Genomic DNA, 144179 nt, shown 5'->3' with positions numbered 1-144179 from the left:
GACAGCAGCTTGCATGCAGACCCACCCGTAAACATGGCACCAACAGAGAAAAGGAGCAATAACAGTGTCTCCTCATTTTCTGACAGGCTCCGCCCCCTTTGGGCTCAAAACTGATGTTTGTCGTATATGGAGCTCTTAAACATATTTAACATATTTATATCTATCCACTGTCTATACTGTTTATAACTGTCTATACTGTTTATACCACATTGTATTCATATTTATCATATTGTATTCATATTTATTCACTTTCATACTGTATATACCTTAGCTTTTCATTCCATATTCTATATTTATATTATACATATGTGCATACACCTTATTGCACTTTACTGCTTCTTTTGCACTTCTGGTTAGATGGTAACTGCATTTTGTTGTCTCAGTATGTGTACTCTGTGCAATGACAATAAAGTTGAATCTAATCTAATCTAAAGACACAGCAAAACATTTAATTCAATTGTTTATCGCGTTTGTGATCGTTCTTCATCCATAAAAAGATCACATCGCTTACTGCAGCAAAAAACTTCCTTCATGTCAAAAGAACTAAGATCCATATACAAAATATGTGCAAAGATTTTATTTGAAAACCAATTTATGTTTATTTGCCCTGCAAATGTAATCACTGGAAAAAAGACATAACTGGGGAAAAAGCCCCATCTGTATTGTTGGTCAATTGGGTAAGTACGTTCTTATAATTTTGATGTCCTCTTCTGGCCGGTCTTGAGCGTTTGTCTCCACCATGCCAATGCGACTGAGCACAGCCATTCCCTGGCAAACCCTGCCGAAGATGGTGTGGTATACCAGATTCTGTATATAAAAATGGCGCTATGTTGGACATTTTGGGTCAGGCCATACCAGAATGAAGTGGAGGCCAGAGCGTCACTACTGGCTTTATTGTGAACTCATGTCTCCACATAGTGGCTTCAATCAATTGAATTTACCACAGGTGGACTCCAATCAAGTTGTAGAAACATCTCAAGTATGATCAATAGAAACAGGATGCACCTGAGCTCAATTTTGAGCGTCATAGCAAAAGGTCTGAATACTTATGTAAATGTGATATTTCCGTTTTTAATTTTTAATAAATTTGCAAAAATTTCCAAACATGTTTTCGCTTTGTCATTATGGGGCACTGTGTATAGATTGATGAGGATAAAAATGAATTTAATCCATTTCATAACAAGGCTGTAACATAAGAAAATGTGGAAAACGTGAAGGGGTCTGAATACCGTCCAAAGGCACTGTATGTAAACTTTGGCCTCAACTGTAACTGATCAAATTAAAGACTGAGAGGAATCAATAAGCTCCTCATGAGGTTGTTGAACATGAGTTCAAGTTCATCATTTTTATTAGCTGTGACCGGCAGCTCTATAACTCTGTCTGTCAGTCGGTCGGTTGGTTGGCCGGTCCACAAAAAGTGTCCCACCCCGTAGCGGCCACAGTTTTCGTTTTCTGAAGGTACAGCTGAGCAACTTTCAGGCCGATTGACCAAGAGGAGGCGTGGCGATGGTCGTGGCCTATCACAAAAAGGTGCATAACTCCCGAACGGATTCACAGATTTGCACAAGATTTGTGGAAAGGTTGGTCATGATCCAAAGAAGAGGTCATGTGTTTGTGTGAGGGTGTGTGCATGGATGCATGCACGTGTGTAGTTGCAGCCACTGCGGATTCACGCTTGTTTCCTTAAAATTAACACAATGCAGGTTTGGCTCATTATGTTGTCTTTGTCTTACTCATTATCTACAGGAATGGTTAGGTGTAGCCAAGTGTCTATACCAGTGGTGTCAAACTCGTGCCATGGAGGGCTGTGTGTATGCAGGTTTTCATTCCAGCCTCAGATCTTGATTATATAATTAGTTAAATTATTTGCTGAATTAGGGATGCAGGTTTGTGCACAATAGTGACCCGACGTCTATGGTGACCCGCATTGTCTAAATAAAAATTTTCTTATATTCTGTGCTTCAATGCAGTTAAACGCATATGGCTGAATGAGTAATTGGACTCAATTAAGGCAGCATTAATTGGTTGGAATGAAAACCTGCATACACACGGCCCTCCATGGCACGAGTTTGACACCACTGGTCTATACTCTCATCAAATAGGAGCCTGTTGATTAACCTCAGTCTTCAATTTGATCAGTGAATTTGGTTACCTGTTTCTGCAGTTATTTGGAACCTAACACAATGTGAACATGGAAATTTTATTCTTTGTGGCATGCATTGTGATTTCTGACATAAAATGTGGCTTAAGAGAATAAGTAATCCCTCTAAACATGAAAAGCACCTAATTAAGAAAAATGAGCAGCTTGTTAACATTCTGGGTAGGCAATTGTGAATGGAACTGCATGCACAGCTGCTCCCCAGGCCCGAGGCTGGGAATCGCTGAGCTAGAAAGCTCATAAATTATACAAACGTTTATTAAATAACCAGACAAATTAGGTTTTTTTTATAGTAATATTTACATTTTCGTGGCATTTTGCACAATAGTGAAAACCGATTTGGTCAGCCAGTTAGCCATGGTGGACTTAAGAGGTCTATGTACTTAAAGCAGCATGGAGAATTGGCCAGAGTAGCTTCGTCTACTTTGGGCTGGTCACTGAGACTCCGCCTCCTTTGGATCGGCCAATGAGACTGTCTCGTTAGGGTACGGCCAGTCAGGCTCTGTCTCGTTAGGGCTCGGTCAGTGAGGCTTCCTGTCTCATTAGAGCTCAGCCAGTGAGACTCTCTGTCTTGTTAGGGCTCGGCCAGTGAGACTCTCTATCTTGTTAGAGCTCGACCAGTGAGACTCTCTGTCTTGTTAGGGCTCGGCCAGTGAGACTGTCTGTCTCGTTAGAGCTCGGCCAGTGAGACTGTCTGTCTCATTAGGGCTTGGCCAGTGAGACTCTCTATCTTGTTAGAGCTCGACCAGTGAGACTCTCTGTCTTGTTAGGGCTCGGCCAGTGAGACTGTCTGTCTCGTTAGGGCTCGGCCAGTGAGACTGTCTGTCTCGTTAGAGCTCGGCCAGTGAGACTGTCTGTCTCGTTAGAGCTCGGCCAGTGAGACTGTCTGTCTCGTTAGGGCTTGGCCAGTGAGACTCTCTATCTTGTTAGAGCTCGACCAGTGAGACTGGTTTACAGGCTGGCTGTATGATGGAGGGAGACCAGCAGGGACGTGGCATAGAGCAGGAAAGAGTGAGCATGTAAACAGGACAGCAGCTTGCATGCAGACCCACCCGTAAACATGGCACCAACAGAGAAAAGGAGCAATAACAGTGTCTCCTCATTTTCTGACAGGCTCCGCCCCCTTTGGGCTCAAAACTGATGTTTGTCGTATATGGAGCTCTTAAACATATTTAACATATTTATATCTATCCACTGTCTATACTGTTTATAACTGTCTATACTGTTTATACCACATTGTATTCATATTTATCATATTGTATTCATATTTATTCACTTTCATACTGTATATACCTTAGCTTTTCATTCCATATTCTATATTTATATTATACATATGTGCATACACCTTATTGCACTTTACTGCTTCTTTTGCACTTCTGGTTAGATGCTAACTGCATTTCGTTGTCTCAGTACGTGTACTCTGTGCAATGACAATAAAGTTGAATCTAATCTAATCTAAAGACACAGCAAAACATTTAATTCAATCGTTTATCGCGTTTGTGATCGTTCTTCATCCATAAAAAGATCACATCGCTTACTGCAGCAAAAAACTTCCTTCATGTCAAAAGAACTAAGATCCATATACAAAATATGTGCAAAGATTTTATTTGAAAACCAATTTATGTTTATTTGCCCTGCAAATGTAATCACTGGAAAAAAGACATAACTGGGGAAAAAGCCCCATCTGTATTGTTGGTCAATTGGGTAAGTACGTTCTTATAATTTTGATGTCCTCTTCTGGCCGGTCTTGAGCGTTTGTCTCCACCATGCCAATGCGACTGAGCACAGCCATTCCCTGGCAAACCCTGCCGAAGATGGTGTGTTTCCCGTCCAGCCACTGTGTGGGCGCCAGCGCCAGGAAAAACTGGCTTCCGTTGGTGTTTGGGCCTGCGTTTGCCATGGCAACGATCCCTGCCCCTGAAACAGTGCAAATCATTCACAGCAATTACAGGAGAATAGATACCCTGACAACATAAGACTGCTGTCACGCCACTATTATTACTATAATAATAGTAGTAGCAATACAATATTTCAAACAATCTCCACAAAATCAATTCACCTGTGAATTTCAATTCTGGATTGATTTCATCTTCAAACTGTTTTCCATAAATGGAAGCGCCACCCCGGCCTGTAAGGAACAACATCAGTCAAAACCGAACAACGGACACAAACCTTATACAGCCAAACACAGACACACACCCTATACAGCCAAACACAGACACACACCCTGTACAGCCAAACACAGACACACACCCTATACAGCCAAACACAGACACACACCCTGTACAGCCAAACACAGACACACAACCTATACAGCCAAACACAGACACACAACCTATACAACCAAACACAGACACACACCCTATACAGCCAAACACAGACATACACCATATACAGCCAAAAACAGACACACACCCTATACAGCCAAACACGGACACACACCTTATACAGCCAAACACAGACACACACCCTATACAGCCAAACACAGACACACACCCTATACAGCCAAACACAGACACACACCCTGTACAGCCAAACACAGACACACAACCTATACAGCCAAACACAGACACATAACCTATACAACCAAACACAGACACACACCCTATACAGCCAAACACAGACATACACCATATACAGCCAAAAACAGACACACACCCTATACAGCCAAACACGGACACACACCTTATACAGCCAAACACAGACACACACCCTATACAGCCAAACACAGACACACACCCTATACAGCCAAACACAGACACACATCCTGTACAGCCAAACACAGACACACACCCTATACAGCCAAACACAGACATACACCATATACAGCCAAAAACAGACACACACCCTATACAGCCAAACACAGACACACACCTTATACAGCCAAACACAGACACACACCCTATACAACCAAACACAGACACACACCCTATACAACCAAACAGGGACACACCCTATACAGCCAAACACAGACATACACCATATACAGCCAAAAACAGACACACACCTTATACAGCCAAACACAGACACACACCCTATACAACCAAACACAGACACACACCCTATACAGCCAAACACAGACACACACCCTATACAGCCAAACAGATCTTTAACATGAACGCTATTGGCCAGAACAGGTGTATCAGGGGAGCTGTTTCCACGATTACAGTATCAATCCCACCCCCTCCCCCCTTACATATTTCTACAGTCCAACTGATTAATAATGAAAGCAATCTTAAATATGAATATTTCCCATGATAACACTACAATAGAACTCAGGTGAGGTGGTGTAGTGCTCAGGAGAGGTGGTGTAGGATTCGGGTCAGGTGGTGAGACCTGCTCACCTGTGCCAGTGGGGTCACCTCCCTGGACCATGAAGTCTTTGATGATACGGTGGAACTTGGTATTGTTGTAATAACCCCTTCTTGCCAGCTCAGCAAAGTTCTTACAGGTTTTTGGAGCATGTTTCCAATACAACTCCACAGTAACCCTCCCCATTCTGAAAATGCACAGATGAACTGTTAATGCAATAACATTGTCAGCTGCATACAGTTTTTTCTTACATTTTCTTCCGCTAACGCTACCTCAACCTCAGTCATATCTCCCAAATGAAAATATTCTTGCTAGCATTAAATAATCAATTCAAAGGTGCTATAGGTAACTTTTTTAATGTAGACAAATAATAATTAAAGAAAAAACATCTACATAGCTTGCAGAAAGATGCAGAGTACAAGTATTGCTTTTCCTCAAAAAATTATATTGACTATGAATTTGTAATTACATATCGTTTTCTATGGTCCGTAAAACGTGTTTCTTTTTAAGTCAGCCAGAGACATCAGGTGCTGGGGAAACTGCCTCCAACAGTGCTTCCCAGGGCTCCAGAGTGAGACCATTAAACCTGTCGAGCGCCACCAAACATTTTCAATGGACGCAACAGAACGACTACAATCTAATCGACATTTGATTTGTGCCTGCGCAGGTCTGCTCCAGCCCATAACGCTCGTAGTAATGCACATAGACAACATCCTCCACGCGAAATCTGGACTAGACTAGAGGTGGGTAGTTTGCAACCAAGCCGGCTCCTTTAGGTGAACGTTAAGAGTCAACTCGCATATAGTTCCTCATCTTCATTATGAGCTACCGTATGCTATGAACTCCTAATGAAATTAACAAAACTACAGAATGTAACGCAAACATGTTTTGTCGTTCTTTGTTAATATTTGTTCTCCCCTCTTTGTTGAAGCCCCAATTTACCTGTATGTTTGATTTGCATACATTAAAGGAAAAAAAACAAACAAAATATTTCCTGGGTTGAATACATTTTCAGCAATTATGCTCTTACCCAAATTTCCCTAAGTTGTATTTTGTGAAGACACGCTCCTGCGCATGAGCTAGGAACAGTCTGCGATGGGGAGACACAACATCCCCTGCTGTACTGAAAACGCCTGAGTTTAAAGCACAATGCAACTAAACCAAACGGGACATCATCACACCAACCGGCTCGTGACTACACAGCCCGGCAGCTGCAGTGAATCAATCCAAAGCAAGCAATATTTAGCTAAAACACTGGAACGATGCTTTGCTAAATACGTGTTTCATGTGTTGACTTGGCCCCAGTTACATCAGCTCATTTGACCAAATACCAGCGGACATCGCTAGACATCCATGTAAGAAAACCCAATCGATTAACTAAATTAGCTTGCAAGATATTGGTTAGATGTTAGCTTGTTCATTATCACCCTGTATAAGAGCGACAGTAAAATAAAAGGCTAAATACAGCTAACTAGTAACATGACAGTGTTGTATTTATTTATTTTTTGTAGCTCGCATGAGTCTATTAATAATGACAATGTTATCTGACGCAAAACACATTGATGCGTTCGGTTAGACTGGCTAGACAGCATGGCCAACGATATTACTTGATCAAAATGTTTTACGCAATCTTGGACTAAAATAGTCGGGTTACTGTTCACTTACGTCGTTTCAAGTGACACAGTGGGTGGCTGCCACGAATCAGGTGGAATTCCAGACATATTAAAGTTATTAGTTACTTAATTCTTTCTGGCTGCAGCACAGGTTAGCTTCAGGGCTAACGTTGTTCAAATTGCACGACGAAAATAAAACTCAAGTGCGCCGCGCGCGGAGTTCCCACACCATTTAGATCCGTGTGGATTCCTGGAGATAGGATTGAATAGTTCCTGATATATAAAATAATTAAATAAAATAATCTGTATATTTTGTAACAGCAACAGGCAATAAAATAATTTGTTAATCCAGACTATGGAATTATATGCCATGTATATAAAAGAAACACCCGAAAATAGCAATATTTTTAAATTACATACAAAAGCGATTCAGACATTTTCAGAAAGAGAGTTCAGTTGGAGACTTTCGGTGTGAGCTCTCCAAAATAAGAGCTTGTATTGAGATTAGATCCGATGTCTACTTTAATATATAGATTTTTTTAAATTTTTATGACAAAATGTAAAGCAAAGGTAAAAACTGAAATTAAAAATCATCTTATAAAACAGATAAAAAATAACATGTAAATATTACACCAAGCAGTCACAATTTCTGCATGTAAATCCAATTAAATTGAATTACGGGCTAGATTTTCCACTGTATGTACCGTCACAGATTAAATTGAGCCAGAACAATACAAAATGGCGTGCTGATAGCATTGGTAAATAAATAGCTATACTGTAATCTGACCAGCAGTTTCACAATTTTTAATATTTATTCCTCCAGCCAGTTTATTTGCTCAGTCACGAAATAATATGAAGTTCAGGATGTGACTACACAGCCATGGCAACAGCGGCGACAGGGGAGTACACACGCACCCATGCACACACACACACACACACACACACACACACACACTTATATGATTCGGGAGTGCGTAGAAATCCATGTTTCTCCTCCTCAGAAACGTGGAGTAGCCATCTGCTTCGTTTCACACTGGAGACGACAGCTACACTTGCACAGAGCAGAGTCAAAGGAAGGCCTTTCACATGCAGCTCTGGAAATAAGTCCATGGATATGCAAGCATTTTTGTAGCATAAGTCATAAATCTGTAGAATGGATTTCCCACTGTGTAAATGATTTCACAACTCTGTAAATGGTTTGTGATTTGTTCTTCTGCTACAAAAATGTCTCAACACACTGAGCCTGATCAACCAGCAGGGGTCAGTAGTTAGCAATGAACAGAGACCCCCTAACCAACGAAACCCTTCTATTCCCTGGGCGAATGTGTATATCGCCCTATGGAGCTACTTATGGAGCTGCCACAGTCAGCACTGGCATGGTCCAGAGCGCAGTGCCTTAACCGAATGAGCATCCAGCAGTAATAATAAATGAGAAGTTTATATGTTCAAGTGGTTTTCTGAAGTGGACAGAAATAGGTAGCCTACAGTGAATGAAACGATAACAACAGGGTGCACATGCAATGAAGGAACAGGTAAACATTATTCAACATTGTATCAACATTCGTATTTAAAATTAACTTCAGGAACCAGAACCGTACCTTTTATTGCACGAACAATAAATCCGCACCCCAAAAAGAGGAAATGACCTTATAAAACAACGTCACACGTATCATTATTTATCACAAACAAAACATAACAATCACAAAACAACCTTCGCAGCTAGTTAGTTAGTTGAGTCTTTATTATCCCCATGCTGATGGAGTAGCCCATTCAGAGAGGGACAGGCTGACAGATAGGCAGGCAGTCAGACAGACACAGAGACTGACAGACAGGCTGAGAGATAGGCAGGCAGTCAGACAGACACAAACAGACACACGGATAGACAGACAAACCGGATGAACGAGAAGGGGCAGCGGGAGGGATCCTTTCCTTCTTTAAAGGTAAGTTTGGAGAAACGAGCAATATAGAGAGCTAGATTTTTTGTCTAATAGAAATAGAACAAGCAAAATAATTACCTGTCCAGCAGAAACACTGCAAGCTCAGCATCACTTTGGAAGCCCTTCAAGTCCCTGAGCTCTTGCTGAAAAGCCTAACCGATGTTCAATTGAGTCTTGTCTCTCTCTTGGTTCAATTATATTTTGGTCCTAATATGATCTTTCACAGTATTTATATTCTTGTTTAAAAAATAAAATAAAAAAATCAGTATACGCCTTTTTAGCCTAGGGCAGTCTGAGAGATTTTTTATTATCTGTCTGAATGTGAAGGAAATTTAACCAAATACAAACAAAAGTGTTCTAAAGAAATGTACGTACCTTTAACTGATCTGCAGAAATAATTCCTATGCATTTTTGAAACTTATTCCTACAAAAAATTAAACTTGATTTGAGCCCACCCACAGCATTTTTAAATGTAAAGCTATTCCCAGTCTACACAAGATAAAATTAGAAACAGAATTTTTCCCATCACATGACTTCGTGTTTGAATAATTATCTATGCAAATATGATGACTAAATTCAAGCAAGGTAAATAACTACATAGAAAGTTCTGTTTGTTATCAAAGTCTGGTTTTATTGTATATGTTACAGCCTACCCAGGCTTTCATAAAGTATTCTTTACATTACATATCACAGCATTTATAACAGCAAAATTAAGCATTTATAAGAACAACTGGAAGCATTTATAGCAGCAACAGGACGCATTTATAACAGCATCAGGACATATTTATAAAGGGTAAATGATCATTATGTCAGTGAAAACGAAGGGTCCTGACTCCTGCCGGTACCCATCCTGCTCATTCAGTGGCCTGTGCTCACCATTCTTGTCAGAAACATATAACTGAACATATTTAAGCGGTTCCTTCAAACTTGATCCACAGGGTCCATCAGCAGAGCAACCAAAAAGACTGTGACTGATGACCCCTCCAGCTGCTCCTGAGGGTTTGTGTGTGATGAGGGTTTGTGTGAGGGTTTTTGTGTGATGAGGGTTTGTGTGTGAGGGTTTGTGTGTGATGAGGGTTTGTGTGTGATGAAGGTTTGTGTGAGGGTTTGTGTGTGATGAAGGTTTGTGTGAGGGTTTGTGTGTGATGAGGGTTTGTGTGATGCTTTTGAGACCGGCACAGCTCTGTATTCCATACCTATGTTCATATGTGGCAACATTATAAAGCAGCCGATTGTTGCATTTTGTGTCCTTGCAACATTCAGAGAGTCTGTGTTTTTTTGTGTTTTTTCGGGAGGTGCCTGTTGATTGGCTCACCAACAGACTGTCCCAAATTAAGTGTAGAAAGCCACCAAAGCTGGCAGTGGTGGACCCCAGGGTTTGCAGAGGGGTGTGACCTTATTTTTTAAACCCACTGAAAATCGCTTGTTGGAGGTGAAGGTGTGCTGCAGTGGGCTGCCATTGCAGAGGGGGACTCTGGGGTCCGGCCGGGGCGTAGAGTGCACATCTCTGTGAAGGTGTCGAATGTTGGGGGGCAGAGAGCCCCCTTTTTGGTCCTGGGGAGCGACAGTTCAGGGGCAGGAGTGCAGAGCACTTGAACTTTCTGTGGAGTTTGAGAGGCGAGAGGAGACCAACACAGTAAGGCTCACAACGATTGTGACTGCTGCCCAAAGACCAACACTGTAAGGCTCATAACGACTGTGACTGCTACCAAGAGACCAACACTGTAAGGCTCATAACGACTGTGACTGCTACCAAGAGACCAACACTGTAAGGCTCATAAAGATTGTGACTGCTGCCCAGAGACCAACACTGTAAAGGTCAGAGTGACTGCTATCCACCGCAGCACTGTGCTGCCCATTTTCTAATAATGCCAGGCAGTGGAGGCAGTACCCGGATAATTTGAAATTGCACCTCACTAAAAATACATATGGCTATGATGGACTTCATTAAGTAAAAAACATCCAAGGATGTTCGCAAGTGCATAATAATAATAATAATAATAATAATAATAATAATAATAATAAGCACATGTATCACAATATAACATTACCAATTTTGTTTTGCATACATTTAATAAAAACCTTAAAGAAATGCCTGTATCCATCTTTAGCAGAGAACATTGGAGTTCATTTTGTATCCTGACGGTGTGATAGATAGTTCAGCATTAGAGTACGATTTCAAGACCAGAGCAGAGAGAATGAGTAAAATTACAAGTGGTAAATAAAGATGGCTGACACTGCTGTTCATTCAGAGGAAATAAAGGACTTCAGCAATTGTCCTATCGATAAGTATAATTTAAGAAAATGTATTTCCATGAAACGTGCAGTTGTATTACCAATGAGGTACTACTTTAAGTATAAAAGTTTTGGTGTGTAAACTAAAGCTAAGCATTCATATCTGTTTTCTTTGTTTACAATGTATTTCCTAAGAGCTCATTGGACTTCACAGCCTTCTGTGCTTTTTGTTGTCCTTGACTGGCATTATAGTTTCCTTACGTTACTTTCACAATGAAATGAACAGCTGTAGGGCGGCACGGTGGTGCAGTCGCACTGTCGCCTCACAGCAAGAAGGCCGCGGGTTCGAATCCAACCTGGGCCTTTCTGTGTGCACTTTGCATGTTCTCCCTGTGTCTGCATGGATTTCCTCTGAGTACTCTGGTTTCCTCCCACAGTCCAAAGACATGCAGGTAGGCGGATTGGAGACTCTAAATTCGAACCCACAACCTTTCTTGCTGTGAGGCGACAGTGCTACCCACTGCACCACCGTGCTGCCCGGAAGTCGGACGTACCTCCTTTAATGTTCCAGGGGTGATGCTGATTTGGTAGCCCATCCAGAAAGGAACCATGAGGGTGGAGGAGAGAGTAAGACACCCACCAATCACATACGCCCACCAGGGATACTCATAGGTGTGGTTAAACATGAGGGGCGTGTACTTCACCAAGGAGGCAATGAAGGTGCCCTGTCGGAGAGAATTGGGGTTATGGCTTAGGGGTTAGACGTCAGGGGTAAGGGGTCAGGGTTCAGGGGTAATGGATAAGGGCAGGAGGGAAGTAATTTTTATGGCAAACAATACAATATAGACAATTGTGTATGTACATTACTCTTTGATATTTCTGTTTGAAAGTTCTATGAAAAGAGTTTCCATTTATGTTTTTTAATGACAGCTTGGTATTTCTGCTGTCGCACTTTCAGGGTCATATTGTTGGGGTTAAAATGTGCAGATGGCCTGTGTGTTATATGGGGTGTCAAATGTGTGTCTGTTCTGCCTCCTGAGGGACAAATTAAGGCATCATTATTTTTAATGGAAATGAATTTATCTGAGAAAATCACTTCATAACATAAACACCTGTTAATGAAATCTAAAATGCAGCTATGACGGACTTGCTGCACACTATGGAGATCCAAGCTTGATGTTACTGCTTTATAAAGTAGTTTCATAAAAAGCACAATACAGGCTTTAGATATACTGCAATGGTGAACATGAGTACTTACGGTGTAGACAATGGGTGTGATATAGCACCAGCAGTACCGTACTAGTGGCCAAGGCCGATAGCCAATCATATCCTCAATGTTGTCATAGAGCCGATGAGCACCTGAAAGACAGAACTGAATATACTCGGCCATTCTTTTGCATCAGTCCTCTCTCAGGAGCTTTTTTTTTAACCAAGTTTACCCCTTTTTGTGTCTTCACTTCCCCCCCAATTTGGAATCATAAATGGTGCTTCTCAAGGTGTCCCTATTTCACTTGTGTCTGTTCAAGCAAGCCTGCCTGCAAACTGACGGCTATTGCACCACACCACCAATTCACTGTAAGACCCAACAGCATGACTGTGTGCCGCCTCAGCACTGAGACCCAACAGCATGACTGTGTGCCGCCTCAGCACTGAGACCCAACAGCATGACTGTGCCCCTGCCCCCCAGCACTGAGACCCAACAGCCTGACTGTGTGCCGCCCAGCACTGAGACCCAACAGCCTGACTGTGTGCCGCCCAGCACTGAGACCCAACAGCCTGACTGTGTGCCGCCTCAGCACTGAGACCCAACAGCATGACTGTGTGCCGCCTCAGCACTGAGACCCAACAGCATGACTTTGTGCCCCCTCAGCACTGAGACCCAGCAGCATGACTATGGCCCCCCCACACTGAGACCCAACAGCCTGACTGTGTGCCCCCCAGCACTGAGACCCAACAGCCTGACTGTGTGCCGCCTCAGCACTGAGACCCAACAGCCTGACTGTGTGCCCCCCCTGGCACTGAGACCCAATAGCATGACTATGGGCCGCCCACCCCCTCAGCACTGAGACCCAATAGCATGACTGTATCTCACCATAAATCCAGCCAATGCAGACTGACTCAAAGATGGCTAAGACCAGCAGGGTCATTCCACTGCAGGCATAGTAATCAAACAGGAGGAAAATGTACAGGCCACCCTGTGGGAAGGAGAGAAGGAAGGATGATTATTTCATAATCCTTAAATGATTCTGTACGGTTTCTTCCATGCAACACTGACCAGCTGAATTGAACGTATATTACTTGCTGAATGGATTGCCATGGATGAAAATCAGGAGAGAGTGAGCTGTTATGAAGGCATACACATTTCTGTTTTGCATGGGTAGCTTTGCATGCCCTGAAGAATAATTGTTGCAGATTCAAATACCAGGACTTTGAATCAGTCAGATGAACTAATGCTTTCATTTTTTGTAATGTGCTAAATGACTTGATTTCTTTATAAACAGGTTGTTTTAAACTGACTAAATTATAGACTTTACAGGCAAAATCAACAGGGTCCTGGACAATTCCTGGAGTTTCAAGAAAAAGCAAATGGCAAGGAGTAGAGGTCTGTTAAAATAATAATAATTATTATTCAATCACCAGATTGGCAGTAACAAAAACCAGTATACACAGTCGGGGTCCCAGGACAACGTTTGAGACTCCTTGTGAATTAGGTTTTTCACTCACCTCTGTGACCATAAACAGGCCAATTAAGAAGCTGACCACACAGATTAACAGGAGCAAGAGTTTGCGTCTGTGCCCAATTTGAAAGAAGGAGGGGTACATGTCTGAGATGGATGTGACCAGCGATTCCTGATTCACAAACTGAGAAGGAAAATGGATTTCTGTTACTTATACAGTCGAGGCCCAAAGTTTACATACACCTAGGCTAAGTTTTTCCGACCTCCGCATATTTCATGTTACCATACGTTTCTTTTGGCAAGTCAATTAGGGCATCTACTTTGTTCGCATCAGGGGTATAATCTGTCGATTAGAGACAGATTTATTCCAGTTTTAATTCACTATATCAGAATTCCAGTGGGTCAAAAGTTTACATACACTTTGTTAGTATTTGGTGGCATTGCCTTTTAATTGCTTAACTTGAATCAAACGCTTGGGGTACCCTTCCACAAGCTTCTCACAATACTTTGCCGAAATCTTTGCCCATTTGTCCTGACAGAACTGGTGTAACTCAGTCAGGTTTGTGGGCCACCTTGCTCGGACACACTTTTTCAGTTCAGTCCACACATTTTCTATGGGATTCAGGTCAGGGATTTGTGATGGCCACTTCAATACTTTCACTTAGTAGTCTTTAAGTCATTTTGGTACAACTTTGGGTGTATGCTTAGGAAGACCCAGTTGTGACCAAGTTTTAACTTTCTAGCTGATGTCTTGTGGTGTTGCTTCAGTATTTCTAGATAATCCTCCTTCATCGTGATGCCATCTATTTTCTGAAGTGCACTAGTCTCTTTTCCAGCAAAACACCCCCACAACATGATACTGCCACCCCCATGCTTCACAGTTGGGATGGTGTTCTTCAGATAAAAAGCCTCACTCTTTTTCCTCCATACATAGCGCTGATCATTATGGCCAAATAATTCCATTTTTGTTTCATCTGGCCAGAGAACATTCCTCCAAAAGGCTAGGTCCTGGTGATCACCTGCAAACTTTATTCTGGCTTTTTAAATGATTTTATGAACTGTTTGTGCATTATGTGTGTATGCAATGTTTTTATTGGATGATGTAGCTAAATATCCAATGGGGAGATGTATTGTTTGTGGGCCTTCAGCATTTGTGGTGATGCAATCAGCAGGAAAAAGAAGAACAAGGAGAAAGCAAATATGCTAAATTCCCCAGGTAAGTTTGGGTCTATTGTGTGGATGTGTAAAGTTGTTTGTGAATTCTGTCTGTTGAAATGGGGTCAGAAGGTAGAGAAATGAATGTTTTTAAGGGTTGAGAGTCACTGTAGTTATTCCTGTAGGAAACCCTAAAAAGTGGCAAAATCTTGCATGCTGTATGCCATAACTTGGTGGGATGGCATACCTGTTATCCCAATGCTTTAGTGTTGTTTTTACCAGTGAATTCTAGTTGGGACTGTTCTAGCTTACACAATAATTGTTCTCTTCCTGTGCACAACAGATTACAAATGCACTCAACTTAGACTGACTGGACTCTTCTGGCCATGCAGTTATAGTATCGCATTCACGACCTGCAGCAAACTCGTAAGACATTCCAGTGAGACCAGCAACACGTCACTAGAGCCATAACACTACAAACTAGTTCCCTCCCTGATTCCAAATGATAATTACAGGAAGACAGGAAGTGTTCTCTAGTTGTTTGGGCAGTGTACACCCATGTGTGGAATTATATTCCTCATACCTCTGAAAGTCTGCGTCCTTCCTGTCTCAGATGAAGTACTCTACACAATCCGTCACATTATTTAGGGAGATGTTTTTATCTCCTGCCCCATGATTTTACTCTGTCCTCTTAAACATCTGTTCTCCCTGCCAAGCTTTTACCGTCCTTCAGCTTTTAGCATCAGCTTTTCTCCCTAAACTCATTTTTTCTTTTTCACTCCATCCCACTGCAGAACAGGAACCCAGGGATAATTACTGTGGCCCCTAGTGTGTTTATCATCCTCAGGAAAAACACACTTTTCCCATTTAAATGAAATTAAAATATATATTTTTTTTTTCTCCTTCAGACTGACCTGACTGTCAAGCCCCAGCAAGATGATCATGATGAAGAAGAAGACCGCCCACAGCTGGGGGACAGGCATCATGGCCACCGCCCGTGGGTACGCAATGAAGGCCAGGCCGGGCCCTGATGAAATCGAAAATCCACAAATTGTCACAAATCGTCACTTACAGTTCAGGGCCTGGGTTCATGGTCACCAACACAGTTAATAGGCCAGTTAATTTTTTTAAACCAGACTAAATCAGTCTGTTCATAATGATGTGGTTGAACGTGATGAGTTTAACTAAGGCCCAGTGATCACAGTGTCTGGAATACAGATATTTCAGCTTCAGCTCTGATTTGCTTCAGCAGTTCTTACCTGACTCAGCCACCACAGAGATGTCCACTCCTTGCTCCTGGGCCATGAAGCCCAGCACAGAGAAGATGGCAAAGCCAGCCACAAAGCTGGTTGTACTGTTCAGCAAGCAGAGATACACACAGTCTCTGCAACACAGGAAACCCAACTCTGTCACCAACTCATCTCAGCACACTCCTCCATAGCCAATCCTGGCCTTCAGTCTTGGACTGGTGTTAATGAAGTAGAACCTACTTCTTTTCCTGTGGCAGGGGTAGGCGATGAGGGCCACACCTGTTTCACGTTTCACATCTAACATCACTAACATCAGCTACCACAGGCTCTCTGCACAGTCTCTCTCAGAGCTACCACAGGCTCTCTGCACAGTCTCTCTCAGAGCTACCACAGGCTCTCTGCACAGTCTCTCTCACAGCTACCACAGGCTCTCTGCACAGCCTCTCTCAGAGCTACCACAGGCTCTCTGCACAGTCTCTCTCAGAGCTACCACAGGCTCTCTGCACAGTCTCTCTCAGAGCTACCACAGGCTCTCTGCACAGTCTCTCTCACAGCTACCACAGGCTCTCTGCACAGTCTCTCTCATAGCTACCACAGGCTCTCTGCATAGTCTCTCTCATAGCTACCACAAGCTCTCTGCACAGCCTCTCTCAGAGCTACCACAGGCTCTCTGCACATTCTCTCTCAGAGCTACCACAGGCTCTCTGCACAGTCTCTCTCACAGCTACCACAGGTTCTCTGCACAGTCTCTCTCACAGCTACCACAGGCTCTCTGCACAGTCTTTCTCACAGCTACCACAGGCTCTCTGCACAGTCTTTCTCACAGCTACCACAGGCTCCCTGCACATTGTCTCTCAGAGCTACCACAGGGTCTCTGCACAGTCTCTCACAGCTACCACAGGCTCTCTGCACAGTCTTTCTCACAGCTATCACAGACTCTCTGCACAGTCCCTCTCATAGCTACCACAGGCTCTCTGCACAGTCTCTCTCAGAGCTACCACAGGCTCTCTGCACAGTCTCTCTCACAGCTACCACAGGCTCTCTGCACAGTCTTTCTCACAGCTGCCACAGACTCTCTGCACTCTCTCTCTCATAGCTACCACAGGCTCTCTGCACAGTCTTTCTCACAGCTACCACAGACTCTCTGCACAGTCTCTCTCACAGCTACCACAGGCTCTCTGCACAGTCTCTCTCACAGCTACCACAAGCTTGTGAAGTCATTCATTTCAGATGAGGAATCGGGGAAAGTCAGACTGTAACTATTCCTAATGGTTAGATTGTGAGCACCATTAGAATGTATTGTAGCTTACCTGTAGCAGTTGTTGTCATATTTATTATAACTTCCTAAGGCTGTAAGACATCCATTGCAGAGTCCATAGGAATAGAGTATCTGGCTTCCTGCATCCAACCACACCTATGAAATAAACATTAGGAAAGTCTTAGGCTGTGTTTAAGTTCTTTAAAGTGTGTCCTGTTTCCTTACCTTGTGTGGGTTAAATGGGGATGGGAAAGTTACCTGAGGGTCAGTGAGCTGGGTTGGGTCTGGGTTAAATTGCAGAAGGTAATGTTACCTGATGGTCTGTGAACCAGGTTGGGTCTGGGTTAAATGGGGAAGGTATTGTTACCTGGGGGTCAGTGAGCCGGGTTGGGTCTGGGTACAGGTAAAAGATGATGCCGTCTTTGGCTCCAGGCAAGGTGAGCCCCCTGATCAGCAGGGCCACCAACATCACGTAGGGGAAAGTAGCAGTGAAGTACACCACCTGAGGATAAAATGCTTAAGTTCAGCACAAATCCACACAGCCTCCATTAGCCCACATTATTAGTCACTGTGAGGCCTTAAGCCAGGGGGACTTCACCTTTCCTGTAGACTTCACTCCCTTCCACACGCAGAAGAAGCAGATGATCCAGGACAGCAGGAGGCACAGGGCAAGCTCCCATCGTACACTTCCCAACTCCTCTAACCCTCCAGACAAGCCCAGGACCCTTCCCCTGTACCCATGAAAGGAATGCAGTCTTTAAGGGCATTAGCCAAAAGAAAACCAACAACAAAAGGTTTTATGGAACAAATAAATGCACAATAACAATTTTATGTGCAATAACAATTTGTATTCACATCTGGACATTTACTAGATGCTCTGGGTTTACATGAGTGCACATACAATGAGCTCCATAATGTTTGGGACAAATATATTTTTTTTTTCTTGATTTGGTTCTGTACTCCACTGTTAGATTTGTTATCAAACAATTATGGTTAAACTGCACATTCCCAGCTTTTGTTATAGGGTATTTTTATACACTTATTTCACCAGGTAGAAATTACAGCACTTTTATACATACCCTCCCTCTCATTTCAGAGCACCATCATGTTTGGGACATAATAATGTTATGGAAATGAAAGTAGTCATGTTTAGTGCCTGAAGTTTGTGACCCATAGACATGACCAGATGTTGAGTATGCTCTGGTGATGCTCTGCCAGACCTGTACTGCAGCTATCTTCAGCTCCTGTTTGTTTCGGGGGCTAGTTGCCTTAAGTCGTCTATTCAGCATGTGAAACATATGTTCCATTGTATTCAGATCGAGTGACTGACGTGAATTTTCTTGTTTTTGCCTTTGAAAGACTCCTCTATTGCTTTAGCAATATGTTTGGGATCATTGTCCTGCTGTAGGATATAGCACTGTCCAACCCTAACAAAGCACCCCTCATTCAAAAGCTACAGCAGGGCTGCCCATCCCTGTTACTGGAGAGCTACCATCCTGTAGGTTTTCATTTCAACCCTCAGTTGGCACACTTGACTCGGCTAATTAGGAGCTCAATGCAGATCTTTAGCTGTTGAATGAGCTGTGCTTTGTTTGGGCTGGACTGAAAACCAAAGATGGTAGATCTCCAGGAACAGGGTTCTGCCAGGAACCTCCAGCATATCATGGAATGAAATAGCAGGTACAAAAGGGAGATTGAGGATGTAGTGATTTAAGCAGCAAGTGGATCTGAGGATGTTGCTAATGTTACATGTTGCAATAACGGAGCCAAAAAACAGTGTAAACGAGTATGTTTCCGGTCTGTGGAAGAAGATGGGAACTGAGCTTCCCTGGCTGTAGTGGGGCCCTGACTTCACCACTGGGGGCACTAGAGTGCCAGTTAGATCAGACTTCTCACTTACTCCCAAAATTCTATCACAGGGGATGTAGCATCCGCAGCAAAGTAGTCGGTGGTGCTGTTCTGGCCAAGCGCGATGCATGTGTCTGCAGAATTCAAGGCAGAGGGACAGGACAGATGAATCTCCTGCTGAATGGATAATCCTTACACTTTTGGAATGTGAATACATGACTGAACTTCTGGAAAAATTTCAGCCCAAACGTGCCCTTTGGTCTGCAGATGCTTGATTCTAAATCCCTTAAAGTTGAGTATAAAGAGCAAGCAGAGCTTCCTGCAGCTGTAATGTTCCGAAACTGTGGGCCAACCTGCGTCTGCAGATCAGAGGCACTAACAGGACTGAGTGTTAGTCTGAGGAACATGTGTATGCTAGCTTCTTACATCAGCGTTTAGTTTGAGTTTTAGTCTGAGGAACATGTGTATGCTAGCTTCTTACATTAGCATTTAGTTTGAGTTTTAGTTTGAGACACATCTGTGTACGCTAGCTTCTTACATCAGCGTTTAGTTTGAGTTTTAGTTTGAGACACATCTGTGTACGCTAGCTTCTTACATCAGCGTTTAGTTTGAGTTTTAGTTTGAGACACATCTGTGTACGGTAGCTTCTTACATCAGCATTTAGTTTGAGACACATCTGTGTATGTTAGCTTCTTACGTCAGCATTTAGTTTGAGTTTTGGTCTGAGACACATCTGTGTATCCTAGCTTCTTACATCAGCGTTTAATTTGAGTTTTAGTTTGAGACACATCTGTGTAGGCTACGCTAGCTCCCGATTCGCATCTCCCGAAACTTCCGGTCCACCTTAAATCGGTCGCGCTTGTGCGATTATTTGCAAAGGCGATAATGCGCTTCGAAAACTGAGCTACCCCCCCCCCCCCCCTCCGGGCTGAAGCATGCAAGCGTATTTACAGTATATCTATATAATATAAATATTAAATTGTCTATATAAACAAATACAGTAATAAAGGTTCATTGAAAATGGTACATTTTGGATGGAAATTTCTCCCTGAAATTTAAAGGTCTGGGCTGGCTAATACGAATAAGAATGGCAATAAGAAGCTGATTTGGGCAACTGATTAGTTTGTTTACGGTTAGTGAAATAACAATGACATCGACATGCAATATTATATTCTGAACAACGAATTAAAGATCACCTTTCATGAAATACCTTAGCCTATTAAAAATGGTCCTACTCCATATCACAGCAGATGACATATGTCAGATGAACGTTTTGTTTCTCAAAACAGACGATCTGTCAGGGTTCTGTGTTTTCCCTCTGTCTTTCCTTGTTGGGCCGCCAGATGGCGGCACTTCTGTTTTGTGTCCTGCTTAATTGTATTGTTTTCTATTATCCAATTATTGTTTGCTGGTTGTCTCGTTTTCCCTTCCCTCTCTGTGGCCTGATTGTTCATTGTGCCCTCCTGTGTCTCGTCTGTGTCGTGGCCTGTTTAAGTTTCACGTCTCCTGAACTCAGTGCTGGATCCTTGTTGGTTGTGTGTCGCTGATCGTGTTCCTGCCACGTTCTGTTCCCATGTGTTTTTTGGACTTTTGGTTTTCCTGTGTTTCTGAAGTTTTCCTTTGTTTTGGAAGAGTTGCCCTGCGAGGCTTTTTGTTCCCTTTGTTCCCTTTTTTGTTAAGTAAAGTCTTTTGTTCTTACCCTTTTTGGAGCTTGTGTTTTCCCCCCTCTGCATTTGGGTCCGAACCCCCCACGCATCCTGACACGATCGACAGCCAAAAACTATGAATCGTTTGCGTGTATCACCGCAAGCTCGTGTACTGTAAGAGGTGATGCAGAAACCTGTCACTGCAAGCAACTAGGTTTGCTATCGAAACCTGTCATTGCAAGCAAATTTGTGAATGGTGCCTGAATGGTGTGCGCGCGCTGCGATCAATGAACTGTGTAAGAACTGTATAAAAGCGTCTGTGCGTAATGTCAGGCTGTATGTTCTCGTACCTGTGTTCCAGGTGTTTCCGCAAGTGGCCCAGGGGAGCTCCGCGCTGAGGGATGAGAACAGGTAGAGGAATGCCCAGGCCAGAATGATGATGTAATAGATTCCACTATACACAACCAGCACCTGACTCCCATAGCCCAGTCCTGAGAGAGATACACAGAGGGACTATTATGTGAGATAAATATGGCAAATAATCAAAAGTTCACAAAACGTTCTTTGATTCATCTGGCTAGAAGTATAATAGATATTTAATGCAGATGCTAATATGTAGGTACACCAAAAAGATACATTTACTAATTTGTTGTGTACTGACCAGGCATGTTGAACTCAATAATGTAAAAATAAACAATATGATGATAATGAACAAAATGAAGGTTCAGTGGTGTGTCTGCAATCCTGGTAATAGAGAGATGTGATGCTGGGCGTGCTACCTCCAAAGATGGGGCAGATCTTCCTCCAGCAGGTAATGCTCCCCTGGCTAGTGTACTGTCCCAGCGAAGTCTCCAGGACAAAGAGGGGAATCCCACAGGTAAAAAGGAACAGGACATAGGGGACGAGGAATACTCCTATTAGGGGAAAGTAACCCAATAATTTCATTTAAATTCCATTATGCACCGTTTCTTTTTTTTTCTTCTTCTTTGATTCGACGGGCTCTCCGGGCGCCGTTCCGGGCCGGGACGCGGTCTCTGAACCACCGTCTGCGGCCAGTAGATTGGGCGTAGGTACCCAGCGGAACGCGGCGTCGCCGCACTCCTCAAAAACCTCGGAGGCGTGTGGGGGTGGGGCCGCCCGGTGGGGCCCGGGTTTTTGAGGTGGGGCCCGGGTTTTTGAGGCCAGCCCCGTGGAATGTCTAGTTTCAATAATTGGTCTGTTCTGAACATCTAGATTTGCCTCTGCAAAATGACGTCAAACATCTGGCTGTTGGCTGCCGGTATTTTTGCCAAGAAATGCAAAAAATTTGCACAATATTTTTATACAGGAATTAAATATTTTTTTAGTCCTGCACACAGAAGCACGCTTCCCATTTAGGACCAGGTCCACTATTACAACTAATCATTTATGATGAGAATTTTTGCTCAGTTGGTTGCAATTGGCCCATTTTGTTTTATGTTGAATGACAGTGGGCCCTGTACACATTGCAGTTTTATTTGGAGTCATTGTAATAAAAATCCTGCAATCCCCTCATTTAAAATAGAAGTAGTAACCCATCTTAATCTTTAGGGTGGGAAGCGTGATACTCAACACCACTGAATGAAACTTTTTCCTTGAGGATTGCTGGGTAAAATCTGTTTAACAGACAGACAGACATTGTCAGTCTTCTGTAGACAAATGGACATTTGCAACTGAGACAGTGGTCTAGAAATGCACCCTGGTGCCTTTTGGAGATTGATCTACTGTGACTGAGTGATTGAGTGACTGAGTTTGTGTCAAAATTGATTTAGCAAATTTGCTTTTCATTTGATTTCACACATTAACAACCGTCTTTTACAACTTTTAAGATAACTGATGTTGGAATACCCTACCTTTGAGATAAATACAAATGTATATAAAGTGTTCTGTGCACAAGAATGAACCACTCAAGATCAAATCAAAACAGAATTCAAAAATAACACTTTGTAGAGTTCTGGGAATTGGCTGCTAGCACCACCACTCATTTTAACAAAAAACCTTTGTCTTTATAGACACACTTTTTTTTTAAATTCTGAAAATAAATAATAATGGAAAAATAAAAAGACAAAGGAAAAGCATTTTTAGATAGGGTTTGTTCCTGTTTGATTTCTATGAGAATGAGCCTGCCTAAGAGTAGCAGTGCAAAGTGCATCCCAAACAATGTCTTAAGTAATTGATACATCTGGAAAAGCATGCCAAACAGGCTCCCTCCCACTTTTCACAAAGATGCCTGGCAGTACACGTTCTCCCATGGTAGTAAAAAGCCATTATTCCTGCTGCTTTTCACTCACCTCCTCCGTTTTTGTAGCACAGGTACGGGAATCTCCACACGTTTCCCAAGCCGACAACGTTTCCGGCCATGGCGAAGAAATACTCCAGTTTACTTCCCCACTGGTCCCTGTCCTTCATCGGAGTCCCCGGGCCTGCCATCATGCCACCCTGATGGATCACCTTCGAATGCACCTCTGGCTCATGGAACCTGCTAGGGCAAACCCCTCCTTCCCATTGGCAGTGCGGCGGTGATGTCATCAAACAACTCAGATTCCATCCTAAACACAACATGTTTTCTTTTCATGACCTGTGTACGTCTATTGAACAAACTGCTCAGAGTAACTTGAGGAGTTAGATAATTAAAGGCAGGATAATAATTAATGACTATTCATAATACTTAAATAATTAAGCAACATTGGCAGACATTTATGTACTCTGAATATTTTATACTCAATATTGGAAGTGTGGCTTTTACAAAGGACAGATTTGGCTTTCTGTTTCTCCTACAGTATACTTCAAGGAAATACAATGGGGCATTTTAATATCAATGACTGGAGAGCCTTCCCAGACAGCACACTGATACCAGCTACATAGGGCTGACGTTGGTGTTCTGTTGTCGCTTCGCATCTGTGGGACAGTCGCTGCATCACACGGAGATAGTTTGCCCTTTGGGAAGACGTTGCGGCTATGTTGCTCATCGTTGCTTACCATATAGAATCAGATTTGTGTCAAAAGGTTCAAACAAAACATTGTATCAAGTATCAAACAAAACAGTGAGTAAATATTTATTTCTTTGCTCTCGTTTCTCAATCAGAAATGTTTTGATTCCGCCATAGGCAACATCTTCCCTACAGACAATTACCTCCAAGTTACGTTGTGACGACCTTCCACAAACACAAAAAAAGAGGGTGACAGAGCACTTACCCTATGTAGCTGTGCTGTCAGGAAAATGTCTGACTGAACGCAAAGAAAATTAATTTGACTTCAGCAGAGTTTGATTACATCAACTTAAGTGTACAGCTATGCTATATACTAGGGCTGCGCAACACTGCTCCTGGCGATGTACTGTTCTCTAGGTTTTCATTTCAAACCTAAAACGCCTTACTCTAGTAATTAGCAGCTCAACAAGATCTCTATCTGTTGAATTCTTTATTTGGGTTGGAATGAAAACCTACAGGATGATACATTTCCAGGAACAGGGCTGGGTAGCCCTGCTACATATAATCCTCATGTACAGTTTCCCTGATTTTTAATTTGTTAAAGGAGAATGTTTCATATATAGAGAATGATATATATATAGAACTTAATGGGGTTATCTGTCAATTTAGCTTTCCCTAATGCATGCCCTAGTCTGGTATGGTGTTCTATTAGTAGTTAAGTGCTTAGTCTGAATAGATAAATGTTAGTGCTAATATGAAAGCACCTCTATATCTAAAAAGCAGAAACATTATGGGCACGAGCAGACCCTTCACAGACGTGAGGCAGGGTTTCTACTTGCATTTACCTTAATGACGAATCTGTCAGGTGAAAATTGTTTAAAGGAGAGTTATTCCTGTGTGTGATACCTGTCAAATGAAAGAAACCTGAAAGAACCCTTTTTCAGAAAGTGCAGCCTCGGGATTGGTTGTTTGGTTTGAAAGGCTCTACTCAGACTGCAGTCTGACCTGTTTGGCTGGTCTGACCATTTACATCACAATAAGAGTTTTCCCTCTGACTTCCTTGTCAGAGGTTTCGGCAAGTGCACCTGCTTCATTATATATGTATGTATATATATGTATATATGTATATGTATATATATATATACATTTTGCTTATTTGTTAAATATTATGTATAGTAGAGCATATTACAGAGGAACTGAAACCCATGCTCAAACCCCAAGAACTCAAACCCCAGAAATTAATGTACAGTTTCTTAAATAGGAATGGAAATATATTGAAAAAAGGATGGATTGAATATAAATCTTCTATAAATCTAATAAGTATAAATGTGATGCAGATGTCTAGTTCTGAATTGTCCAGGTCTGTCAGAAATTTCCAGTTTTACAATACATGCCTTATTAGAGAATGCAAATACATGTAAGGCAAATGGAATTTAAATAATTTTGGCACCATTATTGCATATCACTAGAAACATCCATACAGTTCAGAAAAAACATTTTAATTTTCCAGTTTGCATTACTATTGGAGTAAAGCACATCATGCAAAACTGGGAGGCACTGCTAAGAGTTTGGAAGCTACTAAAGTAAACCAAGGAGATTTAAATAAAATCCAGAAGCGGGTGGAAACCTGGCAAATGAAATTTAATATAGTCAAGTTCTGCGTGGGAAATAAAAACATTAGGCAGGATTACTTTATGGGAGGAACAAAATTGGAATGTGCTCAGTTTGAAAAAGATTTGGGAGTAATGGTTGATCAAAGCCTTTCTGGTTCTAGGCACTGTGCTTTAGCAGTAAAAGAAATAGGCCAACAGGATGCTGGGATATATAGCAAAAAGTATTGAGTATAAATCCAAGGAAGTTATACTATATATAACTTATACTAAGTTATATATATCTTATATACAATACATTTGTTAGGCCACACTTGGAGTATTGCGCGCAGTTCTGGGGACTGAACTACAATAAAGATATAGTGGCTCTGGAAAAAGTTCAAAGAAGAGTAACAAAATTGATTCCTGGTATGAAAGATAAACTAGTTGGGATCCGGCGGGAACCAGCGCAAGAACAACTGTGCCAAAAAAGCTATTTGTATCCTGCACCCTGTGAATATTGCACAATTAAAATGTCTGTCAAAAACAAAAAACAGCTGAGGATTGCATAGAGCATTTATGCCAGTAGCTGGCTCAGATTACACTGCTGTTTTACATATTACATTTTCATTTCAACTGTGATATGCTTCCATAATTCACTCTCATGAGGATGACCTTTGATCATTTTAATATTTCAAAAGCAGTATGGTAGATGAGGAAGGTGTAAGTCAGGTACACCTTATAATGCAGATTTGTAGATATGTAGATTTGTTTGGTCTTACCTGCAGACTATACTGCCGTCCAAAGGCAAACCGCAGTAACTGCATGTTTGGTCGAAATTGAGTTATAACTAAAAATGAACTTCTTCAGATCAGCCGTCATGGTTTTTCGGCATAAAAATGACCTCATGAATACATGTACAATTTGTGCAATATCGCAGTATAGTTGGTAAATGCAAAGGTGATTCCATTCATCCTCTCTGCTTGATGCTCCTCTGCTTGATCTTCTCCAAGTCCAGGGCTTGAATGGAGAGAGTTTTTGTGCATATGTAGATATGAAAGCAATTACAGAAAACAGGAAGATCTGAAAAGCAGTGCAAAGGGGAATGCACACTTGCAACAGGGAAATATAGCAGAAGTATAACCATGTTCACTTACTCAACCACCCCCCGTACCTGTGCCCTCCCTCCCCTTACATGCACTATTCATCCTTATATTTACTTAATGTCCAGCAGCAGGTTCCTCCAGAGACCATGTCTACCTCATTGGCCTGTTTGGGAATACAAAGTGAAAGAACTCCCTGCCTTCAAGATGAAATAGAACCTTGCCTGGTCGCTTTGACCATGAAGGCGCCATCTGTACTGACACATACATTAATTAATTAATTAATTAATTAATTAATTAAAATAGATGCAAAAAGAATGAGCCAATGAGGAGAAAAAAGTGAATTCAGACCATTACACATGAGAAGAAAGGAGGAAAACTCGGGGATCCTGAAGGCACATCTGTACTCGTAGGAAGTTAGCCAATTTGTCCCTGGTAAGTACTTATAACTTTCACTTCATGTAAGACGCTGTGTCAGGAACAGTCATTTGTAATCCTGTACACTCCCTGCACACTCCCTTTACTCTCCCTGCACACTCCATGTATACTCCATGTACACTGTCTGCACACAACCTGCACACTCCCTGTACACTCCTGTACTCTCCCAGCACACAACATGCACAGTCCTGCACTCTCCCTGCACACTCCTGTACACTCCTGTACTCTCCTGCACGACACTCCTTAGAACAGCACTCCTGCACTCTGCCCTGCACATTGTACTTCTGCATGTACACTCCCTGTACTGCTGCCCTCTGAGCCACCAATACCTTTAAGCAGCAGCTCCTGCAACACATTGGCCTCAAAACATTAAAGAAATAAAAACAAGAGATTTGGGGTGTAAAGTCAACAAGAGATACGTAAGACATGACCCCTCTGGCCAAAGGCTCTGGATTAGTTTAAAACAACCAGATGGAGCTGATACATACATGTCACTGCACACATATGATCATATGATCATATATGTCACTGCACACATATGATCATACATGTCACTGCACACATATGATCATACATGTCACTGCACACATATGATCATACATGTCACTGCACACATATGATCATACATGTCACTGCACGCATATCATCATACATGTCACTGCACACATATGATCATACATGTCACTGCACACATATGATCATACATGTGCCTGTTTACTGTTCAGAACCTTCCATCAAAGCATTCCAAGTTCCTCCTATATCGTCCACTTGGCCTACCTCCCTTCCCAGGGTTCACTGGGCCCACTGCTGGTCCGGGGGCCTCACAGCATGTCCCGGAAGGCCTGAGTCTGTCTACCTGTCCTTCTCCTAAGGTCTTTGTGGTAGGGTGGGCGTGGCTTTGCGTTGGCTGCAGAGAGAGAGTGGGCGGGGCGGCTCTCGGAACTCTGCGCCACAGCTGTTGGGGATTACTAATCAGCACCGATGTTTAATTGTTTGATTAATTGACAATGTGCTGATTACCTCGACAGTGAGCCTGGACGCTTAAAAGGCGGTCTACGGAGGCAGAAGAAGAACTGACTGGAGACGGAGGAAGTGCTGACCGAGAGTCAGCAGCAACCATTGTGTCTGGTACGAAACCGAAAGCCGCGTGGCGGCCGTGAAAAATAAAAAGACGCATTCGCGTCCTGAAATAACTCTCGTCTCTCTCATCTATTAACCGAGCGGTGGCACTCAGACTGCTACAGTGGTGGCCGTGCGGGACGGCTTAGCATGCGCATGACCTCTGCGCCTGTGACTACGTCACTACCTTCGGCCTGTCTTGCACCTGCGTCACCTTCTTCTCCTGCTGCCTTGTTGTAGCAACCAGCTGTCCACCTGACCTTCTCCTGTGGCCTTGTCTTAGCAACCTGTCGTCCACCAGACCTTCTCCTGTGGCCTTGTCTTAGCAACCTGTCGTCCACCAGACCTTCTCCTGTGGCCTTGTCTTAGCAACCTGCCGTCCACCTGACCTTCTCCTGCGGCCTTGTCTTAGCAACCTACCGTCCACCTGACCTTCTCCTGTGGCCTTGTCTTAGCAACCTGTCGTCCACCTGACCTTCTTCTGCGGCCTTGTCTTAGCAACCTGCTGTCCACCTGACCTTCTCCTGTGGCCTTGTCTTTTTTAATGTGGGCTATTTCTGCTCTCTATCAAAGTGTGGGTCTTCTGGTGTGGATCATCGGGAATGGGTTTTTCCAGGTGGATTTTGATCTAGTTTTCTGTGCAATGGATTCCATTTTGTTTTGTGTTTTCGTGGCTATGAGGCATTTGATTCACTTAAAGTCTTAAGGTCTGGCTGTAAGGTTTGATCTGGGCATCATGACAAGTTTTAGTTTGGAGGCCAGGTTTGGGGACTCAGGATCCAGGTCCAGGATGTTTTGTTGTTAGAGCAGGTGTGAGTGGGGGCTTCATTGTTTAGGATAATCAGGTTTAAGTAGTCAGTGATGTCCCTGAGGTGATTTCCAGCACTGTTTGTTAAGCTGCGGAAAAGGTCTGTGTGTTTTGCACTGAAATTCCCCATGGTCACTCAAAAAATGTATCTTCCTTTCCTCCACTACCACCTCTTTTCCTCTGTGCCCCAGAAACCGATCTTTGTGTCCTCCCTCCCTCCAGTGCCCCAATAGTGGAGGAGACGAGTAAAGTGGCTTCAAACTCAACTCCACGCCTCCTCTGGTGAAGGATACATCGATGTATACTACCGCTGTTGTCTTTTCACATTTCTGGGTGACATCATCATGCTCATACCCCCTGGGATGGATCAGATCCACAGGCCCACAATTCTGTTTTTTTTTTGTCGTTGCCATTTTCTCCCCAATTTAGTTGTTATACCAATTCCATGTGTGTATCACGGTCCTAGTCGATGCGCTATCCTCTGTCGGTCTGGGGAGGGTGTAGATTACCACATGCATGAGGAGTTTCACTGGGAGAGCGTAACGCCTGCGGAGGTTCACGCTATCTCCCCCAGATCCCCTCCCCGCTGAACAGGCTCCCCGACCAACCAGTAGGAGTCGCTAATGCAACGATCAGGGCTCATACCCTCACCGGCTTCCCACCCGCGAACACTGCCAATTGTGTTTGTAGAAACGTCTGACCAAGCCGGGAGTACCGCTGCCGCGGATTGAACCTCTGCGGTGGTAGGCGAGTGCTTATACCTCTACACTACCCAGCCAACTTTGCCTGACCAAGCAACATTTTTTTTCTTTTGTTCCTTGTATGTACATCTTCACTGTACAAACTGTTGGTTATTCAAGATATTACCAAAAACAAGTAAAATGACCGTTATCCCAGGAAGAAGCAGATCAGAATTTCCGGTGGGTAATTAGATTTATACAGTTTAGAGTGGGTACATTTTGCATAATGTCAAAACTGGAGAACTGCCTCTGATTGGTGATAAGAGGCTGTGCTTCATTCCGATTGGACCATTCAAATTCAAACCCATCCTATCTATTCAAACAGGTTTCAATTCACATTGAAATTGAAATACAACAGGGGGGCTCGCCCCCTTCCCCCCCGGGGCCCAGCGGAAACTTCCCAAACGCAGAATACACAAAAATGTCTGTTTCCCAAGTTGCTAAGGGCAAGTAAAGTATGTGTCTTGTACTTTATCATATTACACAGAATATAGGAGACATTCCTATGTGTGTTACTATTTTATCATAAATTCTTTTAACCTTACTCCATTATTTCAGGCTCATATAGTGTTCGCAGTCCTTAGGCTATTAGACCGGAAATTCAATCAGTTTATACTACTATCTACGATCATTCTATTATATTACTTAGGTTATATATTCTGTTGACTATATTGTGTACATGTCATATAACAAACATATCACGTAGGCCTAACACAACAATACGTTATTCTGCAGACATTCAAGCACTTCACCGCACACACATAACAGTTCCAAACACAAGATGCAAATTGAGCTCAGCCCATGGCAAAATAGGCCTAATGCAACAATACAACATGTTCTGTAGACATAACAACACCGATGGAGCTCCGAACAAAACAACATTGAGTGCACTTTCATGCAATCACTTGCATTGAAAAACAACTTTCACACACTTTGGCACACAGCCCAAGTTTCACAATTTACCGTGTTTTTCCGAAACACTTAGGCTACTAACAGCAACCAACATGCCCCAAAAACCAGCAACACCAAAACCTGTCCAACAAGTTATTAAACAGATGCTCCCTCGTCTGATGATTCCGAACCGAAACGTGTTTTTGTGTCCTCTCCCGACACGCACGGTACTAAACAGCTTGGAGATTATTGTGCTCCATGTCGGGTCTAACCCTTGTAAAACTATTTAATATGAAGCAATAGTGTGGTCCGGAGCCAGGTGTCAGCATCAGTGAAGTCCGGAGCCAGGTGTCAGCCACCTTGGTGGTGTCTTCAGGTGATGGGCATGGTTTGGCCCGGGAGTGGTGGAATACCTGCAACTCGAAGGGCAGACTCAGAGGTTAATAACACTTGGTGGGGTCCTTGCCATCGGGATTGGAAGGACTTTGGATGAGGGGCCCTCATCATGACCCATTGCCCAGGTTCATATGCCTGTGCTTTCTATTCCCCCTCCTGTTGGGGAATATTCAATAAAATGGTCAGCCAAACATGTCATTCGCTGTCACAAAACACCAGCGACCTGTAAGAATTTCAAAGGAGTGAATGTGAATGTTAATTACTGGATCATCCAGTCTTCCCTAAAATGAAGAACCATTGTTAGTTAATTACTCCCTTCCCCTCCCCCATTTGTATTGGGGGCTCTGGCCTTAAGTCAGGAGTCTCCACAGCCCACACCTTCAGGGGCTCAGGCAGTGGGGGGTCAGGAACACAAAGAGCAGTAATTACATTACGCTCCGGATATGGTATATTGTGCACACAACAACATATTATTCCGAAGCTTCCAGACACAAGACAAAACAAACAAGCAGATACACGCTAGCGCGGTGCTCTGATCAAAGCTGTTACACAGGGTTGCTGCACATTTTTTTTGGAATCAAATTTAATGTTTTAAGACCTTTTTAAGACCTCAAATGAGAAATTTATACCCTTTCCACAGCAAAACAAATGCACATTAGGGCTGAGCTTCATGTTTAAAAAAAAAAAATCAATTTGACGATATGAGTAGGGGTATTTTTCTGGATAATTTTGTATCTCGCTCACCTAATACTCCAGGTACAGTACAACCTCCGTTCCCTGGACTGAGGGCCAAAAACTCAGCCTGCCTCAGCACAAACTCACAAAAACCTAAGTGAGAGACTACTCCCTTGTCTCTCACTCTAGGCCGAGGCGTGAACCCTCACTCTCCCCTGGACATAAAAACGCAGACAAGAGTACGCTTCGTAGGTATTTCTAAACCTACTACCCAAGATATGAAAATAGTTTGTCACTTTGGACCGTGGGTTGAAATGTCAACCTGCCGCGGTAACGTACTCACAAATACTGAAGTTAGAGACACTCCCTTGTCTTTAACTCTGAGCCGGGGCGCAAAAACTCACTCTCCCCGGGACATAAAAACACAGACACGATATGCGCTTCTTAGGTATACTCGACCTAATACCCAGCCGTGAAAATAATTAGTCACTCTGGGCCGCGGGGCAAAAACTGCTGCCGCAGCTACGCAACCACGTATTCACCATTTTGACGTGAAAACTCACTCTCCTCAGGTTAGGATGAACTTCACCCTGTCACAATATAGCTATATTCCAAATACATATTCAGCGCTGGTACATTCAAACAGTAGCTGATACAAAATCAGTTAAAACATAACATCACCATAGACACGTTACAAAAAGATGCAGCTTTTAACCACAAACAATTAATTGCTTCTACACTGGTCAAGTTATAGTATAGGTTACGTACCACTGGGTGGAGCGTTCCAGACCTCCGTAAGTTTGCCTTCCAATCGCCTAACTATATGGTGGTAGAACAAAGTACTCACTTCTCTTGCATCGGTCAGGGAACCCACGGAGGTCCGGAAACGAATCCACCCTGCTCGCAGCGCCAATTTGTTGGTTATTCAAGATATTACCAAAAACAAGTAAAATGACTGTTATCCCAGGAAGAAGCAGATCAGAAGTTCGTAGTAAAAACAGGAAGATTTATTACGCAGCCGGCTACGGGAACAACTCAGCGAGAAAGTTCAAAATAGCACCGGTGGGTAATTCGATTTATACAGTTTAGAGTGCATAATGTCAGAACTGGAGCACTGCCTCTGATTGGTGATAAGAGGCTGTGCTTCCTTCCGATTGGACCATTCAAATTCAAACCCATCCTATCCATTCAAACAGGTTCTATTCACATTGAAATTGAAATACAACAGGGGTTCTCGCCCCCTTTCCCCCCGGGGCCCAGCGGAAACTTCCCAAACGCAGAATACACAAAAATGTCTGTTTCCCAACAAAACCATTCCCATCCTCCCACAGAGCACGATAAGCAAAGCAAAGACAGCCGATAAATGGTTACAATCCGCAAACACATGTACAACCATTTCAGCTAGAGTACAAAATGGCGCCCCTCCTGCACATTTGGGGCCAGCCTAGACAGAAAGGTGTTTGTTGCCAGGGGCCCACGTATTACCCTCCACTGAAGATCCCCTGACCTCTTGGGGAGAGGGAGTTTGTACAGCACCCTCCATCTAAACCCTACCATGCTGTGTCCCCTCAGGTAACCCTGCCACTGATGCTCCTTAACCTCCCATGGGTCCCTGATGTTTCTCATTTTAACCACTATGGCATACACAGCTTTTCCTTTCACCCCTTCAAAGCTACCCAGACCTGAAGTGGCAAAGGACAGCAGCTTCCCTTCTTCCTCCCAATTTTTCCTCCCCTCGTGGCTCATTAAGGACCCCTGTACTGGGGGTGGCAAGGAGCTCAGCATCTCCCCCCTCAGCCTCTCCAGGAGCCTAACTGATGTCACTCCCGTCTCCTCTGAGGTGTCTTCCACCCAGTGCTCTTCGGCTGCCTCAGGTGGCCTAAAGTCACCATTCCCTCCCTCACAAAGCGGTTCCACAGAGTCCACACCAACGGTATCAGTGGGTTATGGAAGATGGGCTCCTCCCACACCCACGGCACCGGCTCTGCACCCCCCTCACGCATCGGCCGGAGCAGACGCCAGGCCTTCAGCACTGCACTGTAAAATGGAGACAGCCCTGCGGTGTTGAAACCCTCTTGTCTCATCAGGAAAAGCTGGCGGCCCAGCCCCAAACCACCAGCTTACCGTAACAGAGCCCATGCTGGGACCCTCCAGCAGATGTCCACCCGGTACAGCAGCCTCTGCAGGAGAAGGTCAGATTCACTCCTAGGAAGCAGGAGAAGGTCAGATTTGCTCATAGGAAGCAGGGGAAGGTCAGATTCGCTCCTAGGAAGCAAGCAGGCAAAGGTCAGCTTCGCTCATAGGAAGCAGGAGAAGGTTGGTGCACGGAGCAGCATCCCCAGAGCAAGTGAGCAGCAGCACCAGTAGGGAGATCCCACACACCACAGAGTGCAGCACTAGCAGTGTGTGACAGAGGCTCTGTTCCAGCTGACCATTAATATACAGGCTAGTGTTCGCTTGGCCCTCTCACTCACACAGAATTAAATCAAAGACAGTTTTACAGCACAGTGCTCGATTATTACCATAGCTAATGTTAATGATCTACACATGTTCTGTGGAGCACGGTTTGCTGTGAGAATGTTACTTAACACTGCTCATCATGTTATTGCCTCGCTATCTGAAAATTATTCTTAAACTGCATTGACCAGCCTCTTTTCTGTTCTCTGCTCTAAGATTCATATTCAGGCTGTTCCTTGTTCATAGAATATTCAGTCAATATGTTCATGAAGGAGTACCCACACCCTTCTGAACAGTAGTATAATTTCAGGCCACTATCTGCCATCCAGTCTTAGTAAGATAGCAGTGGTGGTATTATCCATGAACTGTTCATAAAGAGGATCATGTTTGAGTTTGTAACGTATACAGAGAAACCCAGCCAGGTTCTTCTGCATTGTTTATATGTCCAGCACAAACAGAGTAATCAGTGCCTGACTGGCCTGTAACAGGTTCAGAGTAAGCGGTTAGTGACTCTGGCCTGTCACAGGATCAGAGTAAGCGGTTAGTGACTCTGGCCTGTCACAGGTTCAGAGTAAGCGGTTAGTGACTTTGGCCTGTCACATGTTCAGAGTAAGCGGTTAGTGACTCTGGCCTGTCACAGGTTCAGAGTAAGTGGTGACTGACTCTGGCTAGCTGCAGGTTTGCCACAGCTCCTCTGAACATATGGGACTTTATGGATGTTGCACTGACATTGGCTGGTCTGGGATGGTTTCTGCGAGCACTGACATTGTGAGCTCATAAGTATCTAATGCAGAATCTAAAACTCTTCCATCGCTGGCTGCTGTGAGAACTGACATACTGTATCTTTTAAACAATAATGGTGATTACATTTTTTTTATTTTTTATAAAAGAACAAAATATTTCAGCTATAGCCCGGGATCTGGCAGCCTTGTTTTCAGCCAGTGAAAATGTAGAAGCCTTTTACCTGGGGACTCTGGAAGAACAGAGGTCGCAATATATAGAGGCGTCACTAGGGGGGTGTGGGGGGTGCGGACCGTACCGGGAAACACTAGCAGAGGGGGCTGACACCGAAATGACTGGCAATAAATTTTTTGTGCAGTGTTTTGTGTAGCAACGGATTGAAACAGCTAATTTCTCTGATGCAGTTTACTGCAGCTTGATTTAATTAGCGGTACTAATGTGACGAGAAGTGCTTTGTCGTTTGAATGCATAACATGCAATTCCTTACGCCCACACCCATTTTTGTTTCATGCAAAAAGCAGCTCAAAGTGCTGTACAAAAACATAATGTAAACATAATGTAAAAACATGTAAAAACATTCAAAAAATTTCTTCTCGTGAACCATAAGTCCAAATGACACGAAATTTGCAGGGCAGGTCCACGGGATATGCATGAACCTATCCCGTGGTGAAATTATTAGGCAATCAATTTAAAAGATTTTGCAAACACATGCTGTGGCAAACACGCCTGCCACAGGCCACCGAAGTGGCTTTCCTTGGGGCCCTCCAGCACAGAGACACAGGGACATGATGTTCCAAGCAGTCCAGATTTATTAACAAGGGTTTGGCAAGATGTTACAGCCAAAGTGAGCAGATGTAACCCAGTCATGACCGAAGCTCCCTGGTGTGGGTGGGGATGGCAGATTTAACCTGTGCGCAGTGATTACCTCACTACACACAGGTGCCGCCACTCCTGTTCCTGGGTCCAATTAGCCTGGCCAATTATCCCATTGACCAGGTCTAATTAGCTTGACCCAGGGCAGGTGTGGCTGCTTAACCCAGCCATCCCCACAGCACATACCCCCAACGCCAAACTGAGGCCAGGGAGAATCACTGGCCGAAGCCTACCCCCCCCCCACTCCCAACAAAGCAAAAGACAAATAAAAATAAAAACCACTCTAAACACGCTTAAAAAAAAACGTCAGGGTGGGTGGCCCCGGAACAGTCCAGTACATGCTGTGACCCTCCTTCGGACGACAAGGCAGCCCTTCTTCCTCCACCCTCCCGGAGCACGGGAAGTCCTGGGCTGCTCTGCTGGCTGGTGGGGGCGTCACCGGCTTGAGCTGTTCCAAGGGCTGTGGTGGGGTGGCTGGGCTGGTGGGCTGGTGGACTGGCCTTGTGGTGCTGGGGACCAGGAACCCTCGTGGCTGTGGTGGCCGCCAGTCGGCTCTGCTGGCGGGCGGCTGCAGGCTTATCCCCTCATGGGCTCCGGGCAAACCAACCAGGCCAAAACAAAGAACTAAAAAAACAACCAAACGGACGAGAAAGGAAGCAAAACGGCGCGGCCACCGCTCGTGCGCCGCCCATGGCTGACCCGCCTTCCCGGCCAAGTCCAGCTCACGGCGCGACCACCTCTCATGCACCGCCCGTCGCTGACCTGCCTTCTCGGCCAGGTGCAGCTCCTCAGCGTCCCAGCTGAGGATTGCTTCCTTCCCCTCCCTGGTCATCTTCCGCTCCCCATTTTTGGCCCGGAGGATCCGCCCGAAGCCCTGTCGGGAACACCTCAGCCGCCCCTCCTCCAGTGTGCTTCCTGGCTGGCCCTCCTGTGCCTCTTTCTTGTGCCGGAGAAGCCCCACGTTGGGCGCCACTGTGACAAACACGCCTGCCACAGGCCACCGAAATGGCTTTCTTTGGGGCCCTCCAGCACAGAGACACAGGGAGAAGATGTTCAAATAGTCCACATTTTATTGTACGAGGGTTTGGCAAGATGGTAACGCCAAATGAGCAGATGTAAAAACCCTGTCATGACAGAGAGCTCCTGATGTGGGTGGGGATGGCAGATTTAACCTGTGCGCAGTGATTACCTCACTACGCACAGGTGCAGCCACTCCTGTTCCTGGGTCTAATTAGCCTGGCCAATTATCAAATTCTTAACCAATTATCCAATTGGCCAGGTCTAATTAGCTTGACCCAGGGCAGGTGTGGCTGCTTAAACCAGCCATCCCCACACCACACATGCAATTTGTCAGGGCAGCCAGAAACATGATGGTAAACATGTCTACCAAGTACCAATAAGCACCATCACTCTATACCTCATTGCTGCCACCCAGTTTGATCTATAGAAGTGCAACATGTTACAGACGTGTAGCTGGGGATACTATACAATGTCAACTCTTTTGTTCATTCCTTCCCATTATTATTATTATTATTAATTACATTTACATTTATATAGCACTTTTCCAAATGCTCAAAGTGCTTTACAGTGAAGGGGAACTCACCTCACCCACCACCAATGTGTAGCACCCACCTGGGTGATGCACGGCAGCCAATTTGCGTCAGAACGCTCACCACACATTAGCGAAGGTGGAGAGGGAGAGAACATTTCCATTCTGTGGAACCCAGTCCATTGCTGCCATGCAGCTCTATTTTATTTTGTTCTGCTTGCGTGTTTGTCTCAACATAACGGAGAAAGTGAAGCGCCACTGAAAAGCAGGGGAAGCTGGTCAGCTGAAACCGGGCAGCTATGAGCGGTGAACTGAAAAGTTGCCGCTCAGTTTTGCTCTCTTTTGTCTTTGTTATTTTAGTTTGTTGTTTTAGTTTATTGTTTGGGCCTGGAACCCATGAGGGGGAAAGGTAAAGATGTTTGTTTATTTAATTTTGTGTTGGTGTGAGTGCGTGTAACTGTGTTTCGCCCTCCCTGGGGTGTCAAGCTGGCGTGTGACAGACTTCTTCGGCCATTAATTGGAAAGCTGTCAAACAGACATAGATGTGTTATTTTTCAACTGACAGTCTTTGTTAAAAGGAATCAGTGTGTGGTCTTAAGAAATAATAATAATCTTTACCTGCAAATATATAACACCTTGCATACAACATGTGGCAGGAAGTGCTTCACAGTGGAGAAGAAGGCAAAAAACCAGTTGGGTGTACTACGAAGCAGGATTATGGGGTTAGCAAGCTAACTTAAACTCTAAACCTGGTTTTCTGTATCACAAAACTGACTAAATCAGGGTATATCGCTATGGTAACGCTACACAGCTAACCTGGTCCCGGGCTGGTTATGTTCAGGCTATCAGATTGAAACATATAAAAGCACCTACCTTTGACCAATCAGCTCTTCAGAACAAGGCATCTCCATTTCCCTGAAATAAAACATACAAACAAAAAAAGGAATATTCTTTCCATGAATAGTTTCATTTTATGTAGAAAATTACTGGACAATGAAATGCACATTCAAGGTGATTATAAAAATTCCAAAATTAAGATCACATTTCCAAAAGTATTTGGACATCTCTTCTGATTAGTGGTTTTGTCTATTTCAGCCACACCCATTGCTAACAGGTGCATAAAATCAAGCATACAGCCATGCAATCTCCATACACAAACACTGGCAATAAAATGGGTCTTACTGAAGAGCTCAGGGACTTTCACCGTGGCACTGTCATAGGATGCCACCTTTCCAGCAAGTCAGTTCGTCAAATTTCTGCCCTGCTAGCGCTGTCCCTGTCAACTGTAAGTGCTGTTATTATGAAGTGGAAATGTATAGGACCAACAACTGCCCTGCCACAAAGAGGCGGGCCACACAAGCTCACAGAACGGGTCCGCTGAGTGCTGAAACGGGTACCGTTTAAAATTAATCTGCCCTCGGGTGCGACGCTCCCTACAGAGTTCCAAACCACCTCTGGAAACAATGCGAGCACAAGAACCGTTTGTCAGGAGCTCCATGAAATAAGTTTCCGTAGCCGAGCAGCCGCACATAAGCCTAACATAACCACGCGCCAATGCCAAGCGTCAGCTGGAGTGGTGTAAAGCACACTGCCGTTGACATTGGACTCTGGAGCAGTGGAAACGCGTTCTCTGGAGTGATAGATCGCGTTTCAACGGCAGTCTGGTGAACGAATTGGCGTTTGGCGGAAAGCCTGCACTATGGAAATCTTAATACTACAACAAACAATCGCATTCTAGAGAACTGTGCACTTCCAACTTTATGGCAACAGTATGGGGAAGGCCCAAGGTTTTTAAAGCCCTCAAAGACATGGTTTGCTGAGTTTGGTGTGGAAGAACTTGACTGGCCTGCACCGAGCCCTGACCTCAACCCCATCTAATACCTTTGGGATGAATTTTAACGCCGATTGTGAGCCAGGCCTTACATCCAATATCAGTGCCCTACCTCACTAATGTTCTTGTGGCTGGATGGAAGCAAATCCCTGCAGCCAGGTTCCAAAATCTACTGGAAAGCCTTCCCAGAAGAGTGGAGGCTGTTACAGCAGCAAAGGGGGGCCCAACTCCATATTAATACCCATGGTTTTGGAATGACATGTTCAACAAGTGCATATGGGTGTGATGTTCCAGTGTCCAAATACTTTTGGATATGCAGTGTATTTACTGTATCAGGTGGACTTGTTGACTGTGCTCCTGTAGCATGCCTTTCAAAATAAAAGTAAATGGCAAACGTTTTTTTTCCCCTGGTACAATTATTAGGAGGTGGTACAAGTTTAACTGTTTCCAATATTGGGGGCAATTTTCCCCCACCCTCACCCTACAACGATGTACACTTCTATGAGTGATTTGTGTTCTTTGTATCCGTCCATATTACTCTTTTTCCTTAGGTGAGAAATACGCTGCTCAAGCAGGCAATCCGTGCTGTATTCCTATTGGCTCATTTTTTGCCGATACGACCACTTTTATGGGAATGCGAACAGAGCCTGTGCTCTCTTAGCAAGTTGATAACAACCCACGTGATACCAGTTAAGCCTGGTTGTGGTTGTTAGGTTTTGGGAAGTCAGCTAACACGAAGAAACCCTGGGTATGTTAGTGTTCCTTCATAGTACACTCCCTGGGTCTAATAAAACAAGAGAGGAAGGAAGACACCAGTAGCTAAATATTTTCCCCACATGACTATTTGCTGAGGCTAAATATTTGAGTGCCGACAGTCTGTAAGCTATACCTGCTTCTAGGTTATTGAATTTTTAGGAGGTAGCTTTTTTGCTTTAAGCTTTTTTGAAGCAAAGCATGAGGGAAATATACAATTATTTTAGAATACAGGTTGAATCCACCTTTGTTTGGTTAAAATATCTTGACCAAATATTTTTACAAGATTCATAGTTACACTAGCTGGGTTTACATAGAGCCTAATATTCCGATTTAAATTGGTTTAAAAGCCCAAGCAGAATGAAAATGCTCCATATAAACACCTCAATCAGAATAAACAGGCCCAAACCGATTTCAATCGATTGCAGAGGGGTAGTTTAAACCGTTTCATAAACCGAACAAAAAAATAAATTGTACCATGTAAATGATGAACGGATTATTTTCTGGCTGCGTTCTTTCTGCGCATGCCCACCGTCTTGACGTAAATGCGTGGTGATGTACATTTCTCTCCACTGATCAAACACGTGATGTAGTCATCACTTTTGCGCATGTCACACAGCTGTTCTGATTAAATACGTCGGCGCATGCCAACACCAGACCGTATTAGATCACATCCCATGTAAACAGTTGACCCAAAATCTTCAATCGGAATGATTTCAATCAGAATGAAAAAAAGTGTGCATGTAACCGCAGCTCCTGTGTGGTACCTTGGGGCAATAGATGGGGTGGGGACAGAAAAAGCTTTGGCCGTCATCCCATAGACTGGTTGGGGACCAGGGGACCAGGGATTGCCATTCTCCGAGAAGCTCACAAACTCCAGTGGTCACTCGAGGTATTGCAGTTTAGTAAGCCTCTGGTGCCTAATAGCCAATTTTCCCATTGTAGTCCACTCACTGCTTAGTTGAGCATACCGCGCATGAAAGAGTATGAGGCTGTGATTGACTCATTGATGTTGGAAATGGATGAACTGAGGCAGCTGCATGCACAGAACTGCTGTATCAGAATAGGAGTATTAAACCTTGACCGAGGATTACATGAATCCAACGTCATTATTGTTTTGATTATATTGTCATTTTGATATTATTACTATTAATATTACTAATAATAATTTTACCTGCCGTATCTTTCTTGTGCCCATTGTTCATGGTGATGAATCATGACAAATACATAAATAAGTGATAAAGCTGGCATATGTACCTTTTAAATTAAGATCCTATTACTCTGATTCCACCATATTATTTTGACTACATTGTCATTCTGATATTGCCACAGCCTACTATCATTATCTCCACCAGGCGAGAGCGTGGAGGGGATTATACGTTTGGTTGCGTGTGTGCATGTCTGTGTGCGTGTGTTTGAGTACCTGTTTGCAGCTAATCTTGCATACTACTGGGCCGATCAGCCTAATACTTGTTGTGCATGCTAACAGCAGGCCAAGGACGTGAATTCTCAAATATTTTGCAAATCGGTCAACGACAAGTATTTTATTTTAATTAATTTCCATCATTGTCCATTGAAATACATTGAGTGCTAACTCCTCACTCCTCCTCCAGGGGCCGCAAGTAATCAACAACTGCTTCCGTTTCAGTTTTTTCCCCATTTCCACTAGGGACAACCAATCATGTCTTGTTGCCACAGATTCAATGTTACAATCGTGTCTTCTTGTTGCCACAGATAAGAAAAAAATGATGAATGACGAAATGTTCTTGGAAACGATCTTACATACAGTTTACGATCGTACGCATATTTCGTGAATGAGGCCCAGTGTGTTCATGTCTGTGAATAACTGTTACATAACGAGTATTGTACCTTACAGAACCTGTGTTTTGTAGCTGTTCCAATTACCTTCGGTATGCACTTATTGTGCATCACTTTGGATAAAAGCATCTGCCAAATAAATGTAAATGTAAGGTATGACATCCCACCCAGCTTCATAAAAAATGTTTTACTCAACTGTAGGCTACGTTGTGAGTGACTTGTGACATAGACTGATACAGCTGTTTGGATTGAACAGACATTAGATGGGACCCGGAGAATAATGTAGTCTTGTGATAGATTTTCACACCTAGAACCAAAGTGAAACCACATCATCTTATATTTATTGACAGCGTGACAAACTCATGAAGGGGCACTCTAGAAGGGCACTCAATCATTTTTTTCCCATGTGAAGGGCAGTCGCAGTCGCGAGCAATGCAATGCATACATTTTTAAAATGTTTATTTTGTCGAGTGAAGTCATATGTGCATATTCTGTTCTTCACTGGATGGGAAAATGAGCTGAAACACATTGGGAATTATGTGCTGCCAGAATAATGTATTTAGTTGACGACCTGGCAGTCAAGAGCTGAGTGCTTTGCGTTCATTCACTGCTGTTTCACTAGCAGTTATAAAAGCGGAATATTTTGTCGAGTGAAGTCATAGGTGCATATTCTAAGAGCATCTTTTAAAAATCAACATTGTATTCTTTTTGGGTAACACTAATAAATAATTAACTAAAAAAAATAAGGAGATGGTGATTCGTAAATGTGCCTCTGACCTCACACCGGTGCTTGAACGTATGTAATGGAAAACTGGGGCTCGTTCAGCCCCGACAAAACGTAGCGAAACGTTTATTTAAACGGAAACGGTGGTGCCTTGAACACCCTGTTGTGTTACGCAAGCGTTGCAACTATGGCAGCTAAAAGGCCATTCTTTGCGTTCTTTTCCAAGAATTTTCGGAGCCTGATGAAATGGGTTTAAATACGTGTTTAATACTATACAATACTTACGATAAACATGTCTTCTAATGTATTCAATTGTTGCATACACCAAGCTGCATTGGACGCATTTGTACAGGACTCCAGTTGGATCCATTGTGCTCACCGCCTTTTTAATACGGCGGGGTTTACGTACACGTCGCTGCTGATGGGGTAACACCTCTGACACACCCACCAAACGACAAAAAAACGTACATCAAAGCCCGTTGCACACCGTTTCGAGGATGGGAATAAGTGTGGCGATGGATTATTTGCATAGATGTAATTAATGCCGGAAGCATTTCAGAGAAGCACTGGCACTCACTGGATGGGCAAATGAGCTGAAACACACTGGGAATTATGTGCTGCCAGAATAATGTATTTAGTTGATGACCTGGCAGTCAAGAGCTGGGTGCTTTGCGTCCATTCGCTGCTGTTTCCCTAGCACAGTGGTTCTCAAACTCGGGCCAGGAAGGGCCGGTGTGGGTGCAGGCTTTTATTCCAGCCAAGCAGTTACATACCTGATTCTACTAATTAGTAAAGACTCCAAAGGTTGATTCGTAGAATCAGGTGTGTAACTGCCTGGTTGGAACAAAAGCCTGCTCCCACACCGGCCCTTTCTGGCCCGAGTTGAGAACCACTGTGCTAGCTAGCAGTTATAAAAGCGGCTTTTCTTCCCAATTGACAAGCGGGCTCAGCACTTGCCGGGGGAGGAGGGGCCGCTCTTTTGAGTACGCCTCATCGTCCGTGAATCCCCTCCCTCTTTTTGCCAAAACTGAAGGAGGCCTTGTTGCGTCTGTAGCTCCGCCCCCACTCTTACACACAAGTGAGCGTACACACCTCCCCGCATGGGCACTCTCGGTGCCGGACCGATAGAGACAAGCGGGTCGCAGCTAAGTTGCTAGATTCCGGAAGGAACACAGTACGTTGACCCAGTTTTTAGCGACGCACTTTCTCTTTAAGACCAAGCTCTGAGGTGAAGACAGACTGACTCCGAAGGTACTTTCTGCTTCTCGCCGTTCGTTTTTCCTGTGTGCGACTCCTTTGGGTGCTCTGAGTGTTTGTCTTTTTATTTGATGCCGTTTTAGCCGGAGTTCTGGGGATGTGAGTTGAAGTGTAAGGTATTTGCACAAACAGCTTTTGGAATGTTCATCACACCTCCCCTAGCCTATTTTTTCAGAAAGTTCACTTCGGCGGTGAAACTGGTGTTTGAGCGGTCGCTGTAGCGAAATATAGGCCAAAGGTCACAATTTCCAGGCTCTCCGCTACTTCGGCTGCAAGTGTTTGTAAATCTTCCAGTTGAGCACCCGGTTATGTGGTCAAATCCGATGCACCTCAGCCCCGTACCGTGACCAAGTTTAGCCTGATTAAACTCGTCTCTCTGCACAGGTATTATGTAGATGTAATGTATTAAACACCTGCGTCTCGTGGCAGCCTTATAGTCGTGTTTATTAGCTGCTGCTGCTGCTACAAAAGCCAAAGTTCTACCAAATTACTAATTTATTTATATACACAGTCATTCATATTAACTTCGATTGATGGTTCAAGCTTCAGTTCAGTCTCTCTTTTTCCAAACCTTAAAGATATCAGTTCCCAAGCCGATTTTGTTATAGAAGACGCACTATAAGTAGTTTCCAGTGATAGTCTTGCAATTAAGAGTAGTTTCCCATGCTGAGAGGGGAGTTCACAGTTTAGCCAGACTTGTCACTGGTGCGGGAGTCCAGGAAACTGAAATCTGTGAATTCTTTGCTGATGTTTAATACTTTTTTGCATTCACAAACGGCTGAAAAATATTTTAAAATGATTCTTGCAACAACAAAAAATAAACTTATAAAAGCCTGTGCCAAAAGTGCCCTTGGTTAACTGGGTGTTAGTTATGTAAGAAAAACCTTAAAGGGTAATTACACCCTGGATCACTTATTTCATTTTTAAACTGTAAACATGTTTGTATTCCTACATTATAATGACACTTAATCCATACCGTTGTTTCACCATTTCTGAAATGTAATTTTATCAGAAAAAAGGTCAGAAACGTCTTTGTGTTGCTATCTAACGTTTTATCGATCTTTTCTGCATTCCACACTGGTCCCACCACAATCGATATGAGTCCCTCTTTTCTGAGTGGTATGTTAATAAATTGTATCCTATTCCACAATATGTTTCTGAAAACATTTGCAGCAAGAAATAGGCCATGTAATTGCTGAATCTTGATTCATATTTGATTTGCGACGCCTTGTTTGACAGTTTGATCCAAGTTTCACGAGCATGCGCTGTATAAATAATTTGCGCATAGATTACGTTATGCAGATGAGATGGACACACCTACTCCACCCACACCAGGACACATTTTTCAGAATTTTGTAGTAGGAAGAGCCAGGCTGAAACTGCGTGCAATTCAAGAGATCAGGGATTGCCTTGCTCCGTGAAGCTCAAACTCCAGTGGTTACTCGAGGTATTGCAGTTTAATAAGCCTCTGCTGCCACAAAGCAAATTTCCCCATTGAAGTAAGAACGCATTTTTGAGCCATGGTTTCCCTTGTCAGATTTCTAATGCTTTTTCCCATAGGGATTTCGTTTTAAAAAATATTGATTGTCTTATTTATTACTTTAACTCGCAGAAATGTTACAAGCCACATTAGAAATACCATTGTCACAATGAGCCACTTTCTTAAATCCTGTAGCTAGTCAGCAGTCACAGTTCGTCAGACCTTTTGAAAGCTTTGGAGCGTGCCCCTGTCGGTTAACGTAATTTCTCTGCCTTTACCGTGAACCTTCATGTTTAGGTACCGAGTGTGCACGCTCTGGTGCAAAAAGCCCATAGTCAAACATGGCAGCCGCCATGAATTGGCTTCTTGTGCCAATGAGTAGTTTCCGTAGGAATCCATGGAACCGGTAAACGGAAGCTGTCTGCAGTTCTTGTATATCTCGATGGTGCAATTACTAAGTCTTGTGAAATCTTCTACATATTACATGTAGAAGATACATATTACATGTAAACGCTACTCTTTCCAATTTTGTGCGAGTAAGTCAAGCTAAGTTGAAAATGCCTAAGCATTGCCCCTTCTCTGGATGCGGTTTCAGACATTGGAAAAATGTTTTTAAAAATCAAAATATTTGTTACTCGTCCTTACTCTGAACTGCATAGTATGTATGACATGAACCCCACCACCACCGCTACCTGAGGGACACTTAAGTAAATTACAAACTGAAAAAATGCTCTTATAATGAAAAAAATAGTTCCTGATTTTCATTATGAACTTCTGCATGCTATGAACTCCTAATAAAATAAAAAAAACTACTAAATGTAAGGCTAACATGTTTTGTTGGTTTGTTCATACTTTTTGCCCCCTCTTTGTTGAAGCCCCACTTTACCTTTGTTTTATTTGCATAAGCTTGGATACATTAAAAAAACTTCCCCAAGTTGTATTTTGTGAAGTCAAGCTCCTGCAAACAGGGCCAGATCATGGTCCTGTGAGACCCCTGGGCACGTCTTTTGGAGCCCCCCAACAACAATATTAAATGATAACCACTAAACAGTGTGCTAGTGTGTAACAACACCAGAACGTGCATTTTGTGTTCTTGTTCATTTGGGCTTGCTAATAAGCTCTCAACAAGGTTTTTATTCCCAATTTGTGCCTTTTCTGCATCAATTTATGGTGGAAATGATTCTTTCATGTTTTTATTGGGGGGGACAAATGCACATGTTCTAAATATTGAGGGGGACGTATCCCCTGTGCCCCCCCCCAAAATCTACACCTATGAGCTAATTAATTTCTGATAACAAGCTGAATCATACGGGCAGCTAGCTAGGGAAAATGGGAAGCTAGCTAAAATAAAGGGATAGCTAGTTACGGTAAGCAAATGAACGAAGGCTTGCTAATATGAGCTTCAACTGTATCATGTTAGCAGAAGACTACTTGTTGGTGAGTATTGTATCATGTCACAGCGTATTGTAGCGTGCCAACCAGTGGCTCAGTTGTACAGCACTGTACTCTCAGAGAGGCTCTCGTTTTAAGCATGCACTGTATGTACCAAGGGGCCCAGGTGTTACGCTCGATGTATGCACCGAGGAGCCTGGGGGCCCTAGTGGTCAACTCGCACTGTAAGCACCCAGGGGCCCGGGGGCCCTAGTGGTCAGCTCACGCTTTAAGCACCGAGGGGCCCAGGGACCCTCACACTTTAGATGCCAAGGGGCCTACGGGCCCTAGTGGTCAGCTCACTCTTTAAACACCAAGGGGCCTGGGGGCCCTCACACTGCAAGCGCTGAGGGGCCCAGGTGCCCTCACATTGTAAACCTGGCCCACGCACTGCGCGCAGCCTGAGGCTTGGAGACCCCCTGGCAGTCGGAGGCCCCAGGGCACTGGCCCCACTGGCCCGGTCCATAATCCAGCCATGCCTGCACCTGAGCTGGGTGCAGTCTAGAGCAATGGGGAGACACAGCATCCCCTGCTTGTACTGAAACATTTATTGGAACACACACTTGTTGGAGGGGCAGGTCACATACTGGAGTCATGCGAGCCAGTGCTGGCTGTGTCATTAGCCAACAACCTGGGTCTGTAATGTTTTAACTATAGAAAGGCCTCGCCACAACGATGTCCAGGGCATCAGACGTATCCAGCATTACATCATCGATCATTTCAGCGCCAGCAGTGATCTGATTTCTTAAATATTATATAACCATAAATTGCAAAACTATAAATACATTTTAAAAAGAACACAACTGAATCCATTTCAGTGTTTGTATTTCTAATTTATAGCAGTTTCCTTATATAGGCTTAGGGAAATGTATGTAGGCATATTACAGGAACACCGAGAACCGCAAAAACATGCAAGTTGTTAATGAAATACAAAGTGCAACAAAGTGCAAAGTCACTTCTTAGGTCGTAAAGAATTTAGCGCGTCTTCGTCCCTTCTCCTTGGACTGCGCCTTTACATATTTTATACACATTTTACAGCGTATAAATTCCACCGAGAACGCGCAGCTTTGGTGGTTTGCTGGGACCGCACGCACACAGATCGATTACATTTCACGCAGTTGTCATGTAGCTGCTCTATTCAGTTTATTCAACGTTTCAGAGAAACTGAAAATATGTCTGTGGTATTATGTCTGCGGAGTTGTAAGCTTATTTCTATAACTACAGCGTCCCACCCTAAATGCTTTATTAGCCTTATCACACAATTGCAGTAAATTACTTTCGTATGATTAAAAATGCTAAATTAATTTTGATAGCGCTTGATTTTGATTGACGTTTCATAACAAAGCGCCGGTCACTCGGTTGAATAGCGTGCCGGAGCAGGCAGAAACACGTTTGCACCTAGGTAAAAGCCTATTGTCTTTTGTCTGGAGGGGGGGGTTTGTGAAGAAAATGGCACAAACTTGCATGCATTTCTTTACTGAGTTGTTTTTTTTTCTCATTTTAATAACAGTTATTTTAAGACCAAATATTTAGGAAAGTCGTGGAAGGAGAAGGACATAGCATTTACGGCATGGAGTAATTTGAATTTTAAAGTCCCCCAAGCCCGATGGCGTCGTTCTAGTGTTAAGGGAAACTGTCACACGCTCTCTAAGAGCAATTAGAAGGGAATGTACTTTAAGGCACGAATATTTTTCACCTTTACGAAAGCTTGTCATTTAGTCATTAGGGAATTATTTACCTCCAGATATGAATAGTTGTACACATTGGCAATTGTCTTGAGCGTCACTTCCTGGCACCGGCACAGGCACATTTTATATGCTGTTGGCAACGATGAAAATACCATGATAAACTTTAATTTGTTTCATAGATAAAATACAACACTAAGTGCTTCACAGTTCAGGAAAAGAATAAAAACAAAGTTAAAACAAACAACAGGATACAAGACTACACAATAAATACAGTAGTAAAAACGAGGAAATTAAAACCAGGGAGAGAAAAAGAAATACAATGAGAAACAGGCTGTCATTAAAGCCACATTACAGCCTCCCAAGCTATAAGGAAAATGTACGTTGCATTCAAAAGGCATATCAGTGCGTTTGGATTTCCTGGCCATGCAAGGGTGAACACTATCAGGGAGGTTCCCATGCAGGTAAAGTTATCATTTGCAAGAGGGTTTCACAATGGCGATATGTACACAATCACTAATAAACAAATGCTTTCATAGCGTTTCCAAATGTCCTGTGAGGTCAACCTCTAAGTTGTCCATTGCCTAATTGAAAATGTCAATTTTCGGTAAAGAGGCTACCTGTTTGCAATATATTCTTATGTTGAACTTGCTGCCAGCTCCTTTTTGAAGCTGCTGTCACATGCACTGAAAAATATTTAATGTGTCAGTGTGGTGGCATTATCAAAAGTCTGTATAAGGTGTGGTTTTCAGAGATGTCATTAATGCCTAAAGCATGTGAGAGAAGTGCTGCCACAGGATGGGAAAAGGAGCTGAAACGCTGATTTGGGCATCACGTGCTGACAGTGCAGAAACACAGGGAGCACACACACCATTCCAGTATATGTGCAGATCTACAAATACTGTACTTCTGAGTGCTTCTGTTGCAGCCAGCATCAAGCCAGAGATGACTCATTTTATGGTGTAGAGCTGTTTGCGTCCCATGCAAGAGAAGTGCTCTACAAACAAAATGATTTACTCAGCAAGTCAAATGGCTGATATTGCTTGGAAAGCTTAAATGTTCAGTAATGGTGTTGAGTACTGGTGGTTCAGTAATGATGTGAGGTGCTGGTGGTTCAGTGATGGTGTTGGGTACTTTCAATGATGGTGTTAGGTACTGCTGGTTCAGAGATGGCGCTGGGTACTGTTGGTTCAGTAATGGTGTTGGGTACTGTTGGTTCAGTGATGGTGTTGGGTATTTGTGGTTTAATAATGGTGTTGGGTACTGGTGGTTCAGTAATGGCGTTGGGTATTTGTGGTTCAGTAATGGTGCTGGGTACTGTTGGTTCAGTAGTGGCGTAGGGTATTTGTGGTTCAGTAATGGTGCTGGGTACTGCTGGTTCAGTAGTGGCGTTGGGTATTTGTGGTTCAGTAATGGTGCTGAGTACTGTTGGTTCAGTAATGGTGCTGAGTACTGTTGGTTCAGTAATGGTGTTTGGTACTGTTGGTTCAGTGATGGTGTTGGGTACTGCTGATTCAGTAATGGTGTTGGGTACTGTTGGTTCAGTAGTGGCGTAGGGTATTTGTGGTTCAGTAATGGTGCTGGGTACTGTTGGTTCAGTAGTGGCGTTGGGTATTTGTGGTTCAGTAATGGTGCTGAGTACTGTTGGTTCAGTAATGGTGTTGGGTACTGTTGGTTCAGTGATGGTGTTGGGTACTGCTGATTCAGTAATGGTGTTGGGTACTGTTGGTTCAGTAGTGGCGTTGGGTATTTGTGATTCAGTAATGGTGCTGGGTACTGTTGGTTCAGTTATGGTGTTGGGTACTGCTGGTTCAGTAATGGTGCTGGGTATTGTTGGTTCAGTTATGATGGTATTTGGGTATTGGGGTTCGGTAATGGTCGGTTCGTAGTGGCGTAGTGGGTATTTGTGGTTCAGTAATGGTGCTGGGTACTGTTGGTTCAGTAGTGGCGTTGGGTATTTGTGGTTCAGTAATGGTGCTGAGTACTGTTGGTTCAGTGATGGTGTTGGGTACTGCTGGTTCAGTAATGGTGTTGGGTACTGCTGGTTCAGTAGTGGCGTTGGGTATTTGTGGTTCAGTAATGGTGCTGAGTACTGTTGGTTCAGTAATGGTGTTGGGTACTGTTGGTTCAGTAATGGTGCTGGGTACTGTTGGTTCAGTTATGGTGTTGGGTACTGTTGGTTCAGTAATGGTGCCGGGTACTGGTGTTTCAGTAATAGTGTGACGTACTGGTGGTTCAGTAATGCGGTGGGGAGTTTCGGGTGTGTATGAAAGTTTCAGTGTTTTTTTTTAAAATGTCTATTTAATATGTTATGGCTGGTAAGGCCATGTGATGTGGGGGAAGTAGTTCAGGAAAGTCGGTTGTACATGTGTGGACAATGCGACTGGTCAGATATGTGGGAGAGATTAAAAGGTTGAAATCTATATTATGTGGTGAGTGAATTAACAGGGTGCCTTGATTCCCTTTGAAGTTGAGGCCCATTGGTTTCCTTACTTAATCTTACTGAATTACCATCTTCATTCCTTTTTAATGTATTTCTTTCCTGAGGAGATGTGTGTCTGCACTAGTTAGTCTAGTGTATACACACCCAGTGTTTCTCCATATGATTAATTTATTTGGGCAGCTCGCCCAAATCAATTTCCCCTGGCCCTAAATTTTTTTTTTTGGTATTTAATTGCTTATTTCTTTATGTCAATGTCAAAGTGAGGTACATTGGTTGGAAGGACAGTCGTGGACTATATCTGTGCAGGGAATATTGAAGTTTTTCTAAATCTAAAATTTAGCCATTGTTATGCATGGTTTCTTCAAAAGAATGTACCCTCTGCCCTAACAAAGACTGCAAAGTTGTCAACATTATTTGGATTAATGCTAGCTAGCGTTTAGCAAGCATCAGCGTTCACCCAGTTAACATTAGCTTAGATAGCTAATGAAAACGTTAACTTTTCACTTTTGACAGAAATGAGTATAGAAAAATTATTCTTTAAAAAAAGAAGGTGAGAGGAGGAGGAGGGAGAAACTACATCTCAGATAGGTTGGCATAATTGTAACCCTTACTAACAGAAAGGCTAAAGACATTCAACCTCAATTTTTCGCTAATCCACACATTTTCATGTTACCATACATTGTCTGTGGTAAGTCAATTAGGGTATCTACTTTTTTTCCATTAGAGGTCATTTCAAATAGCTACGAGACAGATTTATTTGAGCTTTTATGTACTATATCAGATTTTTAGTGGGTCAAAAGTTTACATACACCTCCTTGTTCAGACACACTTTTTCAGTTCAGTCCACACATTTTCTATAAGATTCAGGTCAGGGCTTTGTGATGGCCACTCCAGTACTTTCACTTTATTGTCTTTAAGCCATTTTGTTACAACTTTGGAGGTATGCTTAGGATCATTGTCCTGCTGGAAGACCCAGTTGCGACCAAGTTTTAACTTTCCAGCTGATGTCTCGAGGTGTTGCTTCAGTATTTCTAGATAATCCTTCTTCCTCATGATGCCATCTGTTTTCTCAAGTGCACCAGTCCCTTTTCCAGCAAAACACCCCCATAACATGATGCTGCCACCCCCATGCTTCACTACCCTTTTCCCTCCATATATAGTGCTGATTATTATGGTCAAACAGTCCAGTTTTTTTCCTCCTGGTGATTACCTGCAAACTTCATTCTGGATTTTTTATGCCAATCTTGGAGTAGGGGCTTTTTCTTTGCGCGACAGCCTTTCAGGCCATGGCGATGTAGTATTCTCTTAATGGTGGATGTAGGTACTTTGGTACCTGATGCCTCCAACTCCTTCACCAGTTTCTTTGTTGTTGTCTTGGGGTTCATTTTAACCTTTCGGACCGAAGTTCGTTCAGCCCCGGGAGTTAATTTCTGCCTCCTTCCTGAATGATGCAGTGTCTGTGTGGTCCCAAGATCTTTATATTTGCATACAATTGTTTGTACAGATGCTCGTGGTACCTTCAGTAGTTTGGACATTGCTCCTGAGGAGGAACTGGACTTGGGGAGGTCCACAATTTTTTTTTTTCTGAGGTCTTGGCTAAGTTGCTTGAATTTTCCCACAGTATCAAGTGCAAAAAGACAGTGGCTCTAAAGGTAGGCCCTTAAATACAGCCACAGGTGCCAATTAACTCCCAATGAACTCCTAAGATACAGTCAACTTGGTGTATATAAACATTTGACCCGCTGGAATTCTGATATAGTGAATAAAAGCTGAAATAAATCTGTCTCTAATCGATTGTTTTAAAATTGTCTCTGATGTGAACAAAGTAGATGCCCTAATTTACTTGCCAAAATAAATGTATGATAACATGAAATGAGTTGTGAAAAACTGAGTCTGAATATTTTTAGCCTAGGTGTTTGTAAACGTTTGGCCTCAACTGTATCTGTAACTGAGGTTATCGCAGGAAAAGTTGCTTTAGTTTGGGTTCCTTTTGCATTGTGTTCATTCTCTCTGTTGCTGGTACAGCTTGATGCAAAAAGTGCCATACAGATTTAATTTTCATCTGACATGGCCAAAGTAAAAATAAATAAATAAATACAATTCCCGAACATAAAATATTAAGTGCTCAAACACAAAACGTGAACTCTGTCTGCGTAGCAATTTTATAACCTCTTGATAGTTTCAATACAATTTAATAAACAGTACAAACAACCCGCCCCCACCCCCCAACACACACGCTGGGTCAACCTCCATAAATAAATTCCCAACCTATGGGAAATGCGGCACACCCAGTACTGGCTAGGCTAAAGTATAAAGCTAATGTACATAACAAACATTGGCTAGGCTAATGTTCAGGCCCAATACAGACACCACAAGGGTACACTGAGGGTGTCAACTGGAAGAAAAATAAAAATTGAACATTGCATTCAATATTATATTCTAATATTTATTGTAAAAGTTACATAATTATTGCAGTAAATTTACAGAAAAACAAAATTGTGTTTTACAAAAACCTGAAATAAACAAAAAAGCAACATCTGCATCATAATTTATAATATTTTAGCCTAACAATTAAATCCTTATTTTTATTTTGACCACATTTTGTAGAACAACATGGGGAAAAAAATAAAGTACAGTGTGGCCATTGACAGTTTGGCAGTCTGTATTAGCACTGTCCTGTCAGAGAATATTTGGCAAAGACACAAGATGCTCCACTGGGCTAGAGTAGAGTACTGAGGGCTTTCTGTTCGCAGTTTTCTCCACCGAGGTGCAAACCCACTCTGCTTGACCAGAATCCCCTGGAGTGCTCAGGCGTTTCTGGGCTAGGTGTACAGTATTTCTGAGGACTTCCACCAGAGAGGATTCTGGTAAACTGGTGGTGGTTCTTGCTTTCCGTGCATCTTGATCTCTTGCTATACAACTTCAGATATGATTTATTTATCTTGTAAATGCACAATCTGATGGTGAAGTAATATTTTTAAATGTGGAAAACCTTAGACGACTTGCCTATGATATCATTAAATATTCAAATGTTCAAACTGCAATTTGAAAACATTTTTTTTTCTGTCTTCTGAATATTTGAGTTCTGAATAAATATGACAGCCCAGGTGTACACATGCTGTAATGGTTGTTTACTTGATCAAGATACGTCACTTTAATCATCTCCACTGTTCAAATGTAACAGATTGTAAGCGTGTAGCGTCTGTTTGGAACCTTTTAGTATGAGGTTACACGGATGCTATGTATTTACACATTATAATATCTAATTTAGAGCATGATCAAAAGTTTTGGCCACATGTAGCCTATTACTGCTTTTCTCTTCGCTCAGACAAACATGATGTTCAGTCCTTGCCATTTTGAGTCGTACTGCCTGGCAGTAGCACAATGGCAGCATTGAGTGCAGAATTCTAATGTTGATGACACCACCTACACCCCTGCAGTAATCTCTGCTGTGGAATGTTTCAGGGTTTCTCCAGGATGCAGACAGTCTTACTGACTGACTGACTGTAGGACTGACTGACTGTCAGGCTCCATTAACACCCTCCAGCTTCCTGCCTGAAGCCTGCTTTCTGACTGGGTGGGTGTGGCAGCAGTTTGTTCTTCATTGTTGGTGGGGTGTGGCCAAAACTGGAGTCTTTTCACATGCGCTGCTGACTTGCTGTGTGCTTTGGCTTTGAGGCACATTCGTCTGAGAATTTATTTAACAAATCTGCGGCTGTTCTTTCATAGGTGTGTGAATGATCTTCTGAGGATACCTGACCTTTTGAGAGCGAGAGGCGGCGCCGTTCTCCAGACTTTGCCGCAGGGTATCGTCGGTGGGCTTCAGGCTGGGGGGGGGGGGGGGCGTGAGAGAGACAGCGAGAAACGTAGAGAGTGAAAGACAGAGAGAGAGATGTAGAGAGAGAGAGAGAGAGCGAGAGAAAGAGACTCATTGACTGGGGTGTGCTTATACAAAATGACTGGTGGCAAGATCCTGTTTGTGTTTTATGCTTTTTTTCTTATGTTGAAAAATTTAGGAGCACACTTATGTATCCAAATTCGTGCTCCTAAATTATTTTTCCAGTTGGTACATTTTTCAGGAGCAATAGCTCCTAGCATGGAGGCGCTGTAGAACCCTGCCTGTACCCCAGAAAGCGAGATTATGTACTGCTGCCAGGCATTCCCCTAATGCAGGTGTTCTCTGTCTAGGGCTGGGTATCCTTTGGATTTTATCTATTCCGATTACCAGTTCGATTCTGGTTATCTAATCCGCTTCTTATTGAATCCTGTTTCCGATTCTTGTCGTATTGTTTCAGTACGAAAAGAAACCAAGATGTGTTTTACGCAAAAGCCACCTTAATTTTCAGCAGATTTGGGCTGTCATTTCAGCAAAAAAGTAAAAGAAAAAAAAAGGAAAAGAAAAGCAAACGTGTCCTCTCACTTTGAGGAATGCTCAACACAAACATTTACAACTGCTGAAAAGGAATGTAATCCCTTCACAGTAAACATGGTCGCCATTCGGTGACATTAATTTAATAGAAATGGAGTATGGTAACTAATCTTACCATGTATAACTTGGATGTTCGCTGTTTAGCGTTTGCTTATTTTTTTAATCCTAGTTCGATTCCGTAAGACTAGTATTAGCTGATTCTGGAGCATTATGACTGACTTGGGACATCGAAAACTGCATCCTTTATACTTTATTATGCCATGCTTCGTCATGTTCGATGTACTTCGTCACTTGCATTAAATTATTATTAGCTGAGCAGTGGGGTAGCTGCTGCGCCTGTGTTTTTGGTGTGTCTAATTTGGCGTATGCTACGTCCTACAGTAGTACTTTGCAGAGGTGGGGGACTCGAGTTGCAAATTTGAGGACTTGCGACTTGCTTGACACATTGATAAAAGGCTCGACTTGACTTTGACTTGGTATTCATGACTTGAGACTTGACTTTGACTTGAGGCAGATGACTCGAAAGGACTTAACAGTTTTTATTAAGCTGAGAATAGTCCATTTGCATTTTTCTAGATATTGAGCATGAACAGTTAACGTTTTGAAACATGATTCAGTGACTTTTAGTGCAGTGCGCGCAACCCAGGCTTAAAAGACCAGCTCAGGTCAAGCAAGTCACCATGAAAGAAGCCCTTAAAACAAGAGAGTACAATGGCAAGCCATGTCATGAGAAAACTGCACCCGTTAGTTAGTATCTACAACTAGGGATGGGTATGGTTAGGATTTTATCAATACCAATACCACTATTGACACTGCTTATCGATACCAATACTTATCAATACTCTTATCGATACTTCCTAATTTTGAGTGCAAAATACATGTTGTTAAAAGAATTATCAGTACTACTTTTATATTAGTTTGGGCAAAAAATATTTTTGTTGATAAAATGAAATAGATTGTTTTCTCAGACAAAACATGAGGATGGGACCAATTGATACAGATACTGTAAATGTCTGGTAGTTCTTGATACTTTCTGTTTCTGTTGGTCTTCACTAACTTAATGGGAATATGACTGTAATATAGTGTGTGTCCACCAATCACTAGTTATTGCTACCTTTGTGAGCTGCAGGTATGTTTTTCTTTCAAACCTCCTTCCTAAAAATATAGGCTGCTCTGGTTACATTAGGTTACACTACTGACATTTTAAAATCACTTATTAAAACAGACTGTATGATAGCATATAATATTGGTATGCTATTTCATCTCTATGCATTTTGTCATTTTTCCTTTAATTAGGCCTTCCATTGACAGTTTTCAACATAGAAGATAGTGAGTGACGATAAAATAGAGTTGAAATCACTGATTATGTTGTGGAGGGTGATTAGCATGTTTGGATGATCATGGCAGTTTTTAAATCTTTATCTAAGACCCTTTCAATGCCGAAATAGATTATACCCGCAACGGTTTCCCACAAATTGCGCGAAAACGAAACATAGTGCAGTGCAGTGATTTGGTTCTTTGAGAGATACACATGCCGGTCTGTGTATAAGCGAACCACATACCTTGGTTGCACTGAGGAAGGGAGAATAGTTTATTACGACACTAACACAGTTGACAGTAACTGTGTTAAAAAAAGTAAACATTTTATTTTCAAGGCAAGACCATTGAGAAAAACTAATATATGACAAGATTTACTGCCTAACAAAGACTAAGACAAAAAAAAGAAAGAAGATTGATCCATATCCAAAATGCTTGTACGAAATGACCATGGTACTAGGAGTCTGTTTGGCAGATTCTTTCTGAATGTACCTTCAGGCTCTCCTTAAATGTCATTCCTGCTAGACTTCTCACATTCTGCACTATGCTACATTTGACCATATAAGGTCTTACCTGGCCAGTATTCTGGCTCTCGCTGTCACAATCGACGGACCCCCCCCCCCCCTCTTGTAGTAACAGACCCCCCCTCCGGGTAATTTTGCACCCCTCCCTCTCCCTGCAGGTGCAGTTTTTGTACAACTGACATGCTCTTATGATTGAGTGTATATTGCATAATCACCTGTATGACTTCCTAACAGTTTCATTTGCTACATTCAGATAGGAGGATATGGGATTAAGGCTATTTCAAACCGTAATCCCAACCTTCACATATATTTGGGCATGTAGGGCTGTTCACAGAAGTCTGCCTCTTATCAGACCCCTGAAGGAAAACAGACTGTTTACTGTGCTGACAGGGAGTCAGCAAGTGTGATAGAGTGCTATGTTGCAAAACATCCTACCGTAATACAGCGTAATCATGTTTTGTATTATTGGAAAGCCGATGTCATGGATAACAAGTTGGTGTCTTGGCTACAATGGTTAACCCATTGTGTCTTTATTTGATGACTTGGTGTTTTACTTGTATATAAGGAGAGAAGTGCGATGGTTCGGGGAGACTCGTCAACATGGCTATGCGTCTAGCCATTTCACCACTTGCAAAAAAAAAAAAAAAAAACACGTTTTCAACGTACGAAGTAACGGTAGTAAAAAAAAAAAAAAGAAAGAAAAGTAGGTAAACCGTAGAAAAGCCACAGCGGTCAGCTGTTGTCACTTTTTAAGAAAGTAAATAAATCTGCCGTCCTGAAATGCATATGGCTCCCTGTCTGTGAGTCTTGGTAAACGTATATAATTAGGATGTCAATATTACATACGCGAGTAAAGTTATGAACACCTACTTCATTAAATGTCCATGAACGGCTTTGCAATAAAAAGACGTTCTTCAATACTGTCATTTGCTTGTGCTTTGAAAGAAGGTAGCCCAGTAAGCAGAAGCCTGAATATAAATGGAATGTAGATGTGTAAAGGCCTGTAAATGTAGGTTGACATGTTTTGACATGTTTAGCCTTAGGCGGGATTCGACGCTAAGCCTTATCGGTGCTAAGGCAACAACGTTACCAATGAGCCACCAACAAAGTAGTTGCACTGGCCAATAATTTTCTTGGTGGAAATTATACATGTCCATTTTGTGTGTGTATGTGATGTTTTGATTGGCTGGTGTAGCTAAATGTCCAATGGAGATACATATTGTTTGTGGGCTTGGAGCATTGTGATGATGCAATCAGGCAGGAAAAAGAAGGAAAAAAGGCAAAATCTCCTAAATTTGGGGGTTTATTGTACAGACGTGAAGTTGTTTCTGAATTCTGTCTGTTGAAATGGAATCAGAATGGTACAGAAATGAATGTTTTTAAGCACTGAGAGTCTGTGGTCATTGTGGTTATTTCTGTAGGAAACCTTGAAAAGTCCAAACTGTCTGTGCTGTATAGGTATGGGGCATTCCCCCCTGCTAAGGCATAACTTGGCGGGATGGCATACCTGCCGATGATCATGATTATCGTTTGTTATTATGATTAATGTTGATGTCTTATGAGTGCCTTTAAACCATTCTGAAACCTCTAGAACCCTTCACTGTTGGAACACTGTTGTCTACATTTTCTGTTCACATATATGTAACCATAACCAGTGACTGTGTTCCTCTCAACAGCATTATGGCGAAGAACTGTGAGCTGGAGGTGAAGCTTAACCTGCCCAATCAGGTCAGCTCCTCGGCACAAGCAGTGCCCAAAATCCATGAGAGGGCTCAGTGGGGCAGTAAAGTAGACTTCCTCTTGGCTGTGGCAGGACAGATTATTGGCTTGGGAAACGTGTGGAGATTCCCATACCTGTGTTACAAAAATGGAGGGGGTGAGTGCTGGCCATCGTGGAAAAAACCCTGAAAACAACAAACCTTGCTTTTATTCCTAGTTTCTTCTCTCTGCTCATCTCCCATCCTGGACTTGCTTTCTGCTGGGTTTGCTTTGTATCAGTATGAATCATGTCTTTTGGCGTTTCCACACTTTTTAACCTTGGCTGCCTAACATTTACTGTCCTTTTAACACTTGCGTACTCTTTCACAGGGAGTGCTCATCTAAGCAACCTTTTCTTCCCACTTTCTGAATATGACCTCTTTATGACTGTTTCAGGGCCTTTGGACAGTACACATGTTGCAAACCATTTTTTTTTACCAGATCTAACTGTGTTTTGCATTTCTTACTCTGGGTTCTAGCCTCTGGGAGCTGGGCACCTGCCGTTTTGTCCACGTGTTTAGTTTACAGCTGTCCTGCCTTCACGTGTACATATGTAAAATTCTGCTTACTGCCTGTGTGTTCTGTCAGTGTTGGATGGGTCTCTCTTCCGTTGCTGCATGTTGGCCAACGTGGACTTTAATTTTCAATTGTCTACATCATTCTCAATGTGTTTTATGTTCATTATGACTTTTGGTCTTCATGTTTGTCTTTTTCTGTGCCTGGTATATTTTTGTTTCTCTTTCTTTTCTTAACCGCCAATCTGTGACTTTTCTCTTCTGTAGTCATTATGGCAGTAAAGCTTCATCTGACTCTTTTCATTTGAAACAAACCATCAAAGTAGAAAAAAAAATTGGTATTTGGTATGTATTGAAAAATGGAAAGAGATCATATCTTCATTATTTTGCAAAAATAATTGCAGACTTGTCACTGATCGTCACAGAAAACACTGAAAAACACTCTCCTAACAGAAAAAATGCAGAACATCTGCAGAGCACATTTTCTCTGCCACTCCCCAGTCAGATTTTACATTGGACAACCAATATACCAAACAGCCCAGAGATTCAACCCACAGACAGAAGCTCTAAACTGTAGGGCTGCAGTGTCTACTGCTTTTCACTGCATGTTGTGCTCAGTTAAAGTCATTGATGGCAAAAGATTCCCACGCCTTAATAATATCCCTCTACATAGTTGTGGATGGACTGTTCTTGCTGACATCATCTGATCACGTTCTGCATTGATATTCTCAGTCACCTGAGGAAGAGTTGCTCTTCTGTTTTTCCTTATATATCGCACTAATACATGAGCATCACTGTCATCGAATATGCGTTTTCAACCACAATTCCAACCCTATTTGGTGATGTCTTTTCCATAGATGTAAATGCAGGTGTCTCTTTAGTCATTGTTTCTATTGAAACACTAGCCAGTTGAACAGTCTTTAGCCGCGTTTCCACCAAAAGTACCCGGAACTTTTAGTCCCAGGAACTCAGTCCATTGTTGTCTGCGTTTCCACCGCGGTCTAAAGTCCCGCGAAGATTAGGCAAATTCGCCCACTGACGTATGAAAAAGCGACGTTGTCGTCGGTCCATCTGTCCTATGATTTCTTCTGTAACCCCATACTACCACCGAAGTAGCCTACATTATTTTCTAATAACCAGGACAGCCCGGAGGGGTTTATTCCACTTATATACAACGGGTTACCAACAATGATTATATATGGTTACTTTTGTATTTATAGATTTTTATCGATTTAATGACCTGGAATTGAAATATTCTTCTGCAGCCGTTTGGGCATATTTTACCGTTGTAAAGCAAAACTGTCGTTGGTAGTTGAACTTGGACCGTTGTTATGCAACAAATAGGATAGAACAGGCCAATAGTCAGATTGTAACTGTTTTATATATCCTCTCAAACACATTTATTATGTTTTTATGCGAACATTCACTTTCATGTCTTGACATCCGAAGCGACAGAATGCATTCATTTCCAATATAACTGGCAACAACAGCAGAAAACATGTACACGTTGTAAACAATTTGCTGTTTGATTACTTTCTCATCGTCAATTCCATATAGGCTAATCGCAAAATGACAAGAATAGAACGAAAACTCGGACTTGCGTGAAAATTTAAATTAGTAGTGGTACAGCCACCCGTTTGCTTTCCTTCGAAGTTACTGCTAGCCGAGCAGTGAAGTGTGCCCTCCAGATGCGAACCATGCACCATGAATTAGTCCATAGTCTTCCTGGTCTTTTTGTGGAATTGAAGAATGGCAGAGTAAAATTACGGCAGTCTGAAAAAGCTAAAGGGACGATTACTAGAATTAACCTGTTATTTTACCCTGAAAAAAAGTGCGGAAGGTGATTTCCAGTTTGCTTTTACTGTAGCCTATCACCAATGTGAATTACGCAGAACTACCGCATACCTCACATAACTGTATCAAACGTTTTGAGTCAATTACAACGGGCTAACAAAGAAAATCCGGAAGAAAATATTCAGCAACCGAATTAATCCATTTGAATGTTTTGGTACGTAATATGCTGTCCCAACACGAATGCTTAGCATTTTATAAAACGAATACTAAAGCAAGAAAAGAACAGAAGAGCACACGTTATAATTCCTAGACGTTGGTAGGCTATAACCAAAACTAGGCTACTGCGCCGCATAACATACAAGTTTGATTTGAAGTTATTATGAAAATAAATCGGTTTGCGGCTGCATATTTTTAAACATGGCGGTTGAAATAAAACAAATAACACTGCAAGTAGTCGACCAATCAGAAATTTTCAGCGCTTGCGCCCCACCCCAAAGGTTCCGGTACTTTTGGAAAGTACTACCCCCCCCGAGCAGGAACTTTTTTGGGGGTAAAATAAAGCCCCCGGAACTAAATTTAGACCCTAGTTCCTGCGGTGGAAACGCACTGAGTTCCTCAAAAGGTTCCTGGTTCCGGGGTAAAGTTCCTGCGGTGGAAACGCGGAAAGTCACTTAGATCTTTTTCTCTTGCCATCTTGATCCAAAATTGTGGTCAGCTGGGCCTGCTCAGCATTTTTATACATGCCATAGAGCATGATAGGATGTTAATTGCTTAATTGTATCATGCTGCACACCTGTATGGAAGCATCTGCATTCGTTATGTTTCTCCACTCATTTATTCAGAGTTTTCCTTTAATTTGTCACCTGTCTGTACATCAAGCACAAAACCACAATGACAGTAAACGTTTTAAAAAGCAAACGGTTTTGTGTTTAGCACAGTACATGTGCTGGGTGACAAAATTTGATTGAAGTTGGGTGTCCTTCTCAGGGGGGTGGCTGACTTCCAGGACTTCACAGGCTCAGGTTAGATGAAGGCATGCTTGACTGTCTAGTTAAACATGCATGTGTGGGCTTCACCCTAACTTGCTGCGCATGACCATTTGCGGGGCCAATGGCTGTCAGTTTGCATGTGTAAATGGCTAGAATAGTTCACCTCACTTGAAACTGAGTTGTAGTGCTCGTTGTTCCAACTTTAAATCATGTGAGTTGTGTAAACTTTAAATGTAAATTTCTCTTAACTTGGAATAATTGTTGTCAACTCAACTTTTTAAAAAGTCCAGTTGACTAAAATGGAACACTTTTTTTGTTACAGTGCACATGTAAACAGCTTAAAGAGTTCACCTAACTTGAAACTTTCGGTTGTGGTGCTAGTTGTGCCTACTTTCAATCACGTGAGTTCTGTAGGCTTAATTTTAATTTCTCATCAACTCTACTTAAAATAGATCCAACTGAAATGGAATAAAATGTATTCAGAGTATCTGTGTACAGTGTACCCTGTGGATACCATATTTCCTCCAAGGGGACTTCACCTCATGGCCCACCACAGTAGTTCTGAATAAAAACAAATGTTAAATGAAGGTAAAATAAAACCCTGTTAATATACAGCAAATTCAAACATTTTAAACATAAATACAATGTCATGGGATTGATGCCTGATATAATATAATATGATTTGGTAAAGGCAAACCATTTAAACTGCACAGGTGATACTGTACTAACTCCCTTGCGACTCAAAATGTAGTCTGCCTTTTTCAAACAAATTTCAGGTTTACATACATTTGCAGAAGCCATATCTTGTATGTATGTGTAGTAGGTATATATTTTTCGCTGGAATGGAGTAATTGCTTTGTTGTAAAGGTATAGGTATTTTCCAGGAATGGAGTAAATGCTTTGTTATCCTCTTTGTCACCTTGAGCAGCAGCCGTGGTCTTGTTTATAACGCGGTGCCATAGGTGAGAATCTGAACGTACTGTTGACACAGCTAACATAACCCCTCACACACAAACCTCACTCTCTTCAGTGCTGCTTCGCTCTCAGGGGCGTAGCCTTAGAGCCGTACTTCAGTACTTTCATAAACAATCATTCTTTTCTAGTACAATCAAAATGCTGTTGGTGTGGATGCTTTTATAATGGCACAAAGGTATGAACCGTACACAATGTTAAAACAAGTCCATGAATTACATTGTGTGTTTATTATAAGACATGACAAAAACCACACAACCTAAGCTCAAGTAGATGTTTGTTCACTAGCCACCAATATAGAGTGCAAAATTACTTTCCAAAAATATCCAAGTTCCTAAATGTTGGCTATGTAACTATTGTTTTACTACAGGTGATTTCATTCGCTTGGAAGTAACTCGTGTTGGATTCACTCATTCCCCCAGAGTCCTTTGCTTTGATTCCAGTGAGAAATAATTATTTTGTGATACTCTGAGCTATTTATTCCTGTCTTACTTTTTGCATTTGTTTATGTTGCATTGTGAGCTAAAACCTTCAAATCTTCTAATGAGTTCTGTTTTTCTCCTAAAAGGAGTATTCCTCGTCCCCTATGTCCTGTTCCTTTTTACCTGTGGGATTCCCCTCTTCCTCCTGGAGACTTCGCTGGGACAGTACACTAGCCAGGGGAGCATCACCTGCTGGAGGAAGATCTGCCCCATCTTTGGAGGTAGCACACCCAGCATCACAAAAGGAATTTTAGCAATGAAGCTCAGTCTGAACCCCCAAACCCACTAAAGAAGCTGACCATGATTGTAACGATGCATTTCTGTGGTAGGACCTTACTGCACATCCCATGCATTTCTGTGGTAGGACCAAAGGTACAATACTTCCCCTAAAGGGAAGATATACCATTCAGAATGGCCAAGAGGGGGGCGCTCAAAGCGCAGTAAGAACAAAAATGAATGTGAGTTGATGGGGAGGATAAACCCAAAATCACATATCGTTTAAATTTGAAGAAATCCCGGGCTGTATTTTCATAAGGAGTGTGTTCATTTGTTTGTGTAATTAATTTGATATGCGCCATAGTTTCTGAAAAAAATTGCAGTTTAATTGCTTATACTGAGTGATGTCAGTGCTTGATTTATGGCAGATGTTGGTTTTGCTTTACGGTAGGTTTTAGAGCTATTTCAGCTGATCAGTTTACATAGTTATGTGTTGTTGCAAACGCGTTCAGACTCCAAAGACTAGGCAGATCTCGAGGAATACTTACTGCTTTTATTGCAAACCAATCTTCCCAATACACAGAGGATTAGACTAACTCCGAAGCACAAACTGCAAGCCCTTTTATACTGCACAACTGTCAAAATACAAATGTAGGTGTTACATAAACTAGCCCTTCTGTGCTAGCTAGCTACAGTACAGTCTATAAGACACACACGTGGACTTTATACTTGACAGTACTTAGCTAGCCTCTCCATGGCTAGCTAAATTGAGCAGACTGCTTCTTACTGAACGCCTTTGTAATCTCTCTGACTTTCATTCACCTGGTCCTGGACTGGGCTTCTCCTGTCTGGGGTAGGACTTCCAAAAGTAGCTCATGAATATGGTAAATAAGTCAGGTTTATTATTTATTGGAATTGGTATAGTATTGCAGCCCATATTATTGGTATTTTGTTTCCTGTCTTGGGGTCTGGGGAAGCTAAAAAGAGAGACCACTCCAGCAGTACCGGCAGTTGGCTTCCAGTCTTGCCTGAGCCTGGGAAATTCAGGGCGGCCCTATTGCAGATTTTTTTAAAATAAAACCTTTTCAAATTGTGATTGGCTTGGTAGACGTTGATCAATAGCAAATCAACCAGAAAATCATTGTATACTATTACTAAATTCAAAAACCCATTGTAGCAAGAGCTATTTGATTTAACCGACATACTAAAAATATTACTTTGAGTCATGATATGTTCATTCTTTTATATTCCTTATAAGCAAATATGAAATTATGAAACAATAAAAATAGAAAATCTGACAAATACAATTAAACGAGAGTGTTTCATTACCAAAATCATTATTAATGAGGCCATATAAGTGCCAAATAAGTTTAATAACCTCAAATAACCAAGCCTATAGCCCATAGTGATTGCAAATGGCTTGACCAGTGCTGCCAGACTTGAAAACTGTGAACCCACCCAAAGCCATTTATCCCTGCACAATAACAAGTAAAAAAAAGTGTCCTAATTGGGTGGGATTCTTCATAATCTGGCAACACTGGGCTTGACTGATAAGGAGAATGCTAATTAGGTGTGATTGCTGCTATAAGTGGACTATTGTGATGCCTGCGTACTCTTATTGTGATGCCAGGCAGAAATTCCTTTTGAATCCCGTCCTTTACACATGCTTGTGGGCAGGGCCCATTTAAACTGATCTACTGAGAACGAATGCAGGTTTCAAACTTTTTGGGTTTACCGTCTCACCTCCTTCCCTCCACTCCCCCCCAGCAGGCCAGTCAAGTTCTTCCCCACCAACCTCGGCAAACCATTTTTATATGCTAAAAGAGGAAAGTGCCTTTTAAAAAACTGGTGCCACAAAGTTGGAAGCGCACAATTCTCTAGAGTGTCATTGTATGCTGTAGCATTAAGATTTCCCTTCACTGGAACTAAAGGGCCTAGACCAAACCATGAAAAACAGCCCTAGACCATTATTCCTCCTCCACCAAACTTTAGAGTTGGCGCTATTCAGGCCAGTACAGTTGGCACTATGCATTCGGCCAAACCCAGATTTGTCCGTCAGACTGCCAGATAGTGAAGCGTGATTTACCACTACAGAGAATGCGTTTCCACTGCTCCAGGGTCCAATGGCAGTGTGCTTTACACAACTCCAGCTGACGCTTGGCGTTGCGCATGGTGATCTTTGGCTTGTGTACGGCTGCTCGGTCATGGAAACCCATTTCATGAAGCTCCTGATGAGCAGTTCTTACGCTGATGTTGTTTCCAGAGGCAGCCTGGCAGCGAGTGTTGCACCCGAGGACAGACTATTTTTACGCACTACACGCTTCAGCGCTCGGCGGTCCTGTTCTGTGAGCTTGTGCGGCCCACCGCTACGCGACTGAGCTGCTGCTCCTAGACGTTTCCACTTCACAATAACAGCACTTACAGCACGGGGAAGCTGTAGCACGGCAGAAATTTGGTGAACTGACTCGTTGGACAAATGGCATCCTATGACTGTGCCACGTTAAAAGTCACTGAGCTCTTCAGTACTACCCATTCTACTGCCAGTGTTTTCTATGGGGATTGCGTGGCTGTGTGCTTGATTTCATGCACCTGTTAGCAATGGGAGTGGCAGAAATAGCTGAAACCACCAATCAGAAGGGGTATCCACATGTAGTGTATGTTTGCCCCATTAATGTAGTAATGTATTTTTATGGGTCAGATAAGGTTCAGCCAAATAAGTTTAATATAATTTATTTCACCATGTAAAATAATATATATTTTTTTGTGAACAGTTTTCTAAACAAAATAATACGTTTTATTTGTGTTTTTCATACACCCAAAGCACTGGAGGCACACTATTATTAAAACATATTAGACAGCCATTTTTTATCAAGTGATAAGGGTAACACTACTGAATTGCACATTATTTCTAATATAAAAGATGGTAAGATGAAAAAAGATGGTAAGATGAACAAACACAGGACCAAGTTACTGCAAATAATTTAGGAAGCATTGGGTAGCGTTGAATTGGAATACAGCTTGTTTAATTTGTGTGAGCAAAGATAGCCCGTGAATTGTTTGTTGCAACTTGGCCGCATTTTGACATCAATGGCAAATTACATTTGGCAGCCCTAGATTTTGCAAGTTTTAATTAACGGCTTGCAGACAGCACTTGCGTGAGTGACTTGACTTTTTTGTATGTTGAAAATGTGTTTTCGTTGAGATATTGATTCACATGCTTCAGTGGACACTTTTATATTGGCATATTACCAAGCATAACATTTGCTTTTAAAGATAAGAATGAAACGGCAGTTTTCCGTTCTAAGAGACTTAATCCCGGCCCAGCCAGCTGCTGAGGTGTGTCCGTACCACGGAAATCGCACCGAGACTGAATCCTCTGGGACAGGGTCAGAGAACAAGATCCAGGGCTAAACCGAGCCGGAGCTTTCAAACACAACATTCTGCTCTGCGTAATTCCGCAGGACGGTATTCTCTCCATTACAGAAGGAAGCAACGTAGCATTTTATTTATTTATGAAGCTTTACTTGCTAAATGTCCTTTGTACCCGACCAGGCTTTTGACCATCAGAATCAGAAGTCATTGAACCAAGATCCCAAGTTTGAATCACTTCAGATGTGCCTAGCGCTAGAACAGATTTTGGTAGTACTCCTTTTAGAGTAACTGCACCACTTACGTGGTATGAACGTCAGGATACACTGAAGCTGGCTTCCCTGGTACCTGTTGAGCCCTTCAAGATTTTATTGTTGAAAATGATTCTAGAAGAGGCCAAATGTACTTGTTTTGAGTGATAATTTTGAGAAATTATATTTGGTATATTTTTCCGGTATTTTATTTATTTACAGAATATTTTACTATAATCACATAGAGATTTAATTACTATATTTGTTATTGTGACTGTGTTTTTGGTATAAATTGTAAACCTATGTGATGTTAAAACAATGCTATAATGCTTTTTATGAAAGCTTTGTTTGTACACAGGGATCCCCTTGAAAACAGATGCAGCTTTCAGTGGGATTTCTCTGAAATAAAGGTTAATCAATAAATGTTCACCCCAACATCACAACCCCTGAACAGTGTGACCCACAAAAAATGGCACTGCGGTGGAGGAGCTTGTCCCAATTCTTATGAAGAAGTTTCCTCTCTCCTTGTTGCCTCGTCTCCTCTCTTCCTTCGTGTGTCCTTGTGGCGTGTTCCGAAGGAACCAAGGAAAGGATGCGAGGCGAGGAAACGAGGAGCCCTGCTGGGGCCGGCTGTTCTGTTAATCACATCTGCTACGGCTATCAGGCGCCATGACTGATGAATATTGCCAACATGGTTTATTGGGTTTTATGCCCTGTAACTCTGGGCACAGTGACTACTGTGGTGGCACCAGTGGCCTTATTTAATTATAGATACAGTGGCATCCAACAGGGCACGTATTTTTAAACCGATTAACTAGGGGGGCGTTAGTCATTTCTAAATACCAAAAAGAGTAAAATACTCTTTGCACCAGTGTTGGTAATATAAAACTGGAAAACAGGAGTTTAATTGCTCAGCTGGCATTGCGAACACACGCCTCCTGAACACAGGTCTCTTTCACGCAGTTATTGAGGTACTTCTGCGTTAAACTGGCGAAGCCTTGGTCCCTGTGCGGAGTGCACCTCCCCGTTTCACTTCCTTGTTGGGAGTGTCACTTAAATGATTTAGTAGTACAGTGATATCAGTTAAATTCTTTATTTTGAATTAATATTGAGTTTTCTGTTAAATGCAGAAAATATTATGAGATGCTGAACCTCTTGTAACCCCCCTCAAATGAAACTACAGTCACATTGAATATCCTATTACAAAAGTTGCAGCTTTTTAAAGGGACAGCAGACAGGCCAGCTCTCCTTTCTATTATATATTGACAGGGTACAGCATAGAGAGAGAATCGCAGGTCTGGAAGTCTTTCTATTGTATATTGACTGGATAAAGGATAGAGAGAGAATCACAGGTCAGAAAGTGCTCTGGTGGGGATCAAACCCCAGTCAACGACCCGAAAGTCCTGTACCTGTGTCTCGCCCAAAGCTATTCACTGTTCTTTGCTCATAATAGAAACAAAAGTAAATAAACTGGTTCTGGATTGTTAGGAATATTTCTGTTCTAAACCAGAACGATTTCTGTTCACAGTGTAACCAGGGGATTATATTTCAGCCTTTTTAACTCAATTTCCATGCCATCTTTAGATTGAAGTGTTACTCATCTTTAAACTGGATTTTCTGCTGTTGGTGTAGTGGAGTTCTGAGATGTGACCTCTGGAGCTCCAATAGGAGTTCCGTCTTGTTGTTCAAAACAGCTGGGCCAATCTTATCTCTTATTGAATGGGTGGGCCGATCGTATCGCTTATCGAGTGGCTCGGCCAATCTTATCTCTTATTGAATGGGTGGGCCAATTGTATCGCTTATTAAATGGGTGGGCCAGGCAGATCACTTGTTGTTCGGATTGGCTGGCATGGATTGTAGTTCTAAACAAACAGCAGACTCCTGTTACTTTACCATGCATATATTTTGTGGCCTGCTTTGCAATGCAAGTTAACATGATGTTTTTACTTTTATGTTTACACAAGCGCTTGATCATTGATTATACTCTAAGGTTTATTAAATAAAATTGATAACTATTTAAACAGAATTTTCTGACAAACACTCTCAATGGTTGGCAAAATATTACCAAGTCACATTTGAAAAATAAATACTTAGTTTGAGATAATTGTGATATGACTTGAGATCATTGTATTCCTTGATAATGAGGATAGTAGGGGTTGTGGGCGCAGGGTTGTGCGGCGGTGTGGGCGTGTCACTACATGGCCCATTTGTGTGATGTCGTGTTGTGAACTTTAACCCCCCCCCCCCCCTCCATTTCCTGTTTGCTAAAAAAAAAAAAAAACCCAAACCGAAGGAAGCTTCTTGCTATCATTATTTTGCAGCGGAGACTGCCAGCCAGACGCAGACGAAGCTGAGTACACGAAATAAACCAAGCGAGGACACAACTGGGAGAGTGTCATCGTTTGGTCCATGAACTCCATAGTGCTAGGTACAATAAACTAACATTCAAGAACTGCTTAATATGACGTTCGGAATTGATATTTAGCTAGTAGCCTAATTATTGTTTCAGTACTTGTCCCATTACCCGGCACTGTCAAATCACGATGACAATAATAAAATCAAATCTTACGAAATGAATCGCGTCAGTAATTCATCTGACAGTTGCTTCGTAAACAGCGGACTGCTACATGGTAATTTAAACAAATTGCGTGATTGGCCACTGCAGTGTGACGTCGGGTTGCGTTCCGGCAAAAGTTGATTCTGGTTTAACTTTCTTGCCGCAGCCCGCTGCGTTTTTTTCGGCGCCCCATGCGATCAACCACTGCCGCAGCCTAAACGCACTACCCCCATTCAAATGAATGGGAAGACTGCCGTTTTTGCCGCACAACCCTGCGGCAAGCTGATCTGGTGTGAATCCAGCCTTAATTTGTCTTTGGGGAGGCCAGTCAAAAGGGCATTGCAGCAGTCTTGCTGACTAAAGTCTCACCGTGGCTACGCTAACACCCAGCTGGCTTATATCTGTTTTTGGGTTTGAAGCCAGGGTGCCCAGTCGTGAGTGAACTACATTTATTTTTAATGTCGGACCAACTAGTGAAATTTCCATCCTACTCTAATTCACCCCCAAAATCGGGGGTGGGGGGGGGGGGGGGCTTTGCATCGATCTCCGTCACTTCATCACACTGTAGTGTTACGTGTCAACCAATTTTATCCTGGAACTGTCCGTCACACAACAAGTTAGCTCAGTCTGGGTCACGCCTGGCAGGAGTGTTGGGTACACATACAGGAGGTACCAATAAGTCATTTAAATTTTTTTTAGTATCTTTATTTAGCCATCATGAAATAGCTGGGCTACGATGCGGCAGTCCAGAGGAGACATCGCTACCTCGTTCTCTTTCGCACGCCAGTAAACCCCCACCCACTTAACACCTGCCGTTTGGCCGAGGGGGAAAGCTACCCGACCTCAGCCTTTCTACCTTTTTTTTTTTTTTTTTGCCAAGAATCATCACACATCAGCAAATACTTCACTGATTTCAGTTTGCCAGGCCTTTAACTGCATTCATACCACCAATGCTAGGCATCAAGTAATTGTCCCCCCCCACCCAAATTAACTTGGAGGTGCTGACATTGCGTCATTGGTGGGGAACAACATGTTTACTATTGATTTTCTCATTTTAGTAAGTTAATGTTCATCCAATCATTTATATCAGTGAGGCAGCTTGTTAAAATAGAGATGGTGCTTTGATAATTTGCCCATCACAGACAAATAGAACTGAGTGTCCTCAGCATAGGAATGAAAGTTCACCTTGTGCATAGGATGATGTCACCAAAAGGCAGCTGTGGCGAATATCGGTCTTACTCATTTTAAAATGACAGGGATATTTAAATATGTCCATTTTAACAATCCTCACACGTCACTAATTATTTAGGTGTAGCAATAATTGCAATAAGTAATCGGTTTCATAAAATTACTTTTATCTAATTCCTATTATTGCAAATCTAACCATAAATTTTGAAATTAAATTAATTATAAAATGACCGATATTGTTAGTCAAATATAATGAAATCAAGGTTTAATAGATAACCTGGAAGGATTTCTTGGAAAGGCTGTGCAACATAAAAACAAACATGAGTTTAATAAAAATTTATTAAACAAACAAAAATACAGAACATACATGAACTAGTGTAACCAGGGAAGCTAAGAAGGACGAGAAAGGAGAGTTTGTATAAGTGTGTGTGCGTGTGTATGTGGGCGTGGGCGTGCGTGTGCATACGTGTCCTTTGTCTGAACAACGGAGAAGGCATTTGTGTAGCCTGTAGGGAAATCGGTGTGGCTGAATAACTTTGGCCTATCGCTCCCGGTAGTGCTGAGGAGGGAAGCGTAGCTTTGACTCGTAAGCGATACGTGCAACTAAGCCGGTTATTCGACCACTAACAACTACACTGTTAGTGACAGTTAAAGAGTCAGCAGGATTTTAGCCAGAGAGTTAGCTACAGCATCACTCGTAATGCCAATATGGATGTGTATGAAGTCATTGATAATTCTTCATGAATTATAATTGTATCATTGTATTGAATGTGTTTTTAAAATTTTATACAGCCCATTGAGCATGGGAAAGGGATAAATAGAAATGATGATTATTAATATTAGTAATAGTTTTATTATTGCAATGTCAAATGTGCACTGCTGTTCTGTGCAGAGGAGTTGCATGGTGGTTATTGCCTGTTTTTCTTACTCTCTCAGGACTGGGCTTTGGGAGTCAAGTGGTGGTTCTCTACTCCAGCATCTATTACATCATCATTCTGGCCTGGGCATTCTTCTACCTGTTCTCATCATTCAGCACGGAGCTTCCTTGGGCCAGCTGCGGAAACACCTGGAACACAGGTACGAGATCATTCAAGGACACTGAGGGGGTGTTACCAAAAAAATAAATAATTTATACTCATTTCCGGGGTGTGCATGGTCGCAGAGCACTAGAGATGTTTCTGTTTTTTGCTCCATACAAACCTGTAACTACATTTTTGGGGATACATAATGGAGCCACAACGCAGGACAAATTGTGGTTCAAATTTGAGGACGATAATGCCGCCAAAAATTAGTATTCTGCATAGTTTTTCTAAGCTATGTCTATGGTAGGTTTCCAAAAAGGCCGTTTGGAGACTCCAAAAGGACTCTTGGTAAACAAATGATAATATGGGTCTTTAGAGGTGTAATATACTATATATTGTATACTGCATGCTCATGGAAGCAGTGTGCTGCAATTGGCTTTCCCCCTACCTGTCACCCTCCCCCTCCTTTGCACCGCCCACTCCTTGCCCGCCCCCTCCCACCTCTGGCAGTAGGTCTGGAAGATTTTAGAAAATAACTATTGGCTATCTAGTTCACTAATCCATTTATTGAGGTTCATTTGAGTCAAATACCCCATCCACATGTCAAACACATCCCACAATTACTCATGCCACATTTATCATTCAAAATAAGACCTCCTTATTTATAAGCATACTGAATAAAAATGGAATTCTTGAGAATGTATTTAGATTCTCATTGATCTAAACTCAAGTCCTTCTTTGAACCTTTTCCATAGCCTGTGTATCTTTCTTGTAGTACGGTCTCCAGAACTGCACACGGCAGTCAGTGTGGTAACTTCCTTTGGTTTATAGTCAATACCTTTGGCTATAGATCTCGGTTTGTTGGTATATTGTGAATGCAGATGGGTTGAACATTCTGTTCTCCTCATTATGTATTCTCATGTCCTAGATGGGCTGAATAGCCTGTGCTCCTCATTATGTATTCTTATGTTCTAGATGGGCTAAATGGGCTGCCTTATTGTGTATTCTTATTTTGTGACAGGTGCAGCCATATTATGACCCTACAATTACACATGTATTTATTCTTTTGTTGTCTTCCAAACCCTATAGAATCCTGTGTTGAATTTAACCAGAAGAACCTCTCTGTCAACTGGACACTTTCAGCTAACACAACTTCACCATTGAAGGAATTCTGGGAGTAAGTTATTGAAAATGACTTCATAAACAGAAACCTGGAATGATATATTTTTGGGGTCATGGATTTGTGGGTTTGAGGGATTGCTCTGTGCGGCTGATTTACAAATAAATCAATGTCTACCTTTGTCATTTTTTATTGTAATTAAAAAACATTTGGAGGGACAGTTGTCATGCAAGCTTGAGGCAGCACTTTGCCGGACGTAACCAAGATGTGGTTTGTGCATGACGTATTTTGGTCCTAGGCTCAGGGCATAGTGCCCTGCCTTTCAGGTGCTTACAGGTCCCTGTTATCAGGAAAGCCTGCCTCAAGCCCTGTTAAATCCAATCACTAGGCTAGCACAGAGTGCAAATCCGATCATTAGGTTAGTTCCATGGAGACAGGTTCCACAGTGATGGGTTCCATGAAGACTGTTTTCACAGAGTCTGCTTCCAAAGAGACTAGTTCCACAACTGCAATTTCACAGTGTCAGTTTCCATGGAGATGAGTTCCACAGATTTGGTTTCCACAGAATAGGGTTCCACAAAGATTAATTTCACCGACTGGTTCCCTAGAGATGAATTGCACAGTACTTAGTTCTCCAAGATAAACGGATGTGCCTTTTCATTTTCCAGGAGACAAGTGCTGAATATCACAGGAAATGTGGAGGAGTTGGGAAGTGTACGATGGGAGCTTGCCCTGTGCCTCCTGCTGTCCTGGATCATCTGCTTCTTCTGCGTGTGGAAAGGAGTGAAGTCCACAGGAAAGGTGAAGTCCCCCTGGCTTAAGGTCTCACAGTGACTAATAATGTGGGCTAATGGAGGCTGTGTGGATTTGTGCTGAACTTAAGCATTTTATCCCCAGGTGGTGTACTTCACTGCTACTTTCCCCTACTTGATGTTGGTGGTGCTGCTGATCCGGGGGCTTACCTTGCCTGGAGCCATAGACGGCATCATCTTTTACCTGTACCCAGACCCAACCCGGCTCACTGACCCCCAGGTAACGTTACTTTCCCCAATTAACCCACACCCAGCCTGGCTTACTGACCCTCAGGTAACTTTAGCTTCCCCATTTAACCCAGACTCAACTCAGCTCACTGACCCTCAGGTAAATTTACCTTCCCCATTTAACCCAGACCCAACCTGGCTCACAGACCTTCAGGTAACATTACCTTCCCCTTTAAACCTGGGTGGCCTCCCTGCATGCATCACAAGGCCCCTCCAGCTCATTTGGACTGCGGCTCTATATCTCATAACCGGCCTAATGCATGGCAAGCCTCTCCTTGATCTCCCTTCATAACCAGACATTGTCACTCCTTTGCTCCTGAAAGAAAATGCACCTGTTTACACTGAAACTTGGCTCAGCTAAGGGTCAACTTTTTTTTCATGGGTTTACAAGCCTGACCTATGCAAAATATAAAAATACATCCTCCAGCCCCTTTGCTTCTTAATGACACTACATTCTCTGTCTCCCTGTTGTAGCTGTAGTATGGCATTTTTATGTTATGTTATAACCTTGCACATTGACTATTAATAACTGTGAACCTGTTCTGTACCTTTAATCTCAAAGCTGTTTGTGTGTGTGAGTGTGTGGTTTTTGGCTGGACCGCAACAGGGCGGTCAGCTTGGCAGCCCTATAAACGCGAATATCTGACTGACTGAGTGATGAAGTTACACAATTGGTCAGCCGAGTTATGCAGTTACACCATTGGTCGGCCGGTCCAGCCATATACTAGGTTTTGACCTAGTCTTGTTTTAAGAGGAATTAATTCCATTGAGTTTCAATTGCAGGTGTGGATGGACGCTGGGACACAGATATTTTACTCCTATGCCATTTGCATTGGGTGTCTGGTAGCTCTGGGCAGTTACAACAAGTACAACAACGACTGCTACAAGTGAGTGTATCTAACCATCTCAATTAAAACCAACACATCCACAGCAGCGGCAGTCTGCATTGTTACAAAACTTGGCACGCAGAGTTGTGGAATTGATAAAAACTACCAGTGTGAATTACATCTCTGGATCTCTTGTGTTTGTATTGTTACTGTCAGTCTCACCTGGAAAGAGTTCAATCAGTTAATCAATTAAACCTCATCTGCTTTTCAAAACATTGATACCACTCTGCCAACCAGATCAGTACTCTTTTGGGTACGACACTGACACTAATCTGGCAACCTTCAGAGCAGTACTATGCTGGGCAGAACATTGATGCTAATCTGACAACCCTCAGATCAGTACTTTGCTAGACATAATGTTGGTACCAATCTGGCAACCCTCAGGGCATTACTATGCTGGGAAGAACATTGACACCAATCGTGCTACCCTCTAATCAGTACTCTTCTGGGCAGATCATTGTCACTAATCTGGCAACCCTCAGTGCAGGACTGTAGATTGGCTATGGAGGAGAAACCACAGTGTGCTGAAATTAGTTTGTGACAGAGTTGGGTTTCCTGTGTTGCAGAGACTGTGTGTATCTCTGCTTGCTGAACAGTGCAACCAGCTTTGTGGCTGGCTTTGCCATCTTCTCCGTGCTGGGCTTCATGGCCAAACAACAAGGAGTGGACATCTCTGGGGTGGCTGAGTCAGGTAAGAACTGCTGAAGCAAATCAGAGCTGAAGCCAAAATATCTGTATTCCAGACACTGATCCCTGGGCCTTGGTTTAACTTGCCAATTTCAACCACAATATAGACTAATTTAGTCAGAATTGAAAAACTGACCAGTTGACCAGGTTGGTCACCCTGAACCGAAAGCCTGTGCCAACCCCCTCTAAAGGTTCCTCCTAAGGGGTTCCTCCACCTTGCGCTGGGGTTAGCACATGGTGTTAGCTGCTGCTTCTGCCCTGCAGGGCCCGGCTTGGCCTTCATCGCGTACCCTCAGGCCGTGGCCATGATGCCCCTCCCCCAGCTGTGGGCCGTCTGCTTCTTCGTTATGGTCATCCTGTTGGGGCTCGACAGTCAGGTACTGCTCACAAGTAACTGGGCTTTATGTTTATAGCTTTATTTCTTTCATTTCCATACTAAAGACTGGCTGTTTGGAGTAAGTCTCACAATCCCTGTGCTTGAAACACCTTGATGTTCTGAGTTAACATTAAATCTGTGATGCTCCCGAACCACAGACTTTAACAATGTCAGAGGGTCGTCTAACTGTGTTCTTTCTTCAGCACTTTCGCGAACTGGCTGATTGGTGCTTCAGCTATAGGCCGTGCTATCGCAACTTAACCTGCGCACATAGTTCTGCTTGATTTCTGTATTTAAATGGAAGCAGTGCTAGTTACCTGATCTTTGTATGAATTATTTATGATTTTCATAAGAAGAATGATCATTTGTTTTGGTGAGAAGCATCGCAGCTGAATTGTGAAATGCCTGCACACGAGATGATGATTAGGTGGTACAATGTGTATCCATATTTAGAACTGATGGTGCTGTAGTATGATTGGTTTAACAAAATGAGTTATGATTCATTGATCAGTGTGATGGAGTCATAATTCATACTGATCGAGATGATGGGAAGTGTCATGATTAAGGCTGTGTGTCACAGAAAATATTGTCACGGAAGCCTCATTCATTTTTGTGTCCGTCTCAGTTTGTAGGTTTAGAAGCTCTCGTGACATCCATCTCAGACATGTACCCCGCCTTCTTTCAAATCGGACACCGGCGAAAATTCCTGCTCCTGTTAATCTGTGTGGTCTGCTTCTTAATTGGCCTGTTGATGGTCACGGAGGTGAGTGGATGTTAATCAGTGTGATCGGCCTGTTGATGGTCACAGGTGAGTGGACAATCAAATAACTTTTTGGAGTGCACCAAAGGCGCTTCCCTCCCCTTGGACCCATATCAGCTTCTGCAATGTTGCACCCTTCTTCCTCAGGACTAGAAGTGAAGATGTACATTGTGATGTTCTGGAGTAACATTCAGCCCCACGGGTTAAATCTGTTTCTCCAAGGTTTCTCTTAGGTTAGATCAGAGGTTTCTCCAAGGTTTAAGACAGATGATGTGACATAGTGGTGAAATATCTGATGGGGACTGTCTGGATGAGTATGATGATGCATTTCATTCAGATATAATTTTCTCACTCTACTTTCTCTTTCTCTCTCAGGGTGGTCTGTACATATTTCAGCTGTTTGATTACTATGCCTGCAGCGGAATGACACTTCTTACTTTTGCCATTTTTCAATCTCTCGCCGTGGGTTGGATTTACGGTGAGTGAAAATGTGAACCTGATGACACCTACACAGTGAGTCACATCTGTGAACCTGATGACACCTACACAGTGAGTCACATCTGTGAACCTGATAACACCTACACAATGAGTCACATCTGTGAACCTCAGAACACCAACACAATGGGTCTCTTCTGTGAACCTCATAACACCTACGCAATGGGTCTCTTCTGTGAACCTCATAACACCTACGCAATGGGTCACATCTGTGAACCTCAGAACACCTACATAATGGGTCACATCTGTGAATTCATAGGCTGTTGTGAGTAATTTAATTTGTGCTATATTTTGCCTCCTAGGTGCGGATCACCTCTACGATAACCTTGAAGACATGATTGGCTATAGGCCATTGCCTCTGATAAAGTACTGTTGGCGTTATGTAACACCAGTTGTCTGCACTGTAAGTGTTTGTACAGCTTAAGCAAGCCTTGCTTATTAGCCCGCATGGCATCTGTCATAATTCATATTCATAATGCACATGTGAGGTGCTGAATGAGGTACGTGGGTCTCAGGATATCTGGTGTGGAACGGTGATGTGCACTGGGCTGGGACTGTCCCAGAGACCACTGGGGCCCGGGGAACTGTGTGTTAATTCACTGAGGACACAATGTAGACTTCAACCTTTTAATCTCTCCCACATATCCGACCAGTCACACTGTCCACACGTGTACAACTGACTTCCCTGAACTACTTCCTCCACATCACATGGCCTTACCGGCCATAATGAATTGCATAGTATGGACATTAACAAGACCAGGTTAAAACCTAGTATACGGCTGGACCTAACAGTGTTTCCTCTAGGATTTTTTCATTAGCGGGGGAAAGGTTTTGTACCTGGGTGGTGCGCACGTGCCGCTGGCATCAGAGTGAATATCAATAGGTCATTTAAAAATATGAAATAAAATGACACTTGACCTCAAAACAAACATTAGATCATATATATTGACATCTGTTTATTCATACATAATGCCTCTTTGACCCACTACTTACAGAGGGCACTGTATATTAGCCCCAGTGGCAAAGTTTGCAGCCTGGCTGAGTGCCATGGGTGGAACCTTGTCTTGTCTACGCATTCAGGGTCCCAGCCTGATAGCCTGTGCTTAGTCTTCGTTTTCTCTCCTCTCTCCTGTCCTCCTCCACTCTCCTCTCCACACATCTCTTTCTGCCCTCTCTCCTGCTTCACTCTGCTCTCCTGCTCCACTCACCTCCACTACTCCTGCCTGTGTACTTGTCTAATAGGGTTACATTTGAGAATGAGTAACGTTAGATAATTCTCTCACATCACAAATAGTTGATCAGGCAACCAGTAAGAACATTAAAATATTGTAGTAGCCACTACTAAGGTTACATATTTTAGAACTAGAAGGCATTCCTTCCCTTCAAAACTTCGGGGCATAGCTAAGAACCTTGAGCCCCTCTCTAGTGAAAGTAACGTTAGAGTGAGAGCACATTATCGACCACCCGAGGGGCAGGACGTGTATCGACCACCTGAGCCGCTAGTGTATTTACTTCGTAATTTATTACAGAGAACTGGACACCGTTACCTATTAAAATGTAAGTCCTGTAAAAATACACATAATAAACTGTCTAAAGCCGCGTTTCCACCAAAATTACCCGGAACTTTCAGTCCCAGGAACTACTTTACCAGGAACTAAAAGGTTCCTTCAGCCAATGGTTGTCTGCGTTTCCACCGGGGTCTAAAGTCCCGCGAAGATTAGGCAAATTAGCCCACTGACGTATGAAAAAGCGGCGTTGTCGTCGGTCCATCTGTCATATGATTTCTTCTGTAACCCCATACTACCACCGAAGTAGCCTACATTATTTTCTAATAACCGGGACAGCCCGGAGGGGTTTATTCCACTTATATACAACGGGTTACCAACAATGACTATATATGGTTACTTTTGTATTTATTGATTTTTATCGATTTAATCACATGGAATTGAAATATTCTTCTGCAGCCGTTTGGGTATATTTTACCGTTGTCAAGCAAAACTGTCGTTGGTAGTTGAACTTGGACCGTTATGCAACAAATAGGATATAACAGACCAATAGTCAGATTGTAACTGTTTTATATATCCTCTCAAACACATTCATTATGTTTTTATGCGAACATTCGCTTTCATGTCTTGACATCCGAAGCGACAGAATGCATCCACATTTCCAATATAACTGGCAACAACAGCAGAAAACATGCACACGTTGTAAACAATTTGCTGTTTGATTATTTTCTCATCGTCAATTCTATATAGGCTAACCGCAAAATGACAAGAATAGAACGAAAACTCGGACTTGCGTGATAATTTAAATTAGTAGTGGTACAGCCACCGTTTGTTTTCCTTCGAAGTTGCTGCTAGCCGAGCAGCGAAATGTGCCCTCCAGATGCGAACCATGCACCATAAATTAGTCCATAGTCTTCCTGGTCTTTTTGTGGAATTGAAAAATGGCAGAGTAAAATTACGGCAGTCTGAAAAAGCTAAAGGTACGATTACTAGAATTAACCTGTTATTTTACCCTGACAAAAAGTGCGGAAGGTGATTTCCAGTTTGCTTTTATTGTATCACCAATGTGAATTACGCAGAACTACCGCATACCTCACATAACTGTATCAAACGTTTTGAGTCAATTACAACGGGCTAAGAAAATCCGGAATAAAATATTCAGCAACCGAATTAATCCGTTTGAATGTTTTAGTACGTAATATGCTGTCCCAGCACGAATGCTTAGCATTTTATAAAACGAATACTAAAGCAAGAAAAGAACAGAAGAGCACACGTTATAATTCCAAGACGTTGGCAGGCTATAAAAGAGGCTACTGCGCCGCATAACATACAAGTCTGATTTGAAGTTATTATGAAAATAAATTGGTTTGCGCCTGCATATTTTCAAACATGGCGCCTGAAAATAGACACAAAAAAATCCCGTGAGTACTCAACCAATCAGAAATGTTCAGCGCTGCAAGCTCCACCCAAAAGGTTCCTGTACTTTCGGAAAGTACTACCCCCCCGAGCAGGAACCTTTTGGGGGGTAAAACGAAGCCCCCAGAACTAAATTTAGACCCTAGTTCCTGCGGTGGAAACGCGGCTTAAATGTGAAAAGCCAACTTCATACATATACATTTAGTTATATTAATACAGCCTTGTATTAATGAGGTGTCAGAGGATGAGGTGTAATTACAGAAGGGCGAAGGCCTGCAGGCATCAGAATACTGAAAATCATGAATTCTCTTGTCAGAGCAAGTTTCAGTTTGTTTTCTTTGATTCCTTTTACCAGAATCTGTTAGTATTGGCTGAAGTCCCATTTGAGTAAGTGTTTAGCAACCACATTGTATAGGGACAAAGTTGCGTCTTCCATACTTCCTTGAGGTTTATAAGCAAATTGATGAGGATCTAAGTGCTGAACAATTGAATTAATAAAATAATGGATTAAAACCCTCTCCATACACTTTGATAGAATGGAATTGAGTGCTGTTAGTCTGAAGTCTGAGGTAAACAAGCTCTATTTTTTTTGGAGCACAGGAACTATATTTGTTAATTTCCATATTTTTGGAATAGTGTGTTCATAGAGTAAAAACAGGAATAACATTGCCAACACCCCCTTTAATTGATTAACACAGGCCTCAGTACCTGACCCTAAGGGCATCCTGGGGCCTTCTTTGGCTTAATAACTGCCAAACTTGCTGCAACCGCATTTTCTGTAATTGTTATCGGGGAATATTCAGAAATACTACTGAAAATCCTTCTATGTTCATTTCTATGTGTGTGGAGGACTTGGGAAGATTCACATTAACTTTGTTACCAATTCCTCAAGTTAAATGGAGAAACTACAGGGCGAAAAGTATGTGGACCTCTGACATCCAACATCCCATCCAAAATTATGAGCATTAATATGGATTTGATCCACCCTTTGCTGCTATAACAACCTCCACTCTTCTGGGAAGGCTTTATGCTAAATGTTGGAGCATTGCTGCCGGATTTATTTCCATTTAGCCAGAAGAGCATTTGTGAGGTCAGGCAGTGATTGGGCAGTTAGGCCTGTCTTGCAGTTGGCGTTCCAATTGATCCCAAAGGTGTTGGATGGGGGTGAGGTCCACACCATTCATGACAAAACCATTTTTACATGGACCTCGCTGTGTGCCCGGGGGCATTGTCATGCTGAAACAGGAAATGGCCTTCCCCACACTTCTGAGGAATCACAGAATCATTTAGAATGTGATTGTATGCTGTAACAATACGTTTTGCCTTCAGTGGAACCAAGCAGCCAAAACCAGGCTTCTTTTTTTTGAAGCTCACTCCCTGGTCTTGTTGAGAGATGTTGCTCACTAGCACCACTGCGATTGGCTCCAGTATGGGCATTTCCATATCCGGTTTCCATCTACAGTTGAGGCCAAAAGTTTACATACACCTAGGCTAAAGATATTCAAACTCAGTTTTTCAGAACTCTGCACATTTCATGTTACCGTACATTTCTTTTGGCAAGCCAATTAGGGCATCTACTTTGTTCACATCAGAGGTAATTGTAAAACATTCAATTAGAGACAGATTTATTTCAGTTTTAATTCATTATATCAGAATTCCAGTGGGTCAAAAGTTTACATGCACCAAGTTCACTGTCTCTTTAAACAGTCTGGAAGGTTCCAGAAATTGATGTAATGACTTTTAGAAGCTTCTGATTGACTAAGTGTCATAATTGGGAGTTAATTGGCACCTGTAGCTGTATTTAAGGGCCTACCTTTAGAGCCACTGCCTTTTTGCCCTTGATACCATGGGAAAATCCAAGCAACTCTGTCTCAGAAAACAAATTGTGGACCTCCACAAGTCCAGTTCCTAATTAAGAACAATTTCCAAACAACTGATCAATCATCTGTACAAACAATTGTATGCAATTATGGCTAAATAAATAGCTTTGGTGTTATATTTTTGGAGTATCGTTCAAGCGAGTCTTTACCTATTTAACAATTTTTTTAATCAAATGAAAGACCAAGGTTAATTAATTTGGTTATACAGGGATCACCCAGAGCTGAGTTTGAGAATCATGTTTTAAGGTACTTCTACGATTATCTTATATTGAGTGCTACTAATTTAGTCATGATGGAATGAGTTATGTTTAGCAATTAATGGGAGTGCACACTGCTTTAAGTGTTGGTCGTTATTCAAATGACTAATTTCACTAATGACTAGAGCCAGGTCTGAACGACTTCAGGCTGTATTGTAACCTGTTGTACTGAGTCTATTCTTTCACCTGTCAGCTATGAAGGACACATGACTGTCTTTTTAGCATATATGAAAAAGGTTTTGTAGTGGTGTGTACCTCCATGTTGCTTTTTGAAAAAGGAACAATATTTTTCACTTCTTTCATTTTTTTTTAAGCCGAAGCACAAGCTGGCCTCCTTAGTCTTTCTCGGTGAGATTACAGGATGATGTCTCTTCATGTATTTATTTACTTCTGGCGGTTTGCCTTACTCATTTACTCATTGTTTTAACCAAGCGTGAGTGACTGTTTAAAATTATTTTAAAAGACAAAAGCACCTCATTTGTGTAAAAGGACTGATTCTCAAGTACTATTTCAGAACTTCAGTAGCTGTACAACATTTAAAAATGTAGAGGATAGTTGTCGTACCAGTTGCCCTTATTCATAATTCATCTCAGTCTCTTCTCCCCCCCCCCCCTTTTTTTTTGTTGAACAGGCTACCTTAATCTTCTCCTTGGTTAAGTACAATCCCCTCAAGTTTAACAACACGCAGGAGTACCCCTGGTGGGGCTATGCCATCGGCTGGTTCTTCACCCTCTCCTCTACATCCCTGGTGCCCCTATACATGCTGTATGCTGTCATTGTCACCCCTGGATCAATGCGACAGGTACGTACATTTGCCCTGTGGGCAATACCACGGGTAGGTTTATTAACTCCAGGGGCAAATACCTCATGTACCCTTACTGACCCCAGGGGCAATACCACAATTATTGCTTATTCACCCTGGGGGCAATACCACAGGTATATTTATTTACCCCTAGGGCAATACCAAAGGTATATATGCTGTTAGTTTTGATGTATTTGGTCAAATTAACAAAGCCTTCTCAACGGCCAGAATGTTTAATTTTAGACGAGCCAATTTTAACAAGATGTGAGCAAATTTAATATGTAATATTGACGTGGTGCAGCTTCTTGACTTACAAGACAGTGAATGAAAAGTGTAGCAGATTCAAAAGGGTTATTCTTGAGGCACAATGTAAATTTATTCCAAAGGTAAGGAAATGTAAGTTAAAATGTAAGAAGCAGTGGATTAACAAATCCATATGGGAGAGTTAATATGAATATTGTAATATGTGTGCTAAGGTTAAAAAGGAACTATGGGAAGCCAAGAGGCTCTTTGAAAGGCAAATTGCTCATCATGCAAAACAATAATCCTAAACGTTTCTTTCAATACTGTAGTAGGAAAGTCAAAGAGGATATCGCACCACGAATGAAGAAGTAGCACTGCTTCATAAGAATAAAGATATTGCTGATGCCTTAAATAGTTACTTTGAGTGTTTTTCTAGAGAGAGGTTACTAATAGACTGGAGGGCATATTCAGTACTCGGTACTCTTATAGCATGAAGAAGTACTTGATAAATTACATAAACTAAAGACAAATAAGGCAGAAGGCACTGATGGCATATCAGTACTCATAGAATTGGGTGAGATCATCTTTAAATCACTGGCAAGTATTTTTAGACAGTCTGTAGAAACTGGAGAAATACCTGAGGACTGGAAGCAAGGTAATATCATACCAATATATAAGAAAGGGGACCGTACTGATCCAGGAAACTACAGGCCTGCCAGTTTAATTTGCATCACATGTAAAATACTGGAATCTATCATTAGAGACAAGTTACAAGTGTTTCTTTAAAATAACAGCATCTTAAGGGATAGCCAGCATGGTTCTGCAAGGAAAGGTCATGTCTGACTTACCGTCTGGTATTCTTTTGAAGAAGCTACCAAGTGTTTTGATTGTAACATGGCTTATGATGTTATATACATAGATTTCCAAAAGGCATTTGATAAGGTACCACATGAGAGACTTGTTAGTAAAATGAAGAGAGTAGGAATTAGATGAGGTATTTCATAGTGAATTCGGAACTGGCTACAGGGTAGGACACAAAGAGTACTAGGAGGGATATTATCTGAGCAGGGAACTGTGGGAAGTGGGGTCCCACCAGGATTGGTGCAGGGACCACTGCCCTTCCTCATTTATATCAATGACCTTGACAGGGACATAGAACGTAGATTAGTAAAATTTGCAGATGATACAAAACTGGGAGGCGCATCTAATAGTTTAGAAACTACTAAAGTAATCCCAGAGGATTTAAACAAAATTCAGAAGTGGGTGGAAACCTGGCAAATTAAATTCAATATAGCCAAATGTAAAGTTCCTCATGTGGGAAATAAAAAAATTAGGCAGGGTTACTTTATGGGAGGAACAAAATTGGAATGTCCTCAATTTGACCTGGACATGTGTTTCCACAAATTATTCACTAAAAAGATTAGAGTTTAGTCTTTGAGCACAAGTGGGCTAGTTTTATACGATTAAGAGTTTAGGATTACACTGTGATGCTATAAATTGTCATGTAAAAACACTCCACAAGGTCATGGTAGAATATTACTTGGAAAAAGCAGTCATTCTTGTTAAATATATATCAGAAGAACATTTCTTAGAACAGCGATTTATCAGACCCGTATCATTCTGGTTTATGAGTACATTTCCCTAAAACGAATTCAACACTGAGCATGCAAATATTTATCTACCAGGTGGACCGTTTTAATGGCACTGTCTGGCAAGACTGCTGGTGTGCTGTGGGTTAATGAGTTTGTCTGCTTGGGCTGCCTTCTGTGCCCCTACAGAGACTACGCTGGCTCTGCACCCCTGCTGCTAACCTCCCGGGTTCGAAGGCGAAGAAGGGCCCCCACAGAACCCCGTTTGAGCCTGAAAAACTCCCCATCCAGAGCATGGCCCACAACGAGGTTGCATTGGACAGCAACACTGGGCCTCTGTAGAGCCCCCTCCCTCATGCCCCCCCCCACCCCCACCCTGCCCCGCTCTCTTCTCACCATATACTCCAAGTCTTCCAACAACAAGCCTGCTAACCGGCTCAGGAGCCCTGCCGTTGTGTACAGGAGGAGGGATGTGAGGACACGGCTTTACACAGACTGGATCCATGGGCAAGGGGCAGTGCCAAGCGCCTGTCACACCAGCAGTGCTACACTAAGAACCACACAGTGCTACAATTACGAACAACTGGAGATCTTCAGTTACCTGTTTTTTTGTTTTGTTTTTTTGTAACAGACTTCAGGTGTGACTTGCTGAATGGGCCCTATCAAGTCAGTCCATCAGAACTTTGTCAGCTGGTCCAGAAATGTGACCTCGAACCCCTCAAATCCTTCTGGACCGCCAGTGCTAAGCCTGCGCCCCGCGGGTTTGTAGGCCGGTTGCCCTCGGCTGCGTCTCAAACGGCTAAAATGCAGGCAGTGCTCTACGGCAGGAAGGCGTTCAGACAGATCCTGAAGGCAGCTTTGGTGCATCCTTCACCGGGCCAGGGAAGCATATCCCAGAGGTCTTCGCGATTAACACAGGCTTCTTAATGGCGGCTGAAAACAGCGGCAGAGCTCGTTTACAAGTGTGAGTGTGCAGTGTGAGTGTGCAGAGTGTGAGTGTGCAGTGGGCAGTGTGAGTGTGCAGAGTATGAGTGAGCAGTGTGCAGTGTGCAGTGTGTGAGTGAGCAGTGGGCAGTGTGACTGTGCAGTGTGCAGTGTGAGCGTGCAGTGGGCAGTGTGACTGCGCAGTGTGCAGAGTGAGTGTGAGTGTGCAGAGTATGAGTGAGCAGTGGATGCAGTGTGACTGTGCAGTGGATGCAGTGTGACTGTGCAGTGGATGCAGTGTGACTGTGCAGTGGATGCAGTGTGCAGTGTGTGAGCGTGCAGTGGGCAGTGTGCAGAGTGAGTGTGAGTGCAGTGTGTGTGTGTGTGCAGAGTGAGTGTGCAGAGTATGACTGTGCAGTGGGCAGTGTGCAGTGTGAGTGCATTGTGAGTGTGCAGAGTATGAGTGTGGAGTGTGAATGCAGTGTGTGAGTGTGCAGTGTGAGTGGGCAGTGAGTGTGCGGTGAACTTGATCATTGATGGTAGTAATTTTTTTAATTCATTGGAATTATGTATTTAATGTTTTTAAGCCATGGCGAGCTTTCCATGGACTAGCCAGCTATCTTGCTTGTAATCACGTACTGTAATCGCGTTATTTTTCTGTGATGACATCCTGCCTTCAAAGTGTGTCCAGAATTCCTTGCCTTTTGAGGTTCCTTTTCCGTTAAGACGCTACCTTCAGAGTGACCTCACTGCTAAGGGTGTAGGCAGCGAGGCAGCTACCTTCAGAGGAAGCTCACTGCTAAGGGTGTAGGGAGCTAGGCAGTTACCTACAGAGGAAGCTCACTGCTAAGGGTGTAGGAAGTTACCTTTCAGAGGGAGCTCACTGCTAAGGGTGTAGGGAGTTACCTTTCAGAGGAAGCTCACTGCTAAGGGTGTAGGGAGTTACCTTTCAGAAGAAGCTCACTGCTAAGGGTGTAGGGAGTTACCTTTCAGAGGGAGCTCACTGCTAAGGGTGTAGGGAGTTACCTTTCAGAGGGAGCTCACTGCTAAGGGTGTAGGGAGTTGCCTTTCAGAGGTAGCTCACTGCTAAGGGTGTAGGGAGTTGCCTTTCAGAGGGAGCTCACTGCTAAGGGTGTAGGCAGCAAGGCAGTTACCTACAGAGGTAGCTCACTGCTAAGGGTGTAGGGAGTTACCTTTCAGAGGTAGCTCACTGCTAAGGGTGTAGGGAGTTGCCTTTCAGAGGTAGCTCACTGCTAAGGGTGTAGGCAGCAAGGCAGTTACCTACAGAGGTAGCTCACTGCTAAGGGTGTAGGGAGTTACCTTTCAGAGGGAGCTCACTGCTAAGGGTGTAGGGAGTTGCCTTTCAGAGGGAGCTCACTGCTAAGGGTGTAGGGAGTTGCCTTTCAGAGGGAGCTCACTGCTAAGGGTGTAGGGAGTTGCCTTTCAAAGGGAGCTCACTGCTAAGGGTGTAGGGAGTTGCCTTTCAGAGGGAGCTCACTGCTAAGGGTGTAGGGAGTTGCCTTTCAGAGGGAGCTCACTGCTAAGGGTGTAGGGAGTTGCCTTTCAGAGGGAGCTCACTGCTAAGGGTGTAGGGAGTTACCTACAGAGGAAGCTCACTGCTAAGGGTGTAGGGAGTTACCTACAGAGGAAGCTCACTGCTAAGGGTGTAGGGAGTTACCTTTCAGAGGGAGCTCACTGCTAAGGGTGTAGGGAGTTACCTACAGAGGAAGCTCACTGCTAAGGGTGTAGGCAGCAAGGCAGTTACCTACAGAGGTAGCTCACTGCTAAGGGTGTAGGGAGTTACCTACAGAGGAAGCTCACTGCTAAGGGTGTAGGGAGTTACCTTTCAGAGGGAGCTCACTGCTAAGGGTGTAGGGAGTTACCTACAGAGGAAGCTCACTGCTAAGGGTGTAGGGAGTTACCTACAGAGGAAGCTCACTGCTAAGGGTGTAGGGAGTTACCTACAGAGGAAGCTCACTGCTAAGGGTGTAGGGAGTTACCTTTCAGAGGGAGCTCACTGCTAAGGGTGTAGGGAGTTACCTTTCAGAGGGAGCTCACTGCTAAGGGTGTAGGGAGTTGCCTTTCAGAGGGAGCTCACTGCTAAGGGTGTAGGGAGTTGCCTTTCAGAGGGAGCTCACTGCTAAGGGTGTAGGGAGTTGCCTTTCAGAGGGAGCTCACTGCTAAGGGTGTAGGGAGTTACCTACAGAGGAAGCTCACTGCTAAGGGTGTAGGGAGTTACCTACAGAGGAAGCTCACTGCTAAGGGTGTAGGGAGTTACCTTTCAGAGGGAGCTCACTGCTAAGGGTGTAGGGAGTTACCTACAGAGGAAGCTCACTGCTAAGGGTGTAGGCAGCAAGGCAGTTACCTACAGAGGTAGCTCACTGCTAAGGGTGTAGGGAGTTACCTACAGAGGAAGCTCACTGCTAAGGGTGTAGGGAGTTACCTTTCAGAGGGAGCTCACTGCTAAGGGTGTAGGGAGTTACCTACAGAGGTAGCTCACTGCTAAGGGTGTAGGGAGTTACCTTTCAGAGGTAGCTCACTGCTAAGGGTGTAGGGAGTGAGGCAGTTACCTTCAGAGGAAGCTCACTGCTAAGGGTGTAGGGAGTTACCTTTCAGAGGGAGCTCACTGCTAAGGGTGTAGGGAGTTACCTTTCAGAGGGAGCTCACTGCTAAGGGTGTAGGGAGTTACCTACAGAGGAAGCTCACTGCTAAGGGTGTAGGGAGTTACCTACAGAGGAAGCTCACTGCTAAGGGTGTAGGGAGTTACCTACAGAGGAAGCTCACTGCTAAGGGTGTAGGGAGTTACCTTTCAGAGGGAGCTCACTGCTAAGGGTGTAGGGAGTTACCTTTCAGAGGGAGCTCACTGCTAAGGGTGTAGGGAGTTGCCTTTCAGAGGTAGCTCACTGCTAAGGGTGTAGGGAGTTACCTTTCAGAGGAAGCTCACTGCTAAGGGTGTAGGGAGTTACCTTTCAGAGGAAGCTCACTGCTAAGGGTGTAGGCAGCAAGGCAGTTACCTTCCGTTTGAGACACAGCCTTTGAGGCCTCGGGCTTCTGCAGGGACACAAACCAGGGCCAGGAAAGCAGTCAGACACAGTCATAATACTGTGCATTATGACTTTTTAAACAATTGTGTTTTGCAATTATTTATAACTACTTTGCTTTTTTGTGTTGCCAGTATTTCTGCCTCTAAAATGGAGCCTGACAGTATTGATTGGTCTAAATAAGGTTTGTTGTAAAATGAAAATAACAAAAAACATATCAGTATATCTCTCAGAGCAAACATTACTGTTTCCTGTTTGAACAATTGCATCAATGTCATGTTATATCATAGCCTGAATATTAATTCACATAAGACAAAAGACAGGCAAGCATTTATTGCTTGAATGCAGCTGGCTGTTAACTACAAGGCTGTGAAAATGTTGTATTCTGTTTTTGTGGAAAATGCAATAATTTAAAATCATGTTTTATTCTGATTGCAGCGTAAAGTACAGGACTAATTCCTCGGGTTATTTAGACCTCTATTATTATCTGTTTAAAATACAACTTTTAGGCTTGCAGTCCCCATGAAATAATGTGGGGGAAACTTTCATGCCTTTAACAAAACTGATGCTTATCGTCAAAGCCGGACTCACACAGCCACGCAATCCTCATAGAAAACATTGGCAGTAGAATGGGTAGGACTGAAGAGCTCAGTGACATTCAGTGTGGCACTGTCGTAGGATACCAACATGTCAAAATGTCATTTCTGCCCTGCTACAGCTGCCCCGTGCTGTTACTGTGAAGTGGAAACGTCTAGGAGCAGCAGCTCAGTCGCGTAGCGGTGGGCCGCACAAGCTCACAGAACGGGACCGCCGAGCGCTGAAGCGTGTAGCGCGTAAAGATCGTCTGTCCTCGGGTGCAACACTCGCTGCCAGGCTGCCTCTGGAAGCAATGTCAGTGCAAGCACTGGTAGTCAGGAGCTTCATGAAACGGGTTTCCATGGCCGAGCAGCCGTACACAAGCATGCGCAATGCCAAGCGTTGGCTGGAGTGGTGTAAAGTACACTGCCATTGGACTCTGAAGCAGTGGAAATACATTCTCTGGAGTGATGAATCACGCTTCACTATCTGACAGTCTGGCAAATCTGGATTTAGCGGAATGTATAGTGCCAACTGTACTGGCCCGAATAGTGCCAACTGTAAAATTTGGTGGAGGAGGAATAATGGTCTAGGGCTGTTTTGCATGGTTTGGGCTAGGCCCCTTAGTTCCAGTGAAGGGAAATTTTAATGCTACAGCATACAATGACATTCTAGAGAATTGTGTGCTTCCAACTTTGTGGCAAGAGTTTTGGGAAGACCCTTTCCAGTTTCAGCATGACAGTGCCTTCATGCACAAATTAAGGTCCATAAAGAAATGTTTTTTTCCCTGAGTTTGGTGGGGAAGAACTTGACTGGCCTGCACAGCGCTCTGACCTCTACCCCATCCAACACCTTAGGGATGAACTGGAATGCCGACTGCGAGCCAGGCCTTATGCCCAACATCAGTGCCCAACCTCACTAATGCTCTTGTGGCTGAATGGAAGCAAATCCCCACAGCCATGTTCCAAAATCTACTGGAATGCCTTCCCAGAAGAGTGGAGGCTGTTTCAGCAGCAAAGAGGGGTCCAACTCCATATTAATGCCCATGGTTTTGGAATGAGATGTTCAAGTACATACGGGTGTGATGTTCAGGTGTCCATATACTATAGCCGTGTAGTGTAGCATGGAAATGTAAATAGAAACAGGCTGAGAGTAATCATCCATTTAAAGGTAAGCTTACTGAAGACCTGGTTCTCCTGCTATGGTGCACCGCTGCCAGCTAGATGGCAATGAACGCAGATCCCTAACCGATTAAACGCTTGCATACCCTGGGCAATGCAGTCACCAAACGCGCGTTCTCCTATGGAGTTAACGGCCACAGTTGGCACTGACGTGGGCCAGATTCGGTCCGAGGCCGTGAGGCTCACACTTGCACCACAGCGTGGTGTGTGAACTGAATGAGCCATTTGGCAGCCCCAAACAGACATTATGTTTCTCTACAAAGTCTTCCAACTGGATTTGGGCGACCCAGGGGGCTGCATTTTAGGAGTTTTAAGTGACGCGACCCATGGTTGGGAACTGGTTCCAAAACATACTGTGCTTTTTTGGTTTTAATTTGTATTGACAATGAGTCTGTTTAACATGAATATTAATTGTTGTGGCAACCAGCTGCTGTAGCTGTCATTAAAGCACTGTCGGTTGACTTGGGAGCTGATGTTGCTACTGAATTGAAACCGGGATTAGGGATGCACCGATATTAAAGTTTCTGACCGATTCCTATTTTATTTGGAGTAAACCTCGGCCGATACCGATTTGTTCGGTGGTTCTGCTTCCATAAGTTTCATGAACAACTATTTTAAAACTTTCCATTCTAATAAACACTTTTAATTATACTACTTTCAAGTAATGCAACAAAGTTAAACATTTTCTTATGACATTAATTCACATACTTCCAACTGAAAGTGAATTCCCCCAGATACTTTTTCAGGCCTGGTGGCATGCACTGTGAAAGCCCCAAACAGACGCAGCATGCTGGGTGGCCTATTGGAAAACGGAGAGAAATTTTGTTTTGTATCTGACAGGCAAGTGAAAACCACCTCTTGAATTACAAGTAAACAATGGACTATTTTTTTTACTTTTGATTGACAGGACGTAGTCTGAGCAGGCCATCGGTTGTTTTCAAACTATCGTCTTATGGCCGATTGCAGTATTGTCGGCCAATAATGATCTGTGACAGAACAATCGGTGCCTCCCTAAACTGAATTTTATGACCTTTAATAAGCTGGTATTTAAGTTTTGATGTGCTTTTTTAGAATTTGTCTGACCGTCACACTATATACACTAATTTCATTGTATAGAATTACTTGGTGTCACATTGTACTTTACTTAAATATCATCTGTGTTCTTACTCATTTGCTGATTTTCCTTTACACAGTGCATGTATAAAGATCAAATCAATGTCAATCCTGTTTCTTTTAAGTAAAGAGCAAGAATGAGAGTATTTTAGAATTTTAGTCATAGTCCATCTGTTTTTTTTCCCCCTTTCCCTAATTGTGAAAGTGTCTTCATTCATACAGGAAAGCTAATTATTTTTCTAAACATAAAGGCAGCAATGCGGGTGCCAGGCAGTGCACATGGACTAGACTATTGGATATGGTTCAGGATGAATGCAGGATGAATGAGACTTTTTTTCCAAGGCACAGTGTGTACTATACAGTTTACAGGCCTGCAATCACTAAGTCTTTTCCGTTCAGACCTATGGGGAGCACACACAGACATAGGGGTTTCCCTGGTGTCCTGGCTAAATTCCCAATCTGGCTCTCTCCAACTTGCCACTTAATCATCCCCTCATTTAAATGGCTAAAAAAAAAAAGTTCTCTCCCTCTCCACCTTAGCTAATGTGTGGTGAGCGTTCTGGCACAAAATGGCTGCCGTGCATCACCCAGGTGGGTGCTACACATTGGCCGTGGGTGAGGGGAGTTCCCACTCATCACTGTAAAGCACTTTGAGCGTTGGGAAAAGTGCTATATAAATGCAACGATTCATTCATTCATGAATATTTAACTAGACAGGCAAGTATTCCTTCAGCTAACCTAAGCTTGTTAAGTCCCAGAAGTAGCCTGTACAGGCCTAAGGACGCCACTGGACAGGGAAACCGCCGGAACATTAAAGGGTTAAGAAGCATGTGTGTGAATGTTGGGGCTTTATATTCCTGCATCGGTTTTTAAACACTGGGGCTTCCTACCGGAGTGGCCAAGTGTGCATGTCGTTATAGTCACGCTGGTACTTCCTGATCGCATGGTGCTATTTGGGCGCTGCCATTTTCGACCTGTTGTGCTGTAGTGGAATTTCAGTCGGGATTTTCTGTCAGTTTATTTATTGTACCGCATTGATGTACATCCTAATGTGTCGATTTCTCAAACTCAAAAATATTTCACCTTTATCCTAATTTCGTATTTTAATGAGTATTTTGAGCAGTCTAATAATTATTATTGTGATTATTATGATTCTCCTTATTTTTATAGCTAGTGTTGTGGTTGTTATTGAATTGTGACAATTGTATATTACAATATTCTTATATCTGTTCCTTTTCAGACAATACACACACACACACACACACACACACACACCTGTGTGCACCTATTGACTGTACCTACGTACTTGGACGTGCAATAAACAGTAAAACAGGATTCCTGACTTCTTTGTGCTGACTGACACCCCATTGGGGCAGCTACCATTTCCTGATCCAACCTATTAACCTGTACTGTATATAGTGTGTTGCTCAAAGGCATAAGCAACTATATATCAAGAGAACTTTTTGGGTGGGGGGAGATTTATTTGGGCGGGTCGGTATGGGAAACACTGAATGATGGATGGAGACCGATCTCTCATTTTTACTGTTTCAGTTTGAATAGCTCCTGTGGTTTGCCTTTGTAAGGCATATTTCCCAAACATTCTATTCAGACCTAGTATATGCTACCTTATGAAACTAAACTGACATAGAAGATATCTAAAGTTAGTCTAATTGCCGTGGCCATGGGTCATAATGCAGTTCACCCTGTGCCCCACTGGGGGATTCAGTGAGACAGGAGGTCAGATAACGGCACCTCAGGCCACTGGTTTGGAGCATTGGTCCTCTCTGGCAGGACAGGATTCGAATCCTGTTTGGTTCAATTTGGCTAAATACCTTTGCTGGTCTTTTGGAAAAGACTCCCCGTCGTTTCATGATGTATAATAAAAGACTGAAGTAGGAATGTGCGCTAGTGAGATCTACGATGGGTCCCTATTACCACCATGAGAGACGCAGGACTGTTTTCGCCTCGCTGGCTCTGCCTCCATCCTGCCCTGTTGCCGACTGGATGTATTTTGGGTACAGGCTTTGCTTTGATTGGCTCAAAAACCTGAATCATCAAACTTCTTTCTTCTAATTGGTTTATTAGTCCTCATATATTGGAAAATGTCTTGTTGTAATCTATAACTCTGTTATCAAAATAAAAAAAAACAAAAATTTAATCACAGTCAAAAAGAAAAAAGTATTTGTTACTTTCCACCTCTGGGGAATAAAATTTCCCCCTCACAGTACTGGTGATTTGTACGTGGAAAGGAATTCAAGCTGTAGATCACTACCTGGAAAGAAGCTTCCATGCATTTTTAGTTTGGGAAATTTCATCAAGATCCACTAGGTGGCAGGTTGGGATTACTCTCGAAGAGCGATTTAGCAGAGGAAATGTGTCGCCTCAATATGCATTACCTTTTTTTTCATTCAATCATTTTTAATTCAAAACTTAATCTCATTTTGTTTTATATTTGTTCATTTAAATCCCCCCTTTATATTCTTCAAGTTTCTTCTAGATTTGGCAAATGTAGATTTAAAAAACAAACAAACAAAAAACCTGTAGCTAGAAAGCCCTGGTTTGGCTACTTGATATTTTCCACTTCCATAGATGGACAAAAAACTTCTGCTGGAGAGGTTTGTAGTTGTAATTTTCCATTTGGAAAATCATTTTAAAGGGAAACCCGCCTTTAAAGACTTGTATGGCTTAATATGTTCCAAATGCCCACAACTATAGAAATATGTTGTAAAAACCACAGAAAAGAAAAAAACCCAGCCTTTTAATAGAAAATTTGACCTATGGAGATTGCCATTATTTTAGATGCGCAGTGCACTTTGGGTAAATGACGTAAATGGTTGCACTGGAGGTGAACTCAAGTTGTTTTGTCCAGCAGTTGCGGTTATTAATAGTGAAAAATATCAATACAATGCCACAGAATGTGTGTGTGATGTGATACATGTGTGTCATCTTAATGTATCAGCAGGTATTGTCATTTAGGGATTAGTGTATGCATTTAAAGAAGGTATTATCACTGGTTTAAGATCATATCGTAACATTATTACTGATCCACCTCGTATACATACAATAAAGTTACGTCAATTAAATTAATGGGGATTCATTTCATTAATTTTTTTTCACCAAAAACGATAGTTTGACCCATATGGTAAAGTGACTTTCAACAGCTGATGCTATAAAGTGCAGTTCTTTACAACAGGCAACTATTCTATCTCTATTGGCATAGTCTTACGGCCACCTCTCGCCTCCTCCGATCTTCATCGTTTTTTTGTCCTCGCTGCTTGCCTCCTGAGTAATGTTCCGCTCTGACTCGAAGAGAGATCATAGACTGCGAGACCCGAGGAACTGTTTGCCGTCACTATCCAGAGTGCACTGCGACGGTAATAACGATGGTGAAGTACGAGCTAAATGATTTAAAAACATATTTTAATAACTGAAATCTTTCATGTGATTTTAATAACATATGTATGTAATTGAAGGCATTTACACCATATTAAATCCGACAAGTCTTAACAGGCGGGGTTCCTACAATGTTAGCAAGTCTTTGTAGTAATCGAATCACTGCTGTATACGTTTAGAAGATCTTGACGGGCCATTGCTCCATGTGTTGACAGGAGTCTGTGCTTTGCATGATGGCACCATCAAGCCTTGGTGGGTGTTTGTGTTGAATATATACTTGACTTTAAGGACAAAATGGAGGGGCTCCAGGGGCTGTTGGATGCTCATTCACTTTAAGCACCACACTGTGGTGCACGGATGCTCCCCAAGATCTTGAATCAATCCTTATCGTGCCAGTGCTGTGACCAGTTGCTCCATAGGAGGCAATGCGCAACTGACAGTTGCATCCTCCAGGGTATGGAAGGATTCAGTCAGTTACGGCTTTGCGTTCACTGCCGTGTGGCGGTCCCTGCTGGTTGATCGGGCGCCCATGGACTACAGTGCTAAACCACATGGTGGACTACAGTGCTAAATTACATGGTGGACTACAGTGCTAAATTACATGGTGGACTACAGTGCTAAACCACATGGTGGACTACAGTGCTAAATTACATGTGAAACTCTTCAGCCATCTCCGCTCTATACCAGCTTAGTTGTAGTTTGTGGGGTGAAGAGAAGCATCCGGCTACACCACGTGTTTTGGGGGAGAACCGTGGACATTTACACCCTCCTGAATGGGTAGTGAGGTATGCAGCATGAACATGGCTGCAGTTTCAGATGATTTTGGGCAGGGATTGAAGGGGCACCAAATAAAAATTTTTAAAAAAGAAGAAACTGAGCTTTAGGAGTTATTTTAGTAGTTGCATTTGAACAGTTGGTCCCGTGGAATTGCATAGCTTTGGAGATGAGTATTTCAGATGTAAACCATGTGCTTTTGACAGAGCTGGGTAATGCCTTAACTGCTGGTTTCACGTAGATGGCACAATACATTTTATTCTAAAGAAGCATGTGAAGTAACAGCAATAACATTTGCATTTTTAATTTATTCATCAAGTTTTTTTAAACAATAACTACCCCCTTTAAAAAACCAAAAGATGAAAATAATAGTAATAGTTATTCAGGTGGATTTTTCTGAAGAGTCGAAACAACTCGCATCCTTGTGAATGTATGTTTGTATTTATATGCATATTTAAGTATGTGTGTGTGTGTATGCATGTGTATTCATGTGCATATATATCTATGAGTGTGTATGAGTGTGCTAGTGGGTGCGTGTATTTATGTACATACAGATGGGTGACAAATTAAAGGAAAAACCTGAATAAATGAGTGGAGAAACATAATGAATGCAGATGCTTCCATACAGGTTTACTGCATGATACAATTAAGCAGTTAACATTCTATCATGATCTGTGGCATGTATAAAAATGCTGTCCAGGCCCAGTTGACCTTGATTTCGGATCACAATGGAAAGAGGAAAAGAGCTAAGTGATTTTGAAAGAGGGTTCATTACTGGGGCACGAAAAGACTGTTCAACTGGTTAGTGCATTTAGACCTATGGGAAAGACATCCGTAAATATGGTTGGAAATTGTGGTCAAAAGAGCACATTCGATGACTGTGATGTTCATGCATTAGTGTGATATGTAAGGAAAAGCAGAAGAGCAACTCTTCCTCATGTGACTGAGAAAATTCAATGCAGGATGTGATCAGACTGTATCAGCAGGAACAGTCCATTGACAACTACATAGAGGCGTATTATAGTAGGGTTGCAGTGCATAAACCTCATTACAAAGACAAATGCACATTTGAGAGTTCAGTGGTGCAATAACCACGGGTACTGGTCTACAGAGATGTGGAAAAAAGTGATATGGTCAGATGAGTCATCCTTCACCATATGCTTGACAAGTGGGCGAGTGCATATGGCGTACACCAAGAGGATGGAACAGGCCTGAATGCTTGACCCCTACAGTGAGGGGGTCCGGTGGCTCTGTTATGCTGTGGGGGGCATGGTTTGGGTCCACTTGTCCCTTTAGCGGGAAGGGTCACTGCAAATCAACACAAAGTTATTCTGAGTGATCACCTTTATCCTACAATGAAACATTTCTAGCCTGATGGGAGTCATCTCTTCCAGGTTGACAATGCTCCCATCCACAGGGCATGAGGGGTCACTGAATGGTTTGATGACTATGAAAATGATGTGAATCATATGCTATGGCCTTCACAGTCACCAAATCTCAACCCAATCGAACACCTATGGTAGATTTTGACCGGCGTGTTAAGACAGCGTTATCCACCACCATCATCAAAACACCAAATGAAGGAATATCTATAGGAAGAACGGTGTTCCATCCCTCCAGTAGAGTTCCACAGACTTGTAGAATCTATGCCAAGGCACACTGAAGCTGTTCTGGCAGCTTGTGGTGGCCCAACACCTTATTAAGACACTTTATGTTGGTTTTTCATTTCATTTGTCACCCATCTATATATGTATGCAAGAGTGTGTGTTTGTGTGTGCGTGTATTTATGTGCTGAGGACACTACTAAGTGAGCACGCATGTGTGTGTCTGTGAGTGAGTGTGCATGTGTGTATGTGAGTTTGCACGTGTGAGTGTGAATGTGACTGTATGTGTGCGTGTGTATGTGAGTGTTCATGTGTGTGTGTGCATGTGAGTGTGCATGTGTATGTAAGTGCATATGAGTGAGCATGTGTGTATGAGTGTGCATGTGCATGTATGTATGTGAGTGTGCATGTGAGTGTACATGTGCATGTGAGTTAACATGTGCATGTGTGCCATTCTCTACTTCCCTGTCACAGCCATAGTTTCAGGCTGAATATAGGGTTTAGAGTGATTTATTTATACACAGTCGGATGTTCAGTGTTTCTTCATCTCTAATAAAGTTTATACATGAGTCCAATAGGGATTGAGTGTACGCTATCAGAGTAGAATGACCTGTATTAACACTGAACAACTTAAAGTGTACTAGAGGCCACAAAACAGAGGGTATCAATGATGGTCAATGATCTTTGTTTGAAGATTCCACAATAAGAACTTCACTCATTACAGTACTTATAGGATTGTATCACCCAAAACACTCACTTAACTCACCTTAATGATCAAACAGTAAGTAGTCAAAGGTTGCACTGGTGATGGAAACACCATTTTTTTCTTTTCCTGCTTTGCTTAGCAAGATTATGTAAAGTTTTCCAACAAAAATTTACAAAAAATGTTCATTTCCATGAGCAATCATGTCTCGTCTCATCCATCGTAAGAGACCCTTTCGTCTTTCCCCAGACAAAAGAGTCTCTTATTTCACATCTGATATAAAATACAATAAAATAAATTTAAATTAAAAACCAGAACAACAATGGTGGATGTGCTACCTGGAGTATACTTCAAGCTGGAAAGGGGGCTGTCTCAGCCTATTACCAAATCTGCCCTTCTCAACAGAACCATCACACTCTCTCTCTCTAGTGCAGGTGATTCAGCAGAACCATCCCACTCTCTCTCTCTAGTGCAGGTGATCACAGAACAACAATGTGATGTCTACTGGAGTATTCAGCGGAAGCATCCCAGCCTTCTCTCAAATCTGCCAGGTTTCACAGAACCATCACACTCTCTCTCTCTAGTGCAGGTGATTCAGCAGAACCATCCCACTCTCTCTCTCTAGTGCAGGTGATTCAGCAGAACCATCACACTCTCTCTCTCTAGTGCAGGTGATTCAGCAGAACCATCACACTCTCTCTCTCTCTAGTGCAGGTGATTCAGCAGAACCATCCCACTCTCTCTCTCCAGGGCAGGTGATTCAGCAGAACCATCCCACTCTCTCTCTCTAGTGCAGGTGATTCAGCAGAACCATCACACTCTCTCTCTCTAGTGCAGGTGATTCAGCAGAACCATCCCACTCTCTCTCTCTAGTGCAGGTGATTCAGCAGAACCATCACACTCTCTCTAGCGCAGGTGACCATGACATCATTTCTTGTCACCCTCAGTGTGGTTGTGTGGTTAACCTTCCAGCTGAAGTAGGGGTGTACGCACATCAGGGGAAAAAAAACAGGGGTGCCTGATATAATCTGAGAAAGGCTGGTGTGGGCACAGGTTTTGTTCCAGTGCAGGGTTAAAACTCTAAAGCACCGCGGGGCTATTGCAAATGTTGACTTCTCGCCGGAGAAGAAATGGTTTGATTGCGCTGAGGGGATCCACGTGAAACCGGACCTAAGGAAGTGGACTGAGAAGCTGAACGGTTCAGAGTGGCCCTGGAAACCCAGAGAAAGAGCTGCAGGCCCCTGGGGCCCGCACTGACGGAGCACAGCGTAGCCACACAAGGGATATCCAATGAGCTGAAACCCTGCTTAAAGCCTGCAGCCAGCCCATCCTGGCCCTCTGGGCTGGCCTCGGCATGGGGCAGGTCCACGGACCGGACAGCTCCTGGAAACTGTGTGGATCCAGATGGCCACTTGACTTGACTCATGAGGACTTCAGCCTGTGGTCCAGGAACCTAAATATACAAATACTAAATCTAATGGACACCCAACGTGTCTGTCTGCCCCTGGCCCCTGGCACCACCCAGCCAATTATATCTGAGGACTTTCCAGATCCCTACCAGATTAAAGCCCTGCACATTCAATTGCTGACCTCCACCCATTACACACAGTATTGAGGCAACTTCATTTGCAGGATAAATAACAACAATAATAATTATCATAGTCATCATTATCATCATCATCATCGTCATCAACTGACAGTCTGGGAGCTGAAGCCTGGAGGTCCAGGGTGCAGAACACAGGAGCTGTGGACCGTGCCTGGTTTGCAGGAACACCAGAGCAGCTGCAGAATCTCACTTGCTCCATCCCTGGCGTGTAGGGCGGAGCGGAGCGGGGCGGGGCAGGATGGGGCGGGGCGGGGCAGGGGCTTAAGAGTTTTGGGTCCTGTCCACAGTCCTTTAGTGCAGCTGAGTCTGCAGAGTTGTCTGGGGAGACCTGCCCCCCCTCTCTAGCACATGTCTCAGAATCTCAGGGACACTCTTGGTGTCTGAGGGACACACCTGAAGTCTCAGGGACACGCCTGGTGTCTGAGGGACACGCCTGACGTCTCAGGGACACTCCTGGTGTCTGAGGGACACGCCTGACGTCTCAGGGACACGCCGGGTGTCTCAGGGACACGCCTGGCGTCTCAGGGACACTCCTGACTCCGATGCCGCCGCTTGATGCCCAGGCCTCTGTTTTCATTGGACCCCCCACACTCCTCTTTCCTCTTTCTCAAGCGCCCCACCTGCAGAGAGGTCAGAGAGAGGACAGAGAACATACATTCATAATGTCTTCATCCTACCGTTGTACATTTGATCACCACCAGGTGGCCAGTATGCTGCTGGGAAACCTGGGAAGAAATTAGTCCGAGAAAATCTTCCAGGTTTACACTAAAGATGAAAGACAAAGAGCATGTATACCCTATATATTTCAAGAGTAACACAAAGCCCATCCTTGACTGTAGTGATTGGATGTCAGATTCGGGGCTGTCCGCACCTTGGCGTCGTGTTCGGCGAACTTCTGGAACATGTTTGCGTAGGTCTTCTTGTCCTGCTCGTGGTGCTCCCGGATCTTGCGCTGGCAGAGGGAAATCTGCGTGCGGGCGGCTCTGTTGCTAGGGTTGACCTCCAGAACGTGCTGGAAGTCCTCTATGGCCAGGCTGAACTCGTTGCGTAGCAACCGGGCTTCTCCTCTCCGATACAGAGCCTTCTCATTCTCCCCATCTAGCTCCATAGCCTAATGCACATACACACGCACACACACACACACACACACACACACACACACAGTCACACATACACACAAACACACACACACACAGGGTTAGAGTTTTCTTGATTTGTTGACAGTTAAAAAAGGGCTTTTCACAATTGAAAGTATTCTTTGGTCATCCACTACTGTGGTCTACCAGGATGTTTAACATTGCTGAGCTCATCAGTGTATTCTTGAAACCAAACAGGTGACTTTGCCAGACCCAATGTTTTGGCTATGTCTCTGATTGATTTGCTCAGATTTTTCAGCTTCACAATGGCCTAACTTATTGGTCACTTCTGTGGTCCTCATGTTGAGAGACAACAGCAACAGACTCCAAATGCCAAATTCCACACCTAGAATCAACTCTGTGTTTTGTTAGCTTTCGTCTGTATCAACTAATGATATAATGACACACAACTGGCCAAAAAACAGCTGAGCAGCCAATTGTCAAATTACTTTTGGGGGGAAATGGGAGAACTATGTTTCAAAAAGGGCTGTAGTTCCGACACAATTCACCTGATATGGATGTAAATACCCTCAGCATATAAAAATGTTTCCAATATAAAAAAGCCCAGACACTCTGTCCTGTTTGCTCAAGTAACTTGACCCCCTGTGTCTTTATCTAACCACCTCACATATTTACATGGAGGTGTGTATAAATAAACATCAACATGACACATAAACCAGTATGGACAGGAATGAATTATAAATACCTATAATTAAAGAGAAGATTCTGAAGGATATGTTTTCAGGCCATTTGACCCGAGCATGGGTCAAATGGCCTGAAATTTCCACAAGTTCTATCTTTGTTTCATAGAAATTTCCCCCCCAAGTTTGATCAACATTCAGCAATTTTACAACTAGAATCCGGTAGTTTTTTTTAAATCACAGGTTGACAAAAGATACACTTGAATGATTAATAACTTCTTTGACAGGAAATGGTGAAGGGAAATGATGTGTTTATCAGCTGTAGTAGACCTGGGGAGTGAAGTAGTTCTGAGAATTCCCAGTTTAGAATTAGACCATGAGAGCCACAGCAGATGGATTCTCCATAATATCCCATCATTCTAAAAAACGGGCATCACAATCTGCAGCTATTTCCCACCAACATCTCATCTGCTACTACATGTGTGAGCCATCCAGGCAACCACGGCCAGATATTTTCTTATCACCATATAGATAGAATATATAGTTTTAGCAGTTGTGCGTTGTTGCAATTTTAGCAGCTGTACCCTGTTGCAGTTTGAGCAGCTGTACTCTGTTGCAGTTTGAGCAGCTGTACTCTGTTGCAGTTTGAGCAGCTGTACTCTGTTGCAGTTTGAGCAGCTGCACTCTGTTGCAGTTTTAGCAGCTGTACTCTGTTGCAGTTTTAGCAGCTGTACTCTGTTGCAGTTTTAGCAGCTGTACTCTGTTGCAGTTTGAGCAGCTGTACTCTGTTGCAGTTTTAGCAGCTGTACTCTGTTGCAGTTTTAGCAGCTGTACTCTGTTGCAGTTTTAGCAGCTGTACTCTGTTGCAGTTTTAGCAGCTGTAGTCTGTAGCAGTTTTAGCAGCTGTACTCTGTTGCAGTTTTTGCAGCTGTAGTCTGTTGCAGTTTTAGCAGCTGTACCCTGTTGTGGTTTTAGCAGCTGTAGTCTGTAGCAGTTTTAGCAGCTGTAGTCTGTGCGGTTTTAGTAGCTGTAGTCTGTAGCAGTTTTAGCAGCTGTACTCTGTTGCAGTTTGAGCAGCTGTACTCTGTTCAGTTTTAAGCAGCTGTACTCTGTTGCATTTTAGCAGCTGTACTCTGTTCGTTTAGAGCTGTAGTCCTGTAGCAGTTTTACAGCTGTACTCTGTTGCAGTTTTAGCAGCTGTAGTCTGTAGCAGTTTTGCAAGCTGTACTCTGTGCAGCTTTGCAGCTGAGTTGTGCTTTGCAGCTGTACCCTGTTGTGGTTTTAGCAGCTGTAGTCTGTTGCGGTTTTAGCAGCTGTAGTCTGTAGCAGTTTTAGCAGCTGTACTCTGTTGCAGTTTTTGCAGCTGTACCTTGTTGCAGTTTTCCACAGCCTGGGAGTACTCTCGTAGTCGTAGGTGGCAGAGTGCCAGGTTGAGCTCTGCCACCAGGAGCAAGGAGTGGACTGACTGCTGCTGCTCAGGTTTCAGACCACACTCCATCTCTAGCAGAGTCACGATGCGCTGGTACTGGATCACCGCCTGTTGGAACCGCCCTGCCTGAAAATGGGGTCACCACATATTATCACCAGAACATTACCACATTACACTGCAATCCAGTCCCACACATTATCACCAGAAAATTACCATATTACACTACAATCCAGTCCCACACTTTACTCCAAACCAGGACATTACCACATTATTGTGTGTGCTGAGCAGTGCAATTGCATGATCTCATACCTTAAAATACTGGGTTCCCTTCTGCCTGAGCTTCACTGCTAAATCCAGCTTCTCCGTCACATGCATTTCCCAAGGATCTTTGGACTAAAAGGGTGTGGAGGAAGTGAATGAGTCTCTTCCAGGGACACAATAATAATGTATTTACATGAGAAGAAATACATCCAACGCAAAGAGTCTCACCCTCTCAAAGTCCTTGAGCGTCACTTCATACACCAGGTCTGCGTTTGGCCCAATGCCAAACTCAGGCTTTCCTTCTCTCCCAAAACCATACCTGAACAAGTTTCACAAAGACAGTTAGACCACACGGCTGACTGAGGAAAGCAGTGTTTATGGGAAAGCATTTGCACAGCTGAAAGTTTGATGCTGAAATGACACTGAACATAACTGAGACCATAAAGCCTTTTTTTTGCCGAAGTATGGACTATATTGAGATCTGTTAAATATGGAAGTGAAGAGATCTGAATATTAATTCTTACATATCATAACTGGTATATGCAATGTATACAAACACAGACACACATGCACATGCTCTCATTCACACAGATGCACACATGCACGCACACACACATGCACACACTCACTCAGTCACAAACACACACACGCCACACTCACTCAGTCACACACACACTCACACACACACACACACACACACACAAACTGACCTGGGTTTGAGGTGGAGCAGGCAGCATTCTCCTTTCTGCATCTTGTCCATGGCTCTGTCCACCCCCAGGGGAACGTCCATGTCCACTGCCTCGCCCACCACGAAGCACAGGTCTCGTGAGTCAAACACCCTGCCCGCACAGCTGCCCTGGAGATGCACTGTCCAATCACACAGCAGCATGAACACATTACATTACATTCATTTGGCAGACGCTTTTATCCAAAGCGACGTACAAAAGTGCATTTTCATGATCGTAGACAACTGCACAGTGAACACAGTGTCCAACCACAAAGCACTCTGTATGTATAACATTGTCCAATCTGCTGGCAGCAGAGCAGTATTGGATTCCATTACCACAGTGCACGTATGTGCTCACATTGCAGGTATGTGCTAACAGCGTAGATATATGCTCACAGTGCATGTATGTGCTCTCAGTGCAGGTATGTGCTCACTGCAGGTATGTGCTCACAGCGTAGATATATGCTCACAGTGCATGTATGTGCTCTAAGTGCAGGTATGTGCTCACAGCGTAGATATATGCTCACGGTGCATGTATGTGCTCTCAGTGCAGGTATGTGCTCACAGTGCAGGTATGTGCTCACTGCAGGTATGTGCTCACAGTGCAGGTATGTGCTCACAGCGTAGATATATGCTCACAGTGCATGTATGTGCTCTCAGTGCAGGTATGTGCTCACTGCAGGTATGTGCTCACAGCGTAGATATGTGCTCACTGCAGGTATGTGCTCTCAGTGCAGGTATGTGCTCACTGCGTAGATATGTGCTCACAGTGCAGGTATGCACTCAGCATATGTGAGCTCTCAGTGCAGGTATGCGCTCTCAGTGCAGGTATGTGCTCACAGTGCAGGTATGTGCTCACAGTGCAGGTATGTGCTTACTGCAGATATGTGCTCACAGTGCAGGTATGTGCTCACAGTGTAGATATGTGCTCACAGTGCATGTATGTGCTCTCAGTGCAGGTATGTGCTCACAGTGCAGGTATGTGCTCACTGCAGGTATGTGCTCTCAGTGCAGGTATGTGCTCACAGCATAGATATGTGCTCACAGTGCAGGTATGTGCTTTCAGTGCAGGTATGTGCTCACAGTGCAGGTATGCACTCAGCATATGTGAGCTCATAGTGCATGTATGTGCTCTCAGTGCAGGTATGTGCTCACAGTACATGTATGTGCTCTCAGTGCAGGTATGTGCTCACAGTGCAGGTATGCACTCAGCATGCGAGAGCTCACAATGCTGGTATGTGCTCACAGAGTTTAAGGCAGCTTAAGGCTACTATATAGATATTGTAAAATGAAAAAAATGTTCCAAAGAACGAATTTATAAAATATCCAGACAAAATTATTTTTAAATGAAATGAAAACCAAACTAAAATTGGAAAGCCTCTAGGAGCTGGTTCACACCAACTGTCTTACCATTGACACTTGCACCTTCATTTGGGTTACTGAAGCCATCCCCCTTGACTTTAATTCTCCTGAGGATACCACCATCTTCTGTCAGCAGCTCACCTTTGAAGTTGAGAAGTTCGACCTGAAAGAGCAGGCGGTGATGTTAGGGTGGATTTAGGTTGGGGTAAGGTTGCAGTGTCTTCAGAGATTGTAGTTGGTGGTCTACCGAGTTCTAAAATGAAAAGTTCCTGTCCTATTGTGTTAATACTTCTGTGTATACTTCATAGTAGGACTAGCAAAATAGTGTGGTATTACTTTGCCAATAAAAGGCAGATAAGGGACTAGACCAATCACAACAGACATTAGTAACAACCAATAGAACAACAACAATGATAACTGAAGGGTGCCCTGAGGGTACGTAGGAAGTAGTATCCAAAGGAGCCATGAAGACCAAGACCTTCACAGCTACTCCATACCATTAAAGCATTCAACCACGAAGACCAAGGTGCATTCACAGCTACTACATACTGTTAAAGCATTCAACCACGAAGACCAAGGTGCATTCACAGCTACTGCATACTGTTAAAGCATTCAACCACGAAGACCAAGGTGCATTCACAGCTACTGCATACTGTTAAAGCATGCAACCATGAAGACCAAGGGGCCTTCACAGCTACTGCATACTGTTAAAGCATTCAACCATGAAGATCAAGGTGCCTTCACAGCTACTGCATACTGTTAAAGCATGCAACCATGAAGACCAAGGGGCCTTCACAGCTACTCCATATTGTTAAAGCATTCAGCCATGAAGACCAAGGTGCCTTCACTGACTATTTAGGGCAGAAGGACAGTACATATCAGGAGAGGACATAAAAGTGATTCAACATTCCTTTGAGCATCAGGTCAATCATTATGAAGTGGCTATTTATATCATGCTAGCTCAGGCATCAGAGCATAGGGCAAGATCAGTTCAGTGCCTCTGTATCACTTCATGGGTCTAGCCCCCATATTATTACATACAGCTATCTCTGCTTAATACCGCTATATGAGTATATGCAATTAGCTATATTGAATGCCGCTATATCGTTATAAGCAGCTAGCTCTGCTTAATGGCGCTATTTGAGTACATACAGTTAGCTCTGTTGAATGCCGCTATATCATTACAAGCAGCTAGCTCTGCTTAATAGCGCTATTTGAGTACATACAGTTAGCTCTGTTGAATGCCGCTATATCATTACAAGCAGCTAGCTCTGCTTAATAGCGCTATTTGAGTACATACAGTTAGCTCTGTTGAATGCCACTATATCATTACAAGCAGCTAGCTCTGCTTAATGCTGCTATATCAGTACATTCAGCTAGCTCTGCTTAATAGTGATATATCAGTACATGCAGCTAGCTCTGGTTAATAGTGCTATATCAGTACATGCAGTTAGCTCTGCTGAATGCCGCTATATAAGTACATGCAGTTAGCTCAGGCATGTTGGGTTAGGGTTAGGTTTACCCACCTCAAACAGTAGTGTCGAGTTTGGGGGGACTTTTGGGGGGCTCCCTGCAGCTCCGTAGGCATATTCCGGCTTGCAGAGGAACAGGGAGACTTCCCCTTTCTGCATAGTGGCCAAACCAACATCCCAGGCTTTGATGACCTGACCTGTGCATATTAGGAGGAGATGAGTCACATACTGCACAATATCCCAGTCTTTTAAACACACTACAGGGGCTGTACTGGAATTTTAAAATGATGGCATGTGTTTGTACAAAAAAAAGAGGTACTCATGATAGCATTGTGTTATATATATAGTGCTTAGCTAACCCAAAATCAGAGATGTATTTATTCTTAATTGAATCGAGTCTGTTGTTGTTAAATGGTAAAAGAAGACCTGGGAGATCTGGGCAGCAGCCAACAGCTATGTCAATAACTGTACAACTGAAGCTCTTTCTGAAGTAGTGAGTGGCTGTAAGGCAGAAACTCTTTCTGAAGTAGTGAGTGGCTATAAGGCAGAAGCTCTTTCTGAAGCAGTGAGTGGCTATAAGGCTGAAGCTCTTTCTGAAGCAGTGAGTGGCTATAAGGCTGAAGCTCTTTCTGAAGCAGTGAGTGGCTATAAGGCAGAAACTCTTTCTGAAGCAGTGAGTGGCTATAAGGCAGAAACTCTTTCTGAAGCAGTGAGTGGCTGTAAGGCTGAAACTCTTTCTGAAGCAGTGAGTGGCTGTAAGGCTGAAACTCTTTCTGAAGCAGTGAGTGGCTGTAAGGCAGAAACTCTTTCTGAAGCAGTGAGTGGCTATAAGGCTGAAGCTCTTTCTGAAGCAGTGAGTGGCTGTAAGGCAGAAACTCTTTCTGAAGCAGTGAGTGGCTGTAAGGCAGAAACTCTTTCTGAAGCAGTGAGTGGCTGTAACGGTGAAGCCACACTATATGCGGCCCCGCCGCGCGGCGGCACCGCCTCCATTCATTTTGAATGAGAGGTGGCGGCGGGTGGCGGCCAGACCACGCAAGGCATGTTGGGATTGCCGGCGGCGCGGCGAGAGGCAAAAAATCGGGAGATGGCAAAAATTCAACTTTGACCCCCTCGCCGCGTCGCGGTAACCAAACTGATTGATCTAATGATCCGTCAAGTAAATCGTCCCTATTTTTTTCTAAATTTAGTTCCACATTCTATCGTTCCACAATGGAGGACCTAACTCGTAATTTCCATATCGGGTTTCCCAACTTAATAAAATCTCCTACAGAGACATTGATAAGAGGAACGCAGAGTGGAGAAGTCTCTGAAATTGTCGGTGGCTCTGCAATGTAGCCTAGTTATCGCCGTTAGCTACTATCACTGTCCAGTCTGAATAAAAATAATTTTTGCAGTAACCTAGCTCTGAAAAATGTTAATAAGCTGCTTAGCTAGGCTGTCTAATGTCTAGCTATAGTGAGTAACAACAAACAGTAACAAACAAAAAAAATCTTCCCAATGTATGAGTTGCTAGTTGTTCGTTTCTACCAGCCACCTAGCTAGCAAACCAGATATAACTTTGAAGGCATTATCTGGCTAATTAGCCAGACAATGTTTTTGTTGTTGGTTGTTACTCACTAGCTAGACATTAAACAGCCTAGCTAGGCAGCTGACTAACATCTTTCAGATCTAGGTTACTGCAAAAATGATTTTTATTCAGACAGGACAATGAATATGAAACACGATATTAAACCCGGTCAACATTTAACAAACACAACTGTCTGTCAAAAATAGGTGACATGCCCACAAACAGCCAATTGTGGGGACACGGCACGGCGACAGGCGGCCGTCGCCGCGTATAGTGTGGCTTCGCCATAAGGCTGAAGCTCTTTCTGAAGCAGTGAGTGGCTGTTAGGCTGAAACTCTTTCTGAAGCAGTGAGTGGCCGTGAGGCTGAAGCTCTTTCTGAAGCAGTGAGTGGCCGTGAGGCTGAAGCTCTTTCTGAAGCAGTGAGTGGCTGCTAGGCTGAAACTCTTTCTGAAGCAGTGAGTGGCTGTTAGGCTGAAACTCTTTCTGAAGCAGTGAGTGGCTGTAAGGCTGAAACTCTTTCTGAAGCAGTGAGTGGCTGTTAGGATGAAGCTCTTTATGAAGCAGTGAGTGGCTGTAAGGCTGAAACTCTTTCTGAAGCAGTGAGTGGCAGTAAGGCTGAAGCTCTTTCTGAAGCAGTGAGTGGCTGTTAGGATGAAGCTCTTTCTGAAGCAGTGAGTGGCAGTAAGGATGAAGCTCTTTCTGAAGCAGTGAGTGGCTGTTAGGCTGAAACTCTTTCGGAAGCAGTGAGTGGCTGTAAGGCTGAAACTCTTTCTGAAGCAGTGAGTGGCTGTTAGGATGAATCTCTTTCTGAAGCAGTGAGTGGCTGTAAATTCTATGCTGAAACAGCGGCTGTTGAGTACCTATTCCAAGGTTGAAAGTGAAGGGCTCCTTTCGGTCCAAGCTGGAGTCAAACTTCTTGCCATTGAGCAGTTTGCCAGTGTAATGGACAAACATCTTGTCCCCGATCATCGGCCTTTCAGTCTCCATGCCTGGCCGCTTCACAACCTGCACCACAGGAAACAGAGGTTCTTCAGACAAATGCAGCATGCAGTGATTTTACTCTCAAAAAGCACCACAAAAACATGTGCAACCTGCTGGTTTTCATTGTTTATTTTTCATTCATTTATTCTGAACATATACAGGAATTTTCAAATTAATACCTTCAAAAGAGCATCAATAAGGGGCAGTGACTTTGGGGAATTTTCAGTAAATTCATCACAACTTTAACTACTGCCCCCTAGGTTGGACAGGGGGGGCAAGCAGATTCCCCCCCCCCCCCATCTCAATGGTGAGATTTTTCTCACCATTGTCCAAATGTTTTTCCCAATGTTCCCATTTCCAGTTTCTTTGAGACAGTGTCTCTGTTAAATGTGCTATACGAATAGATCTGAATTTAACTGAATTGAATTTCAATCAGGACACATTCCCTTCAGTGATCTTGTCATTAATCAATGCTTCTGAGTGAGTCGCAATGGAGTACTGAGATGCCTTTGGCAAACAGTAATTATATATAAAACGAAGGTGTATATATAATCCGCATATCATCAGCATCATCACCACCATAACCTGTTTATAAGAGAAGAGTATTAACTAATAAGCTTGTTTATAAGAGAACAGTATTAACTAATTAGCTTGTTTATAAGAGAAGAGTATTACAGAATAAACCTGTTTATAAGAGAAGAGTATTACAGAATAAACCTGTTTATAAGAGAAGAGTATTACAGAATAAACCTGTTGATAAGAGAAGAGTATTACAGAATAAACCTGTTTATAAGAGAAGAGTATTACAGAATAAACCTGTTTATAAGAGAAGAGTATTACAGAATAAACCTGTTTATAAGAGAAGAGTACCACAGAATAAACCTGTTTATAAGGGGAAAGTAGCATAGAATACATTTAATTCAATATTTCAAAATTTGTTTACATTTACATAATTATTTAAATTTTGTTGTTTAAAATATATTTCAGTTCCCCCTGCTGCTCTTCTGAATCAGGAAAAGGTACTAGCAAACCTGGTTTGATATGCACCTTAAGGACTGGCAGGCCTTGTTTGATACGCACCTTAAGCACGCCTTGGTCTTTCCTGGGTGTGATGTCCACCCCATGCGAGGTAAAGACAGCAGTGGAGCACTGCCCTTCCTCAGAGAGCTCTCTGTCAGTGGTCATCTTTACTGCACTCAAACATGCCACAGTACTGCTGCAGAGAGAGAGAGACAGACATTAACAGACATTAATGTGAGTACACACACACACACACATATACACACACACGCACACATGCACGCACGCACATACTCACACACACACGCGCACACACACATGCACACACGCATGCACGCACAATCATGAATTTAATTATTATTATTATTATTATTATTATTATTATTAACAGCATTATTGTTATATTGTTGTCATAGCCACACACTGAAGGAGCTCTGATTCAGCGTGGCTGAATCTTTTCTCGACTGGCTCCAGAAGGGTGCGCTTTGACGGCTTCACACCATGACCTGCTCCAGCGCTTTACCTTAGGAGACCTTTCAGTGCATGGAGACCGAATGACATCTGCCACGACTGTGGAAGAGTCAGTTTCTCTAGAGCAGTGGTTCTCAAACTCGGTCCTGGGGGACCCCTGTGTATGGCTGGTTTTCATTCCAACCTCAACAGCAATCCCAGAATTTTAACAAGCTGTTAATTTTTCTTAATGAGGTGCTTTTCATGTTTTACAGCTGGGGTCCCCAGTCTTATCCAGAAAGGGCCAGTGCGGGTGCACTGATTCTACTAATCAAGGTGCTTAGCAATGACTCTAGTGATTGATTAGTCGAATCAGGTCTGTGCACCCACACTGGCTCTTTCTGGAACCCCAGCTCTAGAACATGAAAAGCACCTAATTAAGGAAAATTAAGAGCTTCTTAAAATTCTGGGATTGCTGTTGAGGTTGGAATGGAAACCAGCCATACACAGGGGTCCCCCAGGACTGAGTTTGAGAACCACTGCTCTAGTGAGCTCCTCAAAAGGTGCAAGTAGATTCAACATGTTTTACCTTTAATGTGGATTGCCTTTATAAGATCATGTTGAAATTCCAAATCCTGAACATGTTGCACTAGCTAGTTATTCATCAGACTATTACCGAGATGTTGTCGAGCCTCTTCACTTTGATTGCCGACTATATTTATCTGAACTGGAATACACAGACGAAGAGCTAAATTAAATTTGTTTTTTTGTGTGCAGAATAGTGTAGCTTATTGCAAGTTCAGACAGAATTATTTTTTAATTTTGACAAATAAGTTATAACATTCACATTTATTTTCACTTGCCAATAACAGGTTTAGATAAACTGGACTTGCTTTAATGTACATTGAACCTGTAGCATATCTTGATATGCCCCATAGACGCTGTGGTGAAGCTGCTGGCTACTGGTAAGCTACAGTTACGTAAAATACTATCAGGACCGAGAGGATTGAAAAATAAAATTACAAAAATGAGACCCAAGTCGAAAAAACACACCTCTAATGTCCGCTTCACACATTTTGTATTGGTTCCAGACGGCGGACATTTTGGGAAAGACACAGCGGCAGCATTCCAGCGCAGCTTAAAACCGGCCAAAATAAAAAATAAAACTGCAGTTCACCGATTTAATTTTATTTAATCAACGGATAATTGTTCAGGAAATTGGTCCACAGTTTTGGGCTTGAGTGCACCCTCTTGTGAAATCGCAACGGTTAGCTAATTTAATTTATCCCTTGTCCTTGTGTGGGCTCAGACAAAAACACCTTTTCACGCTAGGCTGAGAAGATAGCTGTAGCTAACCTCTGCAAACATGGCACACGGGGAGGGCGTTCCAACCGCTCATTTTTTTCCTTTCCTTGCCTCGTTTCCTAGTATGGAAGGAACTCAGAGACAAAGGAGGAATAAAATAAGCGACTGGAATGCACTCACATTGACAGCGTGTGATTCCGGACATCAATTTCACACCATTTTTGACCCATTTGGCCTACCGGGCAAAGAAAGGAAGCAAGGAGTAAAAACATAAGCAGTTGGAAAGCACCCCTGGTATCTACATGTGTCACACGTCGCTTCCATGAGCTGGGTGCTTTCAGAAAGGTTGTAACTGAATGACTCATTTCTGAGAGTCTCATTTGCTGATGATACGATGTATATATAATTATGAATGATTCCCAGCACCTGATCTTGAGAAAAAGTTAAGGAACAAACTTAGTAATTACTTATTTTCTACGGCGGACCAAAAATGTCAAAATTGAAAATAAGAAAACGTATAAACGAATAAATGAATAAACAAATACATAAATAAATATACATGCAAGAAAATGCAAAGATAAATGAATGTACACAGAAATAAACATATAACATCTGACATAAATGGGTATTTCTGAATTTATTTATTTCTGTATTTATTTGTTGATTCATTCATTTCTGTTCATATTTATTGTTCCTTATTTATTTATTTATTTCTTGATTCATTTATTTCTGTATGTATTTATTTTTCCTTATTTATTCAAGAAATAAATAAATACAGACATCTTACATTTAACCACTAATATTGACACTGAGACATGCAGATCTTGAAAGCCAATACATAGAAGTATTTAACTGTGTTAACCCACCTGGGGTGTGTCTGCACTTATGACTAGCAATCCCAGCAAGCTAGCATGCTATATTAAAAATATGCAATCTGTTAGTCACAAAAAGTGACTATTTGGATTCCTTGACATACAGCCGAAAAATACATCCGGTAAAAAAAATTAACTTGCATATAGCCAAAACAGGCATTTATTTGGCAATATCTCCCAAAATATTTATTTAAATCTCTTGCCATTTGTTGGAGACCAAGAGAGGGTAATTCTGAGTGTTTAACCCAAAACATGATGCTCAAGCTCCAATGCAACCACCCAAATCAATGTAGTAATACCAACCGGTTTTGAAGCCAAGGCACATGTAGTCAATCTACACACTCTGGTATCAATCAACCAATAGGAATAAGGCGACACCATGATATACTTTGAATGACAGCTCCCTCATTATCATATGGAAGGAGAAATACAAAAATAAATGAATAAAGAAATAAATAAATACGAAAATAAATATAAACAGAAACAAATGAATCAATAAATAAATATGGAAATAAATAAATGCAGATTTTATCAATTAATTTATTTCTGTTCACATTCATTTATTTTTACATTTTTCTTGCATTCACATTATTTATTTATTTATTTATTTATTCATTCATTCATTCATTTATTGAGTCATGTATTTATTTATTTATTTATTTTTAATTTTGGCATTATTGGTCCTCCATAATTTTCAGTAAACCATACAAACCATTTTCCCATTTGATATAAATATTGCATTAATTATAATATTTAAATTATGACAGCAACCATGAATGAAACAAATTCATCACACCTTTCTTCTTTCTCAGAAGGTTTGTCAAGATCTTTTAATCTGTTCACCAGCTTTTTCCAGTTTGATTTCAAGACAATTAAGACTCCAAACTGACTCTGGCATATTTATCAGACTAAAAGCCAATTGCATTTGATCAGTGTAACTTTGATCGGTGCCCAATGTATACAGACGGGTGACAAATTAAAGGAAAAACCTGAATAAATGAGTAGAGAAACATAGATGCTTCCATACAGGTGTACTGCATGAAACAATTAAGCAATTAACATCCTATCATGCTTTGTGGAATGTATAAAAATCAAGAATCAAGACGGCAAGAGGAAAAGGAGGGTTCATTACTGGGGCACGGATGGCAGGAGCTTCAGTCACAATGACTGCTCAACTGGCTAGTGTTTCAATAGGAACTAAAGTGACATCTGCATTTACATCTATGGGAAGGACGTCAGTAAAAAGAGACTGAAATTGTGGTTGAAAGCGCACATTCGATGACTCTAATGCTCATGCATTAGTGCGATATGTCAGGAAAAACAAAAGAGCGACTTCCTCAGGTGACTGAGAATGTCAATGCAGAACGTGATCAGACTGTGTCTGCAAGTACAGTCCATCCACAACTACATAGAGGGGGATATTATAGTATGGTTGCAGTGCATAAACCCCTCATTACAAAGACAAATGCACATTTGAGAGTTCAGTGGTGTGAAAACCACAGGCAATGGTCTACAGAGATGTGGGGAAAAAATGCTATGGTCAGATGAATCATCCTTCAACGTATTCTCAATGAGTGGGTGAGTGCATGTGTGGCGTACACCAAGAGAATGGTACAGGCCTCAATGCTTGACTCCTACAGTGTCTGGTGGCTCTGTTGTTCTGTGGGGGGCATTTTCCTGGCATGGTTTGGATCCGCTTGTCCCTTTAGAAGGAAGGGTCGCTGCAAATCATTAAGTTGTTTTGACTGATCATCTTTATCCTACAATGAAACATTTCTATCCTAATGAGAGTGGTCTCTTCCAGGTTGACAATGCTCCCATCCACAGGGCATGAGGGGTCACTGAATGGTTTTAGGAGTATGAAAATGATGTGAATCATATGCTATGGCCTTATAGGCAGTCACCATATCTCAACAATATTGAACGCCTGTGGGAGATTTTGGACCGATGTGTTAGACAGCGCACTCCATCACCATTATCAAAACACCAAATGAGGGAAAATATTTTGGAAGAATGGTGAGAATCTATGCCAAGGCTCACTGCGGCTGTTCTGGTGGCTCATGGTGGTCCAACACCTTACTAAGACACTTTTTGATGGTTTTTCCTTTAATTTGTCACCTGTCTGTACATAAGAATGTGTCCACACGGGTCATGAAGAAATAGAGATATTTCATTGGATAAGGATTTCACTAGATACATATTTAATTTAATTAAAATTTCAATGAATAGATATTTCACTGGACACAGTGAAATATCACTATAACACAGACACACACACACAAAACACACACACATACACACAACCAAACACACACAAACACACACAAAAAAACACACACTAAAAAAACACACTCACACACGCAAACACACAAACACATACACACAAAAAAACACACACACTAAAAAAACACACATACATGCACAAACACACACACTCACACACGCAAACATGCAAACACACAAACACACACACACACAGACACACACACAAAAACACACACACACATACACAAACACACACACATAAATCAAGATTATTTTCATGAATCAAAATTATCCCATGCTAATCTAAAGCAGGGCTGCAGAGATTCCTGTTACAGTTTTTGGTGGAAAATGGCAGGAAAAACTCCCAGCATACACTTCTGTGAACAGCTGAACAACATATCTGCATAATAAAATGTCCTAATTAATCTTTAATAAACCAGTCAATAATTTTACTTTTAGCTACAGCCCATTCTATGGGGAAAATACAAACCTACATCATCTTACAAATCTTAAAATAACTAGATTGCATTAAAAAAAAACATCCATCCATCATCTAAACCCACTTATTCCTGAGCAGGGTCCTGGGAGGTGCTGAAGCCTAGCCCAGCACGCATTGGATGTGAGACACCCTGGACAGTTCCCCAGTCCATGACAGGGCACGCACACCATTCACACACTCATATCGAGGGGCAATTTAGACTCTCCAGTTAACCTACCCTGCATGTCTTTGGACTGTGGGAGGAAACCCACGCAGCAAGGCCCTGGCCTAATTTGACTAATTTGATCTAATTTCCACTATTAATTAATACACTAATTGATTTCCAGATTAATTTCCACTATATTCAACATGATAATACTCAGCCGAGCTATTTCACTCAGGTGTAGCACAATGACACACACAGGGCCTGGCTGTGTGCTGAGTCACTGACTCTGTTTTGAAATGCAGTGACATTTCGTAAATTCACAGTGTTCATACAGGACAGGTCCCGAAAGCCAAACTGCAACTCAGGACTGGAACAGATCTAATATATAAAAACAATCCTGACTGTGTGTGTCTGTGTGTGTGTGTGTGTGTGCCTATGATAGTGTCTGTGAGTGTGTGTGTGTGTCCGCTATATGTGTTTGTGTGTGTGTGTGTATGAGAGAGAGAGAGAGAGAGAGAGAGGAGAAACAGACTGTGTGTGTGTGTGCGTTTGAGAGAGAGAGAAAGAGACTGCATGTGTGTTTGAGAGAGAGAGAGAAAGAGATCGTGTATGTGTGTGTGTTTGAGAGAGAGAGAGTTAAAGAAATTGTGTGTGTGTGTGTGTGTTTGAGAGAGAGATAGAGAGAGAGAGAGATTGTGTGTGCGTGTTTGAGAGAGAGAGGGAGAGAGAGAAAGAGATTGTGTGTGTGTGTGTTTGAGACAGAGAGGGAGAGAGAGAAAGATTGTGTGTGTGTGTGTGTTTGAGAGAGAGAGGGGGAGAGAGAGAAAGAGATTGTGTGTGTGTGTGTGTTTGTGTGTTTGAGAGAGAGAGAGAGAGAGAGAGAGAGAGAGAGAGAGAGAGAGAGAGATTGCATGTGTGTGGTGACCCTGTTTGTGTTTCTGTTTGTGTGTGTAGCGGAACACTCTGTTCCTTCAGTGACTGGCACAATATGATCTCCTTCAGCAGTTTCAGCCTCATCCACACAGGCCCCACAAATGTCTCAAATTCTCTTTTAAGACTTCTCTTTTTAGAAAGTAAATAACACAATTAATAAGCGACAAAAGATGTCCATTTTCTTCACAATAGAAATTATTTTGATGAAGCTTTCTGTTAATTGCTTTAGTTCACTGGAAATATTTTCTATCTCCTGTTAAAGTGTAACGTTTCAGTAAGGAGACACGTTGCACAACACAGTCACCACTCTGCTCACCTCACACGTTTACTGAAAAAAGACCCTTCCAAAACAACTGTGTGTCTGAGATGCAATTACAACACTTGAAATGTTCAAATCTTGACACTGTTCACATTACACAATTGTCACTATTCTCAAAGAACCATACACAGCGCAGCTGTTATCTACGATTCCGCCTTCCAGAATATTCTGCGTATAAGAGCTGCCTGAGGTCTGCAGCGATGTCGCGATATCCGTTAAGTTAAACTGGACAGATTATTTCACAACCGTGGCACAGTCGTGGCATTCTAATGTAACATTCCGTCATAACTAACCGCTTCCTTTTTATTGCCAACTGGAAGAATAGCTGGTCACTTTATTTCCAGGAGCAGAAGCATGTTTAGCAGTGTGGTCAGTACAGAAACTGTGATATAAATCTATGTGGCGTTTGCATGTTCTCTCTGTGTAATATTATGTCGGTGTGGGTGTCTGTGTGGTTTGCATGTTCTCTCTGTGTGATGATATGTCTGTGTATGTTTCTGTGTGAGTTTGCATGTTCTCTCAGTGTAATATTACATCTGTGTGGGTTTCTGTGTGAGTTTGCATGTTCTCTCAGTGTAATATTACATCTGTGTGGGTTTCTGTGTGAGTTTGCATGTTCTCTCAGTGTAATATTACATCTGTGTGGGTTTCTGTGTGGAGTTTGCATGTTCTCTCAGTGTAATATTATGTCTGTCTGGGTTTCTGTGTGGAGTTTGCATGTTCTCTCTGTGTAATATTACATCTGTGTGGGTTTCTGTGTGGAGTTTGCATGTTCTCTCTGTGTAATATTACATCTGTGTGGGTTTCTGTGTGGAGTTTGCATGTTCTCTCTGTGTAATATTACATCTGTGTGGGTTTCTGTGTGAGTTTGCATGTTCTCTCTGTGTAATATTACATCTGTGTGGGTTTCTGTGTGGAGTTTGCATGTTCTCTCTGTGTAATATTACATCTGTGTGGGTTTCTGTGTGGAGTTTGCATGTTCTCTCTGTGTAATATTACATCTGTGTGGGTTTCTGTGTGGAGTTTGCATGTTCTCTCTGTGTAATATTATGTCTGTCTGGGTTTCTGTGTGGAGTTTGCATGTTCTCTCAGTGTAATATTACATCTGTGTGGGTTTCTGTGTGGAGTTTGTGTCTAGTGTATTTTCTCTCGTTCTGTGTGGGTTGCAGTTCCATGAATTACATCTGTGTGGGTTTCTGTGTGGAGTTTGCATGTTCTCTCTGTGTAATATTACATCTGTGTGGGTTTCTGTGTGGAGTTTGCATGTTCTCTCTGTGTAATATTACATCTGTGTGGGTTTCTGTGTGGAGTTTGCATGTTATCTCTGTGTAGCCTGCAACTCTTGAGTTAACTTTAATTCCAAAATTCCCACCCCCTTCAGAGATTGTTCTTATACTGAGGCAGTAACCATACCCTAATACCCTTAGCCAACAAAATCTAATGGTTTTTGAATAATTAAGTACCTTCTAAGGGTAAACATACTAAACCGCAATTCCTTTAAAAGAATAACTATGATTTACTGTTCTGACAGTCCTACAAGAACCTGAAAGAGAAAATCCAAATCGCAAAAGGGGCTAAATTGGGATTTACACATATTCTCAACCACAATTTGCACATGAATATTTGGAATGCTTGAGTCTAACCAAATAAAAATGTGAAGTTACGAGAGGTCATGAGAGGATGACATTTTTTGGCTAGAATGCTAGGAGTGACAGGGCGCAGGCGTGGACAGAGGGAGCAGCACCACGGAGCGCGCTCAGTAAAGGCATCGCGGTCCGCAGGGACACAGAGAGAGCAGCACCACGGAGCGCGCTCAGTAAAGGCATCGCGGTCCGCAGGGTCACAGAGAGAGCAGCACAACGGAGCGCGCTCAGTAAAGGCCTTGCGGTCCGCAGGGTCACAGAGAGAGCAGCACAACGGAGCGCGCTCAGTAAAGGCATCGCGGTCCGCAGGGTCACAGAGAGAGCAGCACAACGGAGCGCGCTCAGTAAAGGCATCGCGGTCCGCAGGGTCACAGAGAGAGCAGCACAACGGAGCGCGCTCAGTAAAGGCATCGCGGTCCGCAGGGTCACAGAGAGACTCCAGGCCCTGGTAAAGAGGCGGAGCTTCCCCGGACAGCTTCACACTGCACACTCCTTTTACAACACTGTAGTTATGTTCATGTGTACATTTTTTAGAACACTTTTGTTCATATTGAATCAGAGCTCTTTCACTGTGTGGGTACGACAACTATATAACAATAACGCTGTTAAAAATAATAATAGTAATAATAATAATATTAATAAAAGTATCTGAATGTATTGGTAACCTATAGAGCAAGTAAACTATATTATGTTTTTTTTTTTGTTACCTGTTGCTTTAAAAATAAAAAGCCTTTAAAAATCAGCTATTGGAATCTGAATCAGATGATTTGGTTTTTAAAAATCGGCAACTGGAATCAGCCATAAAAAATAATGATCAGTGCACCCCTAGTAATTAGGGCTAGACAGGTAAGTATCTTGCTTGTTCTATTGCTGTAGGAACTGTGTAGCCGATCTAGCTAGAAAATGTTAGCTAGTGAATTATATATTTTAATTATAGCTATGCTGTACGTTGTTATCTCATAGCTCATCTGTAGCTATCTAGCTATGTTTATAGCTACTTATGCTGTTCAAGTGAAAAAAACAAAACAAAATGCACACTGCAGTTCCAGATGCATTTAATACTGTTTATTTGGCCGACGTTTCGCCCATAACTCTCTGGGTCTCAAACAAGCAAAAATGCCAGTGTCTGCATTTATGGACTTTCATTAGCCCATAGCTGTAAATAAAAGCTATTTTCTATATTCATTGTTTACGTTCACTATTAGGATATTATGTGTTTTATTTCCTACCCGTGAATGAGACATGATGCGCTGCAGTGGCCCTACTTTTCAACGCTCTTGCCCTCTCTCCAGTACTCAGATGTCAGGTAGCGTGTATTTGGAGTGTGTAGAGGGCTGGGCTTTGGAGGGAGGGGCTTTCTATCTCTCTCCTGCTCGCCTCCCCAAACTTACATACTGCACATTTAGCTAAGCAAATGCACAACATCCATACAAACATGAGTGTGTCTGAGAGAGAGAGAGTCTGTATGTGTATATGTGTGTGAGAGGAAATGCATGTTTGTGTGTGTGTGCATGTGTGTATGTGTGAGTGTACATGAGTGTGTGAATATGTGTGTACGTGTGTGTGAGCATGTGTGTGTACGTGTGCGTGTGCGTGTGTGTGTCTGTGCATTTGTGTGTGCGTGTGTGTGAGTGTACATGAGTGTGTGAATGTGTGTGTACGTGTGTGCGTGCGTACGTGTGTGTGAGTATGTGTGTGTGTACATGCGCGTGTGTGTGTCTGTGTGTGCGTGTGTGTGTCTGTGCGTTTGTGTGTGCGTGTGTGTACCCCGCTTACATTAATGCAGGTGAGTGGGGGGGATTATGTGCCCTCTTTAAGAGGAATGACAGCAATCTCCCTTTCTAGAATTTGGGGTCCCATTAGGGCTCAACATGGGCCGGGGTGGGGGGTGGGGTGGTGTAAAAGGGGATGCCCTCACAGGAAACGCATATACATACATCCTGATTACCTGTCACTCATTCTCTCAAGGGGCACACTTTGCCCGTCCAGCCCAAATGGCCCCCTGTGGCACTGCTCACGGCCTCACGCCAGAGACGGCGGAACAGCCCGTTTGGGCCGCCAGAGCAGATAGGACAGGTCATGCTTCGGCAAGACCCTCCACCCAGAAAAGCTTGAGAGAGAAAACCTGCACGTCGCCCAGGACCTGCTTCTGCCGAAACCAGAGTAGTGCTGGTTCAGTCGCTGCGGTGACACGCTGTAAAAAGCACGTTTCACACGCTAGCTCAGTCATACTCACCCTTTCACCGTCTTTCACATGCTCACCCTTTCACCGTCTTTCACATGCTCACCCTTTCACCGTCATTCACATACTCACCCTTTCACATGTTCACCCTTTCACCATCTTTCACATGCTCACCCTTTCACCGTCTTTCACATACTCACCCTTTCACATGTTCACCCTTTCACCATCTTTCACATGCTCACCCTTTCACCGTCTTTCACATGCTCACCCTTTCACCGTCATTCACATGCTCACCCTTTCACCATCTTTCACGTGTTCACTCTTTCACCATCTTTCACATGCTCACCCTTTGTCTTTCACATGTTCACCTTTTCACCGTCTTTCGCATGCTCACCCTGTCACCTTTTTTGTACAAGTCTTTGTTTCTGCTACAAATCTTTCAATTCTACGACCAACCAATATGCTTGTTGTTAGCTATACACGTTTACATTTTTCTCACAGCTACATTAATACTGTTCTCATTGTTATTTTGCAAGCGTTCAATAATAATTTCATTTCATAACTTGAGTTCTGGAACTTTTTATTTTATTTTGTGCTGTCAACCATTTAAACAGCTCACAGGACTTGTTTCATGAATGGGTTAATAAATATCATGCTTTGTTCTTTTTTAAAATTTCTTTTTACATAAAAATTCTATTTCACCTTTTATGTACAAAACAAGTTTCATAAATTTTAACATTGTGTTAACACTGGATATTCTACTTTAAATGAATAGCAGTTGGAAGAAAGATTACATATATTCGTTTAATTTCGTATATGTCCAAGACGAGTCTTAACAGAAATGATCACGATTTCACGATAGGTCAGGATTTCTTGGCTATTGTAAATGAAGTCGGCTTTCAACTTTATAGTTCTATGAATCTAGAACTGTACAGTAATTATACATCTTTAATTATACATCTTTACTCGATATCTATTGAAACAATGAACATCAAAAATACACGCATAAATTAATAAATTAAAAGAGAACTGTATGGAGTTATTTATTTTTGCTTGTATTTAATATGATAATATTCTGAACTTAGCATAAAATAATTTACTTCTGAATTCGGTTCTATGCAGTTCAGTAATTTACTATTTTTTATTTTCTTTTATTTTAGCTGTTTCACATAGGTACAAGGCTCGGGATTTTATAAGGATAAAAGATAGAGACGGAAAATGAGACCGTATGAGTCCTTTCAGTTATCTTAAGTTACCACGGCATAATGACACCAGTTTTTTTATATTAAATAATCATGCAGCTAGCCATTACATCTGAGTTACAAGCAGAACAGCCAGCGGTGTTCAGTACGTAAGACGTGACACACGCGTGGGAGATGGAGGCTGGGTGCGTTTACAGGTTATTCACAAGCGTTTGACAACTAAGCTATGTCCACGTTTCCCTCACCAAGTAAGACAGACAGCGCACACAGACCGACATAGGTTATCAAACGTTATGAATACAACGTTACCTAACTCAATAGAATTGGACTAATAACACAGCAAACGTTAGATAACGTACGGCTTTGGGGGGAAATTACTCCGAAAGTGCATTTCAATCACCAACACACAAGCAAACGTATAATAGCCTATATAGCCTACTCTTCTTGTAAAATATTTTACAGACTATGTAGCCTATGTATTTATTTACGTTCAGTTCTCGAAAATCACTCGTGGAACCTGACAACATAGACAGACAGCTATCAATGAGCTGGTTTTTTTTCCGCGAAAATAAACGTGTTAAATAAAAACAATATTACAACAAAATAACAACGATTATAACATATATTCACTTACAGATTCTTGTGTATCCTGGCTGCTTCTCCGCTCGCCTGTCCGACGCGATGCAACTTGAGCGACTGTTGCCGGTGAATGATGACAGTGTTTGAGTGAACTGCGAGTACTCAATGTTCTGCAGCCAGGACGGTACGTTCACTCTCAACCCTCGGCGCTAAAAACGAACAACACGTTCGCTGAAGCCACACGGAGGAGGGAGGCTGAATGAGGCTGGGGGGCGGGGAGGAGCGACAGGGAGGGAGATTTAGTGTAAAAATTGAGGGCAGGTCTTGGAGAGCAGCCACAAAGTAACACAATGTACCGGCTGTACCGTAGCTGCTCTGATCGGAACACTGTGTTCTACTAGACACCCTGACCTGTAACCCATTACGCGCCAGCTCACGCTACACGCGCACAGACAGCGGCTGCTCAGGGCCTCGCGGCAGCTACAGCCGCGCATTGTAGCGGTGGGTTCTGAGTAAATTTACGCCGTCCCCCGTCCCCCGTCCCCCCTCATATACTAAAAAAAGAAATATGTAATAATAATGAAGATAAGTAAGTACTGTCCTAAAAGGCAGCGCATTTAATTACCCATTCAGATCTGATTAGAATGTAAAATTATTATTATTATTATTATTATTATTATTATTATTATTATTATTATTATTATCCAAAATATCTTACATGAGTACAGATCCCACCAAAGACAATGGCATATCTTTATGAAACTTTGATTAAACATTTTTACTGTAACTAAGAGTTTATGAGTTTTAATTTAAAAATCATCTACATTTTCTCATAACCTTTCTAGTGAGATTCACAGAGGCACAAAGGAATCAGCTGACTGGCCATTCAATGAAATGCTGTTCATATCATGAAACAGGTTCTTTATATATGAATTATTACATAAAAGTATGTTCCTGTTCCCAGTCCACCACTGTAAAAATGAGAATTGGTACTATTGTAGTATGAAATATTTGGATGGTACCTGATCACATTGGCAAGTATGCATATGTCCTAACAGACATCATTTTGACAGAATAGTGAGGAAGTTGTATAGTTTGATGTTCTCTTGAGTTTTTTTATACCATTATTAATTAGATGGATCTGAGACAGATGCGTGAAAGGGCTTTCGTTCTTCAGCTTCAGGGATTAACTCTATATAAACATCTGGGGCCTCCCAAACACCACACCTGAGGATTGCAGCAGCAGTGCACACCTGATATTTAGGATTTAACAGGGACAGTGCACATCTGAGATTTAGATTTTAAAAGGGACAGTGCACAGCTGAGGCTGGTATATTCACAGGGACAGTGCACAGCTGAGGCTGGTATATTCACAGGGACAGTGCACAGCTGAGGCTGGTATATTCACAGGGACAGTGCACAGCTGAGGCTGATATATTCACAGGGACAGTGCACAGCTGAGGCTGGTATATTCACAGGGACAGTGCACAGCTGAGGCTGGTATATTCACAGGGACAGTGCACAGCATGACAGAAAGAAGCCCCCCAGAAAGACTGGGAGAACAGAGGAGAGCTTGGAGGTGCAGTTCTTTTGGTGGCTAAATCTCACACCTGTATGAATCTCCTCGTATGGTTGGGGTTTTATCCCATATTTTTCTGTACTGTGATCCCATCTCTGTCTGTAACCCCCTGTGTTCCGCTCCACCCATCTGAAAAAAGTGGAAAAACAGGAGGGAGAACAGTGTTATTACACTCGAGTGCAGCTATAAAACCCACTATAAAAACAAAGACACTTTCCATGCCCAGACTTTTATATTAATGCATGTTTAGGACATTTCCCCCCACTTTTTGAACACAGCTCAGCCTAAGGCTGGGTGAAGCTCCATGCTTATTCAAACATCATTGCTTTCAACTGCTGCAGCATTGATATATGACCACACAGTATAGTTCGAACACAAACTGCAAATGCAGTCAGAGGAATATTGGTTCATGGGATTTGGAGTCTTGCACAAATGTTCTTCGGTGAAGTAAGATGAATATTTGTTCATGAGAGCTGGAGACTTGCATTAGAAAAGTATAAGAAAATTCAATATGGTGGGCCTCCTTAGTAAGGATCAACATAAAGAAATATGGCAATGAAAATATGACAGATTGCAGGTGGGATGCATGTGTACCACAAAACAAAGTCACTCTTCAAGAGAACTATGACAGAGCAATAGCCTGCCTACAGGAGGTTTAAGACAAATAGGTTCCATTCTTTGCTTGTGTAAATAAAGACATAGCACTTTGCTGCTCTGTCACAACCTCAGTTAAAAAATACTTTCAGTAGCAACAATTAACAAGCCAACTAGTTATAAAAGTTGTGCAGCAAATCAAATATGACAGAAGCTATGTTAAACCACAATTTAAGAGTTACTTGAATACAATACTTATGTGATAATTTGAGGGAGAGTATAAATAATCATTAAGCTGCTATGAACAAACATAACACTAAAAGTTGCAATCCCTTCAAGCAGTTGCATTTTTTCTTCTTTCAAACAAAGCTCGCTGTGGGTTGAACAGCAAAAATGTATTTCTGGGTACTCGTATATGGAATCATATTTCTGCCAAATCTCAGAAGAAAAATGTAAACTGGAAAAAGAAAGTGAAATGCCCCGTTTTACTATTTTATTTATTGACTAGAATGTGAATCGTTTTTGGTGGAAGGAATGTAGATATGCAACACTCAGCCCTGACAGTTAAAGACAAAGTTCTAAATTATAAATTACAAAAGTATAATATCTTTGATGATGTCACCAGGAGAACGTTTTACTGTCCAACCCACCTGTCCTCCAATGCCCTTCTACTTTGGCTCTGGTTGTGGCTCAGAGAAGAGGAATGAGAGAAAGGAGAGAGTGAAACAGAGTAACAGAGGACTGAGAGAAATGAGAGAATGAAACAGAGTCACAGAGGAGTGAGAGAACGGAGAGAGTGAAACAGAGTATGTCCCTGCACCCACACTTGACGGAGTTTGAGGACATTCCCCCGGTCTGTAAGATGTGTGTCTTCTGCCTCCTTCAATGAGAAAACAGGGGTTCCATATCTTTACAACTTTATACTACAGCAGTCATTTATCACTGAGAAAACCACACTGAAAGTGAGCCAAACAATGGCCATGGTCATCTTTTTATGACATTTTTTTACCTTCAGTTTTTACCCTGTGTTCCTTATCCTCCAGTGCGGATGTGGCCCAAATAATGTTGTGTGGAAAATAACCATTTACAGATTTATTGTTGTTGTTGTTCAAGGCCTTTTTCCGTGTTTGACAGCAGGGTTGTGGTGTGGCTGTTCTGAGCTGTGCAAGTCACATCAAGTCAGCTTTATTTATAAAGCACATTTAAAACCAACTGGCACAGATCAAAATGCTGTACAGCTTTAATAAATAAAAACAGACATACGGATAACATGCAGAACAATTACACAAAGACAATGTACCATGATGCAAAGGATCTCAATCGGATTCAAAGGCCTGGCAGAAAAGATGGGCATTCAACCAAGATTTAAATGCGCAGGCCTAATGAGGAGGGGCACATTATTCCGCAGTGAACATCCACCATACAGCCAATATCCACCGTACAGTCAACATCCACCATACAGCCAACGTCCACCACACAGCCAACATCCACCATACAGCCAACATCCACCGTACAGCCAACGTCCACCGTACAGCCAATATCCACCGTACAGCCAACATCCACCGTACAGCCAACATCCACCACACAGCCAACATCCACCATACAGCCAACATCTACCCTACCGTACAGCCAACATCCACCGTCACCAACATCCCCGTACAGCCAAGTCCACCAGCCAACATCCCGTAACAACGTCCACCGTACAGCCAACATCCCGTAGCCCAACTCCACTACAGCCAATATCGTCACCACATCCACCGTACAGCCAACATCACCACACAGCCAATCACATACGCCAACATTACCCACCTACAGCCAACATCCACCATACAGCCAACATCCACCACACAGCCAACATCCACCGTACAGCCAACATCCACCGTACAGCCAACGTCCACTGTGGGCTTGCTGTATTGCCATTCCACTGATCAGCACACCCTGTACCAGAAACATGCAAAACCACCTTGATTACAATGAATCCCTCATTCATTTTTCATTTAGCAAATAATGCAAATAATAGCGACAGTAAAATTAAATCTCAAATGAAAATCAACAAAAAAGTGTGTCCACTGCATTGGAAACATTCCACCCCAGGCTTCAAGTTTTTCAGAATTCATTAGCAATATAAATACATCACGTTCAATAATTAAAGAAAAAGATTTTTCTTTAATTCAATCACCATTGTGAAAATGCTTATGTGCCTTGTAATTAGTCGACGATCTGCTGGTGGCTCGCAACAGATCAGGTGCCTTTCTTTAAAAGCGGCTTGAGAGTGTGCCAAAGCAAACAGCTGAGATTGTTTCCCTCCTCGCAGTGTCAGTGCCTTTGACTGTGCTCTGTGCTGATCGCAAAACCGAGCACCATCACATCCTGTACCCAGAGCTGTCCCCTCAGGGCTCGGCCCTGCCCTCCATTTAAACTACAGAAGGCCGGGCGCCAAGTTCCCACATACAGCTACATGAGTATGTAAAAAAAAACACCAAAGCGACGGGTTAACGTGCGGCGCTGCACGCCGTCATTCCTCAAAGCACACGGGGAGGTGTCCAGGCCTTTCTGGCACGGGCAGCGCGACGCTGCCAAGCTGGCAGACCTGCACGGCGCACCGAGCTCTCGGCACCGGCGCTGGGTTTGACAACACGTGCAACAGGCGGGTCGTGAAGCCACCCCGACAGCCCCAGGATCGCCACGGAGCGGCGTAGCGTAATGAAGGCCCCGCGTTCGCCGGCTGTAAATCAGCCCTGCGGTGGGAGGACGCTGACACGGCCTCTGGACCGCACCACCTGTTGGGCGACCAGCAGCAAGCCTTCCAGCGCGGCACCTGAGTCCTCTCCCAGTCTGAAACGCAGTGATGACTCATCATGGGCGGCTGTACTTCCAGCCACTGACTAAGCTGTGCGAATGGCAGCGAGGTTCATCTTTGTAAGTTTACTTAATGAAAAATAAATGCTAGGTGTCAGAGGTTCCTATTGACAAAACAAAATATCACGAGCATATTTGCTCTTATGGAATACTTGTAAGACAACAGCTAATGACATGATGAATGAAATACTTACACATTCATTAATTACACATGACAAGGCCAGCGAAATCCTCAAAATGAACTCGGGTAACAGTACATCCACTGACTTGGGTAACGCAGGTAACAGTGCATCCACTGACTTGGGTAACACAGGTAACAGTGCATCTACTGACTTGGGTAACACAGGTAACAGTACATCCACTGACTTGGGTAACACAGGTAATAGTGCATCCCCTGACTTGGGTGACACAGGTAACAGTGCATCCCCTGACTTGGGTAACACAGGTAATAACAGTATTCCAACACATTCGACTGTTCTTAAAAACCATCAGCTACATTCCCCTGCCTGCAAGAAATCAACAGTATGTCATACCGCTAATAAAAATTGACAAGCCTGAAAACTTAACAGGACTGACAGTCTTTATACTCAATACTTGCAGAATATTCGGCTGTAAAATGTAATTATAAGGTAAGGTTAATTATATTTATTACGTAGCAAAATGTCTAGTGTTAATTCAACTGTAACAGAGTACTGAAGGCCCCGCTTTTGCCGGCTGTAAATCAGCCCTGTGCAGTTTGAGGACTTTGTTTTCTCAAACCTCCCCTTCACTGCAGCTGCATCTTTTAAAGAGCTAATAAACTTGATGTTCTTCTATTGTATACGAGCCAGAACAGCTTTCCATTCTGCGCAATATGGAACATAGCGTTTTGCCAAATTACCATGCCGGAGAAAAAACTTTTTCAGTGTCAAAATATTAACAAAAATAATATTAATAATATTAACAAAAATAATCATTAAAAAGTTTCCACAAGTGACAGACATAAACCACACTGTCTTATAGGTATTAGAAGTGTTACACAATCGAAATTCAAAATGCGCAAAGAATGTAGATTTTATTTCTAATTTGTGAAGCTTTGGAAGTTTCCATGAAAGTGCACTTTTCCATTATTGTCCTAAGCTAGGCCCTCGTTCCTTGGATCCAAGAAACTCTCCTGTAAATGCCCAGAAACCAGCAGAACCATCGCCATGACAACGTTCTTACGTTATTAATGTTATTAGTTTCCTCAATATTATTGTAAAATCTTAGTTGCATTTGAACGGTGAAATGAGGATCTTTACTGTCATTAACTTTGCTTGTGAATTGCCCAAAATAGCATCTCTTATGAAATCCATGAATATAGTGTTATTATGTAAATAACATTAACATTATACATAGCGTCTAAACGGAATGCTTGTCTGCATGATTTTAATTTGAGTAATGGGTATTGTTTTAATCCCTATTCCCCCAAACTGACAAAATTTGGAGCAGATAGAATTGTCAGCTGGGTGGGGGGTTCATTTTCCAACATGGTGTTTGAGTGTGGAAACTTATACATGGTGTTTAAGTGTGGAAACTTATACATGGTGTTTGTGTATGGAAACTTATACATGGTGTTTGTGTGTGGAAACTTATACATGGTGTTTGAGTGTGGAAACTTATACATGGTGTTTGAGTGTGGAAACTTATACATGGTGTTTGTGTGTGGAAACTTATACATGGTGTTTGAGTGTGGAAACATATACATGGTGTTTGTGTGTGGAAACTTATACATGGTGTTTGAGTGTGGAAACGTATACATGGTGTTTGAGTGTGGAAACTTATACATGGTGTTTGTGTGTGGAAACGTATACATGGTGTTTGAGTGTGGAAACGTATACATGGTGTTAATGTATAGAAACTTAAACATGGTGTTTGTGTATGGAAACTTATACATGATGTTTGAGTGTGGAAACTTATACATGGTGTTTGAGTGTGGAAACTTATACATGGTGTTTGAGTGTGGAAACTTATACATGGTGTTTGTGTGTGGAAACTTATACATGATGTTTGAGTGTGGAAACGTATACATGGTGTTTGAGTGTGGAAACTTATACATGGTGTTTGTGTGTGGAAACTTATACATGGTGTTTGAGTGTGGAAACTTATACATGGTGTTTGAGTGTGGAAACTTATACATGGTGTTTGTGTATAGAACATGGTTTTTGAGTGTGGAAACTTATACATGGTGTTTGTGTGTGGAAACTTATACATGGTGTTTGAGTGTGGAAACTTATACATCGTGTTTGTGTATGGAAACTTATACATGGTGTTTGAGTGTGGAAACTTATACATGGTGCTTTTGTATAGAAACTTATACATGGTGTTTGAGTGTGGAAACTTATACATGGTGTTTGAGTATGGAAACTTATACATGGTGTTTGAGTGTGGAAACTTATACATGGTGTTTGTGTGTGGAAACTTATACATGGTGTGTGAGTGTGGAAACTTATACATGGTGTTTGAGTGTGGAAACTTATACATGGTGTTTGTGTATAGAACATGGTTTTTGAGTGTGGAAACTTATACATGGTGTTTGTGTGTGGAAACTTATACATGGTGTTTGTGTATGGAAACTTATACATGGTGTTTGAGTGTGGAAACTTATACATGGTGCTTTTGTATAGAAACTTATACATGGTGTTTGAGTGTGGAAACTTATACATGGTGTTTGAGTATGGAAACTTATACATGGTGTTTGAGTGTGGAAACTTATACATGGTGTTTGTGTGTGGAACTTATACATGGTGTGTGAGTGTGGAACTTATACATGGTGTTTGAGTGTGGAAACTTATACATGGTGTTTGTGTGTGGAAACTTATACATGGTGTTTGAGTGTGGAAACGTATACATCGTGTTTGTGTATGGAAACTTATACATGGTGTTTGAGTGTGGAAACTTATACATGGTGTTTGTTAATGGAAACTTTTACATGGTGTTTGTGTATGGAAACTTATTCATGGTGTTTGTGTGTGGACCCCCGACATGGGTCAAATTCATATTTGTTTTGGATTCAAATACTTGCTTTATTTATCTATTGATCTTGCCCGGTGCAACTGAGCTTGCCAATATGACCAGAAGGCGGGGTTTGCACTTTTGAGAGTATTTCATTGGTTCCAATACACCAGACAAGATCAGTAATGCTTAGAAAATTATTTGAATCCAAAACAAATACGTATTTGACCCAGGTCTGGTGGATCCATATCATTAGTGTTTGAGGGTGGGACTATATACATAGAGTTTGTGTGTGGAAACCAGTGCTGTGAAAGCAGCAAAACAGATGCTTTTAAATTTTACATTTGCTGAAGAGATCCCAAAGTCTTTATACATGCTAAAATTGAATATTTAAATATCTATTCAGGCTGCTAAAAGATATATAGATTGGAAAACACAAGAACACAAGTAAATAAAATCATAAATTAATTTATATAAAATAAATATTATATAATTAGTTTAAATAAATAAAATAAAAAAGCATGTATGTATCTGCAGGTAGTTAAGAGTGTGTAATAAACTAATTGTAGATTATGTTTATATTGCTCAAAGAATTTACATTTACAACTCAGAAGTAGCCATAAGGATGAAACAGTAAAAACAGGTTAAATAATACTGTGGTTGTCAAGCAGGGTGACATCACCCAGAAGATCAAAGTTACAAGCTTGTTATGTTTAATCTTTCCCTGTTTAACTAAAAACATCTGTTAAAAGTTCATTATTTTGTTTCAAAGAACAACTATTATTTTTCTGTTCACACACAAATTGCTTCTATAATGTAGCATGTGACAATATGATTTACACTTGTAATGGAAATGAGCATGTGACTATCATCATTTTAACAGTAAAAGAGATTTCCCTCTGTTAAATAGATTTCCCTTTGTTAAAGAGATTTCCCTCACTTAAAGAGATTTCCCTCTGTTAAAGAGATTTTAATTTCAGCCAACATGCATAAACACAGGGTAAATTAAATAAAGAATGACAAATAGCCTAGAAAACAACAAATATCTTGGATGGGTATTGCTAGTAAACTATCATATGAATGGTACTAGTACAGACATTATGCTTCTAATGTAGCTAAATGTAAATATGAATGAATATTACTAAAACAGATGTCATGTTTCATATTTTTCATGATGCTGATTTTGTTGTAAGGCAGCTACACCAATGAGGATTCAACTCAGAAGAAAGCAGTGTGTGTGTGTGTGTGTGTGTAAAATAACCATGAAAATAATTCAACAGCATTTACAGGAGACACTGGCATAATATTTTTATTTGATCAGAATTAGTAAAAATATGCAGTGAATACATTTCTCTGACACATGAGGTTTTATGTACATGCCCTGAAAATAATTTAAAGAGAAAGGGCATCTCTTTTAATGAAGAACAACCAAATAAATTATTGTCAACACAGATAATCATGTAAGCCGGTCATTTTGTTGTGTTGCCCTGAATACCTTCTGCATGTCATTAGCGTAAGCATGAGCCCCAGTGGGGTGGGGGGAACAGGAGCCCCAGTGGGTTGGGGGAGCAGGAACACCAGTGGGGTGGGGGGAACAGGAGCCCCAGTGGGGTGGGGGAACAGGAACCCCAATGGGTAGGGGGAACAGGAGCCCCAGTGGGGTGGGGGGACAGGGGCCCCAGTGGGGTAGGGGAACAGGAACCCCAGTGGGTAGGGGGAACAGGAGCCACAGTGGGGTGGGGGGACAGGGGCCCCAGTGGGGTGGGGGAACAGGAACCCCAGTGGGTAGGGGGAACAGGAGCCACAGTGTGGTGGGGGGACAGGGGCCCCAGTGGGGTGGGGGGACAGGAGTCCCAGTGGGGAGGGGGAACAGGAGCCCTGGTGGGGGGAGAAAGAGCCTCCCTCCCTCTCGCACTGTAACAGTTTTGCCTCCGACTGAGAGAAGCTGCTGGTGACGAAGCAGCCATGCAGCTGGCAGGAGGCCAAGACAGGCTGGAACAAAATGTACTGGTGAAATACAACAGTGACACAGAACACACACATTATACACACAGACATACACACACACACACATTATATACACACACACACACACACACACAACAGCACACACAGACACACACACACATATACACACAGAAAGACACATTATACACACACACACATACACACACACACACACACAACAGCACACACAGACACACACACACATATACACACAGACACACACATTATACACACACACACACACACTACCGCACACACACACATTGTACACACGCACACAGACTACTGCACACACACACACACACATAATACACACAGACACACACACACATTATACACACACACACTACAGCACACACACACACTATAGCACACACACATTACAGGACACACAGACAGACACATTATAGCACACACACACACGAACACGTACACACACTCACATGAACACACACAAACACAAACACACACACTACGGCACACACACACACACACACACACACACACACACACCTACAGGAGGCTTTGAGGGGCAAAGTTGTGGTTAGCCAGGCCTAAGACAATGCAGGCTTCAGTGAATACGCAGATAGAGTACATATAACTCCATTACAGAACATAAGGTATGAACACTGTCAGAGCTGATTTCACACTGAACATTTTGTTGTGTTCTGACATCACAATTACTGCTGCAGTGAATCAAGATGCAGACAAGGAAAAATGGATTCCTTTTTGAAGCAATTTCAAAAACCAACCATTGGTTTCCTGTTTTGTCTATGTAACTGGCCATCTACACTTATTCATAAAAACATTGCACAAATACATTATTTTCTTATACTCGCATTCATTGAATCATTTACTGCATCTGCTTTGCAAATATGTTTCACAAGATCAATATCTGCATATGAACTAACATCTTTCACAAACCACTTTAGTGAGATTTAATCTTAGCAGCAACTCAAATTTGAAGACCTCGTACCTCCAAGCCAGTGTTTCCCAGAGTTTGACCATTGGTCCTCCGCTTTTTGCCCTCTATACCAACTCTTTTGGCTCATCTCCTTCCATGGCCTCTCCACACAGATGACACACAGCTCTGTCTCTCCCTCCTTCCCTCCTGATACACCGGTCTCAGCCTTGCACCTCAGCTCGCCTTACAAGGCATCTTGAGCTGGGTGTCAAAAACCTCACCTGAAGCTTGACAGGGGCTGCAATTAGAAGAAAATGAAAAGGAAGTCCTCTCCGCCAGGGTGATTGACAGCGCGGTGTCACCCTCTTCATCTGCCGGGAGTCCCCGAGCGGTTCTGGAGAACACGGTGTCCCTCTCTGAGAACAGCACGCGGCGGTGTGCTGGGGCGTACAGATTCTTCCTGTACTACATCCGGAGAACGTGCCTCCCATCCCTCCTCCTCCTCCTCCTACACAGCCCAGCTCTCTCAGTCCAGGGCCAGAGGTGGGCAGAGACGTAAAGAACGTGTGTACTAGAATAAAAAGTACAGTTGCTTAACCCCTTCTCCTGAAGCATTTAGGCAGAAGATTCTCACCTAGTGTACTAGGTGGGCAGAGTACTGAACGTGTGTACTTGAATAAAAAGTACAGTTGCTTAACCCCTTCTCCTGAAGCATTTAGGCAGAAGATTCTCACCTGGGTGTGCTACTCTTACATGAAGCCATACAGCTTTGTGGCAGCAGAGAGCTTAAGGCGTTATGACGTGTGCCATCCAGATTATGTATCAAAATTTAGAAAACGTGAAGAATTAATCAAAAGTAACCCAAATTGTGTTAACCCAAGTAGTAACCCAATTGTGTAACTAGACATGGAGGTGTGTTAAAAATTGTGTTATATGTAGTTTTTAACACATCGATTTTGTGAGTGAACTTGTATAGGTATAGGAAAAAATCCCATTGAAACATATTTTGATTTGATTTTACAACACAGCAAAAGGAGAAATAATGGGGCTGAAATTGTTCTGAAGCGACTGCACTGCCCCCCCCCTCCCCCCACTGGGAGAGGGCCGGGTCAGTGTATGCAAATCCCCCCAATAACATTATTCTGTTATTACTGTTTGTTATCTGATGTTCCTTGCCATGCTTTGGCAAAATTTTGCCATGCCAATAAAGCACTTTGAATTTGAGAGAGAGAGAGAGAGAGAGATCAGTTTTAATCACTTGCCTACACTTAATGAAAACACAACCTACAATTCTGGTTACCTTTAACAAAACATGCACCTCAGGATCGTTTGACTTACAAAACATCTTTTCCACGTGTGGCGAATGAAAATTACATGTATTCACAATTTTAAATAGTCTAAAGGTGATGAGATGTGTGCAATTTTGCGATACAAAATGATTTTACTACTTGCCTAATTGAGGAGAACTGACTATATTGGATGGTATGAAGCATTGTGTGAATATAATGTGCTTATATTAATTTAGTAGTATTGAAACTCTGCAAATGCACTTTACATTTTTCACTTTTACTTTAGTTTTAAATTGCAATTACAATTTCAGCATTTGGAATGTCCGGTGTAGGCTCATGCATCGTCTGCCACAGGGTTAAACTGAACACTGCCCGAAGCCCACTTTCTTCTTTTATTTATTTATTGCAGCGCTAAATAAACTAAAGCGACTGTGAACTCTGACTTCCATCTGTGAAAGTTTGCGCTCCTTTACCGAGCTATTGTTGTTCCCTGTGTTTGGTGCGGCAATCGTCGTCAATCCTGTGCCTTCAGATCACAATCTGCGGTCTCCACCAGCGTGGAGTGTCACTAAACTGAGAGTCTAAAGCCGCAATGGGTACACGGCACCATGTTCGGCAGTGGTTCGATTTTGGGTTGGGTGAGTTGGCTCTCCTTATCAATTACACCCCCAGCTGATAATGGAGGCAAGCCACGAGAGAGCAAACTGGATGGGCCAGTGGGATAAGCACACAGTGTGCACCCAGTGCTGATGGGAGTTGTAGTATTATGCATAACCTCAAATTGACTTAATTATGGTGGTTTGTGGTCAAGTGGGACACTTTTTTGGCAAATCGTTCTGTAGACCATCAAATTGAGTCAAGACCTATTCAAATGATTCATTTTTTTTATTTAAACAAGTTCTTATCCACATACTTATGGTGAAATAAATCATTGTTTGTTTCTAAATAAATGTTACCACATCTGTAACCTGCTTAACAAGTTTTATTTGCTGTCTGCTACGTTACACCAGGCGGGCCAGTGGAGGATGGGCTCCCCCTCTATAGCCGGGTTCCTCTCGAGATTTCTTTCCATTAGGCAGTTTTTTCTAGCTGCCGTTTGAGGGTTTTTTTTCCCACTGGGAGTTTTTACCTTATGTACTTATGGTATTTGGGGGTTCAGGTCAGGTGCCCTGTTTGCTCTTTTGGCCTTGCTACTCTGTAAAGTTTCTTTGTGACATTTCTCTGTAAAAAGTGCAATACAAATAACATTGAATTGAACTGAATGATATCTCTTTAAACACCATCTGACACCCTTCCTTACTGAAGTGTAACTTTCAGTTTGAATGGGACACGTTTATAGACAAAGTGGGACACTATTTTATCATTAAAAACTAATATTTATATATTTATATGATATATCAAAAACAATACATTCAAATTGCATCAAATCACTATATATAATATATATATATATATATATATATATATATATGCACACACACACACACACACATAAACTATACAATTCTGTGACAACAGTTTGGGGAAGGCCCTTTCCTGTTTCAGCATGACAATGCCCCCAGGCACACAGCGAGGTCCATTCAGAAATGGTTTTGTCAAAAACACTGGGGGAAACACTTGACTGGCCTGCACAGAGCCCTTACCTCAACCCCATCCAACACCTTTGGAATATATTGTAAAGCCAGGCCTAATTGTCCAATCAGTGCCCTACCTCATGAATGCTCTTCTGGCTGAATGGAAGCAAATCCCTGCAACAGTGCTCCAATATCTAGTATAAAGCCTTCTCAGAAGAGTGGAGGTTGTTATAGCGACAAAGGGTGGACCGACTCCGCATTAATACCCATAATTTTAGATGAGATGTTGGATGGCAGGCGTCCACGTACTTTTGGAGATGTAGTGTTTTTATATAATTGTTCATTTCATTCTCTCCTCCCTCCAACAGACCGTCTCCTTCCCTTCCTACCTGTAAGCCACTCTCTGTTCTTTATTTTGTTTATTCTCCCTCTCACTTCCCTGTTCTCTCTCTCTTTTCCTTTGTTGTCAAGTCTTTAATTGAACTGCAGAACAATTGTCAGCTAAAGGCCAGACACAGCAATCTGCTAGATTTCTACAAGCAGAACATAAGTGTTGACGCATTTCCAAGTTTGAGAAAACACACACTTAAGATTATTACATTTATTTAGCAGTCGCTTTTGTCCAAAGCGACGTACAAAAAGTGCATATCACGGTCATCGGAACAACTACAAAACACAGGTTCAACATGGCATCGCTGTTCAGAAGCACATACCACTCTGAACAGTTCTTCTCCAAGCTCTCACTTGCAGGACAGACCGACTTGTCCCGTTCCTGACTCACAGACAACAACTAGAGGACCCAGCTCAGTGTGGCAACAACATCAGTGCCACCGGACATTCCAAAACCGGTTGAGGCAAAGTTCAGTCAGCCATTACAATGAAATTAAGGTATGTTTGGTTTCAAATCTAGTTTACACATGGACGTTCAGTCAGCATAACATGGAAAAATGTGTCTGTAATTAACATGAGAGTTCATAGCAGTCTATGGCCCTCTGCCGTATATGCAAATATTAATCTGGCTCCAGACAGGAAAAGGTTCCCCACCCCTGCCATAGGCCTTCCATTTTATGAATCAATTTAGCTCAGCTATTAAGGGAATTTTGTAACAATACCAGTTTCACACGCTGTCCTAGATTTAGCAACCTGAAAAGGTGTCGCCTATCCCGGAGTTTGAGTCTGAACAATGGGTGCAGTTGTAAGCAGCACAAACTGGCATTTTGATTTTAAAAAACGGTTACGTATCACACATGTACCAACACTGAACAATAGTAATGGAATAACCTTGATTAAGGTTAGCTGACATACCACAGTATTCTTAACCAATCAGGATATTGAATAATATTGCTTTTAAAAGAACAGGACAATAAACACTCAACGTGCGGTTATTTTATTTGGGATCAAGAGAACAAAATATTCCGACACTCTTCAGAAGTTCTTCTTCAGTTTTAAAAGGCGTCATTAATATTGCAGTATGCCATGGGGAAACACGAAGGGAGCTTTTATAGGGTTTATAATCCTGTAAGGGATGCTGGCAGGACATCATTTGTTCATCATAGGCGACTTCGGGCAGAACTGCAAATATGACAGCAAACACCATTAGAACGGCAATTGGGCTAATGCTAATGCGGTTTTTCAGCCTAATTTTAGTCTTCATTACCAAGGATCACCAAGATATCCCATGATCTTTAGCTCAATCATAATTGTTTTAATATATTATAAATTATAGTATTATTATATAATTGATATGTACTATATTATAATTATACTGACAGAGCTTTTACACACTGAACTGGGTAATATTACTGACAGAGCTTTTACACATTGAACTGGGTAATGTTACTGACAGAGCTTTTACACACCGAACTAGGTAATATTACTGAGAGAACTTTAAAGTGGCAGTACACCCAATAATGAAATAAAGAGATGTTTCCACTTACCCAGAGTACTATCTATCCATACAGATTGTTTCAACATTGTTTTAACAGTGTTGACACTGCACCCCATAATACTGGCTTGCTTTGGTTAAAAACTTTGCGCAGCTGTTGCGTTTTTCAAATGGAAACGTTTGGTGCTTTCAGCACAAAAACTCGGTCCTGTTGAGGTCTGTTTTTTCAGGGTGAGCTGCAACTGATACCTAGAAAACTCATCGAATCTCAGCGAAATGTCTGGACGGATAGATGACACCCTGGATAAGTAGAAGCACAGCCTTGTTTCATTTTTGGGTGCACTGCCCCTTTAACACACTGAAGTGGGTAACGTTGCAGAGAAAAAGCTTGAACACACGGAACTAGGTTAAGGCACACCGCAGTGTGGCCTCTAAGCTTGATGACTGAACGTCAGTTAGCCAGTGGGAGGGGCAGGCCTTCATTCCCCCCTAGATTAGTTTGGGCAGATGAGATTTCACCGTGGTTACATTGTGTTCTTTTGCCATGTCTATCTGAGGCAGTAAAGCGTAAAGCTGCTCCGCCTGCAGTTATTATGTCAGAGACCACACCTCCCTGACGTCAGGAGAGGAGCAGGGGCAGGCTCATCCAGGCAGAGTACACAGCTGAGGAATCACACTTCAGGCACGGAGCACTAAGCAGGGTGGTGCTGAGACTGCAGTCGCAGGGTGGTGGTGAGACTGCAGTAGCAGGGTGGTGGTGAGACTGCAGTAGCAGGGTGGTGGTGTTGAGACTGCAGTACAGGTGTTGTGACTGCAGTGTGGTGTGAGACTGCGTTCAGGTGTGGTGAGACGCAGTAGCAGGTGGTGGTGAGACTGCAGTAGCAGGTGGTGTTGAGACTGGAGTAGCAGGGTGGTGTTGGTGAGACTGCAGTAGCAGGGTGGTGGTGAGACTGCAGTAGCAGGGTGGTGGTGTTGAGACTGCAGTATCAGAGTGGTGGTGTTGAGACTGCAGTATCAGGGTGGTGGTGAGACTGCAGTAGCAGGGTGGTGTTGAGACTGGAGTAGCAGGGTGGTGTTGGTGAGACTGCAGTAGCAGGGTGGTGTTGGTGAGACTGCAGTTGCAGGGTGGGTGGTGGAACTGCAGTAGCAGGGTGGTGTTGAGACTGCAGTAGCAGGTGGTGGTGGTGAGACTGCAGTATCAGGGTGGTGTGTGAGACTGCAGTAGCAGGGTGGTGGTGAACTGCAGTAGCAGGGTGTGGTGTGAGACTGCAGTAGCAGGGTGGTGGTGAGACTGTAGTAGCAGGGTGTTGGTGAGACTGCAGTAGCAGGGTGGTGGTGAGACTGCAGTAGCAGGGTGGTGGTGGTGAGACTGCAGTAGCAGGGTGGTGTTGGTGAGACTGCAGTCGCAGGGTGGTGGTGAGACTGCAGTATCAGGGTGGTGGTGAGACTGCAGTAGCAGGGTGGTGGTGAGACTGCAGTAGCAGGGTGGTGTTGAGACTGCAGTAGCAGGGTGGTGGTGAGACTGCAGTAGCAGGGTGGTGGTGAGACTGCAGTAGCAGGGTGGTGGTGGTGAGACTGCAGTAGCAGGGTGGTGTTGAGACTGCAGTAGCAGGGTGGTGGTGAGATTGCAGTAGCAGGGTGGTGTTGAGACTGCAGTAGCAGGGTGGTGTTGAGACTGCAGCAGCAGGGTGGTTGATGCAGTAGCGGGTTTGTGAGACTGCAGTAGCAGGGTGGTGTTGAGACTGCAGTAGCAGGGTGGTGTTGAGACTGCAGTAGCAGGGTGGTGTTGAGACTGCAGTAGCAGGGTGGTGTTGAGACTGCAGTAGCAGGGTGGTGTTGAGACTGCAGTAGCAGGGTGGTGTTGAGATTGCAGTAGCAGGGTGGTGTTGAGACTGCAGTAGCAGGGTGGTGTTGAGACTGCAGTATCAGGGTGGTGGTGAGACTGCAGTATTAGGGTGGTGGTGAGACTGCAGTAGCAGGGTGGTGGTGAGACTGCAGTATCAGGGTGGTGTTGAGACTGCAGTATTAGGGTGGTGGTGAGACTGCAGTACAGGGTGGTGGTGAGACTGCAGCAGCAGGGTGGTGGTGGTGAGACTGCAGTATTAGGGTGGTGGTGAGACTGCAGTATCAGGGTGGTGTTGAGACTGCAGTATTAGGGTGGTGTTGGTGAGACTGCAGTATTAGGGTGGTGTTGAGACTGGAGTAGCAGGGTGGTGGTGAGACTGCAGTAGCAGGGTGGTGTTGAGACTGCAGTAGCAGGGTGGTGGTGGTGAGACTGCAGTATTAGGGTGGTGTTGGTGAGACTGCAGTAGCAGGGTGGTGTTGAGACTGCAGTAGCAGGGTGGTGGTGGTGAGACTGCAGTAGCAGGGTGGTGTTGAGACTGCAGTAGCAGGGTGGTGTTGAGACTGCAGTAGCAGGGTGGTGGTGGTGAGACTGCAGTATTAGGGTGGTGTTGGTGAGACTGCAGTAGTGTCAGGTGTGAGCTGTCAGAGCATCTCGGTGGTCGTGCGTTATGTACATACTGCTGTTAAGGGGGAAGGTGGTGAGACTGCAGTAGCAGGGTGGTGTGAGACTGCAGTAGCAGGGTGGTGGGGGTGAGACTGCAGTATTAGGGTGGTGTTGAGACTGCAGTAGTGTGAGTGTCAGAGCTGCAGATTCTTGTGGCCCTGGAGTAGCATTGCTGTTGAACGGAGTAAACATCCCACATAAATTTAAATAACAACTTGCGTTTTCTATGTGCATTTGCACTCATAACTTGCTTATTTTTCTCTGTCTCCTAACAAGTAATGGTTTAATCACTGTCTATCCCACGGCCTCACAGATGTAGCCTAAGTGTGTGTGTGCTTGTAAGTGTATGTGCGTGTAAATGTTTATGTGTGTATGTCTATGTATGTACATGTTTGTGTGTGTATGTGCGTGCAAGTCAGTATATGTGTGTATATGTGGGAATGTGTTTGAATATATATATATATATATATATATATATACTGTATATATCCTTGCATTTATATAGCACTTTTTCCAAAGCTCTGCTTCACAGTGATGAAGGGGAACTCACCTCACCCACCATCTATATATATATATATATATTATTACTATATTGGTGTGAGTGTGTGTGTGTGTCCGTGAGCATTTATTTGTGTGAGTGAGTGTCTGTGTGTGTGTGTGTGTGTGTGTGTGTGAGTCCGTGAGCATTTATTTGTGTGAGTGTGAGTGTGTATATGTATGTGTGTGTGGGTGTGTGTGTCCGTGAGCATTTATTTGTGTGAGTGTGTCTGTGTGTGTGTGTGTGTGTGTGTGTGTGTGTGTGTGTGTGTGTGTGTGTGTGTGTGTGTGTGTGAGTGTGTGTATGAGTGTGTGTGTGAGCGTGTGAGTGTGTGTGTGTGTGAGCGTGTGAGTGTGTGTGTGTGTGTGTGAGCGTGAGTGTGTGTGTGTGAGTGTGTGTGTGTGTGTGTGTGTGAGTGTGTGTGTGAGTGTGAGTGTGAGTGTGTGTGTGTGTGTGCGGGTGTGTGTGTGAGTGTGCGAGCGCGCCTGCGCGTCTGCATGTGAGAGACAGAGTGTGAGGGCAGGTTCACACAAGGCCACGCAGTCATCAGGAAGTGAAATAGAACAGAATGTGCCGTGCTAATCAGATCAGAAAAACAGCCAGCATGGTGGGGGCCCGTCAGCGAGACGGGTGATGGTTTATTTCAAAAGCTAAAAAAAGAACATCGCTGGGGGAAGGACACAATCCTTGAATTATAAATGAAGAAACAATGTATCCTGAGTGGAAGTACAGAGAAAGAGAGGACACACCATGCAGCAAAAAAAAAAAAAAAAAACAACAAAAAAAAACTTATATGCACCGTAATGCTCTTTGTTGGGTACAAGACATCTGCGTTGCGTAACCTTACTGGAATAATCTTCTGCCTAATCCTTTCAGCCGTGACCTTTAACCCTGCGGCGACACCGGAAGGGGTGCTGACATGCATTGTGCTGTGCACCCTCGCTATTTTATAATTGGTCTTTTCCCCGCGGACCGGCAATGTAGGGAGCCTAACCTCAGCGGAGACTCGGGTGGAAATAGCAACAGGAAGGAGACTGTCCAAACAAGGCTGAATTTGTACGTTAATACTGCTACTTATACTTCAGTCATTTGTCTGCCTAATGGATGTGTAATCGTTTAAATTTTAAAAATGTAACAAAGACAGGGGAGATTAGCAATGGGAGTAAGAATGGAAGGGTACAGGTGATTGTGTGTGTGTGTGTGTGTGTGTGTGCGTGCGTCCGCGTGCATCTGTGTGTGAGCATGTGCACGTGCATGCACGTGTGTGTGGTAGCTCTCAAATTAAATTAAATACAGTCTAATAATTCCTCCTCAAAGAAATGAGAGAAAAATAAGAAAAATACATTTTGTTGGTATTCACTCTTCAAAGAAAACTGGGCTTGCTGTAAACAGCAAGTAGACATATTTTCCCGATGTCCCGCTCATATGTTTCATATATTTTAGAGCATAAAAACATGATCTCGTCAAACCCGGACTGAAAGAGAAATGTGGTTACAGACACTGTTCATTTAGAGCTTTTTACCTGCCCAAATCAGGTGGGCATCACACCCTGATAGACTGTAAAAAATACTTCAGTGGCCTAGTAAATGTGCCAATAATAAGAATTTACACTAAAATTACTGCATATCACCAAAGTGATTATCAGAGTTGGCCATATGGCTGTAAGTCCAAGAAGTAATTTTCATGAAAAGAAATTCAGATCACATTGCTTAAATACTCTCAAGCATTTTGTTGGAATTTACTTAAATTATTAAGAATAGACTAGGTACACTATTTAAGAACTTAAAACAGTTAGTCACTCCAAATCAAGATTGTTTTGTCCAGAAGTACAACTTAAAAATAAGTACACATCCGCCACTGTTCTACAGGTCATGCTGTCCACTTTCCAGTTCAGGAGCGCAATCAATTGGCAAATATTGTTCATGTGATAGACCTATGCTTAGCAACTCGTGATCAGTTGTCTGATCTGTCAATTGGCAGTAAATTTGAATGATTATTGATTAATCACAATTAATGTTAATTTTATATATAATAATTAATACATGTTGAATGGTTATGGACCTGTTTGTATCAGAGCAACATTAACAGGTTAGTTAAAATGCGGTTGAATTAACTATTTCACATAATCTTGACTTTCATTGGCAGCCTTCATTATGAATTGGAACTGTCAAACTGAATTACATACAAACATATTCTTAAATATGAAGACATTTATATAATTAAGTAAATACATTTTCATTTGAATCATGAGGGGGACTAGCACACTCATTTCACACACTGTGA

At 42.7% G+C, this 144179-nt stretch overlaps 4 protein-coding genes and 5 long non-coding RNA genes across 16 annotated transcripts; 5 read left to right on the top strand and 4 right to left on the bottom strand.

Moving 5' to 3' along the window:
* Positions 1 to 3747: 3747 nt before the first annotated feature.
* On the bottom strand, positions 3748 to 7323 carry ppil1 (peptidylprolyl isomerase (cyclophilin)-like 1). 2 transcript variants are annotated; one of them, XM_064299652.1, is made up of 4 exons: positions 7136 to 7323; positions 5503 to 5657; positions 4218 to 4286; positions 3748 to 4075 (listed from the first exon to the last, which is right to left on the bottom strand). In XM_064299652.1, the coding sequence occupies exons 1-4, from the start codon at positions 7189 to 7191 to the stop codon at positions 3855 to 3857; spliced, it is 501 nt and encodes a 166-aa protein (XP_064155722.1). In that variant the 5' UTR covers positions 7192 to 7323; the 3' UTR covers positions 3748 to 3854. The 2 variants fall into 2 exon arrangements, with proteins under 2 accessions (XP_064155722.1, XP_064155723.1); XM_064299653.1 differs by lacking the exon at positions 7136 to 7323 and adding an exon at positions 6501 to 6642.
* A 2761-nt stretch (positions 7324 to 10084) lies between these two features.
* Positions 10085 to 23541, bottom strand: LOC135234753 (sodium- and chloride-dependent GABA transporter 2-like). Its single transcript, XM_064299651.1, has 14 exons — positions 23400 to 23541; positions 21870 to 22004; positions 21441 to 21581; positions 19497 to 19578; positions 18195 to 18327; positions 17964 to 18098; positions 17649 to 17752; positions 16348 to 16472; positions 16003 to 16115; positions 13980 to 14117; positions 13348 to 13450; positions 12514 to 12614; positions 11810 to 11980; positions 10085 to 10621 (listed from the first exon to the last, which is right to left on the bottom strand). The coding sequence occupies exons 1-14, from the start codon at positions 23539 to 23541 to the stop codon at positions 10424 to 10426; spliced, it is 1821 nt and encodes a 606-aa protein (XP_064155721.1). The 3' UTR covers positions 10085 to 10423.
* LOC135234756 (uncharacterized) lies at positions 15075 to 16459 on the top strand. The gene is made up of 3 exons (XR_010324195.1): positions 15075 to 15149; positions 15997 to 16089; positions 16341 to 16459. It is a non-coding gene; the product is annotated as an uncharacterized LOC135234756 (long non-coding RNA).
* Positions 21376 to 23760, top strand: LOC135234755 (uncharacterized). Its single transcript, XR_010324194.1, has 3 exons — positions 21376 to 21501; positions 21845 to 21967; positions 23417 to 23760. It is a non-coding gene; the product is annotated as an uncharacterized LOC135234755 (long non-coding RNA).
* Positions 23761 to 43599: 19839 nt separating this feature from the next.
* On the top strand, positions 43600 to 87634 carry LOC135234752 (sodium- and chloride-dependent GABA transporter 2-like). 6 transcript variants are annotated; one of them, XM_064299645.1, is made up of 18 exons: positions 43600 to 43794; positions 58786 to 58985; positions 63508 to 63579; positions 63706 to 63840; positions 72137 to 72277; positions 73312 to 73399; positions 74011 to 74143; positions 74240 to 74374; positions 75166 to 75269; positions 75836 to 75960; positions 76221 to 76333; positions 76958 to 77095; positions 77468 to 77570; positions 77890 to 77990; positions 83277 to 83447; positions 85469 to 86324; positions 86524 to 86620; positions 86660 to 87634. In XM_064299645.1, exons 2-16 carry the CDS (start codon positions 58790 to 58792, stop codon positions 85619 to 85621), a joined length of 1908 nt encoding a protein of 635 aa, XP_064155715.1. In that variant the 5' UTR covers positions 43600 to 43794; positions 58786 to 58789; the 3' UTR covers positions 85622 to 86324; positions 86524 to 86620; positions 86660 to 87634. The 6 variants fall into 6 exon arrangements, with proteins under 6 accessions (XP_064155715.1, XP_064155718.1, XP_064155719.1 ...); XM_064299648.1 differs by lacking the exon at positions 86524 to 86620 and having other exon boundaries at positions 85469 to 86282; positions 86660 to 87633; XM_064299649.1 differs by lacking the exon at positions 86524 to 86620 and having other exon boundaries at positions 85469 to 86353; positions 86718 to 87633.
* Positions 87635 to 88451: 817 nt separating this feature from the next.
* On the top strand, positions 88452 to 98135 carry LOC135234750 (uncharacterized). Its single transcript, XR_010324192.1, has 2 exons — positions 88452 to 93927; positions 93969 to 98135. It is a non-coding gene; the product is annotated as an uncharacterized LOC135234750 (long non-coding RNA).
* Positions 98136 to 99292: 1157 nt separating this feature from the next.
* fkbp5 (FKBP prolyl isomerase 5) lies at positions 99293 to 123448 on the bottom strand. 2 transcript variants are annotated; one of them, XM_064299643.1, is made up of 11 exons: positions 123241 to 123448; positions 110852 to 110984; positions 109651 to 109795; positions 107277 to 107419; positions 105799 to 105913; positions 104372 to 104528; positions 103890 to 103980; positions 103710 to 103793; positions 103341 to 103526; positions 101066 to 101305; positions 99293 to 100814 (listed from the first exon to the last, which is right to left on the bottom strand). In XM_064299643.1, the coding sequence occupies exons 2-11, from the start codon at positions 110954 to 110956 to the stop codon at positions 100716 to 100718; spliced, it is 1365 nt and encodes a 454-aa protein (XP_064155713.1). In that variant the 5' UTR covers positions 110957 to 110984; positions 123241 to 123448; the 3' UTR covers positions 99293 to 100715. The 2 variants fall into 2 exon arrangements, with proteins under 2 accessions (XP_064155713.1, XP_064155712.1); XM_064299642.1 differs by having other exon boundaries at positions 110852 to 110987; positions 123241 to 123447.
* On the top strand, positions 104746 to 105471 carry LOC135234751 (uncharacterized). The gene is made up of 5 exons (XR_010324193.1): positions 104746 to 104827; positions 104942 to 105070; positions 105107 to 105163; positions 105198 to 105347; positions 105403 to 105471. It is a non-coding gene; the product is annotated as an uncharacterized LOC135234751 (long non-coding RNA).
* A 9036-nt stretch (positions 123449 to 132484) lies between the features above and the next one.
* On the bottom strand, positions 132485 to 134948 carry LOC135234747 (uncharacterized). Its single transcript, XR_010324191.1, has 2 exons — positions 133674 to 134948; positions 132485 to 133561 (listed from the first exon to the last, which is right to left on the bottom strand). It is a non-coding gene; the product is annotated as an uncharacterized LOC135234747 (long non-coding RNA).
* Between the last annotated feature and the right edge of the window lie 9231 nt (positions 134949 to 144179).

Source organism: Anguilla rostrata, chromosome 11 (genome assembly GCF_018555375.3).
Source record: "Anguilla rostrata isolate EN2019 chromosome 11, ASM1855537v3, whole genome shotgun sequence".
Classification (NCBI taxonomy): Eukaryota; Metazoa; Chordata; class Actinopteri; order Anguilliformes; family Anguillidae; genus Anguilla; species Anguilla rostrata.
This window is presented reverse-complemented; position numbering and strand designations above follow the sequence as displayed.

Excerpts from the sequence above, each read along its gene's own strand:
- ppil1 (XM_064299652.1), bottom strand. The coding sequence starts at position 7,191 with ATGTCTGGAATTCCACCTGATTCGTGGCAGCCACCCACTGTGTCACTT. Across the intron at positions 4,287-5,502 it reads AGGTGACCCCACTGGCACAG|GCCGGGGTGGCGCTTCCATT; the intron begins GTGAGCAGGTCT and ends TGTTCCTTACAG. Across the intron at positions 4,076-4,217 it reads TCCAGAATTGAAATTCACAG|GGGCAGGGATCGTTGCCATG; the intron begins GTGAATTGATTT and ends GCACTGTTTCAG.
- LOC135234753 (XM_064299651.1), bottom strand. The coding sequence starts at position 23,541 with ATGATGGCAGGCCCGGGGACTCCGATGAAGGACAGGGACCAGTGGGGA. Across the intron at positions 21,582-21,869 it reads GATCTGCCCCATCTTTGGAG|GACTGGGCTATGGGAGTCAG; the intron begins GTAGCACGCCCA and ends TATCTCTCTCAG. Across the intron at positions 12,615-13,347 it reads CTGCATTGGCTGGATTTATG|GTGCTCATCGGCTCTATGAC; the intron begins GTGAGATACAGT and ends TCTGTCTTTCAG.
- LOC135234752 (XM_064299645.1), top strand. The coding sequence starts at position 58,790 with ATGGCGAAGAACTGTGAGCTGGAGGTGAAGCTTAACCTGCCCAATCAG. Across the intron at positions 75,270-75,835 it reads TACAACAACGACTGCTACAA|AGACTGTGTGTATCTCTGCT; the intron begins GTGAGTGTATCT and ends CCTGTGTTGCAG. Across the intron at positions 75,961-76,220 it reads CTCTGGGGTGGCTGAGTCAG|GGCCCGGCTTGGCCTTCATC; the intron begins GTAAGAACTGCT and ends TCTGCCCTGCAG.
- fkbp5 (XM_064299643.1), bottom strand. The coding sequence starts at position 110,956 with ATGACCACTGACAGAGAGCTCTCTGAGGAAGGGCAGTGCTCCACTGCT. Across the intron at positions 109,796-110,851 it reads AAGACCAAGGCGTGCTTAAG|GTTGTGAAGCGGCCAGGCAT; the intron begins GTGCGTATCAAA and ends CCTGTGGTGCAG. Across the intron at positions 103,794-103,889 it reads CGCTCAAGGACTTTGAGAGG|TCCAAAGATCCTTGGGAAAT; the intron begins GTGAGACTCTTT and ends ACACCCTTTTAG.